Source organism: Larus michahellis, chromosome 2 (assembly GCF_964199755.1).
Source record: "Larus michahellis chromosome 2, bLarMic1.1, whole genome shotgun sequence".
Lineage (NCBI taxonomy): Eukaryota > Metazoa > Chordata > Aves > Charadriiformes > Laridae > Larus > Larus michahellis.
Window position 1 is genome coordinate 24,122,440 of NC_133897.1, and position 126,578 is coordinate 24,249,017.

The 126,578-nt window shown below is 42.0% G+C and overlaps 1 protein-coding gene across 3 annotated transcripts; it reads left to right on the top strand.

Moving 5' to 3' along the window:
- The first annotated feature begins 19,795 nt into the window (after positions 1–19,795).
- On the top strand, positions 19,796–116,432 carry FAM171A1 (family with sequence similarity 171 member A1). Of its 3 annotated transcripts, XM_074574579.1 has the most exons (9): positions 19,796–19,896; positions 20,441–20,586; positions 78,631–78,858; positions 84,253–84,345; positions 89,928–90,086; positions 94,978–95,154; positions 109,821–109,937; positions 112,412–112,526; positions 113,174–116,431. In XM_074574579.1, exons 2-9 carry the CDS (start codon positions 20,493–20,495, stop codon positions 114,873–114,875), a joined length of 2,685 nt encoding a protein of 894 aa, XP_074430680.1. In that variant the 5' UTR covers positions 19,796–19,896; positions 20,441–20,492; the 3' UTR covers positions 114,876–116,431. The 3 variants fall into 3 exon arrangements, with proteins under 3 accessions (XP_074430680.1, XP_074430682.1, XP_074430681.1); XM_074574581.1 differs by lacking the exon at positions 19,796–19,896 and having other exon boundaries at positions 20,129–20,586; positions 78,631–78,885; positions 113,174–116,432; XM_074574580.1 differs by lacking the exon at positions 19,796–19,896 and having other exon boundaries at positions 20,129–20,586; positions 112,472–112,526; positions 113,174–116,432.
- Positions 116,433–126,578: the final 10,146 nt, after the last annotated feature.

Genomic DNA, 126,578 nt, shown 5'->3' on the forward strand with positions numbered 1-126,578 from the left:
AAATGTCATCAGCCTGACTACTGGGGAAAAAAATCAAGTAAGTTAGGCTCAAGTCTTTCCCAAATGCCAAGTCCCACTCCTCTGACAGGCCCTAGGTTGGAAAGATTCATACATATTCATACAAAATTGTGTAAAGGATCCTCTAAAACTGTTCATAAAGGGAGAGATCCCAGGCCTTTTGATGATGTTGAAGGAAATACTTCTCATGCAGTTGGGGTCTGCCAGTAAGAGCAAAAAAAGTTTTAAATTTTCAGAAGTGATGGACAGTGCTGCAACTGAATGTCACAGATCTCATGGGCTGCAAAAGGCAATTATAATTTCTCTCTTGTGTTATCAAGGTGCCTAGGGACCCCCAGACAAACCATTCCTATTTGCTGTAGTAGATATTTATCAGAGGACAGTCTTGGTTCTAGGGCATTATCAGGTCTGAGAGGAGACAGTTCTTCCTTTGGGTTGGTCTTATCTTCTGCTCCAGCCAGATCTGTGCTCATGTCTGTGAAACAGTGCTTCTGCTGTGGCGGAGAGGGCTGAGGACACTCAGGCTGCCTCTCCAGTCTTTCCTTCCAGAGACACGAGCTGATACTGGCTTTTATGAGCAATGCAGTAATTCCATACATCTGGAAGTGGAAGAAGCAAACTCATACCTCTATGTCGCATCGTATCCATGGAAATGGCGTTTGTGGAGGAGAGTCTGTTCTGCTCCTGACTTGCTCCAAATAACATGATTCTCTGCTGAAATTAAAGATACATCAGATGCAGTTCAAAGGTCTGTCCAAGGTTTGGTTCTAGTATTTTTTTTAATAATTTCTATGCGCAAAAGCAGAGTAGGCTTATTAAATTCACAGATGACACTAAGCTGAAACAGCAAGAGTAATGGAGGACAGGACTAGAAGTCAGAATGATCTTGACAAATTAAAAAAGTCTTCTGATAAGAAAAAGATGAACTTCAATAAAGACAAGGTACTTAGGTAATCAGGTATAAACAACTGAACAAATGCAGGACAGAGCATGACTGGCCAGACAGTATTTTGCAGAGGAGAGAGCATAGAGAATCCCAAATTGAACCAAAGTCATGGACCTAAAATGTCACCTCCTGAGCTGCATAAACAAAAACATTGTCTACAAAACATAAGAATATTTCTTCTCTTATTATGTTGGTGAGTCCTTGGCAGGAGGATTGCATCTGGTGGGGGACAGCATATGAGAGTTCTTGGATTTTAAAACACCGATAAAGCTTCCTCGTGCTTCAGGGTGTGCATTGCCCTTCAGACCTCCCCAGCTCCTTTAGGCCTGCTCTGGCTTTCACTTCTGTCACAGCCACATCCAAATCATGGCTCTGCTGCCAAAGGCAGCTCTGAAGAATGGGCCAGGAAAGCAGCTGCAGGTTTTTCTATGTTTCAACCTCAAAACCCATGTCCCCTATTAAAATAAAGAGGAAATACAAGAGCAGGCAATATATTACATGTTTTTAATCAGGCATGTGAGATTTGAGGCTTGAACATGGGAAATCCCACATTATAAGGGATGTCTGGAAACTCCAGTTACTTTGAGAAAAATGTGGATGACCTGGAAGGTGTCCAAAGGAGGGCAGTAAGAATGATTAGCTGTCTGGAAAGATTGACAGGCGAAAGAAGAGAAGACTGAGGAGGGGGACAGCAATAAGCTTCAAACATGTAAAAAGTCGCTGCTGCAAAGAGGAAATAAGTAATCTGTTTGCCATGTTCATGTTGGATAGGACAAAAAATAAGAGGCTTATATGTCACCGAGGGGGATTTAGGTTAGATGTTAGGAAGTGTTTCTGAACAGGCAGGGCAGGGAAGCAATGAAATCAGATTGCCTGGGGAATGAATTGGGACATAACAGTTCAGATCACCAGCGATGGCCGGGAATGGGCTGCAGAGACTGAACGTAGCCTAAAGCAGCAGAATGGCGAGAGCAGCCTCACAGTCCTTCCCAGTACTGGAATTCTTCCCAGTACTGTTTGTAAATCTATCAACAGTAGCAGAAAGAGTTAATCAGCTGAGTGTCCATTTTAAAGTATTATCTGGAAAAATTAATTTGCTCTTCAGGCAACAGGGAAGTTCTCATAGCATGTCTTGGAAAGTACAAAACTTACCTTTAATACTCTACGTTGCTTTCCTTGAAACTTTCTCAGGGAATAGTCCGCACAAAATAAATTACTAAATTCAAGTCAAAGTTAAAGACCAAATTTTGGCTTTTATTGTCCGCCTTTCTTTACAGATAGGCATCATCTACAGGAACAGGGTGTGCATTACTGTGCTTTATAACATGGTAAAGAACAGAGGGAGCTTGGTATTTTTTATTGGAATGTTGGTAATGATATTTTTCTTTAGGTAGTGCCTTGTCCCTGAATCCTTTGTCTTGCGTCTGCTCAAGAAAAATAAGATTTTGTGTTAAATGGAAAGGTGAGATAACTAACATTCAGACGACATCAAATAGATATATAGATATCATATATATATTTATTCTCCCTCTGCAATATTCATAACTTTCATATTCCTTAGAGGACTATTTGCTTCATCCAGTTACTGGAGATATTTAAATTTAGACAGGTAAATTTTCTTCAGTCTTTGTGAAATTAGAACTTCCATTTGTATGAAAAACCTCGTGACTCCATGCGGAGGTTCTGAGCCCAATTTACCAAGAGTTCATGACTCTAAGATTGAAAACCACCAGACCATAAGAATAATATACATTAATCAAGGAAGAACTGTCATGACTGTGGTTAACTTATCATTTTAATTACACTGCATGATGAAGCAGCGATATTAAATAATTCCACTAATGACTAAGCCTTGCAGTACAAGCTGTGGTACGATTTTTTTTAAGATATTAGTTTTACCTTAAGACTTGATTTTTTTCTGACATGGATAATGTTTCTGCACTGACATCTTCATAGTGCAAAATTAATTACGTTTGGGCAGAGATGAGTTTCTGAATTCCTTTGTATTTTATTGTATTCCTTTTTTAATATTTGAAAGTACCATGAAAAATTATTTAAATTTCTCACTCTTTCACTGCTTTGTTTCCTTTTGAAGTGATACACATTTTCCCAGGACCTAATAATGGAGAAACTGTTCATAAAAGATTATTTTTATGGTTTTCCATTTTCTGTATTCAGTCATACAAAGGTGATATCATTACCCTGTGGGGATTGTGGGTTTTGTTTGCAGTGGTACCCTAGAGACAGTATAAGGATGCATTTACATAGCCATTGCCCTCAGAAATGTCATGTTATCAAGTCCAACTTTCTGAGCAATAAATTCTTACCAACTCTCAAATCCAAAAGGGGCAGCATGGGAATTACTCTTTATATTACATCTTTAAACAAGCATTTCTTATATTTTCTAGGTGATAGAAAAATTACAGTGAAGTAGGGAGGGAGGAAAGGGGAAAAAACAATAATCTGACTCATGGTGGGAAAAATTTGAAAAGGTCGTTTCTTGTTTCTGGCCTGCTAGCCTTGGGGCATATTTTTTTCTGTTTCACTGCCCAACTTTTACTAGTGCTTTTGAGATGAGGCAAAGACTCTTCCACCTTCATGACGCAATTGTGTTTCTGGGTGAAGATAGGACCGAAAACAAAACTGAATAGGAACAAATACTGTGGGAAGATGCTTTCAGTCAAGTCCCAGGACTTTCCCCTTCAGTTCTCTTTTCTGACACCAGATTCTTCTTCTGACACCAGATGCTTGAGGAGCAGTTTGGATCAGCTTCCTCACCCTGTTCTCAACTACTAGTTCAGCTTTGACTTACGCTTGGATTTACCTCCATAATAGGTTTTATGCACAGCCCAAATGAAATCGCTCTTTTAGCTTTGATTGTTCATGCACATAATCTGTCATTTAGACAGCCTCTCTCTCTTTCCCTCTTCTTAGTCAGTGTGACCTAGGAACTGAAAAAGTATTGCTTTTGATGGCATCTCTGAACCCCGAATTAAAGGTATTAGTATGGTCCCATCACTGCCCAGTTCTGGAGTCATTACATTTAAAATTGTGAACAAAAGCCTAGAAATATTCAAATATACTCTGCTGTTAAACTATGCTCTCTACATCCTAATCATCTGTCATATGTAAACACTTGTAGCTACAAGCTGCAGATTCCCATTGCAGCAACAGACAAATCTGCAGCCTGGCCAGTGGGTGGCAAACATGTTTAACTGGAAATCCGATCTGCCCCTGCTATGTGGCCTCTACTCTACAATATTCAAGTATCGCTTTCAGCATATCACTCCCATCTGAGCTCCTGCTATAAAGCTTCAGTGCCTGTACTGCTCATAAAGGCAGCTCTAATCCACTCATTTGTGGTCCTGGTCCAAGACCTGTCTTCTTCCACTCTCATAGAGACCCCAAGGTCAATACAGTCCATCATCATGACAGACACACTGGCTCCAGGTGCATAATGCCATATATATCCCTAGGAGGAAGTTCTAAAGTACCCACAGCAGTGAAAACTGATCAAGCCTCTGAGATAAAGGCACGCCAGAATCCCATACGTGAACCAGCTGCTATAAAACAGGTGAAGGATGTCCCCCGTGCTCCTCCTCTCTATCCTACCTGCCTGGGAGAAGCAGACTGAAACCTGCTCCTTCACTCCATTCTTCACCTCCAGACAGATGCCACTGTGACCAAGTCAGTGTGGGAAGGGAAGTGACAAATAACCACGTTAGCAGGATTTCTGCAGTTTGACAATTGCATTAGGTATCTTCCCACTCTTTATAATATTTCTCCTTGCTTCTTTCATTTTGATTAATATATGAAAACAGCAAAAGCTAAAGAACTCTCTTCCCACAGAATAAAAATACAGGATGCTGGAAAAGGAAGTTTAGAAGTTTCCTGAAACTTTAGGGGGGGAAAAAAAAAAAAAACAAAAAGAAAATACAACTTTTCCATCATCCAAAAGAGGCAGATATTTACCATTTCTCATTTCTTAATGTTCTGATATATTAAAAACCCAGTCGTCTCCAAGACTGTTAGTGGCCTGCTCTTAAATAAAATTGGTTTAAAGCTAGGTACTGTCCCTGGCCAACAGCATCAGGTGACAGTGCACCACCACCATCTACTGATCAACTGGCTGTACTACCAACAGAGGCCTGCACTCAGTCCAATTTGGATTTGCAGAGATTTTAATTCACACATTAAACTTCTTGTACTGAGTTCCAGTTTGTCACATGTCGCATATGCCTGAAAAGGTTAGCAAAGACAGCAAGAGTCTAGAAGAATCATGAAACTGAAAAATTTCAGGGAGCAACTGTTGAGGGGTTTTTGGATAATGCTGAGCTACTGCTGGAAAAACTACAGATACAGGTTATTTGAACAGCGTTTTCCTTTGAGTTACAAATCATGGAAAAACTGGTGAGAGTTGTGTAGGCAACACTGATTCGTGTTGCACTGAAAGGATTAAAAACTGCTTTCTCTTCCTGCACTTTTACTCATGCTAATGAAAATCATCAGAAATATTGTGTAAATGATCTTTGACAATTCTTCCAAGGTATTTGGCTATGTACGCCCAGTTAAAGAGCTCACTAATGTAATGCATTACGTTGCATAGGACACACACCTGGTTCTTCATGCTAAAGCTCAGAGCACGTTTGTTAGGAGGAGCTGAGCTGTTGCTTCTCAGGATGTCTTCTTGAATTTGACTATATAAATTTAAAATTATTTCATGGCAAGGCATTTTCATAGCTATGAAAGGGCTAAATTGATATCAAATGTCTTAGCTTAAAAAGGATTAGTTTGGTTCATATTCTTTATAATATCATTTGTTCTTTTTCTAACCTTTCAAGGTCTCTACGTACTTAGACCAGCTATCCCCCTTTTTAAGAGACTGCATAGAATCTTTGCCTGCCTCTGTAGCAAGTGGAAGATTTTTACTGGAAAGGTTACTGATATTGAAAGTGTGGTCTCTCAGCTTTTCTTCTCTTCTTGAATCCTTTTGGTCTGATACTGCTGTAAACCAAGTCGATGTGAATGAGGATTAGCTTGGTGGAGTCAAAGTTGTGTAGAAGTGGGAGACTATTAGCAAGAATCCAGCTGGGTAGTTTGTGCAGTATCTACACCTCTCCAAAGGGATCTATCAAAAACACCCAGTCAGAGCACAGAATTTCACATTTATTCCATGTTGGTGTAAATGTCTGTGTATTGCGTATGAAGACACAGACTGGTGCTCAGAGCCGTCATTTCCACTGCCTGTTGTTAAAGTGCTCCATATGTCTACCTCTTCAATCCACTTACCACCTTCTGCCTGCGTTGGTGGAGTTGTGCCAACTTACAGCAATAGGTAATAAGGCGTTATGTTCTAACAAGTGTTGCCTCTGCGTTTCACTTTCTGTGTCTGTGCACTAACTTAGATGACAGGTGTTTGAGACCAGTCACCTTTGATTTACTGTTGAGAGTGCCATGCACACCTCTGTCACTGCGGACACAATAAATAGTCTGATAAGAACAACTTACTTCCATTGAACAAGAAAGTAGACACATTACCTAGTGGGTTGTCTTGGTTTGACTGCAACCAAGGGAATTTACAGGTGGTCAGCTGGCCACAGGAGGGCTCTCATATGGTTGCCTAGATTCAGTAAGGAATACAATGTGAACAAAGACCACATAATTCAATCAGACAAATTCTCTCTCTTCCTAGATTACACTCACAGTTCATGAAAAATGAAGTTTTTTATAGTTCTTAAACAAAGCCTTTCCATCAGGGTTAAGGCCAGCTGGGACCATTAGGTCATGTTACAGAATATGAATCCGTTGTTCCCAATATTTTTGTAGCCAGAACTCCCTGCAGTCACCTTCTCCACTTTCCCAGTCCCTAGGCTTCATCTTTGTCTGTCTGGTCCTTTGCAATTCTGTTTTCCTTCTTATGCTTTCCCTCGGTTTAATGTCTCTTAACGGCGATAGCAGAGAGGTCATGCTAATTATCCCAGCAGGGTTTATTTGTCCAGACTCCAGTCACTGCCATACTTTGCCTCTAATGTCCTGACTCTATTCTGAAGCACACCTTAGTGACTGGAAAGTAAGAACGTGAGCTGTAAGATTTTACCCATGTGCTTTTGTTTTGTCAAGATGTTTTTGCTGAATGCGTAAAGTTGGTGTGCCTTTACACAGTACAGTAATTTTTAAAGAATTATACTAACTCCACAGAGTTTAAAGTGAACAAGGAGTGGAAACCTTTTACTCAATTAATACTTCTCCTGTATATATAGGCCTACCAGCGGTATGCACAGATACAGTTGTATGCAGGGATATGTGTATTTACATGTCTTGATATATCTCTATGTATACATTAGGAATATATACATAAAGATTGAAACAGGACAGTATTCCACAGTGACATTGCAATCACATAAAAAAATGCTTTTCTTGGAAGGCAAATACAAGAAAAGCATGCTTGAATTGTACAACTTCCATGTTGGTATGACTGGATTTCCGTTTTCAATAGTTTGTGTGTTATCCACATGCATGTGCATCCATACATGGTTAAGCCTAACATTTGAAGAGTTCCAGTTTCCTACAGTCAACATTTCAGTCGTGTTTATGTAGGTTATGACCACCCTGAGTCCTTAAATGTAATGGGAATTGTGTGTCTAAACATTCCTGAGAACACTGTGCCTGACAGTCAGAGGTACTGAAGCCCTTCAACCCAAAGCCAGCACATCCCGAAAGCAGGCTGGTGTGCACTAAGCCAGTCCAAAAGAGAGGCTGACAAATTCAGAGCACGTTTGGACAGCATAGCTTTTGGGACTAGTCTGAGTCACTCTCATGCTGAAATAATGTCCCTGCAACCAGGACAAATACAGGGCTTCCGGAGCACCTCTCACTCTCTGCAAGTACGTGATCCAGATTTTGGGCCTGTCTACTATTGTTGGTCCAAACCCACTCATTTTTATCTTAATTTTCTCAAGCTAGATAAAATCACAGCATCATAAGATACATGTAATGAATTCACATCTCATTTTCTGGGTTTGCCCAGAAAAGTTACATTCATTGTGCTCAGGAAAACACATTGCAATGGATGTCTTTTAGTTGGCATGTTTTCAGTTGAAAGCAGAAAGAGACTGCATCTCAGTTTTTGTGGCACGCTGGCGCTCTACTGTGTTTGGTGGCCATGCCATCTCTGGCAATGAGTGAGCTCAATATATTTTCCCAGTTCCTGTCTCCTATATTGTTCTTTTGCAGTCTACAGGGGTTGTATGAGAAGCTGAGTAGTCCTGTGTGCTTGAGCCCTGCACTATGGGGATAGCCTGGCTTTTAACTAAGGGCATTATTCCACAATCCCACACTCATCAGACCCATAAGTTTCTTCCCTCCTGGGGGAAAAAAAAATATATTTATATATTTTTAGATTTCTTATTAGTCTCTACCCTGTCTTCCCGACATATGGCCACAAACTGCCTTGCCTTCAGTAGTTTTCTCTGTGTTGGACACAGGGGCTGATAATAACACTTCTTTTTTCTTTTTTTGCATTACAGAAGGCATACATTCAGATGGAGAACTGTTCCTGGAGCAGCATGAGGTGTAGGAGTGCTCAGTGAGGGGCTGTGAATATTCCTCAGGAAGCAGCACAGGGTTTGGTGTAAGATTAAACTGGGTAATCCATAACCAGAGCAGGCATATGGTGTGTCAGCGTGGTGGGAAACACCAACAGACCAGGCAGAGGCTGTGAGCAGAGCTAAGGGGAAGGGCCTGGGAAAGCCAGAAGTTTGCTGCCTTTCCTAGAAGCAGCTGATCCCTGCTTCAGTGACAGCAGTGGTTTGTTGCTCCCAGAAGCCTGCTCCGACAGGCAACTATCCACTTTGCCTTTCTCAGAGCCAGTCCTGCCCACATCTGCCTTCAAAGGGTTCAGAGTGCCAGACATAAAAGCAATTTCACAATGCTTCAGCCCCCATCTCCTGAGACTTGTGCCTCTTGAGAAGCCTCAATGTTTTCCTGGGTAATCATGAAACCAGTCCCTCCCAGCCAGTTATATTTATTACGACGCCTGGTCCTATTCACTCATGAGACAAATAATACAGTCCTGCCCATCATGTCAGTATTTGACATTTCACTGTGTTTATCTTGCACGCTGCTTAAGCTCTGTCTTTTCCAGATGATGAGTAATTCAGGCAAAACCACCTGCAGATGCTCCTTTTCTCATTCATGCTCCCCTCCCTTGGAAATCTGTGGTGGCATCTGTTCAGACAGACAGTTCTCCAAAAGAATGGGAAGAGATGATTTTCAGATAGCAACTGAGACAATACCCACTCTCCTATCTTTTTAATGTCATTTAATAAAAATTTCAGCAAATGTTCAGTTCTGGTACATTTGTAATCAACAGCACAGATGACAGGTTTAATTAGCAGTCAGTGACGGGTTCTGTGTTTGTGCTTCGGTCAATATGATCTACTGTATATCAAGTATAATGCAAACTTAGAGTGAAAAGTACTGCAGTTCAAATGAACAGACTATTCGGCCATATCTACGTGCTCTGGGCAAATATAGGGAGAACAGTGCAGACAGACTTCTGTGCATTTCTAATAAGTATACAGGGAAATACAGGGGAAGATATGCAAAATCTGACCTGGAGAACTCCTGGCACAAGTGTATAAATATTTGCCAGTATGGTAATTAACTTCTTGGCTGAATCTAGATTACATAAAACGTTCAGTCTCAGTGCACTCGGAAAAGAAAAGCAGCGGACCACAAAAAAGGAAGAGTATTTAAATATAATAATGAATTGCCTTTTCATTTTCTAGCCTTCAGGTGAACCCCCTTCATTTTCAATTCTATCATTTGTATTTTAAATGCATGGTGAAAGAGCTGCTATCTCCTTTTCACTAATGCAGGGACTAAGTTAATTCTCTCATAAACTCTGGCACAGAGAACACTGTCATCTCTTCTCCCCCTAGCTGACAAAAACACTTATATTGTTCATCAGTCATTTGGTCACCTTCCTCCAACAGGTTTCTGGCATTGCCTGCCTGCCTTCCCCGCCAGATGCACCTTTGACACTTTGCTTCATGTGTTCTCTCATTTCCATCACGTCCTCCCTCTGTGCCACGCACAGGGAACAGGTGCACTCGGGGGCTTCAGGGGCAACCTGAAAACAGCAGGACTGTGGCTATCTTGACTTCCATGCATAAAGGTTGTGGGGAATGGCAAAATCTTAAGGTCGATGGGTTTGGCTTCTGGTTATTTCCAACATAATGGGAGATGGCAGGACAAGGAAAAGGCAGAAGTACACCAAGATGCTTCCTGAGACAATGAGTTCTAGAAATCATGAGACTCGGGACAGCAAGTAAAGCATCAGAACCATTTATAAGCATAAATACATGTGAAAAACTAAGCAGTTTCCACATACTAATATTCTAGAATTTAATACTTATGTGTCACATGAAACAACTTGGTAGCAAACTCTGTGAGCTTGAAGACATTGATAATGAGCTTCAGTTTAGTGAGAGAAGGAAAAAAAATAATGTTGCAATGTGCATCACATTAATTGTGGTGGGAGGGACACTGTTTAGCACTGGCTAATTCAAAGCTGGGCCCTTGGGAGCTAAGAAACTAGTTGCATTTGCTGGCACAGCTGTAGCTGTCTAAGAGATTACTAAGCCGTGATGGGATGTGTGTGGCAATCAGCTGCAGCAGACCAGTCATTTCAGAAAAATTGTGTCAATAATTGCCTCAATATTTTGTTTTTAACTAGGTAGATAAATTAAAATATTCCAAAAATTATTTCCAAGTAAGGACTGCTGGCATAATACGATGAAGTTAATACTTGAAATATTTTAAAAATCAAGTTTAGATAGAGCCTGGAAAGTTACACTTTACAGAGGTTCCAGGATTACAATATAATTCTTTGTCTTTGCAAATTACTGTGAATAACTGAGAATTATTTTTAAGCTGCTGCATAATTGCATTTGAAAAAAAAAAAAAGAGCTTTGGCTTTAAAAACGGTAAGTCTGCAGTTCTTATGAAGAAACAATGAATCAAACCAATGCAGCATTGTCTGTCTGAGTCAGCAGGTGTATTGACACCAAACAAAAATAGGGGGTAAATTCTGATCAGTCTAAACCAACAGTTCCTCAATTTATATTAAAGAAGGAAAAAAGTTGAATAGGAAGGTGGGAGTGGATGGGGAGGGACCTGGAGTAATAGAGATTAGGTAAAACTGCTTGAACAAGACTGTGTCAGTACACATTTAGGATGAAGTAAAGTTTAAAAAGATAAACTGTGATAAATGTGTGAGATAAAACATGGGAAGAAAGAGAAAGAACAAAAAATGGAAGTGCTGTTTAGAAGTATGGCTGAGAGGGAACAGTAAGCAGGTTTTAAATGAAAAGGACACAGTTTTTGAGGAGGTTATGATTTCCAATTGTAAAACTATTAGTTTGAAACTAAAAGGTTGAAGTAAGGAAAAAATTGGAGCAGAAAGATAAATGAGATTTTGGTAACATAGGCAATAGCTGAAACCGTGAAAATAAGTGAAGTGTCCTGAGTGAGAAGATGTCTGACAGCAGAGGTGACAGGCAGATGGGAGGAAGGGCAGCCACAGAAAGACACAATTGACTGGAGAACTTTGGTGAAATTCAGTTCTAAAATCTTGCTAAGATTATGGCTTCTGAGAACAATGCCGGTTTTGTATTGATTTATAAAGTGGTTTGTTTTTTTTTTTTTTCCAAAAGACTAAAATCTGTACGGAACTTCTTAATGACAGCTCAAGGCCATTAAGCAAGACTCTCTTGCATTTTATTTTTGCTGACTCTAAGGAACAGAAGGAACTGTCACCAGGAAGCACAGGCACTCACAACCCCCCCGAGCAGAGCTGTGCCTGGACGGGTGTGTGTGTCTCCATCAGCTTCCAGAAGAGCTGAACCGCTGCGGTGGCACGGGGGGAGACGACTGAGAGCAACGGTGTGACTCAGTGGTGAGGAGCTCAGATCTAAACTACTTTGAGTGTATTTCATCAAGGCAATTAAATAGAGAGTGGTGGCTCTTAAATTTAGTCATTAAGAGCTTCAGGGAAGAGAGGGTTTTTAGTAAGGCATTACACCAAATGCTTCTGTTTTGCTGGTATGCTTTTGTTGTCCTTTGCTGTACCATGATGAGAGTTTGGTTTGTTTAAATTTGACATATTTTTTGTTGTACCATAAGAGCTTTGTGGCAGTTCAGACAATCATGTAAGTAGCGTCCAGCAGAGTTTAAATCAAACCTTCTCCAGAAAAAGTTTTAAGTTCTCCTAGCTCATGTCAGAATGCTAGAGCCAATCCTTTGGCTAAATGGAGCTTCAAATAACAGAAAAGGGAAAAGGATTTTTGAGCTGAGTAAGAGCTTCCTCTTAATTATAGACTGTGTTAACGTAATACCAATCCTTAGTATGAATGTTGTCCCCTTTTCTTATTTTATTGAAAATTTTGTTGTGTTGGTGTTCTTACTAAATCCTTAGCTCTCAGAGTCAGGGGCTCATCTGAGGCTCACAGATATTTGTTGTTTGTTTTAAATTCAGCTTTCAGAAATGCAGGAAAAAGATGGAAAACATAACTACCTTACAGGTTATAAAAAACCTTGCCAGCCACAAAATGTGCTAAATAATTCCATTTGGGGATGGGAGGAGGTGAGGTGTCTGGTTTTTAATTGGACATTTAGGATTACTGATACTGAAGATCTAAAATTAACACAGTAAAGGGTAAGGAAAACAACTCTGTGTGTGTACTTGATGGACTGTATGTGGTGCTACGTTCTTGGGTATACCGAATCTTAAGAACTGAATCTTAAGACCAGGATGTGCTTAGCCTCTCAGCATTCAGCAAGACTAAAGTTTTGTATGTTTTTATGAGAACTGGCAGAGGTTAAAAAGAACCATAACTACAGTTCTGTTTTAGAGCATCTGTGGCCAGATACTGAGACCTTGATTTGCTTGTCAGTGTTCTCATTTTGGATTACCTTAAAGTTTCATCTTTCAATTAAATTAAATCCCTTCAGCCTAGTGCTCGTGAGTGGGTTCTCGCTTGTTTGCTAGTAAGCTGTCCACAAGGCTATATGCCCTCTCTGCCCTGTCCTCTGCTCTTATAAAACTTCTTCGTTTATAAAATAATGATTTGATCATGTCCCCACGTATGGATTTATGTCCCCACGTATGGATCTCCCCATGTTTTAAAAAGAGACTTCCAGCAGCTGCACCCTGCATTAGTTAGTTATGCCCTAACTCAGAGGCTGCAAACTGAAGTATACATGCCTGGCTTGCCAAGACAAATTATCACTGGGAAATGTCTAGGTACTAGGACTGGCATTTCTGCATTGGACTGGCAGACTAGTGTCTAGAAGCCTTTTTCATCGTATGCTTCCACTGAATGTTTTTCCAGCAGAAGTATGGGTTGCTTCAAAAAAGTGATAGGTTATTGAACAGTATTTCTGAACTTGCATTCTCCCCTCTGGGTAATGCTGAACAGCAGTATATGAAGCTTTTTTAAAAGACAAAAAAAATAAAAAAAAACCACAACAAACAAACCAAAACAAAACCCTCTGCCCTAGAATCCGTGGATCCGTCAGTCCAGACCTTTTCTTCTTCCAAGACAGATTGAGTATCATTCAGCTAGTTGTTTCAGTCTTCAGGGAAATACAAACACTGTGCCTTGGCTATTCTAGGGAGGCTTTGCACAAAGAGTGTCAACAGAGAAAACTAGTTTTTGATGTAGGCAGCTGCCCAGGGCAGCAATCTACAGGAGCTGCCATTCACCACAGTAAGGGACAGATGTTTCCTCACAGCTCACCTGCCAAGGGGGTTAAGCAGAGCTCCCAGAAGTGGGCTTTAGTTTTTGTAGCTACACACAGGGACAGAATTGCTGCTGTTTCTGCTAAGGGAAGGGCCGGGGTGGGAGGGACAGTGGCCACTTTTCTGAGATCCGCTGGTAAGAGCAGTCACTACTCTCACTTATTCCCTGGTGTCGCTCTCCCCTTCCATTCCTCAGCCCTGAGCCTGCTTTTCACCTTCATGTGCTGTCTCCCTCAGCAGGAGAAGAGGCTGCTCTTTCTGCTAAGAGGGAGAAGATATCTGGGAAGGAAGACAGCAGGGATCTGTTCATCATCTGTGCAGATCATGCTGGAGGGTGAGGCACAAGCTCACAGATGCTGATATCTCCCATAGCTCCCAAAAGCCCCACAGTCCCCATACAGCCCTTCCTTCATCCTTCCTCCCTTCCCCTGACCCAAAGCCCACTGACTCCTTGGTCATCCTTTCATCCCTGCTTCAGATCTACCACTGTCTCCCAGTCCTTTCTCAGCTGCTGGAGCCCAGCCTCCTAAAACTCGCATCCTGAGTTCAAGATTCCCTGACAGCCTCTTCTCTGCAACCTTTAGGCAATGCTTACAGATCTTTTCTATTTTTTTTATCTCAGCCTAGTCCTATTGTGGTAGCTCCTACAAAATAAACATTATTTTATTTAATATAGAAATAGGGCAGTGAAACCTACTTTTGGCTCTAATATTTATTGAAGCCTTGAGCTGATCCACATCCATCTGTCTACCAAGGGATTCAGTGTGCAGTCAGGTACGGGGATGTATTTCACACGTAACTGTTCCACACTGACTTCCCTATGTAAACAAGTCCTTAGGTCTTGCTTAGGAAAACATTTCTGTACCTTACAAGCACGTATAGGCACTAGTTGACTTTCATATTAATAGCACAGCATGTGTATGTCAATATTGAAATGATCTGAGATCTTCAGGGTAAAAGACATTTATGCCAAAGATAGCATTATGTTTTGGTATCCACACTCAGCATGACTACAACTAAAACAACAGTCGTACTCAAACACTGCTAGATTTCTGGTAAGGATAGGAAGTTATTGTTGTCCTGACTATTAAACTTTACTTTTCTCTTTGAAAGATCCAGGACTGAATAGCTTTGATAGTTTTCATGTGAAATGTTGAATACCACATAATCAGTAGCTGGCTCAGCTTACCAGGAGCATTGCAAAATAATCTTCAGGGCTTTGTACTCTGACGTTCACATATTTATTTTTTTTTAGATTTAGTTTTGTGTGATCTTCCATATGTAAAGTAACTTGTGCACTGGTAAACAAGGACTGTGCTGGAAATGATAAAAGTACTTCAAAGCCATTCTCAAATGCACAGACCGGTACTACCAACCGGAGAGGCTAGATAACATCTTACTAGAGTTACATCTTTATTACAAATATTTGCACCTCTTGGTTCACTGAATTCACTTGCTATATACAAAATATTTAACTGTTAACCCTTTATAGATTTGTCACTGGCTGTCTGAGCACTGTTTTAATAATTTACACTTGTGTACATGAATATAATGCCACAAGAAAAACTGTACTAGAAGTTGTGAGAGAGAACAGAAAAGAACTAATAAGCCCAAATTTTTGCTTCAGCATATTCAGCATACCATTCAAAAGTGTCTGTGAAAATCACTCATCATAGAAAATTTAAAATTTTAACTATAAGCGTAACTTTGAAGTAAAGCATATACTCTTCAAGGCACTCTTTGAACATGTCTGTCTACTGATGATTGGTACAGAGAGCCTCATTAATCATGTTGTAAGTATACTAGTATACATGACTTGAATGGTCAAGTATTTGGAAATTTGTACAATTTAAAATGTAATTTACATTGTTTGTACAATGTACAAATGTACAATGTGTAGCCTCACTGTGTACTGGACAAATGGGAAATGCTGTATAAAGTAAAAATTCCCTTTCCCACCTTGGGGTAGGAATAGGTCCAGCCATCTAGTTTCCACTGCACCTCGAGTGCTAGGGTATTCAAAAAGAAAGTATTCTTTCTAAATAGAAATCACAGAATCACAGAAGGGTTGAGGTTGGCAGGAACCTCTGGAGATCATCTGGTCCAATGCCCCAGCTCAAGCAGGGCCACATAGAGCCAGTGACCCAGGACCATGTCCAGATGGCTTTTGAGTATCTCCATGGATGGAGACTCCGCAACATCTTTAGGTAACCTGTGCCAATGCTCAGTCACCCTCACAGTAAAAAAGTGTTTCCTGATGTTCAAGAAGAACCTCCTGTGTTTCTCTTTATGTCTATTGCCTCTGGTCCTGTCATTAGGCACCACTGAAAAGAACCTGGATCCATCTTCTTTGCACTCGCCCTTCAGGTGTTCATATACATTAATAAGATTCCCCCCAAGCCTTCTCTTCTCCAGGCTGAACAGTCCCAGCTCTCTCAGCCCTTCCTCATAGGAGAGATCCTCCAGTCTCTTCATCATCTTCATGACCCTTTGTTGGACTCTCTCTGGCATGTCCTTGTCACTTTTGTACTGGGGAACCCAGAACCCAGCACTCCGGGTGTGGCCTCACCAGTGCCAAGTGGAGGGGAAGGATCACCTCCCTCGACCTGCTGGCAATACTTTGGCTAATGCAGCCCAGGACACCATTCGCTGCTGTTGCTGCAAGGGCACACTGCTGGCTCGTGTATGACCAGAGTTAGAGCTGAGCTCTCACCAGAGCCTGACTGAAGTCGTGGCTTAGTGGTGGTTTTGGCAGTGTTAGGTTGATGGTTGGACTCAATGAACTTAAAGGTCTTTTCCTACCTAGACTATTCTATGATTCTATATCATTTTATTAATATTATTTGCTGAAATCTTTCTCGTGGTATTTACTCAGGCTGCAGTAAATTAGCTCTTTTTTTTTTCTTTAAATGTGTGTAGCCAACAGTATCAGCAAACAAGGCATGAAAAAGCGACTGGAGTATAACTGATATTTGCTTAAGTTTGAAGAGGATTTGAATCAAGCTCTAAGACTTGAACCATCCCATGTGTCACAGGGAGTGTTCACCCAGGAATCAATGGCATTACCAATATGTCAGTGTTAGATACTTCAGTGCTCTTTGAAGCAAGGGAGAAGAGATCATTTCAAGAGAAGCTATTTGGAGGAATAGCTCAGTTCATGACATGAATGGGTGCATTTATGAGAATGCTACCATATAATTATACATATTAATTTAGCTTATTCAGGAAGGAGACAAGCCCTGCGTGCCCAGCACAGTCTATAAGTATATCTGAGCTGCAATAAGGAGGGCTAATGCAGGGACTGTGTGGTATTATATATAGCTTGTACTTTCAAAATCTGCATAGCCTATTTAGGATTAGGTATTCACATCTCACTCCGGTAGGTCAAAATATTTATGGGAATATGATGAAAAAATATGGGTTTTCTTTCCATCCTCTGCCATGTTATTGTTAGATGGGATAATGTAATATCAGGATCTAGATATTAACTTATACATAATCTGAAAATAAGAGATTTGTGAATGACCGCTTCCAGAAAAGCTTTTATCCTTTCCTCAGCTTTTGTGAAGTGGTAGGTGTCATTATGATGACACCTCTTAGTCATGGAAGAGAGCTATAGTCATACAGGTGAGCTATATTTCCCAGGCTAAATAAAACCCAAGAGCTTTGAGATCACCAACGTAATAAAGTTGATTTTCATAACTTTAAGGTAGCTTACTCAAGTTAGGTAGCAAAACAACATAGGAAGGCCAAGGCAGTCAGTAATTCCAATGAGTTGTGGTAGTTCCCAATGTAAAGCCACAGGAGACACAAAAGTGCTACGGTGAGTGGCTCCAAGTGGCATTCTTTCATCTTTGAAGGAAGAAGGCAATGATGAAAAGTTAAACGTTCGTATACCTGTAGCTTCTTGTATGAGTTAGGAAACATCCTTTGCTTGAACTGTAAATCCGTTGCATAAATGGTCAAGTAAGCAAATGCAGCCAAAACCGAGACTTGGAAAAGACCATTTGTTTACTAGTGATAAAGCAAAATTTTCTATTTCTGTAAAAGATGATTAGGCTTTCTGCTACGTAAATGGTTTTCTGCTTTCTTAAATGTAAATTCGAGACAAAATTCAGTGCAATATTGTATTGCTCCGTGCAATTTCTCATTTCTTTTCCAGCCCAAATCATTTTGTGTTATCCAGTGATGTTGCAAGGACCGTGGTATCTGTTTTCTGTGAAAATAATACAACCATATTCACGAAAATGCATATTCTGTTTGTAAGAAATTGCTCTAGCTTTCCTTATGGACAGAAATAGGTTTTACCTAAGTTTCTAGCTGTGAGCTCATCTTATATATGCTAATTTAAATCCATGGACATCCAGAGGAACGGAAATGGGATCTCAAAAAAGACACTGTATCATGTGTGATTATTTACCACGTGGCCAACCTTCTTTCTTTAGGAAGAGGTTGCCTCACAGTCACTAACAGCCCCTAAACTTTGATCTGTTTTGTTATGAATCCACTGGGCTCTTCCGACCGTGCTTGGTACATGATAACTGTTTAGATATGACATGAGTTTACAATATTGAAATCTTTGTTTTATGATAAGCAGGAATAAGATCAGATGATCTGTATTTGCTTATTTGGTCTCCTCTGTGAACTGAATAGCCTTTTTGTACCTTCTAGGACTGAGCTTTACAAATAAATCCTCCAAATTCTCAGGATAAAAGATTGCAGTGTCCACAGTGTATTTATCAACTCTTAAGAAATGTATTTGAACAACTGAACAGTAAAACCAGAGTGAAATGTATTGTAATCAGCTGGAGTGTCTCTAAAAAGGAAGTGGAAAAATGAGTTTTAACACTGCTGGGGCACAAGAATTTCATAAAGTTCATAAAAGGAACGACCTGTACCTTGTGGTACAGCTACTCTGGTCAAATACTGAAGTGACAAAGTCAACAACAGTCCTGCTTTCTAAAAATAAATGTATAATGCATTGCATTTTTATGGCAGATTTTACTTAAAAATAGGCATTACAAATAAACCCTGAAGCTTTAAGATACCTCAGTGAGAGATTAAACTTGCAGGGGTACCAACCTCAGGCTTGCAGGCAAACTGAAGCGTTTGGGAGCAGATCGTGGGAAATCCGTGAGCCGGTGGGGCAGAGGCTTTGCTTTGCACAGCTGTGCAAAGAGTTGCCATAATAGCTGTCTGCGGCAGCAATCCCTGCGTCGGAGGAAACACGAGGAGCGCCTGTTCTCCCTCCCCGAGGAGGCACAATGCTCAGCAGGGCCCGGGGAGGGCGGAGGGAGTGCCGCGGCCTCGGGTTCTGTCTCCGCTGCTCCGGAGGAAGGCGCTCCGAGAGATGCTCTTACAGATGGTGCAAAACAGACGGGTGAGAAAGGCCCCAGGGAAACTGTCCCTGCCCTTGATACGGTTTCCACAGCGCTGCCACTGCCATGCCCGGCGGTGGGAGGCCACCAGGCTGCCACCTCCCCTGCGGGACACAGCAGTGGGAGGCCACCAGGCTGCCACCTCCCCTGCGGGACACAGCGGTGGGAGGCCGCCAGGCTGCCACCTCCCCTGCGGGACACAGCGGTGGGAGGCCGCCAGGCTGCCACCTCCCCTGCGGGACACAGCGGTGGGAGGCCGCCAGGCTGCCACCTCCCCGGGGGTGCTGCGAGCCCCGGCTGACCTCAGCCTTCAACGTCACCATTTCAGCCACAAAGTTTGCCTGTCTTGTGCAGTTTGCAATAGCATTTTTTAAACAATTTTGTATAAAAACCAGTAGACGGGTGCATTTTCTGTTCTTCTTCGGCTGTCTTTTTTTTTTAAAAAAAACCAAACAAAACAAACGCTTTAAATAGGAGATCAGCAGCAGGGGACGGGGCCGGGGGGCCGAGCGCAGCAGCGGCGGCTGGGCCGCGGGGGCACCCTGTGACTCGACACGTCTCAGCCGTGCCATTATAAGCCACCACGTCCGTCTTCCCCCTCGTCCCTCCCGCTGGGCTGCGGCTGAAGGCGAGCGAGCCGCCGCGGCGGCGAGGGGACAGTACCACCGAGGAGGCCATTTTGGAGCCGTTGAGGGAGAGATCGAGCGGGCGGCGGGCGCGGCCGGGCGGGACCCGGCCCCCCGCGGCAGGTGAGCGCGGCAGCACCTGGCGGGGGGGGGGGGTGGGGCAGAAGGTGAGCTGCCCCCGGGCGGGCAGCCGGTCTCATGGGGCGACGAGGCTCGGCGAGGCCGCCCGGCAGCTCCCGCTGCTCGCCCAGCAGCCGCGGCCCCTCGCCCCGCGGCGGGGCGGGAGGGCGGGGCGGGGCGCGGCCGGCAGGGGGCGCTGTCCCGCCGGGCCCGCCGCGCGGGGCAGGGGCTGCCGGCAAGGGTTAAGGAGCGGGCGGCGGAGCCCGGCTGCCCCCGCCGGGAGAGTGGGGAAGGAAAATAAACGTAGCGGGGGAGTGGAAATTAAAAAATAAAGCCAGACAGGCATCCGGGGCCGCGGAGCGCTCCCGCCTCTCCTTCCGCCGCCCGCCCGGGGGGACAGCGCGGGCCGCGGCGGCCGGGGCGCAGCGGCGGGACGACAATGCAGCAGGCGGAGAAAGCAGGAGGGGCAGCGCACGGCAACATGGAGGGAGGCGCGGAGCGGGCCAGCCCCTGATGCGGCTCTTTCTCCTCCTCCTCCTCCGGGCAGCGGCTCCGGCGGCGATTCCCTCCCTGGCGGCGGCTGGCGGCGGCGGGTGGAAATGAGCAGGTCGGCGGCGCTTCTCCTCTGCCTGCTGGGCTGCAACGTGTGGAAGGCGGTGACCAAAACCTTAGGGGCGCCCGAGGCGGCTCAAGGTCGGTGCGGGAAGGGCGGCGGGACCGGCTCGCTTTGTGCGGCGGCCCCCGGGTCGGCGGGGCGGGGGGGGGTGGCTGCATTGTGCGAGCGGCGGCAAACTTGGGGGGGTCGGGACGGGGGTTTGTTGGAGGAGGGCGGCGATGGGAGACCTCTCTCGGCTCCCGCCGCCCGCCGGCTGCGGGGCGCCGCCCGCTGCAGCCCCCCCAGGCCTGGGGAGGTGAAGACAGCCCCGCGGCGGAGGCGGGTGCGAGCCCCGCGGCTGGGGAGCTTTTGTTAACGGAAGGGGCAGGGGCTGCCGCCGGCCTCATTGTGCAGCCCCCCACCCCCGCCTCCCTCCGCGCCGCCAGAGCTGTTGCATTGCGTCCTTCTCCCCCGGTTCTCCCGCTGCAGGGCCCGACGCGGCGGTGAGAGGCGGGCTGAGGGGCACCGCAGGCCCTGCCCCCGGCCGTGGGGGGCTGCGGGTTCGCCCCCCGGGCTGGCGGCGCGGCTCGGCCCGCCGCCCCGGGACGTTTCCGGGCCTCGGCCAGGCCTTTTGTTCGGAGCGGTGGGCTGCCCGCCGGCCGGGCGGGGGCCTGTCACGGCGCCGGGCGGCCGCTGCGCCCCTCGGGTGCCGGGGGGGAGACGCTTCCCCGGGCGGGCTGGGTCGTCCTCCCCCTCCGCCCTCACCCGGGCGGGAGCAGAAGCCGCAGCGGGGCAGTGCCCGAGCCCCCCGGGAGGCCGCGGCGGCGCCCCCGGCACCTGGGGCAGCTCCTGGGCCGGGCCGGGCCGGGGTCCCTTCCTTCATCCTCACAGGTGCCGTTGCGAGGCCTCCCCTCGGCGGCGAGGTGCACCTGCCCTCCCGCCTCACACCGGGTGGAAATGCGGCGGGGGAGACGATCCCCCCGTGCTCTGCTTGCCCTCGGCCTTGGGTTTGGTGGCAGGAGGGTACCCTGTTCCATCGGCCTCTTCCTGCCAGGCTCTGACAGGGACCCTGTGGCAGCATCGCTCCTGCCGGCATCGTGGCTATGTTAGGAAGCAAAAAACTTGTCTCTCAAAGGGTACGAAATCTGTGAGGAGGTGTTGTGTCCTCCCCCGTGGCCAGCGTTAGCGTCGTGGCGTGTGTTGTCAAGCGGCTACGTGTGTCATCTGGGGTGAGAGGTAGTACCTGGCCATGGGTCAGCAGTGTCCTTCCCACTGCTGTGGGGTGGAAGTACGACATGCAAAGAGTGCGCTATGTCCTGTTTCCTCTAAGCTTTCCTGTCTTGCATGTCAGTAAGAATCAGTAAGCGATGCTTGCTGCAAGAAGGAAAACGTTAAAAGTAGCCTTTTTGGCCTCTCTTCATGGTTGTATTTGTGGTATGCTAAGTAAGATCTAGGTGGGCCTGTGTTCTCATACGGAGCGTTCAAAAGGTATTGGCATCTTGTAGCAAAATCTACCATGCTAGGTAATCTGACATCAAATGTAATGTCAGATTCTGCCTTTTTAAGGACAAAACAATAGCAGTTCTGCAATAAGAAGTACTAAACTGTAGCTCAGAGGCCAGTAAACTTGGGACTGTACTGAGTTTATTGATAAACTCAGGTTGGATGGGACTTTGAGCAGCCTGGTCTAGTGGGAGATGTCCTTGCCCATGGCAGGGGCATTGGAACTAGATGATCTTTAAGGTCCCTTCCAACCCAAACCATTCTATGATTCTACAATAAGCGTGCCAAAAAACCAGAACTGTGTTAATCCCTTGAAGCTAGCACTTCAGATACCAAGGTAATATCAAAATCTATTTTAATTTCTGTGCCATAGGGAAAATCTCTTTCATATATGTGATCCAAGTGGTGGGGTATTGGCAAAATTAGTGCCTTTCAGTTGCCCTGTCAATTTCATCTTCTATTGTCAAGCTCAGTTCATGGTATGTGAAAAGACTTGTCTCTGTAGCTGCTACATCCACATCAAGCCCGATAGCTGGTTGTTTAAGTAATAGCAGCTATGTCAGTGAGTAGAGAACATTTCTATCTAAATAGAATGGTCTAATTTTATCTTCCATGTAAGAACATCTGAGTTTTCATGGATAACATCATTTTCTAAAGTCTAATTACGAGCCCAGTCTTTACTCTTTGAGCATGTACATTGGTAAGTGGATATGTAGAGCTAATCTCGTATAGAAGCGTATTCTGCTGACTAGTTACCAGCTACTTGCCACAAGTCTTTTTTTGAAAGTATTTGCGATGCCAGTTTGTAGCCTTGAATAAGTTCCTAATCATCAGGTGTCATATCTTCTGGGGAAAAGAGTTTTAGTACCAGGCACGTTCCTGGTTTGTATACTGAGCACAGTAAGTGCCTAAAAGGTTGTAAAACCTAAACCAACTGTTTTTCCCTCCTGCCCTTTTAGCACCATGGTGATAGTTGTAGCTACAGGTGAAGGACCATTGCCGAAGTTATGGGATGTTTGCAGATGACTGACTTTCCCCTTGTGCCTGGCAAGAGACTAGTGAAAATCCGGGGGACTGGTGAGAAAGCTGGAGGATGCCATCAGGGAGTAATTGCTTCAGCTGCACTATTTATTATTGGACAGGTTACAAGAGACTAGGGCAGAGAGCCCTCCTTGTGGTGGGACAGATTAGATGAGACTCAGTTAAGATGTTCCATGCCTTGGTCCAAATAGTTCTTGGATTTGGAGCTGTTTGAAGCTGGGATTTGTAGTCAGTGTTCTGGTTAAGGAAGGGATGAGGAACGATGCTTTGCATTGAGCGTTTCTCTCTTCTGCTGCTCTCAGCCTTGTGTTCAGACAGTCCCGGCTTCAAATTCTGCTCGGCCAGACTGATTACGTAAGTTCTGAATACGGTGCTGGTAATTAAGCTCTCCATTTAGCACACTATTTAGAAAATTGGATGACTTTGGCACTCTGTTACATTACTTGATTCATTATGCAGATCTGTTGGGGCCTCTGAAGGTCACAGAGGTACCCTCTAAGTTTCAGTTAACTTGTTTTCTTTAATATGGTAAAATCCAAAAGGATGAGTTGTTTGTTTTTGTCAGTGTTGACGCTTAGAGCTGTAGCAGTGAAGTTGTTAGAAGTGCATGAAGGTACACTTTAGAACTGGTAAGGCTCTTCAACTTCTCTTCAACTTAAAACCTGACAATTGTTTTGGATGAGGACTAAATTAGGGTTTTGAGATTTTTTGGTGGTTTGTTTGTGTTTTGTTTTTTTTTTTTAATTGTTCTATCAGGTATTCCAGAACTTAAATCGGTTTGAATGCTGAAATGAACGTGTAAAAACTTTAATTAAAACAAAAAAACCAAGCTACCCCTTAAGCTGCATTCCTGTTGGGAATTGATGATTTGTCTGATGAGACAAAATACACAATGAGTTTCCTTCATGTGGACGGATCCCTTAAAGTTAGGGAGCCTTGGCAAAGAGGAATTTAAGAGTTATGTGAAGAGGTAATGCTAGCTCAGGGAGAATGTAAGCAAAATCGGTGTAATTTGAGAAGGGGGTAAATTTTGTTGTCGCCTGTAAATTTTGCTTCACAGTAGATGATGAGGGTGACTCATTCGTAGGTGCTAGGGAGGCTCTTTTTAAGAGAAATCCTAGAATATTGTGTTGTATTGCAGAAGTCCAGTATGACTTTTGTCTGCTGCAGTGGGTATGGGTTTTAGTTGGTCTCCGTGTTTTATTAGTTCAAAGCGAAGAAGTTATGAATAATAAAATAATATGAGTAATAAATGGTACCCAGTTCAAGGATTAGTCTATTAGTAGGTGAATATACTCAGGGTATCCCACCTTTGTAATCCCAGAATGAGATCAGACAGATACTTTTTTCCCTAGTGTGATGGTGAAGAGAAGTTCAGCTGTTGCTGCTTAATCAGAATCCGCGGTATCTTCTCCCTCTGTGCGCATGGAGGACAGGAGGGTTGATGCTTGAGTGCTGCTGTTTGGAATTGCCTGCCTGCGAACAGCTATTACATTACTTGATGTTGTGAAACCTCATTTCACAACCATTTCAGCTGGACATTTTGGAAAGGCTTCTTTTCTGGACAGCACAGTAACAGCTGTGAGGAGACCCTCAAGTTCTTGGCTTTTTTTTTTTTAAAGCTAGTTATCCCAAGCTTGCAGTTTTAGCCATGATGATAAAGTTTAGATGATGCAGAAATAAAGTCTTTCTCTCATCTTGTGCTGCCATACTGTCTCTTCTCAGCCAGCTGCAAATTACTAAAGACCTTCAAATGCAAACTTTTATTTCATTGAGACCACAAATGTACTCATAAGAGTAGAAGCTAAATTGCTCTAAAGCAATACAAAAGATGTTGTTTTATTTTAGTGGAGGAGCAAGTTGTTTACTTAGTACTGGATGGTATCGTAAAATCTTAATGAGGATGAGGTATTTGTTGGTTTTATCGGTTATCAGATCCAGGTAAGCACTAGATTTCTTTTTCTTTCATGTTTACCTTGAACTGCTAATGCCTGTAAATACCTAGTAACAGATTTCTCTCAGGCAGACAAACAAGTTATCTAGGTGAGCTGAGGGTTTAAAACAGCGGTCTTTTTCTGCTAAACATTTGCATTTGCCTTTTTGCTTGTGATACCTTGCAGTAAGTGATTCACCTTACCTTAAATGATATGTGTGCGCACTTGTCAAGTGACAGCAAATTCACATGCTGTCTTTCCTTGTGGTCATTTGTCCGCTTCTGTCTTGAGACAGTGTTGATTGCCTGTGTTACCTAACACAAAGGTTAAAACGACCTTCTCCCTCCCCCCTCTCTTTTGTCTCTTTTTTTTTTTTTTTTTTTTTCTTTAAACCTCACACTGACACCTCTCACTGCTTGAGACTAGAACCTGGTTCATGAAATTTTTAGGGACTGCTGCTTTCTGTGCCAACTTCTGGCCAAGTGAATGGTTTCGAATAGCAGTCCCCTCTCTACAGGAGAGGTTTCTGGTAGCAATGAAATGCAGTTTTACCATATGCTTGTTAATTTAACAGAAGCCTGGGTACATGTGTTTGCATGCTGGGGAGGAAGGAGGACTGTACTTTTAGGTTTGTTGGAAAACTTCAGGAATCTCCAATGGTTTTGGTTCATGGAGGAGCAGAAATGTCACTGCCTTTTGTTAGTACAAGCGTCAAATTAGTTTTTCACTCGTGCTTTCTGTGGACAATGACTAGCCACGGCCTTGGTGTGTGAAGAAAACGGAGAGGAAAATGTGTGTCAAGGAAACTTGATGTATAGGTTGTACCAGCATAGGTATGCGCAGTACCTGCTAGCTTGGTAGTTTAAGCTTTAATGGCATTTCTTAACAACACTGCTTGAAGTTTGGCTGTTGGATAGCAGCATGGTTAGGCATAACGCTTCTTTTCCAGTACGTTTGATCAATACAATTGCATCATGTACCTTGAGCTTAAAATTTAGGGGGATAGCTATTTTTCCAGTCAGCCAAAGGCAAACTAAATAATCTCTCCAAAATATCTGAAACTTGAAATCAGAGCATGCACTTTCAGTATGTCTGTTACCTTATACGCTGATCATCTTATGCAAGCTGCATTTTTTGTAGGATTAATTTCCCTTTGCTCCAGTGTATATCAGTTCTGCCTTTAGATATGAAGAAAGGTAGCTTCTGAGAGAACTGCAGTGTTGGTATTCTGCCTCTCCCACAGGTCTCAGTGGTTTTACCTGTCAGGGAGCACAAGTAAGGGAGGCAAGAAGCCTGTGTAAAGGGTTGTATTTACTAGAAAAATAAGTTTAATTATAATAAATATAGTATGTGCTAATAACATACACTAAAACACTTTGTTTGGGAAATACCAGAGTGCTTTTTTCTTTTTTTTTTTCCTTCCCTTCAGGAATTACAGAAACATTTTCCTGTAAGCTGGTTTACATTAAGTTTTCAGTTAATGTAATATCTGGCTTGTTGTGCATGGGTAATAAGCATTACACATATGCTTTTTACAAACACCATCTTTAGTTTTATTTGAAACCAGAAAGATACGTATACATTTGTTAATACAGAGCCATAAGAATGTGAACATACTGTAATTTCTTGTTGCCTTTAATAAATGCATTGAATCTTTAAAATATTAAGACACAATCATATTTGACATAATGGCGAGTCTGAGCCCTTGAAAGTAATATTTAAGTATATTTCAACATAGAGCAACATTTTTATTTCATGTAAAATGCCAGTGTTCTGGTTCAGGTATACACATGCCTCTTTTTTGCTAGCTTAAAGAGCAACAGATCTGGAGACGGTCTGAAGGAAAAAAAAGCATTTATGTACAGTATAGTCTGTACATTTGGCTCCGTCACTAGCTGCTTGGGGGATTTGGGTATATTTAAACAGAACTGCTGTGGATATAAAGTATGTTTTGAATAGAAACTGTCTCTGCAGGCAGGGCATAAAAGTCCCTGGAAATCCAGCACCGAAGCTATCTTTTTAATTGTTCCTGCTCTTAGCTTTTGCAGTTCTGCGAGCTGTCACTGCCTGTGCCGTTCCATGGAGACATGCTAGGGAGTGAAATCCTGTCTTTATCCATTATCTGTACACCTCCTGCACCAGGAGGTGAAGCCTCCCTGTCACTGTGAGTAGGAACCTGCACTGTGGAAAACCCTGCTATGCTGCTGGAATGGTTGGTTTTCAGATGGGGGAGGCAAGAGCACGTAACAGTAGAGGGGACCCCACATAAGCCTTGCTGGATTTGGGGTGACCCTTGTAGGGGCCATCCTCAGCCTCTCTGCCCTGCGTGAACCAGGCTTCGAGGAGACACGGCAGCAACTGCAGTTAGCAGGGAGGAAGCGGGGTGCAGGGGGAAGCCAAGGGGAAGGAAGTAGCAGCATCCTTTTGGCTTGAGGGCAGCAAAGGAGCTGAATCCAATAAGGTGTAAAATGCTTCCAGTTTTCCGAAGTTCTAGCTGCAGAAGTGCTGAGAACTACACTACTGTGTGGTAGGTGTGAGTGATGGAATAGCAATGCTTAACAGTAAAGGGGAGCTTTCCTTGACAGTCAGTGAATGCTGAGATAAGTAAGAGGTAGAGGCATAAGGTCCTCCTCCTTTGTTAAAAACAAACAAACAAAAAACCAGAGAGACTGCCTTCTTCGTGCAGTAAGTAACACAGGCGATATCAGTCTTGGGAGCCCCCTCTTGTTTCATCCCACCTTTGTGATTGTCATCACTGGAAAAAACAGTGTCTTTCATCCTTTATAAGTAAGGGCGTATACTGATACAGCAACAAGTATTTCTCAAATGATGTTGTGAGACTTGCTTGATAATAAAGCAAAAACAAATTAAGCTAAATCCTGTATCTGGACTGCTGCTGGCTGGAAACTAAGGTATCGACAGTTTTGTCCAGCCCCCTCGTGCTCTGCCATACTGTGAACAGTTGTGCAAAGTGAAAGATTAAGATCCAAACATCTCAGCTCTCAGTTTGTGCTTGATATGTGAATGTAAGATGTAAGAATGCAAGGGATATGCAGTTGTCACCCAGGGTAGGAGGCACCTTGCCTGACGCAAATGTCTGCAGTCTGCAGGTGTCTAGATCTTAGCTAGTTGTGCATGGTCCTTTTACAGACATTAAGATCTAATCTTTTCAGCTGGTGGAGCTGAGTGCCATTCCTGTCACCTGGAGTAAGCACTTTTGGTCAGATGAATCGTGCTGTGTGGATCTCCACTGACGAGCATGGCAGCCTAGACAACGCTGTTTGTACTGCCATTTAGTCAGATGAATCCTCCCTTAAATAATGTAACTGGAATTGTCATCAGTGCAGTTGTTGCCCTCTGGCTCGGCCTTAGAGCTACTGAATATATACCATGTACAATATATACTATGTGAAGGAACACACACTCTTGGATTACCTGGCTGGTGGGTTATCTTGCATTTATCAAGACTCAAACTAAGAGTTATTGTCTATTTACATTTCTAAACCATTTGTCTTTGTAGCATTATGCTTATGAGCCTAAGTGTCTCACTCCCAAAAGTAAATAAATAAAAAGAAAAGTTTGGAAACAAGTTAGGAGGCTTGCAGAGTTGTTTGGGCTTGTCTGCATGGTTTTTTTTCCATGTTTTTAATTAGCTTTGTATTCCCAAGAGTTGATTTATTTTGGATTAAGCTGCATTGTTACTCTCACCTTTGTCTGTTTTCTCTTACTGGCGTTTGTGTAGCAATGTGGTAAACCAGATCAAGGAAGTTATCCAACTGAAAACTCCTGTATGCACCAGTTCAGTCTTCACCTGGATCACTTCCCCAGTTGGATTCATTGGGAATTACACAAATGCTGTTGCTGGTGCAGAGGAAAGGGTGGAGAGGAGCCGATAAGGGAAAACAGGGGCTTCACAGCAGCAGTGCCTGTTGATGCAAGATTCAATTGTTTGTAGAACTACAATATAAGGTGTAGGACACAACATCTAGCAAGTTAACTGTTGTAAAAGTTACTGCTCAAAGGAGACAGCTGTTGTCTGAAAAATGTGATACCACCCCATTGCTCAAAGAAAAAGCATAAAGAATTTCTTGAAAACTAATTTGCATACAGTAAATGGAAAAACTGCATTAGAGCAGTGAATACTGGCAGACCTGGACCTAGGTACTGGCAGACAATTTGAGACGCTTTCAGCTGTGGCTGTCTCTGTCTCGATCAGGACAGGTTTTTGTCACAGATACTCCAGTTTGTACCCTGCATGGTAGTTTAAACAGACCTTCATGCGCAATTTCAGCTCAAGTGAACTGTGAGATGTAGTGCTTATGAGTGTCTCTCCCAGTTGTAGGATCACGGGCGGATTAGTACCTGAGTCGTCTTTCCTCTGCTCTTTGGATGTCCCAAACGGCTCCAGAGGAAATGATGCGCTTTGGCTGGTTTAAATGCTGAAGAAAAGTGGAGGGCAGTACTGGGCACTTAGCATAGCATTCTGGTAGAGTAACTTTTGTCGGCTAGCTGTGAATGTACTATTTAGCATAATTACCACATGACGTCTGATAGTGTCTGGTCACTCCTCTCTGAACTGTCTGTCAGCCAGAGCGATTCCCACTTCCCTCCAGATAATTGCCTTGCTTTCCTTAGTTACTGCACTTCTACATTGATGTCTCCTAGATTAGGCTGTCTGCTGAGAGATAAGAAGTTTTCGCTCCTTATCCTACCCTTCCTCCTTCTGTCCCTGTGTTGGCCCTCTCGTATCTTGAAAGGCTTGGAGTGCTTTTGCTGCAGACTGGCAGGAAAGCCTGCTAGGGAGTGTTCATGGCTGTTTCTTATTTCTGTTTGAGTCGGGCAAGCATTGCTAGGGAAATAAATGGGTCCAGGAGCTCTGGAGAGGACTGATGTTCTGCGGGGGGTGAGGCGGACGAGGACGGGAACACGCCGCTGGGCAGCAGGGTGATAAACTTGTCCAGGCGCCGCATTGTGTTTGCAGAATGGGTGGCATCAGCTCAAGATGGGAGCAACAGTTGCTCCCTCTGCTTCCCTCTGAATTGTGCTCCTGGCAAGTTATGAAACCTGCTGAGTAGCATGCTGACCTGGACAAATATTACAGTAGTTTAAAAAGCTACTTGTGGTAATAATGTTGACAGACACAGTGAAGCACAGCAATATACTTGCTCTTTTAGCTTTACTGCTGGTACCCAGAGTATTCTTGCAACTCAGCTTATTTCAGCGTGTGGTGCTGCAGTTGAGGTCCTGGCAAATAACTTAACTTTGAGCCAGTCTCTAGGTTCATGATGTATGATTTACAGGAGCCAGGAACACAGATGTTTGAAATGAGAGCTGTTTTTTCATTGTTTTGCAGGGTGCCTGTGTGGGAGGACTGTTACTTTTTCCCTTACTATTAAAACTTTAATATGAAGAAGCTCGTTTTCTTAAAAAGTTAAAATTTCCTTTGTTCTTACAGGATAGTTATTTCATTCTTTAGTATACTGCTAGTTAAAACTTTTTAGAGGGAACTGTTGCATTAAACTTACTTGATGTAAATATTGTTGTTAGCAGTCTACCTGAAAATTAAAAATACACTTGCTTCAAGCAGCCTGAAGCAGTAAGAGCAAGAGCTTCTAATGGGATGAATTTCAAGTTGTCTTATTGCTGCAAGCTATTGAGTTATAAATGCAGCGGGCTTTGGAATATTAAACTAGTAAAAGTATTTTAAAAAAAATCAGTTGTTGAAGGAAGAGAACCTACTGTACTAAAATTCATGTTGAAAACTATTCATTTTTCCAGACATTTGATTAGATAAGGACTTCCTTCTTTAGATCAGATATGAATAGCTATCTGCTCTGTGAAGCTTTACCTCAGCAAAAACCACTTGGCACTCTTTAGCTATGTTCAAAATCTTGCTGGAGATCTTGTTTTAATTAGTAATTTTACCTGTGAGTAGGTAGTTAATCTTTCAGTAACAGTCTTTTTTTTTTAAGCATGGTTTACTATTGCTGCTGAAAGAGCTGAGTGAGCCCTCTCAGCAGATGTTGTCATTAGAAGGGGGATCGAAGCAGTGTCACGTCACAAGCTAACTTTCTGCACAGAAAAAATCCTTGTGTTTTGAGGGGTGAGGGGCTAGGTAACACACAGTAGAGCAGTTTTCGTGGTGGTGTCCTAGAAAGGTAATGGTTATTCCCATGTGCAAGTTAATGCATGCTTTTAAGTGAATACTCCATACTTTCATAAATTCTTTTGTGGTGAAGAAAAATTAAAAAAGAGTGTATATAAGCTCTCAAGATAAAACTCTTATTTATAAGTGGTAGCCCTGTAGAGCCCTTCACAGCAGTAGAGAATCTTTGTTTCCAATGGATGATTGCACCGAAACAAGGATGCTTTTTAATATCTGATGCGTCCAAGTAGCAAGTCTTGCATCAGTTAGCCGCTCGGAATGATTAAGTGTCATCTTCCCTTATCCCTAGTCTGTTTGCATGGTGAAAGATACTAAAGCTCAAATTCTTATGGCCAAAGTCTCTCAGGTGTTTCTTCAGCCAGGTATTATTTAATCTGCCTGCATGTGCCTTACAACACTGTGGTGATTTTAGCATATCCAGAAAGGTATATATTGAATTGGAGGAAGAGCAAATGCACAGACATGTTTCCTGACCATGATGCTGATGTGGTGCAGAAATTTCATTGCCTCACTGTTATTTTATGCCATTCTGTCTACTGCTATACAGAGTAACAGCTGGTAAGGATATACTCTTAAGTAGTCCATCGTGAAAGAGCTTCAGTACATCTGGGGGCTGGCTATAAACAAATAGTATCTGACAGTATTGGGTTGCAGGGCTGATCATTGCTTACTTTCTGGTGTGTCTTTGTGGAGGTAGTAAAGTGCAGCCTTCATTACTCCAAATCTTGTTAAAATTCAGAAAAGCCTTTAACAGCCCAAAGGCTTTGAATAAGATGCATTTGTTTGCCAAAAGGAATCGCTCTTTCTCTTGCTGAGTTGCATCTCTAAGTTATTCTTATAGCATCTTGAGTGTGTAATAAAAGTTAGTATTAATAAAATGGTGTGTCTCCCTTGGAGAAGAAACACTTGTGGCTTACTCTCTAGTTGCAGGATGAAGAAGATACTTCTACTGTGCAGAAGGTAAGGTCAGGACTAAAGAGAAAGTGCAGTGACCAAGATGGCACAGTGGCAAGGTCAGGGCTGGGAAGTAAACCAAGACCACACAACAGTCAGGTCTTAATTCATGCCATTTTTACTTCAATGATGAGGGAGCTTTTAACAAGTTTACTGATACTTGGTCATGACAGTTTCTTCTTGGACCCTTGTGGAATATTTTTCAGATTTAGATTTAGATTTCAGATTTGCCCTTTTCTTGCCATGCCATGATTTCAGTGTCACACTTGTATGAGTGTGAAGGGTGAAGCCAGAAAGCTGCCTGGTAGTGGGATGCACGGTGGGGCATCAGCAGCCTAGGCTGGCTTTCCGCCTTCGAGGAAGGCAGACAGCCCTGACCCGATATTGTTTTTGAAGTAGGTACACAGCCACTTGTCTCCAAAATGGATGGCAGGCTTGGTTTCTGAAAAGATATATATACATGGATTATAATATATATGTATTATTACATTATTAATATATATGTAATGAAAGGAAGGAGGGGGGGGGAAAAAGGGGGGAAAAAAAAAAAGGCATAAAGATGACGGAATGGCATGTTAAAGTTCCTATGCAGGAAATGAAGTTTGAATGGGTTCCAGCTACAAGTTACTAAGAAGCTTCTTCCTTTTCCCCTTTTTCTCTTTCCCTCACCTTCCCTTCCCTATTGAGATGAGCTTGATTTTTAACTTTGTTTCAGTCTACCAGAAGACAACCTACATTTTCAAAAGTAGTCATGTAAACAAATCGGTATTTCAAACGTACTAGCAAGCTTGATGTTGCTAGTATCATCAGAAATCTCATTTCATGTTCTTAAGCAGCAGGAGGATAAAACACTTCAAATCCAAGGTGCTGTTAAAAAATCAGTACTTGTCTGTAGTTCCAATGCAGAAAATACCATAGGAAGCAATTATTTTAATTCAAAAGTGAAGAAACGCAGATGAATGTTGATTTTGGAGAAGGTTTCTGATAACTAATTGAACTTGTAAATAATGTTTTGTGTGGTCTAATGCTTGGTTTAGCTTTTTTTATTATTTTAAACCCAGACTGGTGACCCATGATTTTATGAGGTAGCCATGTATTGCATTCAGTGGATCTCTTTGTCTTATTGGGAAATACAAATATTGTATGTTTTATACCACACTAAACAGAATAGGGGAGAAGAAAAGAACAATAAGTCCATTGATCCCTTTCCTTGTCATGAATTATTCAGATAGTAGTATGATTGGTTTTGTTAGGTTTTAGGGGTTTATTTAAGCCTTGTAAAGAGAACAAATGCAAACGTAACTAGGTATTATCTTCACACCTTAATTTATCTCAGTTTGTGTTGATTACCACGTTCCTGAGGCAAAAATAGTGAGTCGCTGTGTTTAGCTTTCCTGAATGGCTCTGAAAAACTATGAATTTAGTGTTCACTGGAATCCTCCTGTCTTCTGACTTCTGCTAGAAAACTGGGATGGATACAGTTGGGGGTTGGAGACCTCAGCATTTGTGCACACATGTGCAGATGTGCACACATGCTTGTCTTGTAAAGCCATATGGTATGAATCAAAGCTTACCTCACAGTAGTAAAACTGTAATGCATTTTCCACCATTTTCAGTTATGCATTCATGGCATGATATTCTGTACTTTGAACAACTTACAGCAATTGTCCTTTGTAAATGCTCATTATTCTATGAAATTAATGTGTTATCCAGGATCCTTGGCTTCAGTTTTGTCCTTGGATTGCTGTGGCTATTTCAATAACACCAGAAGTTGCGTCGTCTTTTCTGCTCTCTTGCTTTGTTCAAAGCAGCTTTGGCTTGCGAACGTATACAGATACGTTTGTTCTTTTTTGTTCATGGAAATAGATTTGAAATAAACTCTTGCTAGCAGATAGAAGGCATGTGAATTGAGTGTGTTAAGTATGTGTACTTTCTCGTTCAAGATTTTTAAACAATCTGTTGAGACCTCTAATTAAGCACCACTGGCTTCAGATCTTTTTTTTTCCTGCGGTTTTCATGGTATTTGCATACTGTTACCAGGAGTTCCTACAAATTTCCAACTTTCTCAGAAGAAATGGATTTTAATACTAGACTTCTAAATCTTTTATGTAAACCTATATCACTTAGAAGTTTTTTCTCTCATATTAGTAGCTCAAGACAATTCAGCTGTTAGTCTGTGATAGTGCCTTCAATACTATTAAAAATTATCCCTTCAAAAAACCACAAATATGCTTAGCATTAAAATGGAGAGCTGACCTACTTTATATCTTTTATCTGTATTAAGATTAGCAGGGTTCCAGAGGTAGGTAGGATACCCTAAAAACTGACCAGATATTGAATCAGATGTATTTACTCAGAACTAGTGAGTTCCATGTATTTCTCTTTATTTTTCCCTACTCAGTGGTGCTTTGTGCTAAAGCCTGTGTGACTCTGTGTGACCAACGGGGAAAAAAACCCCACATTGTACTCCCGAGATTATAGTATCCCAATGTAAGGTAAGGCATTCAATTAAAGCCACAATACCTTGTAACAAGAGAACGGGAATTTTGTGGATTTTCTTAATACAGGTAAAAGGGACAGAATAATGTCTTATTCTGCAAGTTACATGAGTGAAAATCAATACTAGTAGGTCCTTGGCTTCTAACTATTCCTGTACTCTCAGCATACCTGTTTGGAACTGATGTGCTGTCATTTTTCTTTATCAGAAATATAAAGTATCAAGTAAAATTATGCATATTTAGATGACATAATGTGTCTTCTACATTGATCTTTTTGTACAGTTTGTAAACGCTGATCCATCTCTTCAGAATATGTCTGGTGGCTGAATCTTCTGCCACACTTCTCGTTTTTGACAAGAGGGCTTCTGTTGCCAGAACATGTCATGTAGAAATTGGCCTTGGTGGAGTGGCCGGTAACTTCTTCATGCGGTCATGACCACTTTAACTTTCAGAGGAGATGAACATGTGTCCTCCTCAGCGTGCTCCTATGGTTCCCTTAGAGCAAGGAGCATGCTCAGGCCAAAGTATGAAGGAGATGAATAGTTCATCAGGGAGTTGTGCTAAGACTTAGTTGTTTCCTGATTCTTGGTTCTGGAGGCTGTCCATCCTCGTGGTGGTTCTGGAGACATTTTATGCTTTGTCAGATTCACTTGAAGTTGTCTCTTGATGAGTGTTTCCAACTGTGCGCTATAAAATTTGTATTACCTGTGTGTTTACTCATGAGTTAGTTGTCCCTGCTTGGCAAAGTTTCAACCTGTCCTTCCACTTGCTTTAAATACAGCTGCATTTCAGCTTCTGAAATGCTCTCATCCATGTGTCGTCGTCTTCTCCCAGATTGTTAATCCCCATCAGAAGTGATTGAGAAAGATTTGATTGCTCGCTGGTTCCTGGAGAGAGATGCTGAATGTGTGGGTGGAATAAGGCATTTTGCTGGCCCTTTCTACCATGCAGGGATGTGCATAGACGGGGCTGTACCTAGTACGCTGTGTTTCTGTGTGTGTTTTTCCTTCTCGAGGGAAGCTTGGTTAGCTTGATAGCCATGGCAGTATCTCATGGCTACTAACTGTTGTGGCGTTGGCCAGTCCTTTGTATTCTTTTTGACACATTGCATCCAGACTTAGAAGGTCTGTCATGTTGGCTTTTTGCCAACCAAGGATCCTAAATTGCGGCTTCTTTGGCATGGGCTGATGTGGCAGAACATCGAGCCGCGAGCAGGCTGTGCTCCTGCTCTTCACACTCATCCCATCCCCACTGCTGCTGCTTTTTTAGTAACTGCATCCAAATCGCATGTATCTGTGCAATAATTGAAATTAAAAGATGATTCTTATGAACATTTTGTGAGCTCATTGGGGAAAATGGGGAAAAAAAAAAAACAAACAAAAAAACCCCAAAACAAAATCATCTTACTGTCTTCTGTTCAGAAGAATGGTGGCTGCTGAGCAGTTGTTTTTGCCTTGCTGTGTGAGCTTGGAACAAATATCTCATTGTTTTGCTCTCAGTACTTGCAGGAAGCGTATGCTGGGCGTCCACTGCCTACCACTGCTGTAACTTCTTGCTTGGCTGTTATATCTGTAAGTAGCAGTAGTGCATGAGGGCCCCAGCTTGCTGCTGGGGTTCTGGTGCGCTGTAACCTGTCAAGTTGTTGCATTTTTCTCCTTTTTCCATTGCCAGGGAGCTAAATTGCAGAAGTTCTGCTTTGTGACCCCTTCTAGTTCTGTAAGCTGTGCAGTAGGAAAAGGCAAATAGGGTAGAAACAGCGGAAAAAAGTTCATGTGAAAATGCAAGTAGTTGGAAGAGGTAAACAAAATAGAAGAGGGTACATGAAAGGTACTCATCTGTGACTTACTGGCTTTGGCTGCTTGTTCTAAATGGGTGAGAGAAGAATGTGTCCACCCTTATTTGCCAAAGGCTGACATGCCCAGGGCTGCTTCAGAGCTACTATCCTGCAATGCTGAGGAGGAGCTGGAGGGTAGTTTACTGTTCATTAGTTCTTGCTGACAGCTTGGGCTTGATGGAAGTGGATACTTCTGGAAGAAGTAAATTTAGTGCAAGGTTGTGAAATGATGGGGTAGCAGTTTATCTTTAGAAGTTAGCTTCTCTATCCGTGTTGGGTTTCTCTGCTTTAAGGGAGTTGTTATTGCCCAGATATAGGGGCTTGATGTAGTGATGCGTGATGTTTGTGTGATGGAACAGCCTTTCTCCATAGGTGCAGAAAAGAGGAGCTTATGGGAAAAAGGGCATTTATTTGAAGATTTATAAACAAGCACTTCTTTTTCTCACTCAATTGTGCAAAAGCTTCTGTCCTAGGTAGTCTCTTCAAAGACAGTCCGTGATTGCTATGTGGTGCTTGCTGTTCAGGTCTTGCATGCTGACCTCGTCTCTCATCTGATTTCACTATGGCTGGGTTTTAGTGCTATACGTTGGTCTTTACTTTCTTAGCACCATTAACAAGAAACCGGCGTGGTGTGTGCTTGAATACTGCCTCAAACTGCTCCTTTTTAGTAAGTGCTCAAGGTTTTATGCTCTTGTTTGTCCCTTTCACTGTAGAGTGCCGTTTGGCTCTGTCCTTGTCTCTCCTCTCTGCATATCTTCTCCCTCTAAGAAATCACACTGCTCTCTTCAGCCTTACCCATCGCTTCTATATAGGTCATGTTCCACTCTACATACTCTTTTAATGTTGATTTCTCTGTCTCTCTGTTCTCAGTCAGCTCCTGGCTACATCGTAATTTATTACAAGTGACAGATTTGGAGGAGGAGGTCCTCTGCTGTGTCATATCTCTGACTATTGTACTGATGGCAGATGATCGTGCTGTGACATTCCTCTGCTTGAGTGTTTTAAAAAAGTTCCAGGGTGGAGGAACTGACATGCTCTGCAAATAATAAAACCCAAAGGAGTTTAAAGTAACAGCTGCCAAACAGCTTTAACTCTTTACTTTCTGTCTTGGTTTATATTATGAGTGAGGAATAAAGTTAATATTTTTTTTATGAAAAAAAATTTGGACTGTATAGTGAGCTGATGAGAATCAGATGCTAACTTTTTATTGTGTGATTCTTTGAAGAGTTAAAACATGATAGCAAGGGTGTTAATCTAGCAAATGTCTTCTGTTCATGTTTTAAACCCAGCATGAAAACACATGGATGTTTTTAATAAAAAGACAGATATTTAATTCCAAGAAATATACAGGTCTTATGCCAGAATAAATGCAATTTGTGATTTCTGGTTAATTTTTTATTATTATTATTTTAGAATTATTTCCTCGGGGGCCATTTGTAGTCTTTGGAACACTTTATAACTTTCACTAATAGTCTCAAGATTTTGTGTATTACATAAACTTCAGATTTCCTTGCTAGTAATCTGTGTTTATTTGACTTTCTGAATGCTATTATAGGCACCAGCAATAGGCTGTACTTGATTTTTGGATTACTTATTTCTTTATTATTATTATTTTTTAACTTTTTTCCTCAACTTCTTTTGTCTCCTTTGCTTTCAACCTAGAGCAGGATGTTTGTTAACTGCAGAACATGGAAAGCGAATATTTGCTAGCTGAAAGTAGAGGGAGGCTGTCTCATCTCTCCTTTTTGGTGTGCAAAATGATTTTTCAGAGTAGCTTGGTCTGCATGGTTGCAGTTGGTGCTAGTTTTGCAGAGCAGAAGTGGGGACTAGGTGAAATTCCTTAGTGTTATATTGTGGATCGTACCAAATGGCCCTTCTGCCATCTGATCTGTAAACGTATTACTGCAGAAATTACAGGTGGCGTGCAAGATGTGACCACAACTCTCATTGTAGATGGGGAGAGGTAATGAAGTGCAGCAATATGTTAACTTCCGTGTTTGACCTAAATATGTTTAGAATGCAGTTTTGAATATGAATTGTGAGCCCGATGAAAGTGTAGGAGTATGGGACTGGAACAGACTGGGTTGTCGTCTCTATTAGAAGGTACCACGTGAGCTCTTCTTAAATCCGACCTCATCCTAAAACTGAGTTCTGCTTGATTCTACCATTTGTGAATAAGAGGATGTTTCAAAGCATTTCACTGTTACTAGTAATATTGTACTATCCAGTGCAAAATTTTCAATACTTTTTATCTGCAACAGCAACCAAAATAGTTAAGTCATAGCTCATGAGTGACCAAACAGCTTGATCCATCTGGCTGAGTTCAGTGAAAGTCGCAGTTGTACACATGCCCTCATGGTAGTTTTTTGTTTGGGTTTTCTAATTTGTTTTTTCTTTTGTTTTAAAAAGATTTTTTAAAAAAAAAAAAAAAGAAAACTTTTACAAGCTAAAGATTGGGCCCGTGAGGTCACTGCCAACAGAGGTGCTGAAAACCCTTAGCAGCACAGAGCCACAAGTGTTCAGAAAAGAAAGCAATTAATTCCTATCCAGTTGGTATTCACGAGAATTTAGATAACTGAACTGTGGTGGTAAGCTAGTGTGAACCAGATAATCCCGTATACTTTCCTTCTCCAGTCTTATCCAAATGAATGTAGCTTGCACATGGTCTTGTTTCTTTTAGACTGGGTTGTGAAATAGAAAAACAGCAGACAAGCTTGAAGGCATAAAGATTTTATCCATGTCTCAGACAAAGTTGGTTTTCCAAATTGTACATACCTCAATACAATTTCTCTGACTTTAATTTGATTAAGTTAATATTGAGACATGTTGAAGGAGGGGGAAAAAGGATGGTTAACATCCATCAAATTGGGGAAAGGCAGGCATTGAAATAGTGCGGGGCTAGAATCACAGAAGGGCTGAGGTTGGCAGGAACCTCTGGAGATCATCTGGTCCAACCCCTCTGCTCAAGCAGGGCCACCTAGAGCCAGTGGCTCAGGATTGCGTCCAGATGGCTTTTGAGTATCTCCATGCATGGAGACTCCACAACATCTTTGGGTAACCTGTGCCAGGGCTCAGTTACCCTCACAGTGAAAAAGTGTTTCCTGATGTTCAGAGGGAACCTCCTGTGTTTGTGGCCATTGCTTCTGGTCCTGTCACAGAATCTTCATGGCTGGAAAGGACCCTTAAGATCATCGAGTCCAACCAAACAACCTACAATCTCTGCCACTAGAGCATGCCCTGAAGTGCCACATCTAGACCTTTCTTAAATACCTCTAGGGATGGTGACTCAACCACCTCCCTGGGTAGGCTGTTCCAGGGCCTGACCACTCTTTCAGTAAAGCAATTCTTCCTAATATCTAATCTAAACCTCCCCTGCCGCAACTTCAGACCATTTCCTCTGGTCCTGTCCTTATTCACCTGGGAGAAGAGGCCAACACCCACCTCTCTCCAACCTCCTTTCAGGTAGTTGTAGAGGGCAATGAGGTCTCCCCTCAGCCTCCTCTTCTCCAAGCTAAACGTGCCCAGCTCCCTCAGCCTCTCCTCATATGACCTGGTCTCCAGACCCCTCACCAGCCTGGTAGCTCTCCTCTGGACACGCTCCAGCACTTCAATGTCCCTCTTGTACAGAGGGGCCCAGAACTGAACACAGCACTCGAGGTGGGGCCTCACTGGGGCCGAGTACAGAGGCACAATCACTTCCCTGCTCCTGCTGGCCATGCCATTCCTGATACACGCTATTCCTATCACTGGGCGCCACTGAGAAGAGCCTGGCTCTGTCATCTTTACAATAAAGTAGGAAGTGAGGAAAAACTGTGACATACTGTATTAGCATAATTATGCCACATTCAAAGCTGTTGTTTCCAAGTTGAACTTGGCTGGAAGGTGCTGCTACTGATAAGACCAGAAAGGGTGGAAAGGCTTTTGTGTTTGAAAGATTATCAAACTTTTACTACTTATTCATTCAGTAGAAGATATCTGTCTTGGAAATCAAGCCTTGCGTGTTCCCTCAAAATTATTAATTCCATCCCAGAGCCAAGAAGTTGCCAGTATGCCAGGTTATTTTCAGTGGAGTTCTATTGCTTTCATAGCATTTGTTGTTAAAACATGAACAGTAACAGTACAAGGTGGGCTGCCAGAAATTTTGGATATTTAGCAATTGCCTGTGATCTAAAATATCTCAAGGACAGTGTTTTCACACTGCATCTGTCTATCCAGAGCTCTGGCTATGTAGAATTTAATATACAGGGAGTTGTGGTAGTACCCTGCTTGTATGTTGTTTAGTGCCATATGTGATGGCATCTGTATCTTATTTGATAAGCAGTTTTATAACATACTCCTTTTACTGTTTTCTCCTTATAGCTAAGATGTGATCACTGTAGCCTTCCAGATCAAGTAGAATCAGCTTTGGATGTTGCAGCTATTAGTGAGAGATTGCTATTCTGCAGTCCAAATAACTTCAGTTGATTTTCACCAAAAAACTGCCCAGCGGTATTGGTGGATGGAGTCATTGGCGTGGCTGCTTTTGCACTGATGTGGATGGGGTGTGCTCAGGTAATGCTCTGCAATCCTTCAGCTGTTGGAGTGGTAATATGCAGATGAGGAATGGTGCTAGGCAGCTTGGATATGAGCATCTTCATCTGCTGCTGATATTTGTGATTATGCCGTTTCATACACCTTTAGTATCCATGGTGAGCAGCTGTTATAACAGTGTTTGATCTCGTTCCAAAAGCAGTCTTTTTCTTTTGGCTAATCAAAAGTACATGTTATTTACCTATTTAGAAAAGGTTGCTGTTGCTAGCCTGAGCTCATGGCTTTGTGAAGCCATGTGGGACTGTGTTTATTCTCTTGATGTCAGTTTGTGCCACCTGGCACAGCTCCATTGCATTCAATTTTTTCTCCTTTCCCAGAAAGGAGGAAACAAGCGCTTCAGGCCCTGAATAATCATGTAAACATCAGTATGTGATGATCGGAGATAATAAATGAATTATTAAACTTTTTTCTTCTTTGTATAACGTTCGTTGCTACCGACCTTTTGAACTACAGATGAACTTGCTCAATCACGCTTTTTTTTTTTCTCATGGTATAATTAACTTAGTTCTCTTAGTACAGATTGCTCACATCAATCATAGATAGTATCAGCATTTCAGAGTATATCATTGCCTTCACTTTTGACTTTTAGCTTTCTGTGACATAACGCTGCATCCCAGTACTTGCAAAATCCGTCAAAAAATAAAAAGCAGGGGGATACTCGGATGACAGGGGAAGGTTTCTTAAGATTTCTTAATCAAGCTAGTCATCTGAAGGCCAGATCCTGCCATCCTTAGGTTAATCCGTATGACCTGCTGCCTTTCTTCAAGACTTTTGGAAAAAATTTTAAATAATAGCAGGTGCTTGAGCTCCTGAGCGTAGTAGGAATTGTTGTTACTGCCTCCACCCAAGTGTAGGTGTTGTAGCTGGAAATTCCCATCTCAGGTGCTGGGGATGGAGCTGGGGACTTCTGCAGTTGGTGTCCCAGCCGCTGATGGCCTTGCATGGGGAGCTTCTCTCAGGGTTACACACTGCCTTTGCGGTTCTTGAGACCAGACCACACTTTAATAGCGCATGTTTCTTTTTGTTATCAGTTGTAAATCCCTAATGTGATTTACATTACCACGTTACCAATTCCATGGTATTCATGGAAACATCACAGTTCAACCTATTTACAGCATTTATTTCTGTAATGCTGTACTTTCAGTTGTTACAAGTAGGAAGCTAATTCTCATATAAACTTTCCTAAACCCTTTTATCGCAAGACCTTTTTATTCTTTTGCTTACCTTACTTTCTTTCATTTTCTGTGGTCTTAGTTACATGGTTCTGCTTTTCTTATTGAATGCTCCTTTTAAAGTTGATTACCAGAAAAGTACGTCTTGTTTTATGCTGTTGTTTTGTTAATGGCAGTCACAAAACTACCCTTATAATATTAATATTAAACCGCATAAATACATCCAATTATATCCCTACCCTCCACTTAGCATATACATTAATGGTCTTGAAATAAATGATTTCATGGTGCATGCAGTAACCCACTAACATAGGAAACCATGGTATTTATCAGGATAACTTTTTAGCAAAGTTTGAATCCTAAATTGTTACTTGTAATCTTCTATCTAACTTTTGAATTGATAAAGGCTTTAGCATGTCTTCAGATGGTGCTTGTATTTAGACTTCCAGAACTGGTGCCTTGGGTTTTGGTGTGGGTTTTTTGTTGTTGTTTGGTTTTTGTTTTTGTATTTTTGGTGGTTTTTTTAATTTTTTTTTAAGAAAATTGTCTGCCACTTTATACTACTTTTGATCTCTTATTTGTAGGAGTCGGAAAACAACTGTGACAAAGAACATTCATGGCTGTTTTACAGTTGTTTTCTACAAAGCTGAAATTTTGATAGATAGCCTCTTGTAAAAGCTATTTTTTAGATCTTTCTCTCTAACATGTTAACATTGCACATAAGCTTCTGTTACTATTGAATGGGATCATAGTGCTGTTCCTCTTAAGCTTATGGAGCATACCTGCGGTGACAAAGCTGTTAGTGATGTTTCATAAGGATTTTGCTTTCCGTTTGGCATTGCAAAAGTGTTCTTTTGAGATCAAACGCACCAGCCTGTGAATAGATACTGAATATTTTTGCTAGTGGTTTTTTATTCACACTTCTAATAATAACATTTATAAGGCTTTAATTTTATAACAGTCTTTACAACATGAAGCGACTACATTAAAGTATGCATTTGTGTACTTTGGGACCAATAACAAGAATTTCAAAGTTGGAAGCTCATCAGTTGTTAGTACCAGAGGAAGAAACAGATACAAGAGTATTGGTCAATCACAGAGTGTTTCATGAGCCACCAAAGTTATTTTGCTATGGAAAAGCAGATGTGATTGCAGATCGTGTTGAGTGAGTTCTTCTCAACAGAAAAGGTGATATTAATGCAAAAAAGGGTCTTAGTAAAATGAAGAGTGAAATGTGATTGCTCTCGGCAGGTATAGAAAGGACTCGTTTAAGGAAAGAGTAACACCTGGCAGTTTGGCCATGAGAAAAGTATGCAGGTAAAAGAAGAAGCCATTGAGGAATGGGATTCTGGCAAAGCAGCAAACTGTGTAGGGGTGGAAGATGTGTAATTGCCTTTTTAAGATGGAACTAGAAAAGCTTGAGCCTTTTTTATGTACGTATGTTTCTTGTGGTGCTGCAGGCCTGGATTTGACTACCCACAAGATTCCTTTATGTCCTTCATTCTAATTTAAAACATTCCTGCTAAGAACGAGTGAAAAGAATAGAAACACAGAAAAGATGTAATAGTACAGTGAAGACCCGGCTAAAATATTTTTCCTTTGTTTTTCATTTTTGTCTTTCAGTGGAATACCAAAAAAATTCCTGTCCTAAAAATGGCCTGAGGTGACTCAATATTTAAATAAAAAACTAAAACCAACACAAGAAGTTGAAAAAGCAACTCGCTAATTTCTTGAGATTTACACTTCCTTTTGTACTTGTATTGTGGTTTATTAGAGATTGTATGTTACTATTTCTTGATAACTTCTGTACAGATTACTTTTTTTTGAAAGTGTAAGTCATTTTGTCCCTTTTACTGTGAGAGAACTCGTACTCTGAAAATAATTAGTTTTATTCTCAGTGCCCATGGAAGGTCATTAGTTTGTGGATAAGAGACTAAAAGGAAAAATATTGTAACCGCATTTCAGTGCGGATTTGAATGACTATTGAATATGGAAGAATTTGCTTTCTTGTTTGTGGTGGGTTTGGTTGTTGTTAATCACGAATACAAAAACTACCACTGGATAGCACAAGGAATAGGAGAAACAAACAGAACTTGTAAATGCAGCTCCTAATTTTGGGAAAAGTTAAATGGCTGTTAAATGCCTATTCTATGGTCACACAAAGGTGTGACTACTGCAGATGTTGTCTTAATGAGTTGATGGAATTAAATTTATATAATGGTCGAGGTGTTCTTCAGCAAACCCGCTTGCAGAACATCAATCTGTGAGTTTCTTCATGTGCTGATTTGTGGTGTGAAAGACTTGGGTGATAAAGAGGCTAAGGTTGAAGCTTTAAATAGACTATCCAAGTATTCTCAACACTTGGATAAGAACAGAGAGCTACTCTAAGTTTAAAGAGCTAATTGTTGTGGTATTTAGCTATAGTTCGATGTTACCATCGGCAACCAAGATAATTCAGAATCTTAGAAACATTAGATTTTTTTAAATGCAAAATGTATAAAGTTTTAATAAAGCTCAGCTCATTTATTATACAAATCAAATCGCTTTTGAGAGGAAGCGGTCTGATTTGTTTCAAGAAGCTTTCGATGGTAATTTGTTCTTTGCCATTCATAGTGCCAAAGATGGGACCCTGAGACAGGTATTGACTTGGGAGCAGTGTGTTACAGTGACAGTGTGTGGAAAGGCAACAGAAGTTTCTAGTTTCTGTTTATGGAAAACCATGATCTCAGAAATAACTAGTGTCAATCTTTCCCTCTGAAATGCTGTACTTTGTCCTGGGAAATTCAGTCTACTCTGTGTGCTCTTTTGCCTTTACTTCACATCCGCGTTTACAATTTAATCATGTTTTATTTTAGCACAACTTTTCTGCATGGTTCTTGGTGGGAATTGTGCTTCTGGTATTTTATAAGAATGCTTTGGGTTATGGAATACCCTTCTTCATGAAGTCTCCCACGCAGCTAAGTCTGGCCAAGTTTACTGCAAATAGCTATTTAACTATTTTCAATAATGTTTAAAGTTTTAACTATTTTTCAGCCAAAGAATGTTCTGTTTGACAAAATTGGTTGTTAGTTGAAAACCAATACCAAGTGAAATTGCAATAAAAGTAGATACCAGGAATGAGTCCTTTTTCTGCTGTGTGTCCTTCTCTGGTGCCTAACTTACATACACTCCACTATGGCTTGCATGCAAATTCATCTTTTTCCTGGGTAGTTCTCTCAAGCAGTTTCCTAGTTTTTTCTTTTTGTGGGGGGACAGGTTGGATTGCTTTTTTCTGGTTTCTTTTACTTCTATCTTTTTCCTTTGCTTAAGAATTTTGTTGGACCTCAACAGACCATACAGTGCCATCCCATGGCCACTGTTTCTACAAGAAAGGTCGATTTTTTTTTTTTTTTTTTTTAACTGAGATGAGTCTGAACTGAGCAGTACTTTGCCTGGGAAAGATTTTTTTATTTTTTTTTTAAATCCTAATAAAATGGATGTGGGAATTATTTCCTGATTATGCAGATAACACTCTCATGGGGAGTTTCTTGATAACTATGAAACATCTTAAAGGATATATGTTGTGAGCAACTCTTCTCATCTCCCAAAATGTAAAACCGAGTAAGAAAAATGAATATACTGATATTCCTGCATATGTGAAAATCAGGGTATAACTCCACTGTTCTTGACCCCAGTCACTCACCTGTTCTTTTCTACCACCTTTCTGCTGTACTGGCACCGCCACCACCCACTACACCAAATCAGTGACTTGATCTGGGTTAAAAACAAATCCTCTCCTTGTTAGTTAAGTTTTTTAACTAGGTTCTGTTAACCATCCCATATATGTGGGGAGTGTAGGGAATTGAAGACCTACAGAGTTTTTCCCCTGCAAAACTCTTTAAGTGCACTGTACCCTGGTAAGTCCCTTCTGGAACCATATCTGAAGAAGGTCTTTTCTTGCACCCGTTGCAAAATTTTTTCCCCTGTCAGTTTTTTTAAAATTCCTTTATGAAATATAAGTGCTTGGCACACACAGCCCCATCTGTCGTGCTACCATTATATGTTGTATTTCTAAATTTGCTCTCACTTGCAGTGCTTGTGAGAATACTTTGGCATTGTTCTTAGTTGTTCCTTGGGCTACTTGCAGAGTTATAACCCTGAACAGTGAGTTAAGTCTTGGGAAAACACATAATTTATTACATGATTTTATGTAAGACAATACACTTTCCCCTATCCCTTTCTCTTTCATTTTTGTATATGTATGTTATGCAACTCTTTTTTTTAATTAGTCTGACTTTGTCGCTTTCTTGCCAATCTGTGGTATCGAGCCAATGCCGAAGGCAAATACCATGTTAGATACAGTAGTGGCCTGATCTGGTGTGGCAAATCCTATTTCCATTCTTTAATGATTGTTTTTTTTTTTAAAGTGTATCTGTTAGCGTAAAGTCTTATTTACCTAAATCCAAACCACAGTGAAATATTGCTAATTACTTTGTAATAACTGTGTTATTTTGAGGCTGAGTGTAGATTAAGCAGTGTCTAAAAGCATAAAGGGGTGTATGGCCTTTGGGAGTGTCAATATAATGGTTTAATCAGGTGAATAGGTTTAATTATTTCAGTAGTCACACCAGTAAATTGCAAAACCCAACAAAAGATAACGCAGTTTATAGGATCAGTGGTTTGAGTTCAGCCCCGTATACATCATTCGGGAGTGCCTGATCTGTAAAGTAATATGTGTTGCTATCATTTAAAAAACAAGCAAACAAACAAACAAAAAAAAACAAAAACAAACAAACAAGAAAAAAACTAAAAACAACAACCCCCCAGACTGCCTGATGGCAGGTTCTAGTGGTTCAGCCTCATTTCCCAGCTTTGATACTTGGTTTTAGTCAAAGCAGTGACTGAGTTCTGTCACAGAGTATCCATCAGGTGGGCTGCACCTACCCTCTGGCTCTGGATAACCCTGAATTTGTGTGGCTACAACCCATCTCAAACACACAAACAGAAATCAATGGATTAGTCAATTCTCTGCCTTGCTTGTTGTCAGCTAAAGGACACTGTACGCTGAGTTGTAGTAGGGGAATAATTGGCAAATGTTTGTTTTGTTGAGGACCATACAGTTGTGGTTTAACCCCAGCCAGCAACTAAGCACCACACAGCCGCTCACTCACACCCCCATCCCCAGTGGGGTGGGGAGGAGAATGGGGGGAAAAAAGTGAAAGTAATGGGTTGAGATAGAGATGGTTTAATAGGACAGCAAAGGAAGAGATAATAATAGTAAAAGAATATGTAAAAGAAGCGAAGCACAATACAGTTGCTCACCACCTGCTGACTAATGCCCAGCTCATCCCCAAGCAGCAATTGCCCCCACAGTCAGTTCCCCCCAGTTTATATACTGAGCGTGACATTATATGGTATGGAATATCTCTGGCCAGTTCGGATCGGCTGTCCTGGCTATGCTCTCTCCCAGCTTCTTGAGCGCCTCCTCACTGGCAGAGCATGGGAAGCTGAAAAGTCCTTGGCTTAGAATGAGCACTACTTAGCAACAACTAAAACATCAGTGTGTTATCAACATTATTCTCATGCTAAATCCAAAACACAGAACTATACCAGCTACTAGAAAGAAAATTAACTCTATCCTAGCCAAAAGCAGGACAACAGTCACATTTTTCAAAAAGTTCATTCAACAGTAGAGTTGGTTTACTTTTAATATTTTGCATAATTTTTGTTAATACCTTGACAAATATAAAATAACTTGCCAGTTAAGAGGATATCTGATTTTAAGTAGTTAGTTGTGGAAGTTGATGTTTGTGCTCCATTGTAGATGTTGCTTTTGCTGTCAAGATATAACTTACGATGCTTGACAATGACTTACATCAAATTTGACTTCATACACTGCTAGAACTGCCTGGGGGATAGTTTTCTTATTAGATGGTTTTCTCATCTTGAGAAAAAGCCCTTTTCAAACATCTTCTGGATAAAGAGGCTACAACCTTCTGGTTGAGTGACTGGAACTGGGATGTCCACTTATCTCCTTATACCAGCAAATGTGTTAATTTTATGTTCTTTCTAACCTGCTGAAAATATGTTCCCAGGCAAGATAGGGACATGTGGAATATGGAAAAGTTGATATTTAAAGTCACTAAATTAGATGTCGTGACTCATAACAGGGACATGAATATGGAGTAGATACGTAAGAACTATTGATACACTTTTTTTTCCTGTGTAACTCAGCAAAGGTGCAATCCATCAGATACTTTTTGAGACTCTTCTCTGTCTGATAACCAGACAAAGATGCAAGGTGAAAGTTACTGAAGTTAATTGTGCTGACAGTTCATCTGCTCGTCCTTGCAGCTATTCAGCTCTTTGTAGCTCTGGTGGATACACTATAGATATTGAAGTAATACTGAGCCCCATCTTGTCTCTTGGTAGTATGTATGTGCCTAAAGTACAGAAATTAGATTTTGTAGAATTAACACGAGGGAAGCTGCAATTTGAGTAAAACCAAGGAAGAGCTTGACTCTTTGCTGCTTTTTTATGTAAATGATATTGCTAAGAAATGGAAGAAAAATAGCTTATAGTTGGACATAAGAAGAGAGGAAACAGATCTTTCTATCTGGAAAAAAGGAAGGATCTTTAGACTGAGTCAGAATCTCACGTGGAACCTCGCGAAGGTTGTCATGCATCAGTATTCATAGCAGGTCTCCCTCCCTCTTTCCACTCTTACACACGCTCTCACTCGCTCTTTTTAGTAACAAGCCAGGGCTTGGAAAAAGTAATAACCGGCATTCCTGAATACAAGATGTAGAGCTGTCCCCGTAGCGTTACTTCCTGTAAAGTTGGAGAATCACTTCACAGGATCACGAGGCTACTAAAAGGATAAATGTCTTGACTTAAAGTACCCGTGAGTATTAACATTCTTAACGGAATTTTCCTCCTATCCAGACAGTGTAGCCATATTCAGAGAGCATTGATAAAGTTACAGAGCAAGACAGGTGCTGAATGGATGGACCTGCAGACCCTCTAGATCTTTCTATCCAAACTTCCTTTAGAGAAAAGAACATCATTTCCTTGATGTTCATCCTTTTTGTGGTGTGCATTGCCTGATCTGGAGTCCCAAACTGGATGGCATCTGTGTGCTCTTTTTAGAAGGAACTCAGAATAATTCTGATACCGCCAGATATGGGGTTCTGTCCTTTACAAGTTAATTTGCCTAAAATACTTATTGGATTTACCTGTCATCCGTATCTTGGGGAGAAAAATGTGACCAGTTTAAAAAATGGGAAAGTAATCGCATCATACCTCAAAATCCTGTGTGCCTTGCTTCTATGTGATAATGGCATCAATGCCGTTTTCCAGTAGAGGAGGTTTCTGACCTCAGGAGGAGGAAACTCTGCACATTCTCTCCTTTTGTCCCTTTCCCCAACCCAACACACAAAAGCAGATGAGGGATAAGGGGTTGAGAGCGGCAGTATTTTTGTATGTTGTATACCCAGGAAAAAACATTCTTTCAGTCAAATGTTCATGCAGATCATTGAAGATGTTTTCTGAAGGTTTAAATTTGCTCTTTCTTCATTCATGTAGCTGCTTTCCCCCCCCCACCCCCTCTGTCAAAAGTAGGTTGTCTGAAGTCACATGTACTTTGTAGTTTATAAACGCAGGCGAATGTGGTTAGTGAACCTTTTCTACATTCAGCAAGAAAGTTGAATTGAAAGCATCCATCCAATAACTTTCCTAAATATTTACCAAAATTGTGGAAGTTTTGGTCATTTACCATAATGCTTAAATCAGCTAATAGCCTTAGAAAAGAAACTTTTTAAAAAAGCCCACAAAAAACCAAGGTTGTGATCTAAGCCAATTTAAGTTGGCTAAACATGAAAGATTATAGGCAGTATTTTGAAAAAATACAATTAAGCAATGTGGGTTTGATTTATGAACGGATATGATGTTCTGCAAAGGGAACCGGAGGATGAGAAGGACAACAGCTTACTGAACTTGGAGTTGTCACTGAGGCCGAGATGGATTAAGCCTCGTATAACAACATCTTCGGTTAGGAAAGAAAGACGGGTCCTTGTAGTAGGGGACCCGATTCTGAAGGGAGTAGAAGGTCCCATATGTAGACCAGACCCAATCTGTAGGGAGGTCTGCTGTCTCCCTGGGGCCAAAGTTAAGGATGTCCTGAAGAAACTCCCTACCCTAGTTAAGCCTGCTGACTACTACCCTTTATTGATTTTTCAGTTAGGCAATGATGAAATTTCAGGAAGAAGCCTGAGGGCAATGAAGAAAGACTTCAGGGCCCTGGGACGGATGGTTAGGGGATCAGGAGCACAAATAGTGTTTGCTTCTATCCCAACAGTTGCAAGGATTGATGAGAAGATTAATAGGAAATGCCAGCTGTTCAATGCCTGGCTCAGAGACTGGTGTCATCGGCAGGACTTGGGGTTCTTTGATTATGGGCTGCTTTTCAGGACGCCAGGCCTGCTGGCAACAGACGGCAAAAGCCTGTCTCAGAGGGGGAAAAGGGTTTTAGGGCAAGAGTTGGTGGGGCTCATTGACAGGGCTTTAAACTAGATTCGAAGGGGGATGGGGATAGATCCAAGCTTGCTAGCAAAAAGCCTGAAGGTGGCATGCTGGCACTAGACTTGGAAAAGATAGGGGGCGTAACCAGGCTCCTTAGGAATAAGTCTGGGGGTGGCAGAATTTCGGCTCCCGCCAGTAAAAAGGAGAAAGGACCTATAGCCCAGCTGAAGTGCTTATACACTAATGCACGTAGCATGGGCAACAAACAGGAGGAGCTGGAAGCCATTGTGCAGCAGGATAATTATGATGTAGTCGCCATCACAGAAACGTGGTGGGATGACTCACATAGCTATAGTGCTGCCATGGATGCCTATAGGCTCTTCAGGAAGGATAGGCAAGCAAGGAGAGGCGGAGGTCTGGCCCTGTATGTTAAGGAGTGTTATGAATGCTTTGAACTAAATGATGGTGATAATGAGACTGAGTGTTTATGGGTAAGAATCGGGGGCAGGGCTAACAAGGCAGATATCGTAGTAGGAGTCTGTTATAGACCGCCCAATCCGGATGAGGAGGCAGATGAAATATTCTATAAATGGCTGGGAGAAGTCTCAAGATCGCGAGCTCTTGTCCTCGTGGGGGACTTCAATTTGCCAGACATCTGCTGGGAATACAATACAGCAGGGAGGGAACAGTCTAGAAGGTTCCTGGAACGTGCTGGGGATAACTTCCTGACACAGCTAGTGAGAGAGCCAACTAGGGAAGGTGCCCTGCTGGATCTGTTGTTTGTAAATAGGGAAGGTCTTGTGCGGGATGTGAAGGTTGGAGGCTGTCTTAGGAACAGTGACCATGAAATGATAGAGTTTTCAATTCTGCGAGAAGCAAGGAGAGGGGTCAGCAGAACTGCTACCTTGGACTTCCGGAGGGCGGACTTTGGGCTTTTCAGGAGCCTGGTTGACAAAGTCCCCTGGGAGGCAGTCCTCCAGGGCAAAGGAGCCCAGGAAGCCTGGATGATTTTCAAGAAGGAAGTCTTAAAGGCGCAGGAGCAGGCTGTCCCCATGTGCCAGAAGACAAGCCGTCGGGGAAAAAGGCCGGCCTGGCTAAACAGGGACCTAGTGTTGCAATTTAGGGAAAAAAAGAGGATCTATGGCCTCTGGAAGGAAGGGCAGGCCACTCAAGAGGACTACAAAGAGGTAGTTAAGCTATGTAGGGAAAAAATCAGGAGGGCCAAAGCCCAGCTAGAGCTAAACCTGGCTTCTGTTGTCAAGGACAACAAAAAAAGTTTCTATAAATATATTAGCAATAAGAAGAGGACTAAGGATTATCTCTGTCCTCTAGTAGATAGGGCCGGCAACATAGTGACCAAGGATGAGGAAAAGGCTGAGGTACTTAATGCAGTCTTTGCCTCAGTCTTCAGCAGTAGGACCAGTTGTTCCCTGAGCACCCAGACCCCTGAACTGGAAGACAGGGATGGGGAGCAGAATGAAGCCCCCGTAATCCAAAGGGAAATGGTGAGGGACCTGCTTCAGCACCTGGAGGTGCACAAATCTATGGGGCCGGATGGGATCCACCCAAGGGTATTGAAAGAGCTGGCGGAGGTGCTCGCCAGGCCACTTGGTATCGTTTATGAGCAGTCCTGGACAACCGGGGAGGTCCCAGCTGACTGGAGGTTAGCAAATGTGACACCCATCCACAAGAAGGGCCGGAAGGAGGATCCGGGGAACTACAGGCCAGTCAGTCTGACCTCGGTGCCTGGGAAGGTCATGGAACAGATCCTCCTCAGTGCCATTACAGGGCACATGCAGGAGAACAGGGTGATCAGGCCCAGTCAGCATGGGTTTGTGAAGGGCAGGTCATGCCTATCAAACCTAATATCCTTCTATGATAAGGTGACCCACTTAGTGGATGAGGGAAAAGCTGTGGATGTTATCTACTTGGATTTTTGCAAAGCTTTTGACACCATTTCCCACAGCATCCTCCTGGAGAAACTGGCTGCTCATGGCCTGGACAGGTGTACTCTTCGCTGGGTAAAAAACTGGCTGGATGGCCGTGCCCAGAGAGTGGTGGTAAATGGAGTTAAATCCAGTTGGTGTCCGGTCACAAGTGGTGTCCCCCAGGGCTTGGTGCTGGGGCCGGTTCTCTTTAATATCTTTATCAATGATCTGGATGAAGGGATCGAATGCACGCTCAGTAAGTTCGCAGATGACACTAAGCTGGGCGGGCGTGTTGATCTGCTTGAGGGTAGGTTGGCTCTGCAGAGGGATCTGGACAGGCTGGACCGATGGGCTGAGACCAATGGTATGAGGTTCAACAAGGCCAAGTGCCGGGTCCTGCACTTGGGTCACAACAACCCCATGCAGTGCTACAGGATTGGGGCAGAGTGGCTCAAAAGCAGCCCGACAGAAAAGGACTTGGGAGTGTTGGTTGACAGCTGGCTGAATATGAGCCAGCAGTGTGCCCAGGTGGCCAAGAAGGCCAACAGCATCCTAGCCTGTATCAGGAATAGTGTGGTGAGCCAGACTAGGGAAGTGATCATCCCCCTGTACTCGGCACTGGTGAGGCCCCACCTCGAGTACTACGTTCAGTTTTGGGCCCCTCGCTACCAGAGGGACATTGAGGTGTTGGAGCGCGTCCAGAGAAGGGCTACAAAGCTGGTGAGGGGTCTGGAGGACAAACCTTATGAAGAACGACTGAGGGAGCTGGGGTTGTTTAGCCTGGAGAAGAGGAGGCTGAGGGGAGACCTTATCACCCTCTACAACTACCTGAAAGGAGGTTGTAGAGAGATGGGGGCTGACCTCTTCTCCCTGGTGACAAGTGATAGGACGAGAGGAAATGGGTTCAAGTTACGTCAGGGGAGGTTTAGATTGGATATTAGGAAACATTTTTTCACTGAAAGGGTTATTAAACATTGGAATAGGCTGCCCAGGGAGGTGGTGGATCCACCATCCCTGGAGGTGTTTAAAAAAAGGGTAGATGGGGCACTTAGGGACATGGTTTAGAAGTGGCTCTTGTCAGGGTAGGCTAAAGGTTGGACTCGATGATCTTAAAGGTCCCTTCCAACCTCAACAATTCTATGATTCTATGTTATTCGTGGCAGGTAAGTGGTGTTGCTTTCACATCACCATATTGCGTTTTCGCGTGCTTGTATCATGTTGACTTGTGAGCAACCATATTAACTTTACTTGAAAGTGAACATTTCATTGCTCTTTAAGCCATGTTTGTGCAAAACATGCTTTTAATGAGCACGTGCATTTAACTGTAACAGATTGAAAACAGGAGTACTCTCACAGTAGAAAAATTTGTATTTTGAAAGCTTGCCCACTACTATCCTTTGTTTCCGACGCTATGGTAAACTAATGCAGTGTTACGGCTCTGGCTTCTGCTTGTGGTTGGGCTCTCTTTTTTTTTTTGTTTGTTTGTTCGGGAGGGATTGGCTGTAATTCAGGTGATATATCCATTATATTCACATATAGGAACTGTTAAGTAAGGTACTTCTACCTTCAGCTAACATTTAATGTGTATGTTAACTCAAATGTCAAATGAAATTGAGGTGCAGACGCTTTCATTATTGAAAAGGTCTTGGGGAGGCATCAGGAATGAAAGCACTCCAAGGAGAAATGGAATCCAATTGATTTTAAAAAGTGGCTTGATGACGATAATGTTCTCTGTTAAGCATGGAGGAAAAACAGATTGCTTTTTAAACCGGTTTCCAGGCTGCTTTAGTGTTATGTCTTTTCCATACTACTCTTTCATTGTATTTTCTCAAAGGACATCTTTCAGCAAAATTGCTTTCAAGATGGTTTAGAATAAGATAATTTACTGCAGCACAATTTGAGCGAGGAGTGTTTCTTGCTGTATAAAATCATTCAGCATCCACTTTGCTTGCTCTCTTAAACACAGTGGACAGCAGGCAAAAAACATGTGGTTGCAAGATATGGGACATATCAACTAAAATGTCAACGCTGTTCTTTACTAGGTGTAACTCAAAGGAGAGGGGAGCACATCAAGTGCAGGAGTCCTAATTTTGTAGGCAGACTTGTTTGTTGTCACTGTGTTCGTGGGTTGACTTAATGAAGATTCTAGGAAAGCTGGAATTGGACCCTCTGAAAACTAGAATATCACTTAATTTCATTGCCTCGGTGTATTCCCTTAATTAGGAGATGACTTTCATAGAAAAATATGTTCCTTTTATGCATTGCTTTCGTCCCCATAGTGGTATCAGTATTGATAACAGGCTGGTTAACTACATTTTTGACAACTTTGTAGCGGTCAGAAAGCAGAAGGAGATAATACCACTGAGGGTTAAAGATTGCTTAGTGAAATTGCTTTAAACTGACAAATAATGGTTTGCTGTCTTTGACATCTGTTAAATAAATGAATACAGCTGAATTTAAGTCAACTAAAGGGAACGCTGCTCTGTTAATCAGTCTCCCTCTGCTCATCAAGTACTTCTTGGAGAGACAGTTTGACTACAAACACTTTTTCTTTTCCAATTGCCACATGGTTTTGCTGCATAAATCTTCATATAGGTACATGGAATATTTTTCCATATCAGTTTTGGTCTAGTATGGGCATTTAACCTCCTTGCAAATCAAAGTACTAAAATAAGCATATGGTATTCTTTGCATTGTCGCTGGAGAAATGTTGACCTTCCCTGAAGGTGTTGGATTTGAATGCTTCTGGCAGACTAAAAACCCCTCGTTACATCTACAGTGCAGGATTTTTACACTCTTAGAGCTTTATCTGATAATTTCTGCACTTTTGATCTGCAAAGAAAAGAAGTCAGAATAAGATAGCAGGTCTGAAAGGCAAGTAAAATGCCAGGGAGTAGCAGTCGTGCACTGAATAGCCCTGTTGCTTTCTTCTGGTGATGAAACCTCCAGAGCGCCTGAGAGCTAAAAAGGTTTTAGGGGAACCACCTCAGTAAACACGGAGGGTAGCCGAAGACCATTGTGGTACAATCATCCTGCTCACAGCACTGTCTGTCACCTGCCAGTACACGGTGTCTAGTTGACAAGGGGGAAAGGTGGATCTTCACAGTTCTGCTTCTGGCTGTGTTGCTGTAGGATTTTACATCAAGGTCATTTTTTGTCAGTAGGCATGCTGTGCGTGGATGGTGTGATTCAAGCAGCCACACCACATTGCTGGATCCATCCTGAGGTGTGACGTATTTCAATTCTTAAACATATTGTGTTCATATGGTATGGAATAAATATTCCTGGGTTTGAGCTACAATACTGAGAACCTTCCAGTCCCCAAAATCTCTGATACAGTAAGTTTTGGCTTGCCACTTACAATTAAACGACCACCAGACTGAATGGTGCTGAACTAAAGCTTGCCTAAAATCATAGTATGATTAAGGCCTTTCTGGTTGGGTTTCTTAGCTGTGTATTAATACCATATGATGAAGTGTTCTAGCCCTGAAACAAAGTCCACGTGAAGTGGAAACTGTGGTTTCTTGATTTAACTGCAAGGAAGTTAGTCCTCACTCTCCTTTATGCATCTGAGCCAATACTTCTATTAAAAATGTAATATATAAGGAGTGTAATGTATAAAACCCACAAAGTTTTGTAGGAAAAAAAATCTCCTAATTAAGACAATACACTGAGGCAGTGAAATTATGATATTCTGATTTTTCAGGTGTTTTAATTCTATCTTGTCTAGGCTGAAGGAGAATATAAGCTTCCCATTTGTTTCCTTTTTATTAAATGACTCATCTTAAACATTTTTTCCTTCTCCTGCATGAAAATACAATTTTAAGATAGGCTGTACGAGGGTGTATACTAAGAAAATAGGTTGAATTCCTGTGGCGGCCAAGTTTCACTCTGCCTCTGGCACAGAGCGTGACCAAAAGCACTTGGTGTGCAGCAGTGGGCTGCGAGCGCCTGTCCTGCTGTGGTGAGCTGTTGCCTTCTCCTCCCTATAACCACAGATGCCATAGTAACCTTCTCAGAAGGGAAACTGCTACTTTTAAAACACCACCCACAGATTGAATTTTCTACGTTGCAAAATCTCAGCAACGTATTATCTGTTTCGCTACCTGTCAAGGTATTGACTGTGAAAGTTTATAATGCAAAATTGAAAACTCTGTATCCTTCTAGACTTGTCAGAAAGCTGCAAATCTATTACAAGTTGAAAAAGCAAAGCATAATTAGATGTCTCAGTGATCTGTACAGCCTTTCTTTTCCTTCTACCATTTCTTTCTTTTATTTTTTTTTTTTTTTTTTTTTTTTAAAGCAAAAAGAGGCAGCAGCATCTCTGTGCAAAGTTACCCCAAACCCCAATAGCAACTTTTGTTTTCCATTGAGGTGCCGTGGAAGTTTATAGGTCTTCCAGTCAACTTAAGGTCCTAATGACAAAGCAGTGATCTCCTCAAAGGAGAAGAAAAAGAGTATTTTTCTTGTCTGGTATGGCCTTGGCTTCAGAATGGCTCTTTTCCTTTTACCTGGTTCTGCATTGTAACCTGAGGCTCCATGTGCTACTGAAGCTGATTCATTGAAAAGATTTGCATAAATAACTGTTTGTTTCTGTTTATGATAAACCCATAATAATCCCTTTATTACTCTCTTGATATCTTTGCCCAATTAAAAAAAAAAAAGAGATGGCAACTCATCCTTTCCCACAAATCAGACAATAATCACTGATCAAAATGAACCCAGTCTAAAACATTACTATGTAGAAATCAACTTAGTAGATTTTTCACACGGGGAGGGGTGTGTGTCAGGAGTGTGTGTACGTGTGCTGGTTTTAAGGCTGAGTAAGAAGGGCCTCAAACTGTGTCTTTGGGACTTGAGTGTGGTGAGCCCATGAGGTGGTAGAAGAGCGGTTCTTGGTTCCCTGCCTGCTGCTGGCTCTCTTGGTTTCAGTAATGTGAGGAAATCCGTTTTCAGCACTCCCACATGATGATTTCTGTGTTGCTGTGGCAGCAAGGCAGGGTGAGAGTTGGCTTCTGAAACAGGCACACAAGGGGTTCTGCAGTGACAAATGAGGGCAGCGATTAGTGCGTCACCAGATTCCTGCTTGTTCCCACAAGGAGGTTGTCATCCTCAGCCCACTCACCCCATTGCGAGCCCTCTTGAACTAACTTTGAATAAAAGAGACATTGTGAATGTACTTGCTAGGGAGGCAGTCTCTCCTTCAGCACAATGAAGAAATACTTCCATGTGGTCACCACGCAGTTCACAAAATACCAAGCCCATATCAATCTTTCTTTATAAAAAACTAAAAAAAAAAAAAAAAAGGGGGGGGGCGGGGGGAGATTAATAGAAACATGTGTGCCTCTGCAGTCACCTCGTTCTCTGTTGGTCCTGTGTGTCATACTGTAGCATCTCTGTCACACTTCCCTGGAGGAGCAATATGGGAAAGAGCATGTTGGCTAGACATGCAATACAGCCAGGCTCCTTGGCATGAGGAATGTCTAGAACTGAGAAACTTCTCCCATGGCTGCCCCTGGTCTATTCCCTCAAACCCCAGGGGTGCTTGTGGTCCTTTCTTCCTTATAAAACTTTAGCCAGTTACCTTCCTACCTGACTCTGTCTCCAAGCCTGGGCAGAACCCAGGCTGGAAACTGGGGGGGTCTGTTCACTTGGTGAACTTCACAGCTGGTTTTCCTACATCAAAACTACTATTTAAGTGGTATTCTTGGAATTAAGTTTCTTACACATCTTAGGTTTTTTATTATTTTTTTTAAAAATAAAGTTCTGTGAAGAAAGGACTTTTCTTTTTACTCAATGGGAATTTTAAATATGAATTTATGATTTTGCAGACCAGCTGTAAGGAAGAACAATTTTAAATACACTATTTTGCCTAGTTTTTCTTAAGCTCTTTTGTAAACTATGAATTCATTGTGTGTGTTCTATTTAAAAACACAACTTGATTAAATCTTCATATTGCAGTGTATAAGGCTTGAGTTACATCTGTTTATTAATAAGCTCTCCTCACTAATGGTGCTTTTGAATCTCTCAAAAATCCCAGTATATAGCAAAAGCCAAAATACTGCAAATGAAGCCTCTGAGTCTGTAGAACGGAGGTATGATAGGCAATGCTACTCAGACTTCCAATGCTTTTGACCTTGGTGGTGGTGTCCATGTGCGTGCACCTTAAAAGCTTGCTTCCCTGAGTGCTCATTTACGGCGGTCTGGCAGCTGGATGTGAGTAGGGTGTAGAACCGAACAGCTGCCTGGTAAACACTTTCTGTATTCTATATGATCTCTGCCACTTCAAAGTAAAATTGGATTAGTATTAAGAACTAGCGATTTTCTTCATGTACTAACCAGCTGAGCAATTCAGAACTAGTTTGTTAGATGTATATAGGCCAGAGCATTCAAAAATAGGAGCCTAACCTTACACTCCAAATGTTGCTTGATTTTTTTCCCAAAGGTGTGCTGGTGACATAGGAGCGTGAATCCCGACAGCCTCTCTAATCCTGGAGGTGTATACAGGCTACTGGGAAAACTTCATTTTCCAGACTTGCTAAAGCTTGCGGTTTCTGAAGTAGTTTAACCTGGAAGTGAGAGAGTCCTGCAGTTGTCCTTTGCAGCACCAGTGAGCATTTCAAATAAAACTGTAGCGGAAAATTTTGGTGTAAAGGGTAGCAAAAATCTTATTGGCCATGAGGAACATAATTAAACTAATTAAAAAAAAAAAATAATCCTCACGTGTAGTCATTTAACATCCAAAAAACCATGATGACTTTTGGAGTTAAGGTAGGATAGAAAAAGCAGCAATGACACACATTTTGAATGTAAGCATACTATTTTTACTAGTTTTCACTTTAGGTATTGCTTCATATCTGAGTTCTGATGTGTTTCAAAGATGTATAGATGTCCTCCACCACCGTTCATCACTGCAAATGACAAATCTGTTCCATTTGACTTCCCCGTTTCCCCCCCCCCCCCGCCCATAAAGCAGTGTGCAGATCATCTTCTAGCACTTACTTAGCTGTTTTACCTATGGTTTATTTAAGTGTTTGCAAGAGTCATGTTAGATGCCTTTCTCATTTGCAACTTGCTCTGGTTTTATCTTGCAAACTTCAGCAAGTGCCCCAGATGCCGAGTGCTGTCATGCAAGCTATGCCAAAGCTTCGGGGGGGGGAGAGGGGGTCCATCATGTGCCTTGCAGTTCTGGCCAGGGTGGGACCCAGATGGTTTGCAGCTATTCCAAAATTTCATCTTGTGGAAATGAAGTTGCAGGAGTCAGAGGGGAGGGCAGTACTCCTAGGTCTCCTCCCAGCACAGGACTGGGATCAGCTGAAGCAGTGCACACAGACCCGAAAGCCAAGAAATTTCCCGTAGCAGAAGGCTGGATTTGGTGGTTTTGCACAACTCTCGTGGTTTCAGGGCACACTATTTGATATGCCTCCCCCAGCCCCTGATACCCTCCGGCTGGTTTTGGTGCTTGCATGATGTGATGTCAGTGCTCGTATGAGTCACTCTGTGCCCCTGGGGGGAGGGAGGGAGGGATGGGGAGAAGGGTGTAATATTCCTGCAGTCCTTGAGCAGCATCAGAGCACAAGTGTGGGTAGAGAAGTGTTTCTACCTCTTAGAGCCTGTCTTGACTGCTGTGAAGGGAGGAGGCAGAGCTTTGGGTTATTTTTTCTCCCCTCTCCACCTCAGCCCTGAGATGGTGCGGCGAGGGAGGTATCTGTGGGAGGTAGGAGGCCAAAAGGACCCGGTGGGCCTGGAGGAGAGTGTGCTGGCTTGTGAGCAGAGCTGCCCTGTTCTGCTGCCTGGCTCCACAACAGCACGGCTGCGTATGGCCCTTGGACCAGTGTCTTGGGACACAGCAGTAATGTAGTCCTCTGCAAATCAAAGGAGGGAGCAGCCTGAAATACTCAACTGACTTTTTTTTTTGTCCCAACACTCCCACATCCAGGGGGAGATGATACTTTGCATATACAAACCCCACATGCGTAGGAGGATCTTAAACTTGAACAGCCAGCTGCTGCAATAAATAAAATGTAGCAAATGATCCCAAAGAGAAAGGGGAAATGGGAGTCAAAAGGCCACGGTGTTCTGTCCCAAAGCAGATGTTGGCAGTATCTGGGGTGGACGTGCTGGAAGAGGAGTGAATCTTGGATGATGTCAATGAAATGTGTAGGTGCAGTGATGGGGGATGGGGCAACCCCACCCACCCCCCCACCCCCACCCCCCCTGCCCAGCAGAGCACTGAGGAAGCCCAGCTGGGCTTTGCTCTCTGTGGGGAACGTAGCTGTGCGCTGCCTCTGCTGCCTTACACCTCCGTCCTGAAGAACCTGTCTGGTAAGGAAAGCGAAGCAATGGGTTTATCAGCGATGAGGGCCTGTGGCACGGTGTAAGTGTTATCCTCTCACTACTGCATCAAGGAAAAGTTTTCCCTGCATCTTGTTTCTCTTGATGCTTCTGGATCAATTTAAGGCAAGTCGAAGTAAGAGCAAATTGCAACGGTCAGTCCAGAGCTGATGGGAGTTACTGGAATATGATAATGACTTATAAAGGAAGGAGAGACCAGTATTCAGGGAGAAAACCCCTTATTTTTTTAAATACTCCAGCAAGACACAGGACAGCATCTGCAGATCTGTGATTTTCCCATGAGTATTTCTTCTCGTTCTCAATTCCTTGTTGCAGTGGATGGAGAATGTCCATCTCTTCCCATGTCTTCCTATCCCCTCCCATCCTACACAAGCTGACAGACGTGGCAGGTAACCGAGCGGGCTCCCAGCTCTGCTTGTGGTGTTGAAGCTCGTTTCCCGGTCCCCCCACCCCAACTTGGCCCAAAGGCCTTTCCCTTCACAAGGATTCATTCACTCACCTTTTTTTATCTAATATGAGGTGAAAGTCCCAGTGAACATGAAACATTGTGTAGATCCTCTGCAAGCTAACAAATTGTTAGTATAAGTTTATTCATAGGCTTTAATTTAATTCATGTGGAAGCTAGATGCTGCCCTATCTTCATTACATTTTCACCTTCTGTCATTGCACTATTTTTCTTTATCATAGTTTGGAGTTCCTTTTCCTAAAAAGAATCTGTGAGTATCTGTTTCTTAAGAACACCAAACCAAGAAGCAGCCCTACTGCCATCTTAATAGACTTCCTTCGTAATTCTGCAGTAGTTTTTAGCCTTTTTGCTTTTATGGCTCCTATAAAAATATAAGACATTCCAGTAACAGTAAAAACGCCAGTACACCACTGGTAAGCCTCATAGCTTGCTTTTTAAAGACTTGTTCTTTTTCAGGTGGCATTCCTGAATCTGTTGATATAATCTGTATGTTCAAAGGCCTTGTACAGAGCCTGAAAAACACTGCCGTGAAAAACAAAATACACTGGTAGGTGACTGCTTTCCTCGAAAGGGAGTAGGTCAAGAACCCATCTGTTAAATGTTGCAGATGAGTGATATTGCAAGAGTAATTGGGGCTGCCCACACAAAATGAGAGGAAGATGCTGCTCTTGTTGTGAGTCTGCTGGAGCCTGTGTTTCCTTACCTGTGGTGGGTTGCGCCTGGGTGGATGCCAGGTGCCCACCAAAGCAGCTCCATCACTCCCCCTCCTCAGCTGGACAGGGGAGAGAAAATATAATGAAAGGCTTGTAAGTCAGGATAAGGACAGGGAGAGATCATTCAGCATTTACCGTCATGGGCAAAACAGGCTCGACGTGGAGCAAATTAATTTAATTTATTACCAATCAAACCACAGGATTATAATGAAAAATAAAAACTAAATTTTAAAACACTTTGGGCCCACCTCTCCCTTCTTCCTGGGCTCAACTCACTCCTGATTTTCTCTACCTCCTCCCCCGAGCATTGCAGGGGGCAGGGAATGGGGGTTGTGGTCAGTTCATCATGTGTTGTCTCTGCTGCTCCTTCCTCCTCAGGGGGAGGACTCCTCACACTCTTCCCCTGCTCCAGTGTGGGGTCCCTCCCATGGGAGAGAGTCCTCCACAAACTGCTCGACCATGGGTCTCTTGTAGGGTCACAAGTCCTGCCAGCAAACCCGCTCCAGCATGGGCTGCTCTCTCCACAGGGCCACAGCTCCTGCCAGGAGTCTGCTCCAGCGTGGGTTTCTCACAGGGTCACAGCCTCCTTCGGGCATCCACCTGCTCTGGTGTGGGGTCCTCCACAGGCTGCAGGTGGATATCTGCTCCACCATTAACCTCCCTGGGCTGCACAGCCTGCCTCTCCATGGTCTTCACCAGGGGCTGCAGGGGAATCTCTGCTCTGGCTCCTGGAGCACCTCCTCCCCCTCCTTCTTCACTGACCTTGGTGTCTGCAGGGTTGTTGCTCTCACACATTCTCACGCTTGCCTTCTGGCTGCTGCCTCCGCACAGTGTTTTTTTCACTCATCTTACCTATGTTATCACAGAGCCACTGCCACCATCACTGATGGGTTTGGCCTTGGCCAGCAGTAGGTCCGTCTTGTAGCCGGCTGGCACTGTCTCTATCACACACGGGGGAAGCTTCTAGCAGCTTCTCACAGAAGCCACCCCTGTAGGCCCCCCGCTACCAAAACCTTGCCACATAAGCCAAATACGTCACCCTAGATGTGGGAGCTCCAGGAATCTGGTGTACCAACAGGCCTTCCCGCTGCTCTGAACTTCGTGGTCTTGCCACATTCCAATATTCAAAATATTGTGCTACATGATTTTGTGAGCTTCTTTTAACTTTGGATTTCATTGCCTTGGGAAAAACATTTGGTAACTTCAGAACTGAGCTGCCACACTTGCTGGAATCAGCGTGCCTGCGGTCACTGAAGTAAGCAATCTAAAAAGGGTGGATATTTTCAAGGGGACTCTTTTTGGGAGCAAAGCAACAGTTAAGCTGTTGAAAAAGTGAGTAGCCTTAATTTAAAAAGGAATTTCAAATTTCTGTGCACTTCATAGGATGAACTTCTGAAACCTGTTTTTCTCAGCAGGTTGGTACAATTTCATGTGAAACTTCGAATGGCTTGTCTCAAACTTTTGCAAAGAGAGCCAGAAGTAAAATATATGTGTTTTGTTCTGTTTTTTTTAACTGTGTCAGGACTGCTATTTAAACATATTTGCTATAATTGGCTATAGCTGCTACTTAAATAAAGTTAAGGTTAACAAGACATATTGCTCTAGTGTAAATGCATTTATTTCAGGTTTTTAATTTTAATCACTTGATTTAATTCATCTCTAGAAGATCTTTCTCTTTTTCTTTTTAAAAAGGTGTGTATCAGTAAGCGATGGAGTTTCGGAGTAGGAGGACAGCAGGGCAAAGGTGCCTAAGTATGAAGCAAGGTGTTTGACAAACAGCTCTAAAAAATCAGAGCTGAGGTACTAAACATGCTTGTCGTCTTGCCCAGATTATTTCAGCAGTAACTCATCAGGCCAAAGAGGTGGTTGTTTTAAGCCGAGGTTGTTTTAAGACTTCAGTACAAGAATGGAAAACAACCCAGGCTGGAATTCTGCACCTTGAGCACCTTCTTACACTGCAGCTGGAACCTGGGCTGGGGAAGATTCTCTGCCACTGCTCTGCTTCCTGGAGAGGCTTCCCCGAGTACGGCTGCCTCTCACAGGCCTTTCCCCACGCCCTCTGTCGTAGCCTGGCTAGCAGAAATGAGAGAACTATTAGGCCAAGGCCACAACTTCAGAGTCCAGGCTCTGTTATGGCTGATGTAACAGGCAGTCCCCAGGGTGTTTTGCCAGGAAACCCCTCTTAATTTGCCAAAAAGGATAGGCACAGTGCAAAAGTAGCTTATGGCCCGCAAAGCCATCTGGTCCTACCGCTGTCTGTGTTGATGGCAAGTTTAGCACTGCATCCCTAAGAAGTGAATCATGAAATCTCACCCATTATGCTTCACAGAGGGTGACGGTTTCAAACTGAAGGAAGGTAGATTTAGATTGGATATTAGAAAGAAATTCTTTACTGTGAGGGTGGTGAGGCACTGGAACACGTTGCCCAGAGAAGCTGTGGATGCCCCATCCCTGGAAGTGTTCAAGGCCAGGCTGGATGGGGCTTTGAGCAACGTGGTCTAGTGGGAGGTGTCCCTGCCCATGGCAGGGGGGTTGGAACTAGATGATCTTTAAGGTCCCTTCCAGCCTGAACCATTCTATGATTCTAAAAGTCCTTTCTACCAAAGGGAATCAGAGCTGGCTCTAGAAAACACATTTGCTGAGGTTCCTAGTTGAAAAGAGATTTTAAGAAACTCCACTCTCCTTTCTGCAGTCTTAACATGGCAGTAACAAATATGAATTTCAAAAACAGCCTGAAAAGTAGACAGCAATGTTTTATATAGAAGCATACCCATTTAAAAGAATACAAAATGTATTTTGCTTGGCTTTGGTACTGCAGGTAACATAAGAATCACCACATGTTTTAAATACACTATGAGTGTCTATGCTTAGGTGACTGATTATCTTGCATATTATGTGCTACTTATGATCGCAAGGATTTTGTGGTCCATGCGAATATAACCACAAAATAATTTCAGCTCAATTTTAATATGCATTTAGTGGCCAGAAAGATGAACTTAAAGTTCAAATATTAAAGGTTGTTTCATTCACAATAGCTATTAATGATTGTCACTTGCCGCCATTATTCTTTAACGGCTCACTCAGATGGAAGTATCTGATTGAATGGTCCAAAGCCAAAGTTAAAATCCTTCTTGCTCACATTGAACATTTTGGCATTAGCGTAACTTAGCTATTTCTGGGAGAAACTTGAGTCTCAGATATGCTGTTTTACATTGCCATTTAAGGCAATTTGAAATTGATTTTTAATTATTTGGCCTTTCCTATACTGCATCCCACGTGTATGCGGGTAGAGGATGTTAATGTACCTCTATAATTTTGTTGTAACTATGTAGAATCAGAACCATCACTGTTTTGCTGCGCTGTGTTGGCTGGTACTGTACTAGGGCAGTGGACCTGAAGTCCTTTTCTCTTCGTAGACATCTAAGGCAACTCAGCTGATCGTCAGCATGCTTGGAGTAGACATACAGTTCCTACTGGCCGAGTGCTGCTAGCTTTTCTAGCCTCTCTGCTTTGAAAGCTCTTTAAAATGATGCATATTGTGCTCTGCCAGCTGATGGCTAGAAGTCCCTGTAGTGCTAGGAGGGTAGCACGAGGCTGCCTGGGAATTCGGGCTGGCTTTGAGCGATAATAGCAATCTCCTGTCCTTTCGCTGTTCCCGTAAGTAATTTTGTAGCCTCAAGAGAACAACTGGCCACTTGGGCTATTAGACCAGTTGTTGAAAAACAGTAAAACTGCTTGCTGCGGGTTGTGAGTGTGCGTACACACACACATACAGTGGGGTATGTGTTTAGGGTTTTTTTTCCCCCAGGGCCTGATGTGAAGAGGGGAAAGAAAAGTGAAGAGCAATTTTGATTTAGAACATATGCTCAGTAAGGCAGGAAGAATACCTCATTTTTTGAGTTGTGGAATGTTAATTTTCCAAATGCCGAGACATGTTGAAATTATCTGAACTTTAAAATTAAGTATATAGTAGTTCAGAGAAGTGGATGTCAATGATACTGCTAAAAATTGGTATTTTTAGATTTCCTAAAGCTGTTACATTTCAGAAGGAAAGATGAGGATTCTGGTTTCTCTCTTTTATATATTTACAAGGTTGTTAGCATTCCTGTAGTACTCACTGGATTTGTATTTATGACTAAATATGGTAGAACAGGTTTTAAATTTACTGGGCTGGGTCCTTTAAAATATTGGTTAGCTGTTCTATATTGGTATTTTCCTTAGCAGTTCCTTCGTAAGTGTGAGAACAGAATTAATTGCAAAAAAAAAAAAAAATATCCCTGCGTGAAATACATATTTATTAACTTTAAATACATGTTTTCTTAACTTTAAGAAAGTATCTGTAAACTTCTTTTTAGAATGAGTTTCAGGGCAGTGATACGGATGGATATTGTCGAGGAAACTTTGGAAACTTTTAAGTAAATGCTGTCATTTTTAGTGTACCTTGCATTCTCGGTTTAATGTAGCATACATACATGTGTGCATGTATTTGTAACATACAGGAACCCTTCATCTGCTGACTTCATCTGTATCTTCATCTTAGGCGCAACATAATAGAGCATATTTTGTCCTTTCAGAAGTTGATTATGGCTCTTATATATGTACTTTTTCATTTGCTTCCCAGCAGATTTCCCCAGCACATCCTGCTAATGCAGCTTCTGTATATAAGTTTAGCGTCTGTGTGATTTGGTTATTTAGAAAATCCTTCCTCCTGCTTCCCCCATAAACATTGCTTGTACGCAGTACATCACTTTCCAAACATACAGCTGTTTGTTTAAACCACTATAATACTTTAAAATGCTTGCTTAATGCATAGACTAAATCGCCTACAAAATATTCATGTTGCTGCCTGTGCCAAGGAAGCAGCGCGCTGCTGGAATGTTTTCACTTCTACGTATCTGCTTGCTAATGGGAAAGTGGATGTATTTGTCAAACTAAGAATGCCAGCAGCCCTTCGTGATAGTGTTACTTTTTAAAGATGTGTGTTTTGCAGCACAAGTCTTAAGAAACAGGAGAGAAAAAACGAAAGACTCTGAGGGATTCTTGTTCTGTGGGAGAGAGCCTAAGCAGAGTGGTATTTACAGCTATAAATATCTAAAATGGGTTTATGCCAGAGTGTAAGCAAATAACCCCTTTCGGGTGTCAAACAGACAAACTAGTAAATAATATGAGCCTTTGTCAGAGTCCCGTACTCTCTGACGAGGCTCTTCTAGGTAGGCCACACGTGGAAGGTATGACGTTTAATATGCAGTGTACTTATTTGAAGATATTTAACGTTACAGGGGATTTTTGATTTACCACAGTGCTACAAAATACACTGAAATCACAATACCAATGTAATTTGCACTTAGCAAATAGAGCAATGGCAATAACAGTTCAGTCACAACGCCAATGTGTGATAGCTCTTGTTGCTCTCTATAACATGCTCACCAGCCGCTGAGAAGGAATACATGGGTTGAAACCAGCTCAAGCCCATGGCTTTCTTCACATTTGTTTATTTCTGTTGTTAGTTGTTCATTTTTTCTACTCTATGCTGGGCTGAGTCATGTATACACACCCTCCCCATGCTGGTCTGGGAGACATTCTCACTCTTTTAATGAACTCGAAAGATGTGATCCATTCACAGTAGTCAGTTGATCCACTCAACTGACATAGCCGTTCATCTAAAACAAAGGCCACCCATCTGTGTTGAGATAAAGTCAGCGCTATTCACAGCAGCTGTGTCAGTCACTCCCTGCATTATTCCCTGTTGCCCTTGCCCATCTCCTTTCGGCCTTCTTCCATCCTTTATTGGCCAGTCACAGCATTTTAGGTGGAGATTTATCTCTAGAGAGAACAGATGATTCACCGGTTTGTTTGATCAGCCATTTCTGCGGTGGTTCCTTGGTTTTCACATTCTGATTTGTGAACCCCAAGAGTCCTTCAGCGGAGTGCCCACCCCTCCAGGTCCCCCCTAGGCAGGCAATTACACAACCTAAACGAACACGCTTCTCCAAGTCACTTCCACACATTCCCAAAGCCGGGACCACGCACCCCCGGGTTGAAAATCTTTGTGTCCTAGCTACAGCAGTAGTCATGGGACTGACAGGCACCACAGGGAATCGGAGCTGCAAGGTGACCAAGAAATACACAGCTGTGCTCCAGTGCCCTTCCCAGTCATGGGAAGCCGTAAAAGCTGAATGAGCAGCACATCAAAACCCTGGTTGTTGGCGCTTTGTGTTTTCATATAAAATGAGTCTGTAAGAAAGATGACCATCGCAAGTGTAACTATAACTGTACTTTCCAGTTACGATTGTGGATTTGTGGAACAGCCAATAACTTCTGATTTACTTAATTGACTTCCAGTGTAGGGGAATAGAAAGTAATTTTTTAAAATTCACAATTTTAGTCTGATGAGAAATTTGATTTCTCATGCAATCTTAACAGCCCTAAAATTAATCCCCTGCCAAGAATTAAGATCACCACGGCTGTTATGATAATTTACACTGAGGCAAGTTTTGGTTGCTGACTCAGTTGTTCTGCTCTGCATATATATGCAGTCATCACAGCTGAAATATAGACAGTACAGCAGCCTGGTTCAAAAAAACTAATTGAAAAATTAATTGACTTGGATGAAAAGGCTTCTTCTGAGTGAGTGGTATTAGATGAAGGACTAAACAAAGGGTAATGACAAACGGCCACGTGTCAAGCTGGGGATGCTTTACAGTGTTAGGTCGAAGGGAACTGTAGTGGGTCCTATTTTATTTAAAGTCTTCATTTGTTATCTAGAAGACGACCCGGATCATGGGTTAGTTAATTATTTTAGTTATTCCAAGTGAGGAAATATAAACGTCGTTTTGAAGAGAAAAATCTCAAAAAATTGCAACTATAGTAAATATTTTTGGAGGATAAAAAGTTTCAATATAGGCACATTGGGGGGTGGTTAATCCTAGTTCTGTAGTGAGGAGAAAACAGAAGTCACGGCAGCTGGGATGTAGAGATGCTAATGAAAGCATGCTTTTTAGGGTCAGGAGGAATCAACATCAACCTCCTACCTCCACCCAGACAGAAATGCCACCTGTGGCTGTAGAGGCTTTTGGGTGTTCAAGAGCAGTTGTGACTCCTGCATAGTGCCCGTGTGAAAGCTCTCACTGCTCCCAATCAAACCCTTCCCTGTCATTGTCACAAGCATCCTATCCTTATGGAGCTGGGAGATTTTACTGCTGCGGTGCTGGTATGCAGTGGTAAGAGGTACCCTAGTCGGGAAGTTATTTGTGATTCAGTTTGGGATTCAGGACTAAGGCAGAAGAAAGGTCTGCCACAACTGTTCTTGTCAAATACTGACCTAAAGCTTGTCTAAGTCAGGAGAGGGACAAGCAGCCTTCCAAAGTGACATTAGGGATGCAGTTACCTGAGGAGGACTCTCGGGCTGTGGTTGGGTGGTGCAGCTGAGCTGACCTAATTGCCCGTGGACCAGCAGGGGTGGTCCTGATTCCCTTCTTTTCCTCCGCCACTGTTGCACTTGGCCAGAAGACTTCATGCCTCTCCACCCCCGCACCTGCCCGTTCCGCTGATTTTGGCACCTGGGGCTGTGTTGCTTCAGCAGTTCAGCCTGATAACCGGGCAACAAGCCATTCGTTTTGTTAGGCTGGTGCTGTGCTGGGTTAGTAAACAGAACCGCCACAGTGATGGGTCCAAGGAGCAGCCCGAGAGAAGGAGCAGGAGTCCACAGCCAGGCCACAGAGTCGGGAGAGGAAGGGATGCTCCTGGTTTTGCCCTGGAGGAGCTGAGGAGCAGTGCTGAGCTCCCCATCACGCTGCAGAGCTCTCTGTTCGGGCTGGCTGGCATGGAGGAGTGAGCTCATTGCCGTGTGTAGCTTCAACTATGCTTAATTTTCCTGTCTGCCAGCTGGGGATAACCTCTTCAAGGAATGAAGTGAATATAAATCAACTACTTAGTTATTTGGAAAAAAGAGAACTTGCAAGTGCCTAGATAAAATTTTAATGCAAGAATTTGCCTCTGTACCTGTATTAGCTTACGTCAGTGAAGAACTGAGATGAAAGTGGAAGTCTGCAGTGCAGACTGCAATGGGAATGTAAAGAGTCACTTGAGTTGGCGTTTGTTTGAATTGTTACAGTGGTTTGTTTAAAAAAAAAAAGACAAACAAGTAAAAATACACTCTTCCAAAGTGACATCTAGGTTTGCTTTCAGGACAGGTTTTGGAAATAAGTAGAGATTAAACCTAAGATTAAAACTACTCGGAAATAAGAAAAAAAAAAGAGTGCTCATCTCCTCCGTGCCCCATTGCACATACACTGGTTCACTTAAATGTAGAATACATCTGCTTTAAATTTTTTTCATCAGATGCATACTGTTATTAATAGAGTTAGGAAAAAGAAAATGTAACACATCCATTCACAGCTAAGCAAATCCAAGCTTTCCCTTTCTGCCCTCCCCTAGACTAGACCGGTGATGCAGTAGGTATAAAGTTGGCTTAAAATCCCGGCAAGCTGCGCCGCGGCTGAGCTTGATGGGGTGTTATCCTCACAGCTGATGTTGCAAAATCAGCTGTGGTCTTGTTTGAGTCAGAGGAGAACTCTAATGCTCAGCAACTGAAAAATATCAGTGCATTAACTTTTCATTCCATATTGATCTCCAAACAGAGTTTCAAAGGACTCTATTAGGAAAAAAAGAGGGTTTAAAGCAGGGATTACTTTTTCATGTCTTGTAAAGAATGCATTATGCGTGTGGCAAGCTAAAGCTTTGAAACTCAACTTCCATCTGCGCTCCATGACAGTATCTTTATATAATTCCATGTCTAAAAGACAAGGTTTGGAAATGAAATTAGTTTGTGTTATGCACAGTTCCTGTAGAGATCAAAGGCAGACCTGTTAATGCAACTATTGCTATTCATGAATTTCATAGCCGTGTGAGTTTCAAGTTAATTATAAATGCTTGTTTAATCACTTAACAATAGGGTATCGGAGTCTCATCTGGGCATTATGCATATAGCACTCACTTTTTTAATTAAAGCAAATTCCTACCTTTTTTTCCAAGAAATTAATTTTGGTGATAATGCTCTAGGCTCTAGCAGGTCCGAATATGCAAATCCTCTTTTAAATGTTGGACAGTTGTGTGATGAATGTCTTTATTTTATTATTCTTCAACTGCCCCTCCCTCCGCCTTGAGTACATGGTTGTGTAGTAGCCTGGTTGTCATTGGAGATGGCATAAATTGCTCTAGTTCTTATACTAGAGTTCCTTTTGTGACATTCTATTAAAATTTGTGCGCTTTATCACTATGAAATAATATATTTTGAGATAAACTAATGTATTTATTGTTTTTGTTTCCAAGTGCTTTGTTTAATAGATTTTTAAACCTGAAGAGGCAAGTAGGGCACCTGTCTGACCTTTGTATCACAGACCACTGTGTTTATTTGAATATTGAGGATTGAGTCTAACTATCTAGTTAAGATAAGCCATTTCAGACCCATGGAAATTAAATTTTTGTTCACTAGAGGAACCAGCCATAGTGCCAGCAATGCCTGAGGCTCTTTGCAGTGGCAAGGAATGTTAGATGAGAAACGCAGATGAATCAAACTGTCCTGCAGAGAAGGGCAAAAAAGCCTCAAGTGCCACCTGAGAGCAGCCTCCTCCGCAGCCCCAGACCCTGCTTGTCCACTGAGAAGAGATGAGCAAGATGCATTGATCGGGCATCACAGAGGGGCTTCTCTCTGCCAGCAACTCCCCTTGTATCAAATCTCTGCTGTTTCTGAGAAAGAGCAAGGGAGGGGAATAAAAGAAAAACTCAGAAATCACAGTCAGTTGTGCATTTGGGGAAGAAAGTTCCTTCTTGACTTCTGAGGTGTGAGAGTTAATTATAGTCATCACACTGCAAGTGCTCAGAGTGTGCAGAGGACTGTACTGATAGTCTTCCCCATGACCTGCAAAGCAGAGAAGTGTTTAACAAATTCAGATTGCAGTGCTAAAAGAAGCATTGCAGACAAACATTTGGGCTGGCTTCATGAATGTTCTAGAATCAAACATTAATTCTCTGAACTCCAGAATTAAACATTAATTGTAAACCTTAATTAAACACCCGGAACTAAGATTAAAGCTATTTTCAAAAAAAAAAAAAAAAAAAAGAAACCTTCCCATAGTCTGTCAGCATGAGTGAATCTGCCATCTCGTAAGCTGTTCTCTTGTAAGATTGTTCATCTAGTGAGCGGTTCTCTTGTTGCTCCAGCCTTCTCTTTCAGTAACTGAAGAGATGGAGTTCTTCAGACGGCCGGTCCCAAGGCTGCTCCCCTGTCCCCTTGAAGTCTGCGCCTGAGAGCCAAGCCCTGTTGTGTGGTCCTTACTAGAGTTCTGGCCAGTGCTGTGGGCAGAAGGGAGGATCTTTCTGCTTGATGCCAGGGACTGCAGCAGCCCTGATATAATATCGAGAGTCACTGAACAGGCACCGCGCAGAAGCAGACCTCCCGCACCCCACCCTCTGTGTCATCGGGTGCTCTGCAAATCAGTGGCAGACCCTCACCCCAGTTGAAACCGTGGTCACCTGTGGTGGAAGGCAAGGCTGTGTAGCACCACTGGTTCTCCTGTAATGTGGACCAGAGCCTGTTCTGAACAGAGGATGTCATCGTCTTTGCTGGGACTCTTCTACAAATGGTGCCTAGTTTGCCATTTGAGGTGGTACTTGTGAACTTACTTTTCAGGGGACAACATCAATGGAGATCAGAGTCTGTGTGTTTTGGGAGGGATTTTACATACACGTTTCCTTTTTCTTCGTACAAACATACTGTGCTACTGTTTTGAAGCGTGGTTGTCAGTAGAGCCTTCTTGATGAAGTACGTTAGAAAGATATGACAATACATAAACGCTTGAGTTGGCATCTGTGGCTAGGGGATGGGGAACACTCCTTTTTCTAGGAAAGTGTTTTCTGCTAGATAAATGAAAATCCTATTGTTTGGCTGAGGAGTGACCTTGCACATGGGCAAAAGGTTGAGAGGCAGAAAGGCTTATTCATTTGGCATGTAGGATTCAAAGCCAGGCATGTTGCCAGCAAGCTCAATCAGTGCGGAGGATACAATTTTAAATAAAGGTCATAATGGCATTTTTTAAAATGAGCAGGAAGTTTTCTTTCTCTAATCAAAACCTAGATAATTTAAATATCTCTTTCTTTGGTAATATCCTGACATTGTGCATGGATAGGGGACCCCCAGAGGAAAAGATAAGTGATAACGGCTGCCTGTGTCACCCTGTTCCCAAAAGAGATCATCTGTCCAGCAGACGTCAGTGGGAGTCTGCCTGACAGAGGGGTGTGTGCACAGAAATGAAATTGCAGGATTGGGATCTAAATAAGATTGTGATCTTTGACTTTCAGTCTGTGTCATAACTTTTCTCTGTTTATTTCAGAGAGATCTGACACTGTGCCATCACTCAGATCTCTCAGGAGTTTTCTTTCTATGTAACATTATTGGCTTTTTTTTAAAACAAAACAAAAACAACACAAAAACAAACAAAAAAACAACCCAGAGAACAAAACCCCAAAACCAGTGCTTTTCACTTTTCAGGAGTTTTGTTATAGAAGATAGCAGTGGTGATACCAGTTCTGAAGGAAACCATTCCCAAACTGTGAGTTCGCAGCAACATAAAGAGCAGTTTTGAGTCTAAGAGGGGTTGCAACTGCCAGGTTACTTGTATTTCAGAGGAGGCAGTATGGTTCATAAAGCAGATGGCACAGGAAGGATTGCTCAGAGAAAGTTTAGACTTAGTAAAATCTCAACAATCAGATTAAGAAGACAGATGGGATTCTGGATTGGAATCCTAACATGTAAGGGGTGGGGGGGTTGTCTTTTTTTATTTCACTTTCTCAAACTATAACCTTGGAGGTGCTGGGGTTTTTATACAGCTGACAATAAGTTTAGCACTAGAAAACTGTGAGGGAGTTACACGTAAGCAGTTGTTTTCTCTGTAGCTGGTAGTTTTGGTTTCTGCCCGTTTGAAAAACAAGTAAGATGTGATTGCTGAAAGAAGACAAAGGCCTCTAACTATAGGAAAGCAGACTTAGGCTAGACTGACTTGCTTGAGCATACACATACAGCATCCTTGATCTCTTTGTGGATTGTGACCCCATATTTGCTGTTTTCCCACTAACATCCTTTTCCCACTTTGCTTTGGGATTCTTGAAGCAGAGTTGCAGGGTTTCCCAGGTGGCTTGCGCTATTTAACATTTGCAAGTGGCCCATTCCTGGCCGTACTTTTAGAGAAGGACACGCAGTCTTTTTGCCCACCCAGACAGGATATCTTTGCCTGTGGTTTATTTTGGACACGAAACAGGAATATAATGGCAGGGCATGTGCTAGTGGTGCAGGTAAATTACTGTGGCTCTACCTGTGCCCACCTGCGTGGTGCTGCGAGCCAACAGGGAAGCACGTGCCAGACAGCCCAGGTCTGAAAGAGTCACACTGGCACCACACTGGTCAGGAGCCAGGTATGTTAGACAGGGCTATCGGCTCAGGCGTAGCCTGTCCTGAATGTGGCTGGCCTGTCTGGGGAGGCGAGAGAGGTCACAGGTGCCCTGGGTGGGTTCATCAGCCCAGGGTCTGTCCCCTCAGCCATCTCCGCTTTGCTCTGCAGCGAGAAAACATCAGCACTGTGCACCTTTACGTCCCCTTCCTTCCTCCAGGACCTCACCAGTAGCACCAGGCAAAGCTCTTTCAGAACTTAGTAACTGAATATTCCCACTGTAGTGAATAATACAAAGCACAACAGTATCAGAAATCTGTGGAAGAATGAAGCATGCTTCTCTTTAGCAGTTCATGTTCTCGGAGTTCATCTTCTGCAGTGCTTTTGGTTCCCTGCCTCCATCATGTTCCCCACTTACTGCAGATGTCCTTCCTTCTCTGAGTCCATGTGTCTTTAATTCTGTGTGAGCTCCTTGCTGTGGGAGGCTGTGAAACTCAAGAATAATGTTTCTGCGTTATCCCCGCTGTTTTGCTGAGAGTACCAACTAAAAAGTTTGCCAGATATTTTAAAGACTCTATTCCTTAGCTAATAATGAGTCTTCTAAGCAGCTTTTTCTAATTAAATACTTCTTTTAGTATACCTAATGCTTTGGTCTAAGACCTCCCTATTAATTTGAGGTCAGACTAATCTTGGATCGCTTGCTGTCCTTATTCTGCTCTCTTCTTTCCCTTCTTCAGTCGTGTTCTTCAAGAAATGCCTGAATATCTCCTAACAATGCTGAAACTTACTGTGTAGCTTTAAGTTTTCATAGTAGTCTCTCTTTATAGATCATTCTCATCACTCTCACTGTTTGAGAGGAAGTTTTCTTCAACAGTTTCTCTCCGGTTTAAAGCTTGTAATAATTCTGTTGCTGTGGAAATTACTGTTATAATGCAGGTTTAGTGTTCATGACATCACTGCTGCATTAGATAAGAGGAGAAAGGAGCTGTTGCGTGGGAGAAAGCCCTGAATTAAGCAAGTTGTATACATTTCGCACGTATGTCAGGGAAGATAACACATAAGAAGGAATTAGGGTTGTTCAGGCTGCTAGGATTTTCTCTATCCTCTCAGGAAAAAAAGCAAGTCTAAATATTAAAAAGGAGGAGGGAAAAAAAAGCCCAGTGTCCCATCTAGGGACTGTGGTTTGGAACAGCAGTTCCAGTCTGTTGCCTTTCAGGACATCAGTCTTCCATCTTGGGTGATAACCTTTGTCATTTCCGTTTGGAAACAGGATTTTGGAAACCCTTATCCTTCCTTATCAGAAAGAGAGAAGGATGCAGACAGAAGCCCTTATATAGCTATAGAGTGAAGGATAAAGGAATTTCTTACAGGAGATACCGATGGCTAGCTCTCTTGTTTGGGAAGAGAGAGCTGGATTTGGATGTACAGGAAAAATTTTCTTTATCTTCTTTAATTTTTCGTTATTTTCTTTGTCTCTTGATCAATTTTAGTAGTAATATCTATTCTAGAATTTTGGGTGTCTATAAGGAAGTAGTAGATTTGATACTTCTGTGGTTTTCTTATGCTCTTCCTTGATTAGTATTTAATATTCCAGAGCTCCTCGGTTCCTCTTTATATGTGGTTGTTTTAGAAAAGGCTAAACTTTCAAGTTACTGAAATTGCTAACCACAATGTTCAGCTTGTCCTGTTTCCTTGCTTTTTCTTTAATGCATGACCCATTATTCTTAACCGCATCTGTTCTTCAGCATTCTTTGCTAGGCAATTCAAAGTGGGAAACATTAACAGCACAGCTATCTGGCTTTGGATCTAAGCGTATTGTTCCTGCATATTTTGAAAATAAAAACTTACATTGCTTTTTGCCCTCACGTTTGTAAATACATGTACAGTTTGTAAATAGATAAATACATATGCGTTCCTCCTGTGATTAATGTGGCTGCCTTTCACATGCACAAGATTTCACAAGTTGCTTTGGTCAAGGCAAAGTTTCTAAAGACGCATTCTGTATGCACACAGCAGTGTGTGTGGACACTGTTTTTTCAATATACGTTGTTTTCTTTGACTACTAAATGCAAAACTGGGAACAAGTCCAGAATCTTTAATAGCTAGAATGTGTTTCATGCTGATCCCCTCTAAATTGGCATCCTCCATTGCCAAGTTCTAAAGTGAGGGCTGCGATGATGATGAATTTCTTTAATGGGGTTTTAGTTCAGGGCTGCCTGATATTTATATTTTCTGTACTGTAGGATTCAGACAGAAGGTCTCCGCTTATAAAAAATCCCGCGATCTTTCTGGCTGAAATGCCCTTAGGACAGAGGTGCTGATATTTTTGTATTACATCCTGACATCCTTTTAAAATTTTATATTGTTACAGTATGTTTCTCAGCATACTCCGTTGTGTCATTTCACTATTGCGATTCACAACAGAGATTTTGTTAAGTTCCTTGTTGTTCTTCTTTGTGTTTTGTGTTGCTGGCTCAGGAATTACACCAAGATATGTTCTTAAAATCCTAACACACAGTAGAAGTATAACAGAACTGTCTTGCCGATGCTGTTCTGCAGAAACTAGTGTATTGTTTTTACATAAACATGAAGAGGAGATCATGCTTTTTTCTGGGCAGCGCGTGGAGAAATGAGTTGCACATGGAGTGTGAGCATCTTGCTTATTAGCGGCTAAATTCCCCTGACACAAAAAGGGAGTTTGCAAAATATCCTCTACTACCTTGGGGGATGGAGTAAGCTGAGGGAGGGGACTTCAAGCAAGAACAACAGAATTTCCAAAGATGAGGGTAAGAACGAGAGAAAGGGTAGAGTGGGAGAGATGAGGGAGGTAGGTATTCATTTCGGAGAATGAGGGGACTGTAAATGAAAAAAATCCAAGGAGTTGCTTGGTCAAGGCATTGGACCGTCACTGGGTCTTGTCAACACAGGTTTGCATTTAAGTCATAGTTACTGAAGAAAGGCAACAGCTGCTACTTTAGACCATGAGGCAGAGGAACTATTGGAGGGGCAGAAAAATAATCATAGATATAGAGGAATGCTTTCCTGAGGGACTGTCTTGCACAAGCCACTCCACTTTATGTAACAAAAGCCTGGTGACACAATGCATGGTTTAGTCATAGGAGTGCCCTGGAGTGGACAAATATTGTACATCTGGAAACATTTAAACAAGTAATTAGTTTCTGGAAAAATGGCAAGTTACTCAAGGAAAATGTAGTCCATTGTGTTAGCTCCTGACTATATGTCTACTGGATGTATGATTCTCTTGACTGCCCTAACTGTCACTTCTTTGCTTCTCATACCCACCGGTTGTGTGTGGGAAGGGGTAATACGGTGGTGCCAGGGCTGGCAAGCAGATATCACGAGAGGCTGTGACATTTTTGCCCCTTTGGAAAAAGGACCAGTGAACAGGGAGGCAGGGGGGGAAGTGTTCCTCTCCTCCTCACTGCTAGCACTCTGCATCCCACCTGATCGTCCGGTGCTTTGAGGACAAGGACCTGACCCGGTGGGATTTCACTGTCTTGGTTAGACATCATCAGGGGAGTCCTGTGCCAGCTGGGGCAGTCTCTCACATTGGGGTTCAAAATCTCTATAACACAGCCTGCTCCGTTGCCCACTTTCTTCCTGGGCTTCCATTACAGCAGATTTCCTCTGTTCCTTTGCTACACAGAGAGGGAAAGGTTTTGGGGAAGGGGTGAGGGAACGCAGCCCACTTCCAGCCTTTCCCTCTCCTCACTGCTGGTGGACAAGTCTGACTGGAGCCAGTCAGACATAGGTGGAATATAGATGCCTCCATGGCTGAAGTTAGCAGTAGGGCAATAATACAGGACCTGGTCTGGTTTGTGGCAGAATCTGCAGCGTCTCTAAAGAGTGACTGCCCAAAATGGAGAACTGCAGGCCAGGACAAGAGGTCGTACTTGTCACCAAAGTGTCAGAGGTTAGCACTGAGCCCTGTGTCTTTTTGGTCATTGGTGTGCTAGCATGTTCTAACTGCTGCCTCCTGCAGAAGATTTTTGGACGATAATTGCTGTGGTTGTTTGTCATTGCAGAAGTAACGCTGAAGGTCCATGTAAGCGATGCCAGCACACATCAGCCAGTAACTGAAGCCTTCATTGAGATCTTTACCAACCAGATCTCCATTGCATCTGGAACCTCAGGAGCAGATGGCACTGCCTTCCTCAAGTTTCAGTATAAGTTGGGCAATCAGCTGATAGTGACTGCTAGTAAACATGCATATGTGCCAAATTCTGCACCATGGAAACCTGTAAGATTGCCTGGTAAGAGATCTTTATTTTTGTTCTGAGGTAAGATTTTGCATCTAAAGGAAGTTACACAATTTTGTATGATGTGTCTTAATGATTGCAATCCTGGGTGGGAGGAAGAACATCTGTGCGTTTCAAAAAAAGCAAGGTTTCTTCCCCAGTTAAACTGTGGCATCAGGGCTGTGCAGAGATTCACTCTTCTCCTGGCTGTCCTTGATACAGTGCTACATCAGTTTCCAAACAACTGTTGGTGCTCTTACAGCTCCACAGAAAATACAAATCTCTTCCAGATCTTCTTCCGTTATGGGAACTCTGTTTCCAAGTGCTTTGTTTCAGCAGCTGTGATGTACTCATTCGTTTCTCTCCCAAGGTGTAGCAGCAACTGTTGCACTGTAGGCTTTTGTGTACAAAAAAAGTCCTGGCCTTACAGTTTCTTGGCTGTGTCCATAGGACAGTTTTAATCTACAGTTATGTTATCCAGATGTAAGGATTTTTTCTAACTTGATTAGCGTGGTTTGTTTCTTCTGCAGGCAAACAAATATAGCAATAATACTTGCATGTTGGTTTTTTTATCGGAATGCCTCAAAATTTATGGGAAGTGGGAGACTTTACATTAGTTGCATAGGAGTGGAAACTGAGTCACAAAGACGATTTCTGCATTGCTAAATAGAACAGATTGAGGGTGGCTTTCAACCTTGAGATATAACATCTAGATGATGGTCACATGTGGGGTGCTGCCTTCCCTCTAATCCCGAGTCACAGTTAGGGTCCAAATAGTTTGGGAATGGTCCCAGGCTTGTATTATACCCAAATCACACCTAAAATATCACCTCAGATTTGATAATTCGTCTAGGCCAAAGCCATGCCAGGTTTTAAGTGCACTAATATTTAAATAGTATAAACGATCACAGGGCAATGTTCAGTCCCATGCCTTGGCTCCATTTTATTTATTAATATAAACATAGCCAGAAGGACTGCGTGACTTGCCACAAGGTCAAGCAGCAAATGTATTTTCAGATGGGGGAAGGAACTTGAATCTCTTCAAACCCAGAATTATGCTTTAGGCATTTCAACATGCTGTTTACTTATCTGCATTCGCTTGCTTAAGATAAGATAGGCTGACTTCTTCTACATTTCCTCTACTGTATTCTGCCACATTTTCCAGCTACTTAATGGAGCCGTAGCAAAGACTAAGCCAGGCTCTTAGCTGCACAGCGAAAGAATAAGAAGCAACTGAAATGAGATGCAGCAAAAAGAGTTTCAAATAAATAAAAGGGAACAATTGTTTACCGCAGCAGTAGTCAAAGACTGGAACAGGTTGCCCAGAAAGGTTGTGAAATCTTCATCTTGAAGATATTCAAAACTCAATTGCACACCTCCCTGCTTGGTTGAAGCTGGTGACCTCCAGAGGTCCCTTCCAACCATAATTGTTCTGTGACTCTTGTTTAGAAATTCCCCTGATTTTTTTTTTATGTTTAAATAAGATGAAGTGCAGCTTCCTCAGCATACTTCGTGTACTTTCTTAAGACACAATCATATATGATTAAAGCATGCAATAACCTTTTCTTGCCTGAACCTTTTCTTGCCTTGTGTCTCGTATCTTTCTGACTCATACCCTAGACCTTTTGAATGCAACCTACTCTTCCATGGCCTGGAGTTTGTTTGGTTAGGTTTTTTGCTTGTTGCCTTTTCTTAAATATTGATTTTCAGGGAAGGGAATTGAACATGGCATTATTGTTTTGGTAAGTCATTGAGGTTTAAAGAGCAGTAATTGTATACAGTTGCCACAAAATCTTTTTTCCACGTCTGAAATGTGAGCTTAATGCAGAAAATAGATTCCTTTCACCTCTGATCATCCCCCATTGAAACTGGTAGATAGTTTGCCGTTGATTTAATTGGGAGAAGAATCCTTTCTTTTGCTTTCTGTACCTTGAACTTTATCCTTTCTTTGATTAAAGAAACAACAAGTTACAACTTGATACACCCCATGTAGATTTAGTAGGGTTGTTCTTTGAATTCCTCCTTAAAAGGGACGTGACATAAAAGTTCAGGCCCAAGACACTTAAGCTGTTATTTTTTATATTGACTAAGATGCCTGTAGTCTTTAAAAAACTTTCCAAGAACCGTTTGTATTTAAATGCCCCTCATACTTGTAACCAGCACAGTATAGAAGTTTTGAAAACCATGGAAGTTTTGTTGTTGTTGTTATTTTTAATCTGGTTTGAATGATGGGGAACAGGCAGCATATTTAAATCTTGATTCTGCAGCATGCAGTCTGGGCACATGTGTACAGCGGGATCCTCATTTCCCAAAAATGCCTTTTAACAGTACTAGTAGTCTCCCCCCACAGAGCAGGTACGCCATTCCGAGCAGCGTTCCACCCACGGTAGTGGTGGAAGCTGAGGTGCCGTCCTGTGTGATGCAGTAAAGGAACTATGGACACATTTACTTCAAATGTGGAAATGATAACCACGAGCAGCGAGTAGCTTTGAGAACTATAAGGTAGTAATGTTTAAAGTGCTGTAAAAGGACTTTGCCAAAGGATCAGGATTTTTCCATGACAGTCAATAAGCATTAGTTATAGTTTTACCCTGAAAAACTGTGCAGCCACTGAACTCATGGTATTATTGTAATAGCTTTAAGGAGTAAGCATCAAGGAGTATTTTGTTCTCATAATTTGGCAGAAATTAACTTTTCTTATATTAACCAAAATAATTACTAGCTCTTTACCACTTAAGCAGGAGGATTATTTATTTACATAGTGATAAGTGGTAGGAGGAAAAGATTAAGATCTCTTTTTCCATTAAACTATTTATCAGCAGAGCCATGGCTCCACTTATTAACAGTTCATTAATTTAACATCACTTGAGTTGTTGAAGTGTTCGTGATGGAAGATGTGCTCGTCTATCTGCTCTTAGCTATGCACAGGTTTTTCTTTGTAAATAATTTGGATGAAAAAAATTTGCGGCTGGTAGTCCATATTTAAGAGGGTGTTTTTGGAGCAGTGTGTGCAATGGAGAGAGGGAAGTGGCTGAGGCAGCGCGGTTCAGAGGAGCTGGGAGGGTCAGTCAAAGCAAACCATGGTATTCACTGTGGTGAGAGGTACTTCTAGGAGCAGAGGATGCTTGTGGTGTTTCTTGGAGAGGAGGGCTCATCTGGAAAGCAGTGACTCTGCAGAAGACGTGTGAGTCATGGCAGATGAACGGTTGAAAATAACCTCCCAATGCAGCACTGCGAGAAAGCAGAATAATCTGATCCTCAGCTGTAAAATAAAGACTGAGAAGGCGGAGTATAGTATTTCAGAATTTGTCCTTAGTGCGGCCACTCAGGGAAATAGGTGTCCAATTCTGGATCCGCGCTTCAAGAAAAATGTTTAAAACTGCAGGGTTATATCAGGAGTGGTTAAAAGATTGGAAAATACAGCTTACAGGGAAAGACTTGGAAGTGGTTAATTTATTTTGTTCACCAAAAAGAAAGTTCATGGGGTAATGTGATCGTAGTCCATCAGTATCCGCATAGAGAACAGGAAACGGGTAAGAGAGAATTCTTCTGTCTAGCAGGCTTGTATAAAAAGAAGATCAAATGGCTGGAAGTCTAACCTCGATAAATTTTGATGGGTAAAAAGGCACATAGTTTAACTGCCCTCATAATTATTTACTAGAACATTGATATGGTGGTGTGTTCTTCACCACTGGACACCTTTAAAAGAAAATTGGATAGTTTTTCTACAACGTGTTTTCTAGTTTAAGCACAGCTATTGGATCTGAAGCAGTAATTAATTCAGGGAATGCTGTAGTTGTACAGGAGTAATACGGGATCATCACAGTCATCCTTCTGGCCTTAAAAACTATGACTTTCTGCCTTTGTCATGCTGAGAAAAGATTGTGCAGAAAATCCCAAGGGAAGTTTAGAGGTTATATATGCATTATAGTCTGGCATATATGGAAGAAGATGTTGGCATGGTTTATTGTTTGGAGCTCCCCGGGGTGTCTAAATTATATTAGCTTTCTTCATACAAATTAAGTTATTGGAATAAAGACAAACAAATTGTGTAATTGTGTGGCCTTAGTGCTACTTACGCTAGGCTTTCTTTTGTTGCCTGATGTGTAGATCTGTTTCACATGTAGAGCACTGGAAAGAAAATTCTCAGCTGTACTTGCAGTAACGTGATTTTTTTTTTTTTAAAGTTCATGTATCTTGTTAAGATCGTCTTTTAGATGATGGTTCTTATCAGTGTGTTTCTCCTAGTTTCTTCTCCTTTCTCCTGTATTCCTCCCAAACACTAAATTTCTTTTAAAAAGAGAATATATTTCTTAAAACAGAAGTAGTGTACAGGCTCCCTGTTTGTAGCTAACATCTATATGGTCTCTTGGATTAAGTAATACAGCTTAATTTAGAGGAAATTTATGAAGCTCCAGAAAATCAGAAGAGCTCACGCTGTTCTTTTTTCAATTGGTTCTGGAAATACCTTCCTCAGCTTGTGGTCACTTCAGAATGGCATGAGTACTTCCCAGGTGCAAATGTGGGGTGCTGCCCAGTTACCAAAAATTACTAGTCTGCATTAATCTCCTCCTATCCTTCTGTCTTTGAAAGCCATGCACGGACTGCAGGCAGGTCTACTTCTTAGTGTTTTCATGGAAGCAGGAGTCAGGTGTGCTTGGTGGCTAATTCCAGACATATTTCTGGTCTTCTGGGTCTGAAGAACTTGGCATGAAATTATATCATCTTCTTCAGTCTCCAAAGAGGTGTGTGCGTACAGAGACAGCCACCTGGAAGGAATGTCAGTACCTGGTGGCAAAGGAGGTCCTTGCAGGCAGATTTCTTGCAGCAAATACCATTTATCTGTCCCCTTTTGCACCACTGGTAGAATGACAGTAGTTCTGCTATATATAGCACTTTTGTAGTGTAGGTGGTGACTCAGTAAAGACATGCTGTATTTTAAAGCAAATTATTCAGGCTTATTCATCATACTTTGCCTTTCTGAATGACTTTTTTATGTAAGCATCTCAAAGTATTTAAAAGTTAAGTTTCATTAAAGTCTTCCTGAGGTAAGAAGTATAGCACGGAGTTTTTCATTCCTCTTTATGTAATGACAAGTCTTTCTGTGGAGCTGGGAATTATAACTCAAACCCCTGCTTTACACCACATTCTTCTGTACTTGGAGCTACTGTGCATGACTTGCAGGAGTCAAAGCGCGGAACACGTTATTTGGTTTGATAATAATTACCCTGGCAATTTAATTATTTGGTTTAGAAAATGCACATGTTTTTTGCCATGTATACAATATGATTTTAATAGTTTGTGTGTCCTGTTTTTTGAAACCATGTATAAGAAAGTAAGTGCTGTTGTTGTTGGGTAATGTTTATAAGAATTCAAATATATCCCACTTAAACCACTTCTTTCCCACAGTGTTCTCTTCACTGAGCCTCGGCCTTCTTCCTGAACGCTCTGCTACTCTAATGGTCTATGATGATGTAGTCCAGATAGTCTCAGGATTTCAAGGTATGCTGCTTTTTGGAAGTCAGAATTGAAATTTGAGTGACACTGGACAAAAAGCCTGACAGCCTGGTACTTCCTGAACTCTATCCCGTGAGCGAGACTGATATTTCTTGGGGAGTTCTGAGTTCCCTGAGAAATGCTCCTCTGTGGAATGGTTTTACCAAATTGATTAATAGCTAAATTCACCCCTAACTGCTGTGACTAGGGAATTCAAGTTACTTGGTAATAAACAAGTTTGGACTTCAGTGTGCCATTTGAGAGCTAGAGATTAAATTTCTTTCACTCTCTGTTGGATGGTTTTTCAAGTAGCCTCATGTAACCACCTTTGCAGTAAACATTTTCCGATGTTCTTATTGTCCAAGAATTTTCTCTTTTTTTGCTTTGTTTCTTGCTTCCTACTGTGAATGCCTTAGACATTTAGGGTATAGAAAATTGAAAACTTCTCATATCTGCATTGTTGTATACCCTATATAAACTTGCTTTTTTAAAGTATTTCCTGTGGTCTTCTAAATCAAACTGCCTGCAAACCCACATACTACAGGATGAAAACCACTGCATTAGAAGAATAAAGTTCAAGTCACCTTTTTGTAAGGCCAAACACAGAAAGTAAAGCAACTGTAGTATCAGTCAGATGAACACTGTGTTTTCTGAATTGCACAGTAAAGAATAAAATGTTCATCTGACCTGACTTAGCCCAATTGACGTGATAGCCGAGGTAAGTCTGTTAACAAAAGAATAGAAATTTTTAAAGATACCTTGATAAGCCAAAACACAGAGGCACCCTTCTGTGAGCACTCTTACCACAGAATCACAGAATCTTCATGGTTGGAAAGGACCCTTAAGATCATCGAGTCCAACCAAACAACCTACAATCTCTGCCACTAGAGCATGCCCTGAAGTGCCACATCTAGACATTTCTTAAATACCTCTAGGGATGGTGACTCAACCACCTCCCTGGGCAGGCTGTTCCAGGGCCTGACCACTCTTTCAGTAAAGTAATTCTTCCTAATATCTAACCTAAACCTCCCCTGCCGCAACTTCAGACCACTTCCTCTGGTCCTGTCCTTATTCACCTGGGAGAAGAGGCCAACACCCACCTCTCTCCAACCTCCTTTCAGGTAGTTGTAGAGGGCAATGAGGTCTCCCCTCAGCCTCCTCTTCTCCAAGCTAAACGTGCCCAGCTCCCTCAGCCTCTCCTCATATGACCTGGTCTCCAGACCCCTCACCAGCCTGGTAGCTCTCCTCTGGACACGCTCCAGCACCTCAATGTCCCTCTTGTACAGAGGGGCCCAGAACTGAACACAGTACTCGAGGTGGGGCCTCACCGGGGCCGAGTACAGAGGCACGATCACTTCCCTGCTCCTGCTGGCCACGCTGTTCCTGATACAAGCCAGAATAAACTGTGTCTTATTCACCTATATTATGATTACCATCATTTTAAACTCTACCAGTAGGTAGTTAATAAACAGGGGAATACTACCTTCAATAACATTCCAAGATAACTTTGTTTTATCTGAGAGAATATAATACAATTATGCCTTCCTGATATCTTTTTTTATGGTTAGAAACCATCCAGACACAATAGGCTTTTCATTAATGATAGTACTAGATACGACTGGAGCTGAAAAAGCACTAAACAAATTAGGTAGCTGATGGAACACTCAGAAGGAGCTGGAGAACAGCACAGCTGCCGTACGTGTATTCTGCAGTTTGAGAGCTGACATTATCTAATGGGGTAAATTAGATGGACAGTGAACTGTGTTAAACCACAAGGGATTCCGTTAGACAAAACGTGAAACATTGTTTACCAACAGTATTCTAATAGCATGGTGTATTAAATATTCTTATGCAAATGTGCTAATATTATGCAATTACCTTAAAAAGAACAATCTTTTCATGTTTACAGGTTCCTTTCTTCAAAAAAGGGGGATCTTAAAGGGCTAGAGAGACATTTAACAGCCGAGTGACACTCATAAGTATTTCCCCCATAATCTTGCTCCCTTCCGTGAATTGACCCAGGGTGTTTCCAATGTATTTAAATTAGAACAATATAACTGGTTCTGCTGGTATAGCAGAGAAAGAGGATAAAGTGGCACCCAGCGTATTCTAAGGGCTGGGATTTGAACTCTTAGTCTTACCCAGTAAAAACTATCTTGTGCGACCAGCCCACGCTCCTTTTCTTGGGTATTCTCTTGTGGTGAAACCTAAATGAAAGACAGCCTAGATGTTGTACTGGCGTTTGGATGGAGCCTCTCTAGTCTTGATCCAAAATCCTCGTGACCTACTTTTTCTCTGTTACTTCTCCAATTTATCTCTCAGTAACTTCCCATGCTTCAGAAGAGCTGATCAGGAGTTACCTTAGTGCAAAAACGAGAGCAAAACAGAACTTACTATACCAGGGACAGACTGGGAACACTGGTGTTTGAAGCACAAGTCAAAGGGAAAGGCAGGCCCATCTAGTCCAATAAGTTACCGGTTGCTTTTGAATAATTAATCAAGCAAGAAACTTATTATGCAATTGAGAAGTTTGTCTGAGTCGATGCAGCCAGCTTCATTTTCATGATGGCATTACAGTCCGCTGCTGTGCTCTGTCAGTAATTGTGAGGGATGGAGCTTGCCAGCCACTGGGTTATTTAAACTACTTAATACCAGTGCAGTGATGAGCTGAACTTCAGCATTCAGTGAATGGGAGCTGTGTGGGTACCCTCTGTCTGCCTCTGACATATCAGCAACCAGAGCATGAATTGAGGATACTTCAGGTGTTACTTCACAGAGACTGAAGCTCAAATGCTGGTGTGGTGCATCCAGCATGACAAGAAGTGCCTTACGGGGACTCCTTGAGATGGTTACGTCTTCAGTTGTGCACTGGCAAACCGGAACTGACAGCATTTGAATCATGGCCAGTGTGTTGACAAGAGGACGTTCAAAGAAGATCAGTGCTCAGCAGTCCTTTACCTCATGGCACTCGCCAAGTGGAGGGAGCTCACATGCCAAATTCATACTTGAATGCGTTTGGGTTTTCTTTGGGTTATATAAATCAAAACTAGATATCTTCAGTAATAGAAGCAATAGTAATAATCCCCTCCCAGTGATCTGTTGACTTGTTGAAAAATACTCCTAAGAGTCTGGTCAGCACAAGTCTTTCTCTCCACTTTTACCACTTCCAATTCCCTCAGTAAGTCTATTCCCAAGCATGTGCCCCAAAGTCATCTATGACCTCTGCTGAAGGGTACTTGGATTATCTTCTAGCAAGGTGGTGAGCGAAGGCGAAAGCCTTGGTAGCTGCTTCCCTCACAAGCCTTTCACTGGTAGCTCCCAGTCTTCTGCCCCTTTGAAGTCTCTTGCTGGGCTTGGGGAGACCCAGCTGAGGAGCCGAGGGGAGAGTCAGGGTGAGCATCAGGCTTCAGGTGAATATCAGGATCAAGGAGTTTGTTAATCTAGGGTGGGAATTAACTACTCTGCCCTGATGTATGTGCACTATCTGCAGAGGAAGTTGTTTCTTCCACCTTAAAACTTGCATCCAAGTTGATTGCTGCACAGGTTCCTGCCAGGTTTGGGGCTCAGCCGTAGGAACGCTTTGCGTTGCCTGTAGGATTCAAGAAACTGAACTTGGCTTTCTGAGTCCTCCCTATCTAGTTAAAATTTGGCAGGCCATGGCTCTCCCGGTGCTACAAAGCAACCATTTTTTTATGGAAAACCCTAGAGCCTCCGCATAAACCACTGTATTACAGACTCAACAGCAGTTCAGCTCTGGAAATATAATGCCGCTTCTTGGCAACTCGAATAATTAATCTTAACCAAATATTTAGACAGCAGAAAATCCTACAATTTTACATTGAACTATTAGTGATAATCCTAATGCCCGTTTCTTGGTTGTGGTGTTTTTTTTCCCCTGTTTTGTTACTGCGGATGCTTATCCCTGTGGGCCATGGAGCCCGCTCAGCAGCGCAGTCAGAGGTTCCCGAGTGCTTGAGCAAATCTGTCCCTGAGGTACAGCAAACTACTGCGGTATTGCGGAGCACTCAGATGAGGCTTCCCCAAATTCATTGCAGTCAATTTATTTAGTCTTTTATGTCCTTTTCCCTTTAAACCTAGAAGTTGGGTAAGGGTTTCACACAGGTGTTTTTTAATGACTATCTTAAACATTTAAGGATACTGCCAGTCTTGAGAGACTGCTGTAAATCCTTAAATGTTTCAGAAATTAAAAAAGAAAATGGATTTATAGCTTTTTCTTGCAGAATTACCAAAGAAATGACAGCTAAACAATGATCAGCTCTTTGGAGATACTTGCCCGCCTACATAGCAATTTTTGTTGGCCAATACAAAGTTTCTTCTGTGCAATTTTATGTTTTCACATAGCTAGAGCTCCTGCTAGAAAATAATGCCAGAAAAGATTCCAGTCTCCTGGTTAATGACATTGGCAGTTAAAAAGCTTAGGAGTTGTGAGCCAAGCTCTTTAATCTTTCTCGCAGTGAACGTGTAACCTAAAAGTGCTGCCAGAGACTAATGGGGGAAAAGAAGCAAAATTGTTTTGAGTTGACATCTTTGAACCGCATCATCAAATGTGAATTATGAAAAAAACTGCTTGCTTCTTGATTTTGTGCTGCGTGGGGAACGTTCTGCGAGTATTCAAAATGAGCTCTGGAGAACACAATAGCTTTTGATTTAAAAATTAATTTGCATGTTGCACACACAAACTTGCAGATGGAGTCTTGCTGGGTGTTGCTAAACAGTATTAATGGTGAGCATCCATTGAAAAAGACTATTGACTTTATAAACTGGGGTTATAAATGGGACATGAAATGCAATAGTACATGACACAGTCTTAAATCATGTTGCAGCAAAGACCCTTCAATTAACACCTAGTGATCTTGAAAAAAACACTAAAACTGTGCAAGACAGAGGAAAAAAGAGAAATCTTACATGCCAAGTGATCTGTTTCTGTTTAGATGTGTTCTTTGCGTGGGAAAATATGGAAACTCTTCTCACCCAGGCTCTGTCAAGTGAATCTTTTTATCCAGTGTTTTAAATAAAAAGTGACTATTACCTCAGTACTAGAGATGGTTAATGTGGCCAAAGCTTTATAAAACTTAAATATGGAAATTACACAAGTTAATTGGCACTACGGGTAGAATTATAGTCTCTTAGAAAATCACTTTAAAGAGTGTAAGCTGAATTTATCTTGCTATTTCAACAAAAACAAAATTTAAACAAAAATGGTAAAATGGATGGTTTTCTAAGCTTTCACATGCCCTGCCTCTAAACTCAGTTTTAGTTTCAGTTGTATTCACTCTAAGAAGTGTGTAATGAAATTTGAGGTGATCCTAGGAAATACTGTGGTCAGAAAAACTTCTAAAAGATGCTTTTCCAATTTTTCCCAGTGGTACTTCTGGAAAAATAACGGCAACTGCAAAATAAACATAAAAATACTGGTTTTCCTCCTCTTTTGTAATAGCCTTCTGATGTGTCTGTCTTTCTCAAGCTGTTTCAATTTACAAGGAAAAAAATGTAAATGTGCTTCCATAAATATGAACAACTAAATATTCTGCCCGCCTTGGATACAAATTCACTTTTAATTTTTTTAGGTGCACGGACTCAGCCACAAGTTCACTTTCAGCGAAGATCTGTGAAATTACCAGAGAACACTAGCTACAGCGATTTGACAGCGTATCTAACTGCAGCCAGTTCACCTTGGGAAGTGGACAGTTTTCCTTATTTGCAGGGATTAGACGGAAATGGAACAGGTAACCCACTACTTTGGTTTTGCTCCGATTTCACTTTTGTCTAGGGGTCAACTTTTGACCGTATCATTTTTTTCATTCCTTGTTCCACCAAACATTCTTTAAAATTCGGATGACGTGATAGGTTCAACTGCCCGACCAAAATGCTGTTCCAATAGGCAAGAGACCAAGGTCCGCTATCCTTTAAATGGGGCCACTGAACAGCAAAGACGAAGCCTCCTTGCCCTTGGGATATCAGAAAAGTTTGTTAGACTTGGAGTTTAGAGTTAAGTCTCCAAATGTGTTGCATGTGCACAGACAAAAATGGAGATTAATGTGACAAGACAAAAGAAAATGTAACTTGAGGATGCGTGTTCAATTTTTTTCTAAAAATGAATGAAATGCCTGTATATCGAGGATTTAATACTCTGTTGTTTCAGCTAAGAGTTGTTTCAGTGGCTTTGTTAATACTTTTGAATCTAGCTTCAGCCAAAAATGTACAAGGGAAAACAATGAAAATTCATAGTAGAAACACAACCACTATTAAATTCAAAGCTGTAATACATTTTTATGACTGCAACTGACTGTTACTCTTCTTCCACTTTTCATTTGTCTTGATTGAAATAACTGGTGTTGTGTAGGCTATAAAAAAATAGAAGAATTGGGCACAAAAGTCTTCAAATTCTTAAAGTGCTGCTGTGAAAAAGAGAATTATGTTTTCTCTGTGGACTTGGCAGTGCAGCTAGAGATTCAGACTAGTGATTACGAAAACCTTGCTGCAGTGAGGATAGTTTAAGATGTAGAATCAATTGCTTGAGGGTGTTGGACAGAGTTAGACAATCTCCTGTGAGGATGGCATAGGCATAGCTGAGCCTGCTTTGAAGATAAATAACCCCTCGAGGTCCCTCCCTGCTGTTTCTCAGGATGCGTTTACTTGTGATGTGTTGATCTAGGTGACTTTGAATGCTAGGTCATATGTGTAAATGGTATGTACTGAGCTTGCTAGCTTTTCCATATAAAAAAAATCAAAGGCAAAATAAACTTTCCCTTCTCTTTGTACAGATCTGTATATCTCCTTTTCTATTACAATTAAGAACGTGTCTGCTACCTTACTTCAATGCTTCTGTCTGCTCCGGTGACTACATCTCACTCTATCTCGTTCTATCTCTCTGTCATTTCCCTATTCTCATCTTCAACCTTCAGTTTTCTCTGGCTCTTCATACTCAGACATCTCTTATCTTTTTCAAAACGAAGGAATGCACTTGATCTCACTCCTGTGTCTACTTCCTCATCTCCTTTCTTTTTATCTCTAAACCCACTGAACAAACTGTTGACAACGTGTGTGGGATTCCTCTCCCAAATCTTTCCTTACTACTCCGCAATTCATCTTCCCACCCTTGCATTTATTTAGTGAAAACAGGTCTTGCCAAGATTTCAGATGATCACCTGTCACGGGAACTACACAACCAGGACATCATCTTTCTCCTGTTTCACCTCCTAGCCTCCTACAAAACAGATGAACGCACCCTTGGTTTTTTAGTCTTCTGTATACTTGCATGACAGGAACTTTTCTACTTAAGCATGGAGTAAAAGTATATGACAAAATACCAAAACGACCAGCAAAGAAATGGTGTTTAAGAGACTGAGAAGAGCCTTGTTTTTTGAATACTCCAGTATTCAGTATGGTATAATACAGACTACAAATACAAAACATTTGTATATGCACTATAGTATAAGTGAAATGTCCTCTATTTTTAGAAGTTTCTCCTGCTCTGGAAACTTCAAAACCCTAAACTTGGATTGACTTCCTTTTTTTCATCTCCAAGCAACTTAGTGAACATTTCACCTGAAAAACTTTTGCAGGAATAAAAAATGAGATCACCAGCTGATGGGGATTTTCGAATATTTCTGTAATCAAGATAAAAAGAAAAATATGTACAAATTTTAGAATTCTGAAAAAACTTAGCGTTAATTTGCATGGGAAATTTTGGAATGATCCCGAACACTGCCCTGTCTCTCCTCTCTCCCACCTCTTCCCTCCCACCCTCTCCCAATTACTCTTCTGTTCCTTCACAATTTATTTACATGTCTGTAGAGTTTTGGAGAGGTCCTCCCATTTGTTTCAATCAGCTCAGTTCTCTGGCTAGTATTTATCCAGTGTGACTTTACCATTGTTTCAACTAAAACCGATTCTCTATGAGTTCAACAGTTCTTACAAAATCGCAACCGGGTGTTGAAGTGGTAATATGGAGCAGGGAAAATTCATTGCATGAAAATCAGCATGTCCCAAACATAAAAATTCAAAGAATTTAGCTGCAAGTAGTGGCAAGCCTCTATGGTTTCACAAAATCTTGTCCTTCTAACCAAATGAAGCAAAACTTTCCATCGTCTGCAGTAATGGACCAAGCTGGCTAATAACCATTACTCCTGCTGGTTTTGTAGGCTGTTTGTTTCTTTATGAAGAGTCAAGTCTAAGTCACAGTGGATTTTCCTCCGACTATTTTTAGAGCTCTTTACGGGTCACCAGATGTCAAAAATGATAAGAAATAATTGAAAGCTGATGTTTATTGAAGTCCATTCCCATGTAATCTCTGCATGCACTTACCAGTTTTATAGCATGTGAGAGTTTCATAAGCATTGATTTTAATTTACCTTTACAACAGAAAAGAGAAAAAATTATCTTTTTCTTGAGCATTTACATACTGTGCAAGATGGCAAACTGAAGGATTATTTTTTCTTGCCAGTGGTCAGTGGATTTCAGAAATTTCTTCATCTTCTAATATAATTTATTCAGCCCAGTACTGAGCAAAGCCTCAGTGCATCTTAAGTAGAAAAGATGCAGCCAGTGTTTTGCCATCGGAGTGCTTTTTCTGGGTCTGAAAACTCATTTTTACAGATATTAGGCAGATAAGCTTTATCAAGACAGTAATGAAAGAAAAATTCAAAACTTTCAATATCTAAAAATAAGTAAAATATAAAACATAATTTAATCTTAGATACTAATCTAAACGTTTCTAAAATCTGAAGTTATACCTTTTGTCTGTAGGAATTTGTATATGCCAGAACGTGGTCAGGTTATGATACTTAGCAACAGGAATTTATTTCTCTGATACCAGCCTGAGAAAATCAGTGACCCCGGTCCGGTGACTTGGGGACAAGCATCAATCTGACAGACGTTACAGACGCACGGCAGAGGCAGTGGATTGAACGATCAGGAATAAGGGAACAACTTTTTCCCCACCAATTCCCTCCTCTATCTCTTTGCTTTGTATTCTAAGGCTGTAATGATACTGTGCACCGTTGGAGCCTGTAATATAGACGCTTGGGTAGGCTGGCAGCCTTCCCTACACCCTAGTTGAATTCCCAAACCTTATTTTTCTGTCTTTTTTCTCTCAGTTACCTCTGTTGCTCTTTTATATGGCCATCTTCAGGGTGCATGTTTTCTCAGCACTTGAATCCCCCTGGAAGATACGCTTTTGCCTCTCAGTTCACAGTACGTCAGAGCAGAGTGTGTGCCCCCTCCGCGTGCTTCCATCCATCCTTGGCCTCTCAGCTGTGCAACAGTGACACGCACCTTGAAATCTGGGGAAAGTGTGCGTCCGAGTAGATGCAATAGTAAATCAGCCACAGGCAAAGTTACTTCTGGTTATTTTCTGTGTCTTCCATTTGGCACCTCTTGCAGAATCCAAAGAATTTAAAATTCTGAGGAATTCTGTCTTTTTTTTCCTTCCCTTTGCCGCTCCCCACCCCCGCATCCTGGTGATGCCTGAACTTTGGTGAGCCGTTACTCAGAGACATCAAATTTAATGAAGGCCATTCCTTGAGACTTACTCAGTGGTAAGAGAAATCCTGAAGGTCTTACTGCTTTCCCATTGCCGCCTGGAATTTACTTATCCTGATGAACGTGTTCCTGGGGACCCCTTGGCGTGCTGTGGTGGCGCAGGTGGCAAACCACTGTTGGGTGCGAGTGTGCTTTTGCAGGCAGTTGATGCTGGTGGAAGGCACCAGGAGTGCAGAAGGGGCAGCACCTCGCACCCTGCCGGCCAGGCACCCCTCTTCCTCCTCCCAGATGAGCCCCACGGCAGGATAAGTGGCCGCACAAGTCCTGGAGCCAGCGTGATGGAGGTGACAGGGCTGCTGCTCTTGGCAGCAGTGTGGGCCCAGGTGGCCTCAAGCCCCTTGGGAAACTGGAAACTTCATCTCTTTGATTTAAACTACTACAGCTATTGCTTTGAGCTCCACATCTCCTTTGTTTTAAACCTATAGCTTTCACCCCCCCCGAATACGTACATATGTCTTCGTTATTTTTCCCTGTCATTGATTCATTTCGTTAAATGGTTGAAGCGTTATAACATTTTTTTAAAATTGTGTTGTCATGAATTAATGTCCATTGGCATGCAATAAAGAATAATTATTGTCTTACATAGGTAGACAGGAAGGTAACAAGTGTGTATCCTAATAATCCATTTAGCTTGGTTTATTTCAGAGAAAGGCCAGAGGAAATACATCCCGACATTCTTAAACATACGACTGATCAACCTTGCAGTGTCACTGCCTGTAGGGGTGTTTGTTAGTTATGATACGGGCTAATACAAATAAAGGCTTGTGAGGTATTTTTTTGGCTGCGATTATGGCTGTGATACTCACAAGTTTAGTTTAAGATGAATGAAAATGAGAAAATATATGCAGGAGATTTTTGCGTCGTAGTTTTCTTGTCTGCAGGATTTTCCAAAATTAAGTGAAAAATCCAGAAGCATGTACGTCTTGGTGGTTGTGAATTTTGTAAGGTATGGAAGATTACTGCTACCATCCCTGGAGGAATATGTCGGTCTAGTACTGCGGTGTTGAACCACATGGGTGTATCTTAGGTTCCAGGAAATTCCGTAGTCACAACGTTCCTCCATTCTCTTACCAGGAAACAGCACTAGGTATGACCTCACCCCTGTCACTGCAGTCAGCGTCCATCTCCTCAGCAGCGATGGGACTCCCGTCCCCGTGAACGGCCCCATCTACGTCACAGTGCCTCTGCCAACAAACAGCAACTTGAAGCACAATGCGCACGTTCCAGCCTGGAGGTTTGACCAAAAATTTGGTAGGTAACATCTAATGGTGATTCCCTACATGGCTTCATTTGCCTGAAACTAATACCTCACTGCATTTGTTGTGTTAATATAGTAAGGCCTTCACTGGAGCGCACAGAAATCTGTTTTCTCTCTAAAAGGGGAGAAGACTGAGTTTTATTAATCAAGCATTATATAGCAGATATGCAAGTGTACTTGAGTAACGTTGTGTGCCGCTGCCGGACAAAATTTTTTTGTAAATGTACCATTCGCAATTGTTAAATATTTTATGTAAAACCATCTTGAGAGAACTTGATTTCAGCCAGAAGCAGAAGCAGAGAGTCTGGAGCAGTGGAAACTAGCCTTATCTCTGCCACCAGCCAGCTATCTGACCTTTGGTCTGTCTCTTGTCTCTCGCTCAGTTTCCTGCCTGTCAGATAGGAAACATAATACTGGCTTCTTTTGTAAAGCGCTTCGAGATTGACTTAATACTATCAAGAAGGAAAGTACATGTACATGATTTTAAAAAAAAAAAAAAAAAAAAAAAAGCAGCAAGCAAAATTCATGAAATATTTTGAAAGGACAGAATGACTAATCAATATAAGCAGTAAAATGCACTCAGGTTTTTACATTGCAGGGTAACGTTTGCTATTATGAAAAAGAATTTTTCCAGAAATACGTGGTTTAGGCTCTCTATTTTTGTATTTTTGTTTTGGTTTTTTTTTTCATTGCTAGCTGTTGTACTATGCTGGCCTTTTTCACACCTTTAAAATATAAAGGATTAAGGGGTGCATAAGTCTTGTCCTAGTGATTCCCCTTCAGTTATTGCACTGTGCCTTCTGAAGTACGTACCAGCTGGTTGTTAAGAAAAAGAAGTGAAAAAAAGAAGAATGGAGGGTGAGAAAGGTAGACACTGTGAGGAAGAGAGGAAGAAAAAGGAGCCAGGAATGTGGATGTGTACGGACAATTGGTGGGGTTTTGTCCCTGCAAGGCAAATGTTTTGAGCCAGTTTATGATCACATCCAGAAGCAGAGTGAGGAGCATGAAACCAGCGTGTTGGAGGAAGTGAGGGGAGGGGGGAAGAGAAACACGAAGGGGGAAGTAACATTTTTGTTTCCTTCCTGCCTCTGTTTGCTGAAACAGGTGATGTATTTTCAAACAGCATGCCTGTAAATCTTTTGTCAGAGGTTGGCTATATTAGAGAGTAAAGCAGTAGGATTTAATGAAGAATAAATTTGAATATGATATAAAATTGAATAGTAGAAAAAGAGTGCAAAGAACGGATTTGGGGTTTCGCTTAACTGTGGAAACGGCACTTTTCCTGTGGTGTCCTGGCCGTAGGTTTCACTACATTCTTCCTGGAACTGATTTTGATTTGTGATTCTAGAAACTATTTTGTTTTCCCTCGTTCAAAAAAAGACAGGGAAGACTGACTCACATTTACTTTCTCCACAAGAAGCAGTCCATCCCCAGTCCTTCCTGTCAGCTGTGTTATGGCTGCGGCCCGCGTCATTGCTCGTTACTTACTGTTAGTAAAATGGTTCTGATTTTGATTATGGAGCTTTCTCATTTATGGCCAAATTTCCATGCCCCTGCCGTGAGGCCACAAAAGTTCTCTCTTACTATGGAATATGGTTTTTAATCTTGTATATAAAGAGCTAGTTACCCTATTGTGTGTATCTATTAGTATAGATCAATATGGGTTAGTTAATCAGTGTTGAGACAAGTCCAGTCTTGTTTGCTTCATGACAAACTGCTGGAGCACTTGTGTTACTGGGAGGGGAAGGCATGAGGACCACTAGACAAAATGCATCTTTGTCAGGCCGCTTGTCTTCACAAAGCCGTGGAGATGAAGGTATTGAAGGCGTCATGCTTAGGCTCCAGCTCACACTTCAGCTGAAGTAAGCATCTTTCTGTGCAACCAAGGATTTTGAACAAAGATGCATTTAAGCCCTTGACTGCAGCATGCCAGTTCTAGCAGAATTTTGGCCGCATCCCAGCCAATTTAAATTAGAGCAGCCTAATTTAATAAGTAGAGCAGCCACTCTATCTTGTGCGGGCTACATTAGCATCCTAAGGGCTGTCAAACTAGCCATATGTAGCGTGAACATGGTGGTACCCTGTCATTCCACATCCCTGTTGGGCTTGGACTGTGAAGGGAGGACGATGGATGATGACTGGGATGGCTCCATGCTGGAGAAATCCTTAACTGGCAAATAAGTTGTTGTAACCCATTTGCACTGCCAGATCTGTGCCTTGTCAGGATAGGACCTCTAACCTCATTATTCTGATTTTGTCTTTCATTTCAGGAGCTGCTGCTTTTGGTGCTAGTTATCTTGCGGTCTCTCCTTAATAGATTTTCAGTGGCTTAAATTTTCACGCTTGTATCTGAAAATTGTGTAAGTGCCAGAGAGGGAAAACTATGACTGTATTACCAGGCAATAATGCAGCGCTTCTCTCTAGCGTATTAGCAGTACAGTGGGCGCTTGTTCGTGCAAGCCATTGTTTTTGTTTAGAATCCATGTGGTTGTCATCATTACTGCATGAAGTATAATTTCTGCTCTAAAAAGCAGAAATACTTTTCACTTTTAGAGGAGGGAGTGAAGAAGGGACAAGAAATACTACAAATATGTTTTAGTCCTTAGAATCTCCTACGTTTTGCTGAGCTCATGATGTACTGATATAAACCCAGTGGCATCTGATTGGAAGTGCAGAGATTTTCATAGTTTCTACAGAAAATAGGCATATTTGCATATTACAGCAGCCAAAAATAATAATGGTTTTTTAGGATGTTTACCATAAACAATCTGTATTTTCATGACCACAGTTTCTGTCCTTGAGAAAGAACTGGGGAGAGAAGGGGGAGAAGCAGCATAGTCTGCTTGAGGCTGAGGGTGACTCCCTTGACTCTGATGAAACACGCAGCCAGAAAAAGCAGGCTGACATCAAAATTAGACAATCTGCTGCATCTATTTTATACTGTTCCAAATTAGATTTTTCATCACAAAACAAAACTCACTGCCTTGCGTGCACAGCAAGCAAATTAAAGCAGCAATACCTTTTTGAATAATTAATTAAATGAAGAGCAACTCTGTACAGGGTAAGCGAGTAAGTCCAACTTGTTCTTGTGTTGGAGATGCACACATCCACCGCCCTTCTCTGCAGCATTTCTTAGTGTTGGTAATAATAAGCACAGATGCATTAATGTTATGGAGACGTATACACTAAACCACAACTTAATCAATCCATGCTGTTGACATACCCATATCTCTCGTGTTTGACACTACCGTGGGAGACTGGTTTTATTTCATAGTACACACTTCAAGGTTTGAACATAAAGAGATATGGGTTCTCATTTTTATAGTCAGGATTGCTCATTTGGGTTTTCTGAGTTGTTGCCTTTTTTTTCCCCAAGTGCTGTCTTGTTTTTCTCAAAATCTGAAGGGGCTGAAGAACTTTTTTCTTTATCCGTAAACAGATGTTTGGGATCATGACTTCCTCCCTGTATATTTGCCTTGATGTCAGTAGGATTTACAGCAATATAATTAATCTCTCTATTCTTGGACACCAAATTTCTGTCCAAGACTTCTTTCTAGCCTTGTCCTCTTCAGTCAGAAACGAATATTACAGATCCCGGTAGAAATGAAACTTTGTACCTCCGGTATCATTTCCAGCTCCCGCCAGCTGGCCTGAATAACACAGCACTTGCTCAGCTGTATTCTCCTCAGCCCCCATTTAAATGGTTTATGCTTTATGTTAAGGTGTCTGTTTTTCCTTGGATTCAGTGAGCAGAACAGTAAGACCTGCATTCTCCATTTTAAGTCCTCATTTTTCATCCCATGTGGTATGGAGACATTATGTTGCACCTACGCCTCTAGATCCACGTCTAGAGCTGTATGAAGGACTTCAAAATATTACCAAACATTCCAGAGGGCGTAATATGGAAATGGGATTAATTCTTCAGAGATAATATCGATGCATCTGCTAGTTTATGAATCCCACCAAGAACCAGGAAAATATTTTCAACGCTGCTTTCAATTTTGTGTGGCAAAGGACTCTGGAGTGAAGGGATTAAACCTCCACCCTTATGCTTCTCCTCCCTAAAATTGTGATTTCTTGTCCACTATGTGTAAATGAAGTTCAGAGTACTGTTTCTCTGTTCTTCCTCCTCCCCGAACACTTGGTGTACATCTTTGACGTGACCTTGTTGTCTTTAAATCACTAGCTTCTTCGCAGAGGAGGATGTTTCCCCAGTGCCTGAAATCTCAACCGTGTATTAACGTAAAGAGATGGCAGAATACGGAGAAGAGTATCTTGGGAAACTCTTTTTATGGCTTTACAAAGCACAATACTTTATGTACTCTGCTGTGCTTGGTCAGTGCTTTCTGGCTGCATTTAATGCTATAATAGATTTCTAAATACATTTGAAAGTCTGGTACTTACTTTTTCTGGGTGACGTCCTGCCTTCAGTGGTAAAATTGCCATTGATTTTTGTAGAGTCAGAATTTCCTGATGTTCCTTCCTCAGCAAAATGAAGATAATGTTTTCTGTGCTCGAAAGAAGTCGTGAGGATATACTTATGTATAAACAGTATCAGCACCTACTTAAACTTGACTGCAGTGTGGTTTTGTTGGCTTTCATGGAGGTGAAATGATGCTTGGTTTTTGTTCATAGTCTTTATAGGGAAAGAGCGACAGCTACTGTCAGGCAGAAAACGTAAGCCTGTTACTGTACGTCTACCTGTCTAGTTCACTGCACATTACTTGTAAATAAGATGACTTGTAAAAGTCTCCGATTTAAGCTTCCCATGTGGTAACAACAATAATCCACCCAAAGAAAAGATTGATTTATATTTTCATAGCTTAAAAATAAAACGTGTTCCTTTCTGTTGTGAATTTGTTTAACTTCTGATTGCCACCTCATTCATATGCTGCATGACAGACAGAAAACAATCATTTAACAAAAACTTTTGCAGTTTGTTGCTTGATCTGACACTGGGTATGAGTACATGCCTCTGAACTCGGATAGATGGGCTGCTTTTGAACTACATGCAGCTGCGCACGTGGCCTGGGACTTCATGCGCTTCTCCAAGGGTTTTCTAGGGTTTCCTATGTGTCAGAAATTGACATGTTCAGGAAAACACGTTCCCTACCTCCAAAAATTTGAATTTCATATATCCAAAACATTTGGTTCTAGATCAGATTAATTGGTAATATGGAGATTTAGTTGCAAATTGCAAGGAGAAAACCAAGCCTCCACAAAGTTCATAGTTACACTGTTTCTGTAGTTTACAAGTTCCTTGACAATTTGATTTTCACTTCCTTTTTTATCTCGGCTGTGAAGGTTAAATTATTCTTAAAGACTAAATACACTGAGGAATACAGATTTTTAACTAACTGCTCTCAAAGAATTTCATATTTTGTGAGTTGCCATAGAAATGGCAGCTACCAAACCCAGCTTTTTACCACGTACGGTGTCTACATAATAGGTGCAGATATAATTGCCGAGTAGTAGACAGGCTTCAGCATTGAAAGGAAAAGCAGCTCTTCCTCCGATGCTTCGCGGTGTAACTCACTGAGGTATGTTCTCGCTATCATCATTCCTCTGGGGAGGTGCAGTGGAACAGAGGAGGCAGTTGTGATTGTTTATCAATATACATGTTGTTTTTAAAATGCTTGTGGTGTCTTACACATGTGAAAGTTGTGTGAATGGATTGTTTGATCCACTCCCCACCTCATACACCGTCTGAGTCGCATTTGTGGCAAAGCAGACATGGTACGGCGTGATGGTGGAGCTTAAGAGCACGTTGAAGGAATCAGGTTGCTGCCAAAGTGTAGTGATATATGCAAATAATCTACTATTATGTAGTCAAGGAAATAAAATTGGAAACAAATAGTATGGCTTCTGGGAACAGGTTTTAATACCAGACTATGCGTTGTATCATGTAGATGGCCCTGTAGCTCCACCTACAGAAGCCATGCAGTAGGTGGGAAGAGGGGGACATCAAAATTTCAGAAGTGAAGAGACTGTTGTGCCTGTGCGGCTGCTTGAGTTGGAGAGGACTTGGAGATTGGTGGAAATACAGGCAGGAATGCATAGAGCAGGAGTGTGAAGTGTCTGGGTGGGGCTGGAAGAGGCTGAGGAGGACCTGGGACAACCTTCCTCTGTGGCCTTGGGATGGCAGATCAAATCCCAGTGTGCGGCTGCTTCCACTTCCAGCTTGAAAAATAGAAACTGAAGGTGAGCATGATGTGAGGCTGAATGACGGAAAAGGCATGCAGTGTTCTGAATTGCCTTTGCTTTTATTTATTACTTGTTCTATTAATTTTGTCAATAACTGACAATGTGATTAGTAATATGATAAAGTGAATATTAAGGGCAATATCTTTCACGTACACCAGTAACTAAGGATGGTGGTCCCAAAAAGCATAACTGAGCTTTCCCTTTTGAAATATAATTATTAACCAGTAATTACATATGGAAGTAATTTTCTTTAATAAGTCTCTTCTGTTCTGACATTCTGGAAGGAAATGCTGAGGGGACCAAAGCAATGCAAGCATTTCTCTGGACAATGTGCCCTGCCTTCTGCCCAGATGTAATTAAAATTATTAAATAATGAAAACTGGCGTTTTCTTTTGTTGAACACTTTTGTAGCAAAAACTACAAAGCTTCTCGGACACTAGTGATAAATTGAACCACTAGACTTCCTTGCAAAAATCTTCAAGATATGATGTTAAAAGCGTTTCCCTTACAGTACACCAAATAATGGTGGTGCTGCTAGAGCAGGAGGAGGATTTAGCCCTGGAAGGCTTGTGTAACAAATTCTCTAAGAGTGGAAGAATAATGAAGCTATGAGCTCAGAGCAGGGACGTTTATTTTTTCATGTTGCCTAGCAACTCCAAAAACAAAATTGTAATATTAACTTAAATACTATGAATTTTTAAACCCGTGTGTACTGGGGGGAGGGGGGAGGAGGAGAGTAGTCCTCCCGATATTCAAGAAGGAATTTTTCAACTTCCAATTTCAGTGGCTTTTAGCTTTTTAGAAAATTAACAAAAGTCAAACCAAAAAACCCCATCCTTTTTGTAGTAAAACTTTCTGTGCTGATGCAGATTAGAGGTGATTTTCATTTGGAAGAAGAAATCTGATAAGCAGCTTTCAGCTGGTAGAATGAAAAGCTACAATTTATATATGTCAGAACATGCTTTAGGAAGTTATTTTCACAAACTTGCCCTTGATTCACTCTCCATAATAACATTGCTGTTTGAAGTGTCTAAATCAATTACTTCTAAAAACACTGTTAGTAGGTTTTGAATATACTTTGCTGTCCCACACTCTGTCGGATAACAACCTGCCTCATTCCTTTTGACACGTGTATCTCCATTTACCTGTGAATCTCTGCCCGAGCAGGGCAATCTCACAAGACACCATAGACATCACAGAAGAGATCCATGCTGAAAGAAAAGCACTTCTCATTAAAAAATATTTATTTAAAACATCTATGCTATTAAGTAATACAGTTCGAAGTATCTTTCTTTTGTTTCCAAAACTCTTTTGTCTGGGGAAGATAATCTTGTGAATAAAAATAAATTCATATAATGGGATTATGCTTAATTTGCGCTCTGGCTAATTAAATCCTCTTATTTGTCAAACCTATTGGTGGAAATAATTCATGCTGTAAATAGCACAATTTGGTTCCCTGCTTGAGTGGGATTGGATGATCCTATTGCCAGTTAAAAGAAATAAAAAGAAACAAGAAGCAAAAAGCAAACAGTATTTGATCAATGGAAGAGTTTCCTACAAAAAGCTCACGTGTAAAAGTAATTTATGGAAAAAAACCCATCATAGCTACTATATATTTAAAGACTAGCAATATTTAGACTTTATGACTGTCCTTAGGGGAAGCCGCTGACTGCAGCACGCTCCTCCGACAGTCATTTACCAGAAGTGTTTTGATCAGTGACAGGAAGAATACACAATCCAAGTCAGCAGAAGTCACTGCAGCAGTGATGGTCTGGGAGCCAGGAAAGTTAAACCTGAAGTGAGCGGCTGTCGACATCCTCCCAGAGAGCCGGGCTCTGTGCTTGACTTTAATAGGAGTCCCATGCGTCTCTCCAGAGCAGATGGCCTGGTGTGGCGGTCCTGCCTGATCGGAGCGCGGTCCTGCCTCACGTAGCCTGGTAGGAAGTTTGCCATTTGCTGGAGCTGGAGCAGAGAGGGATTGTCGGCATGCACGGTCACACACATGGAAGCCAGAGAGGCGTATGATTCCCTGGATTTCACTACAGATTACTTTAAAATAATAATAAGGCCTAGCTTTAAAATCTGGAAGTAATGTCTTATTCAGAGGCATCGTGCATCTAGACTACAAAAGCAGATCCGTTCGTGCTGCTTGGATCCAGCAGCCTGTCACAGTGAATAGTTAGTGTCTTTGAAGACAAGAGGACGTCTCTTTTCTGGGCAGACTGGCCGTACGTACAGTGACCTGATTGTGCAGGGAAATAGTCTAGAGTAGCTGTTCTGTAATGGCTTTTCTGCAAGAGCTGCCCATCTGGACGCTCTCCTTGCTGAAAGTGCTATTTTTCAATCTGATTTAGAAGTAAACCAAATTAAAATACAAAAAGACATTTTTAGTGCAGAATGTGTATTGAAACGGAGATTTAATGTGCGAACCTTTTGCTGTTAATTTACGGGTGATAACCTCCCCTTGCTCCCACTGGCAAGTCATAAAAGCTGGCTGAGGTAAACAAGCACGTTCATCAGAATCAAAGTTGCTGCAAAGTATTAACATGCTTCTCTAGCAGAATTCATTTCTCCTGCTCTGCTGAAAGCTTCAACTTGTCTCTGATATTTGGGTATTTTTGCAGCCAGATGGAGCTCAGCTTTCTCTATCTGATTGTTTTTTGATTTGTATTTCTTTTAAAGTACTGTCATTTTTATATTCTTTGTAGCGTTAATGATGTTACCTTGCTTTTAAGTTACATATACGAAGGAGTTCTGTCTGGGTAGCTGCTTTATAAGCTCTTTAAGAAGAAATTTGTTAAATGACAGTATTTATTACAAAAAGTCAGTAACACTAAATATCCTTTTAGTGAGGAAAGAGTTAAGAAACTTCTTGGTTCTCCCCCTGCCATTAGTTTGAGCCAGGAGACAGCTCCCCTGACTTGAATCCTGGATCAGCATGTTGGCTCCACTGAGCAGTAATAGAGGAAAAAGAGGAAGAGAAATGTAAAAATGATCTATAAGCAAGAATGTCTCTATATATAGAAGTTTTCCATGAAGTACCAGACACTCTTTAAGAATTAATGGCAAATTGGCCCAAATCATGCAATGCTTACAACTATACTGAATTTGCCGTTTCTGCTCCAAAGATGAATTAATGCGTTTTCTTTGTAACTACACAATCAGTCTTGAACAAAAATGGTCAGTTCCTTTACATGCAGTTATTTGCACTGCTTTTTATTTATAATCCCGTATTGCTTGTTACTTCACAATTATTGCACATCATGTATAAAACTTCATACGCAATGAAGCTAGCTGATTGTGCTTTCATGGGGGTAGGAAGTAAATGTTACAGGATGTTTGGAGAATAACCAGTTATAAATTATCACAACACTTAGCCATGCAGGGAGGTAAGACCTCTCTTCCCTCCTAAATCCTTCTGCTTAGTTCTTCTGCAGTTGTAATCCTGCCTGCACAGAAATAAATGAATTCTGCTTGCCCTTGCTCCATTTGCAGGCCGGTGGGTAGGAAAGGACAGAAAAACACAAGACGTTCTTTACTCGCTGCCCCTCAGTCTCCTCCCTTGCTTCCAAGAGCAAAAAGGTGAGGGCACAGAGGGTAATTAGCTGCATTTTTAGAATGGGAGAGCATCTTGTTTCCTGCTGCAAGGAAGAATCTGGGATGGGATAGGGAATTCATTTTCAATGCTGCACAGCAATGAACTCTTGCTTCCTCAAGGTGGTTTGAAACCCTAGGAGCTTAGCCAGTAAGTACAGTGCAATTGGGTTTTGCTGGGTAGAAGGTCCAGCATTAGTCATTACATCAAGGCATTGCATGTAGGGAGCTACAAGAACACTATTTGGTGTTTAACCATAGTTGAAAAGCGACCAGGATATTAGAACCTATAAAGGATGAAATATGAGAGAGACGTGGAAATGCCCCGATGGATTTGCAGAATACTGAAGTGTGGTGGGTTGACCCTTGCTGGACACCAGGTACGCAGCAAAGCTGCTCCATCCCTCCTCTTCCTCAGCTGGACAGGAGGAGAGGAAATATAACAAAAGGCTCATAGGTTGAGATAAGGACAGGGAGATCACGCAGCAGTTATCATCACAGGCAGAACAGACTCGACTTGGGGCAAATTAATTTAATTTATTACCAATCAAATCACAGGACGATAATGAGAAGTAAAAACTAAATCTTAAAATGCCTTCCCACCATCTCTTCCTTATTCCCAGGTTCAACTTCACTCCTGATTTTCTCTACCTCCTCCCCCCGAGCAGCGCAAGGGGACAGGGTATGGGGGTTGTGGTCAGTTCATCATGTGTTGTCTCTGCTGCTCCTTCCTCCTCAGGGGGAGGACTCCTCACACTCTTCCCCTGCTCCAGTGTGGGGTCCCTCCCATGGAGACCGTTCTTCATGAACTGCTCCAGCATGGGTCCCCAGTGGGGTCACAAGTCCTGACAGCAAACCTGCTCCGGTGTGGGCTCCTCTCTCCACAGGTCCTGCCAGGAGTCTGCTCCAGCATGGGCTTCCCACAGGGTCACAGCCTCCTTCGGGCATCCATCTGCTCCAGCATGGGGTCCTCCGTGGGCTGCAGGTGGATATCTGCTCCACCATTAACCTCCATGGGCTGCAGGGGGACAGCCTGCCTCTCCATGGTCTTCACCAGGGGCTGCAGGGGAATCTCTGCTCTGGCACCTGGAGCACCTCCTCCTCCTCCTTCTTCACTGACCTTGGTGTCTGCAGGGTTGTTGCTCTCACATATTCTCACACTTCCCTTCCGGCTGCTGCCGCGCAGCGTTTCTCCCCACTTCTTAACTGTGTTATCCCAGATGTGCTACCACCATCACTGATGGGCTCAGCCTTGGCCAGCAGCAGGTCCTTCTTGTAGCCATTGGCTCTATTGGACACAGGGGAGGCTTCTAGCAGCTTCTCACAGAAGTCACCCCTGTAGGCCCCCCCACTACCAAAACCTTGCCACGCAAATCCATACATGAAGGCACGTCAGTTCCCTCCAGTAATACTGTGTTGACTTTCAGCTATTTGATTACACAAGAAACAATACAGGACTTTGTGTTTCAACTATTTCCACTCAAACCTGTTTTGCCGCTGCTGTTGCCTGCTGTTGTGAAGGATGGAGTTCTTTATTCTTTTCATCCCACTATGCAGGAGGATGCTCTGTTTTATTAGTGGACTATTGGTAAGAGATGGTGGAAGTATAAGAGGCGAGTTTATCACTGAAGTGTTGGACCAGGAAAGTATGAAAAAAGGCAGCTGACGAGATTGTGTACCCGTGGTTCCCAGGAACCCACACTTGGTGTTGTCCTGATGAAGGAACTTGGACAGTACCACTAAAAAGTAGTTCTTTTCTGGCTGTCAGCGCATACTAATGTGTAGGGTATGGTCAACAAAAGCTTCATCACTCTTGTTTAAAGATGACCAATATCAGAGGTATCTGTTGCACTTTTGAAAGTATTAACTGTCCATGACAGAGAGAGGAAATTACATTTCCCCTGGTGTTATACAGACCAGTACATTTCCTCAGCTGTATCCAGTGGTTAGCAAAAACGGGTGCCCTAAATGAGCAGAAGACAAGCGTGAAAGCTGAGTGGCCTTGTGCGGCAGACTCTATTGTTTGCTTCCATTGCAAATACAGGGGATTCCTTTCGTTGCTAAAATGTGAGCAATCCGAGCTGCTGTTTGTTTGGCGGGATGGCAGCTGAGCTCTGCTTGCAGCGATAAGAGTGCAGCCTCTGTTAGCTTCTTGATCGCGGCATTATGCAAGCAGAGTATTAGGGAGCAAAAGGCTTTTAAAGAGGCATTAGGAGGATTGTGTTCATTAGAATGCAGTGTAACGTGAATAAGGCAAGCTGGACACAAGTTCCCCCTAGTGAGGGAATCAATAATAGCTCCTGCTCGAGGAGGTAGCTGTAAAAATAGACTACGAAGATAATGAACTTCTCTAAATTACATACGTATGTCTTCTGCTTGCGTTTGAATTTAAAGGAATTGGAGACAGTAAGAGAAGTACGGGAAGCACAATGAATTGATCACTGGGATCATTCCATTCTCTTTTTTTAATCAGCACTTTTATATCTCTTTTAGTCTTAACGTTTTGTTTCACGTAGTTGTGTATTTGAATAGTTGGTGCATATTTTCATTGTCCAAACCTTACAGAAAAGCTTACAGGTGTTTTCTTACCAAATGGCATTTTAGGCACAAGATAGAAGCAGTTTTTGACCCTATGGGCTATCTTTCACCTTGTGGTTCAGGGTTATTAGTATGATATCTTCCCCAAAAGCAGACAGGTAGAAAATCTGAAGGGATAGTGGTGTCTTGGTGGAGAAAATGAATCTACTTTTTCCAAGTTTTTCCAGAAACTTCACACATAGCTGTGGACAATTCAATTCTATTCTTCCTGATAATGTTTCCCTAAAAGAAGTAAACTAATGACTACACCAGGGTGTTCTGATATGACAGTTAAGGATGCCATATGTGCAAATCCGTGTACACAGATTTTAGTCCTTTTGGTACTATGAATCAAAATTACTTGTCTTGTGTGACTTTATTTATGAAATAACAGGTTATTGCTACTCTGTACGGTCTGGAAATGACACTTGGAAAACTCAAAATTATGTCAGTAATTCCTTTCGGCTGTTTCCCACAAATTCAGTTTGGTTGCAAATACAGAGTCACTATCTGGCAATAATAGTCACCTAGATCTAGAAATCCTCTCAAACATGTATTTTTCTAAACCTTTCACTATATTCTGATGGGTTTATTATTAGCCAAAGGTGGTGGACTTTAAGGGTGAAAAATCAGTAGTAGAGAGGAAATAAATACTCAGAAAAACCATTCTCATATGTACAGGGTTTGCACAGATGGATAATCGTCAGGATCTCAGTGGTATTAAAAAATGAAAACAGCAGCAGCATCTCTTCTCTGTGTTCTGCCCTCGCTGCTAAGTGTGCAGACGACTCTCATCCACAAATGCTCGTGCTTAGTCCTGAGCGACATCTGATGAAAAGCATTGTTTGGGGAATTACATGCGGGAGCCTATTTAAAGGAAAGGAAATCGCAAGTACGAGATGCAACTTGCCTTTAAAGCAAGCATTTGAGGCTGAGTAAGGTAAATGCAGCATTCTGACCCCCCTTTTTTGCACAGAATACAGCGCTGCGCTACAGCAGTGCAGAGGGGTTTGTGCCTTTTCTGTACGACCATCAGCCATACCTAGTGGCCACCAAAGCCTGTGAAGAACCTCCCTAGTGAGTTAATGCCCTCTGTCACAGCACCCACTGGTGATGCCAAGCCAGGACTGCAGCTTTGGGAAACACCACTTGGTGCCATGGGGGGCTTCCCAGCGACTGCTCTCAGTGTCCAGGCCAGCGAAGCTCCTCTTCTCTGCCGGGCTAACCACTCACACAGACCCACGAGCGGGATCTGTTACCTGTAATCTGATTATTTAATTCTCAGCAGCGCATAGTAGAGCAATCCTGTGTTTCTTTCGAAGAGAAGAAAATGGAAGCCGTCTACAATCTGTAGATATTAAACATCCAAGACTGGACATTTAATATATCAGAAACTAAGGTGAATTTTCTCTCGTACAGGCCCAGAACCTGAGGTCTTAATGAATTACAAAAAGGCAAACAGCTGGTTCAGTTGTAAAGGTTTGTCATAGCCCAATTCTTGCAACAAAATGTATCTGCAAATAGAACAGCTCTCAACAGATTGTCAATCTGGACAATTTAAAAGAGTTTTGTTAATTTAAACACAGGGCTTTAAAATTGTCGGTCTTACTTATTTTGAAGTGATCATTTGATAATTCTGAAAAATCTATTATATTTCCTTTGAGAAACATGCTTTAAAAACCTCATCATCCATTACCAAACAGTATTCCCAGATGTATACATATTCTGAATGACTAACGTTGATGAATCAAAGTGATGGTGCAACTTAATTATACACTTATAGGCAGTAGCATTCATAACCTTCTATAGGAAAACCAAGATTTTGAGGAATTATTTTCTTCAGTCTTCCAGAAGTTGACAGACAGAGCTGATAGAAGGGTGATGTGCAGAACTCAAGTGTGGTCCGGGAGATAAGATATCTCTTCAAATACAGTTTTGAAGTGGGCTGTCTACATATAATCAGCTTCAGGAGAGTCCTTCAAAAAAGAGGAATCTATTATTTAATCATTCTAATTATTTTCTTTAATGCTTTTTGAAGCTTTATGAGTTGTATTTAATCTTAAATGGGTTTTGTGTACAAAGCTTCTGAGAACGCCATGGGGATGATTGCTTGTGGGAGCCCTCAGATGCGAGTAACCAAAAGGCACCACCTCCCACTTCCACAGCAATGCACACAACCCCTACAGCACATCCATGGGTTTCGATACTTTTTGCTTTTCCACTTCTTTGCAGAGGAAGGTGTGGGTTTATCTGTAACACCTTCCTACAACCTTTTTATTTACAGGGACATGGCTGAAGAGTAGTTTGGGCCTTGTACAACAAGAAGGAAATCAGTTGACTTGGACTTATATTGCACCTCAGCTGGGCTACTGGGTTGCAGCTATGTCACCTACTATCCCAGGTACGATGGAATTGAATTTTATTGATATTCCCAGCATTGAGTAATTATTTATTCATATATAACATTTATATTTTTCAGAATGACCTCATCTGAGATGCCACAGCTTGATCAATAATGGATTATTAGAAAACAGAAATCTGAAAGTAAAGGGCTAAAATCTTTTGGGGATTGGTGGGGGGGGGCAACCCTTGTGCTCAAAATCTCTTGAGCCATTTCAATGAGAAACTTCTTAAAGTGTTCCTGCTTTGATGCATTTATGTCACCACTGCCTGGTAGAGCCATTGCTAGAAACTGAGGGGAGTTTTAACATCAATGTATTGGTGTTCCGGCAGGTGGAAAAATATGTGCTGTGAAGTTTCTGTACAGAAACTCCCAAAGAAATGGATTCACCTAAGACCAACATCATCCTGGGTTAGACATTTACTAACGGATTGATTGACTGTAACGTTTTTTTCTTTTAAACTGAAGATGCCCATTGCGCTCCGACTTATGCTTTGCATCGCCTTGGTGACTGATTAATTCACACCACGAATAACTTAGCGTAGACGCCCTGGGAAGTGTATTAGCAGAGTGGCATTGGTAGATGAGCGGACTGGTTGCCATCTGCAAGCCTCTTGGCATCATTGTAGAAAATCACTTTGAACTAGGCATTATACGCACTTCTGTGCCTGTGGAGATTATTAATGTTGCAGCTTGCCCTTACTTTTTTCTGTCTGTGGCTGCCTCAGATTTCTTAGTATTAGTTTTTCAGCCACCAATAATCAGAGATACCTCTGTGTATAAAAGAGCCAATCGATCAAACAAAAAACTCCTTCTCTTACAGATTTTCTTTATTAGGTTTTCTGGATGAAAAGCAAATACAGTAGGAATGAAAACATTCTTGCCTTGGCAGTGCAAGCTAAATAAACTATATCTAACCAACAAAACAAACTCTTAACGGGAGGACTGTTTTTAAAAGTCTGCTTATATATGCTGTGAAGGTGTTCCGTGATATGCAGAGCATTTGGGTTTTTTGCTGTGTTATACCTTACGCAAGCTTTTTATTTAAGGTTATATTAAATGAAACTGCTGAAATATTCAGCTGATCCGTGGTTGAACACAGTTTAGATGCAGGTGCAGATCTGAATAGACTATCATATTGAATTTAATAGAATTTTACAAAATGTACTTTAAGTGACTGAGCCAAGTGTTTCCCAGTAGAGCTCTGTCCCAGACTGCAAGTTACACCAGTCACGAAATTGGGCCTGTAACTCTTAACAGGAGAAGGCTGATTTGTCCTTGCAGTTCAACTTGTGTGGCAGAATCTCTGCTTGTTTTCTACTTTTCTTTCTTTCTGAGGGCTAGATCTAGGCTCCTAAAACTGTGTTGCAGTGGGAACAACATTTTCATGAAAAATTCGAGTGATTTATCTCTTCTCCTTTTTGCTTAATGTCTTGAAGCAACAGTATCAATCAATTATGTAAAGGTAGTAGCGGGACAGAATGTATAAATATTTAGATTTCCCAAATGCAATATACTGGATGTTATTTTTAATCAAGTTAATGTCTTTTTGCCTATTTTATCTCCTCATTGAATCTATTTGATTCCTTATCTCAAAAAATGGTCAAAAATTGGCTTCGTATTCCTAGCAGTGGCTCTACAGACCACTCAAGATCCACAGGCGAGGTTTTACAGACCTCATGGTCTAGAACCTTAATGTTGGCCAAGTTTGCTGTCCTTCACAGTACATGCATGTTACTCTGTCAGCTCGTGCTGTACCTCCTTGCCTGCAGATGAAAATTTGCGCTTTTATTTCAAAATCCTGGTATGGATTTTACAAACCAAGAGGGTTACACGTGCATAATTGTGAACAGATGCTGTGCACATGTGTGCATTCCTCTGTATGTTAGAATATTTACTAAGCATTACTGAAACCTGGAGTTACAACACTGTTTCACTAGTGGCGTGTTTTTTAAAGCTACTGAAGATCTGCTTGGCTTGGCTTGGCTTGGTCTAGACTAAAGAGCACCAGCACATCTTCCAATGAATCCTGTACTGCACTGTATGTACTGTTTAGTGCAAAGCAACACAAATGTTGTTAAAGAGAAGTTGTTGGCCACAATGCTGCTACATGCATTATAGTGCTGGAAGATGCTGTGATAGCCTTTCTCCAGGGATGAGAGCTTTGGCGCACTGTGTCGGCATCAGGACCTGGAAGGCAGCATTCCCTGATGCATGATCCCATTGAAACTAACTGCTTTTCCACAGAATGATCTAGTTGGACTTGCAGTCATGAAAACCAGCCCATGCTTTCTCCACAACTTGCTCCCTTCTCCAGAGATGGTCTACTCAATAGGCACCAGGGCTACATGCGGCAGTGTTGCTCACTTAGCATCCTCATAACAAGGGAAGATGTCCCTCTCTTTGTTTAAATGTTGTTCCTCTTCCTATTTGCAGGTTGTTACAGGTCTAAATTCTCTTTTCTGGCCTTCCAGGTCCCGTTGTAACACACGACATTACCAGCTATCACACAATGTTTCTTTTGGCAATTTTAGGAGGGATGGCTCTCATACTTCTAGTCTTGCTGTGTCTGCTTTTGTATTATTGCAGGTAAGATTCACCATCCTGGTTACTTAGCTCATGTTGGAAATAGAAGCTTTTTTGTGCTCACGAAATTAGAAGTTTTTGTATTGAAACATTTTTACTTCGGGGGGTAGAAAAAAACAAGCAAGCACTTGAAGAAGAAAGAAACAGTGAGATCAAATGTCCTGTGTTCATGGTTATATGCAGCAGATACAATTCCTGCCTTTGGTGGGATGGTAGTTGAATGAATCACATGCACCTGTACCTGTGTTTTCCTTGTAAGATGTTCTAGAACAAACATAGGCATAGGTCCAAGACCTCTGTCCTTGTACCGGTCACGCATTTGAAGGGATCTTTCTATTAGTCGCATTAAAATGAATGTTAAACTTATATCAGCAAGTGTATATTAATGAGTGATTTTGTATTTGCCTCCTCCAGACATTTGCTCTGATTTGTAATTGGTGGTTGAGACATTTCCCAATTGACATTAGTTATTCTTTAATTTTATCTTCACTGCTGGGATAAGCTTTTAATTGTTAGGTTATGTAATAAAAGCTCAATTCCCCTAATATTAATCACTGCTTAAAAATCTCCCATTAAGACACACTTGCTGTTCTTGTTTCTGTGTACAACAGTCATAAATGTGTAACTTCTTTTGTTACCGGCTTTTATAGAAGAAAATGTTTAAGACCACGTCAGCATCATAAGAAACTGCAACTTTCCACAGCACTGGACACTTCTAAGAAGGATCAAGCAACCTCTATGTCCCATATAAATTTAATATTTTCACGTCGCGAGTCAGAATTTCCTGGCGGGCTGTCTGTTGCTAGCAATGGACACACTGAAAACTCAGGTGCAAAGGAATTGATCAGTGCTGTCCACATGGAGATGGTATCACCTAGTGGAGAAGCAGATATGCATACACCTATGCTCAAACACTCATTCAGTACTTCCCAGGAGTTCAGCTCCCGAGAGGAACTGCTCTCTGACAAGGAGAAAGACAAGAGCAGAATTTCCTTGGATGACCTGACTCCCAGCGGGTCTCTAAGAAAAGACTACCACAAATCAGCAGATAGTTTTCCTTTAAAGCCAAGAAAATCTACAGAAACAGCTGAAGGCTATGAGTCCCCTATCAAAGATGAGTATAGGAGAAGTTACAATGCTATGTTGTCTCAGCCTTTATTTGAAAAGCAAGAGAGAGAAATTCAAGTATCTATGAACCATATTGCTACTGGAAGTAAATACAATATTCAGGAACAAATATACCCCACACCTTCGGCCCCTGAAAAAGAGCTGCTGGACTGCAGACCTACTGATTGTATGATGTCTCGTTCAGTTGATCACCTTGAAAGACCTACGTCTTTCCCTCGACCAGGTCAGTTAATCTGCTGCAATTCTGTTGACCAAGTCAATGACAGTGTTTACAGAAAAGTTTTGCCCGCATTGGTCATCCCAGGTCATTACATGAAATTGCCGGGAGAACACCCTTTCGTTAGCCAGCCACTGGTTGTCCCAGCTGACCAGCAGATTGATATAGAAAGACTGCAGGCTGAGCTTCCTAACCCTCATGCACGGCTTTTCCCACACCCCCCCCAACAGCTGCAGCCCCAACAGTTAGCATCCCAAGCAATATCTCAGCAACATTTGCAAGATGCAGGTGCAGCTGAGTGGAGTCAACAAAACGCTTCCATGTCTGAATCTATTTCCATTCCTGCCTCACTTAATGATGCATCCCTGGCTCAAATGAATAGCGAAGTGCAGCTTCTTACAGAAAAGGCTTTGATGGAATTAGGAGGTGGAAAGCCACTGCCTCACCCTCGAGCATGGTTTGTTTCTCTAGATGGACGTTCAAATGCTCACGTTAGACATTCATACATTGATCTCCAAAGAGCTGGTAGGAATGGGAGTAACGATGCCAGTTTGGACTCTGGTGTTGACATGAATGAACCAAAATCTGCCCGAAAGGGAAGAGGAGATCATCTGTCTGTGCCACAGAGTCACCCACCAGTGCAGGAACACCAGCAGAGAGAGCGGAAGGTTTCAGATAGCACAGCTTACACACAACTTGTGTACTTGGATGATATGGACCAAAGTGGCAGCGAGTGTGGAACAGCAGTTTGTAGCCCTGAGGACAATGCTATACGATGCCTACTAGAAGGCACTAGTAAGAGAAGTGGTGTGCAGCTGCCCAGCCTGCAGGAGGAAACAAGAACTGTGGATACCAAACCAGAGCCATTAACTAGTCCTGAACACGGAACATCAGTTCAAGATGATGAGGAGGATGAGGAGGACGAGGAAGACGACCAAGGCGAAGATAAGAAGAGTCCTTGGCAGAAACGAGAGGAAAGACCACTAATGACTTTCAATCTAAAGTGAGCTATTGTGAAAATCCACCATTCAGTGGAGTATAAAATTGCCAAATATTCTTTCTGTGGAAGTGCTTGATTTTTTTTTTTTCTTTTTTTTTTGTTGTGGAGAGAAAAGAGAAAAACAAACTGTGGTGAGCAACATTTGAAAGAACTTAAATGCATTACTGTGTAAATGTTAGAAAAGAATTAAAATCATTCCTCTGATTTAACAGCTGCCTCAAGTGAGATAGCTGAACAAAGAGTGTGGTTGTTATTCCATATACTTGATATTGGTCATCCAGGATGTTGAAAATACTGACAAATTGTTTTGGTTGGTTTATGACCTCAATCTCCTTATGAATGGGAGCTGGTAAAGCTTTTGTTTTGTAGGCCAATTTTATGTTGATAATGCTACTGAAAGTATCTTAAAAACAAGAGTTTGACACGTGGTGTCCAAAATTGTGCATTATCTCAATGAAAGGCTATGCATTGCTGCTTTTAGTAATATTTTGCTTATACTATGCTTTTCTTAATTTTACAAGTTGGTTGTAAACATTTTATGTCCTTTATTATAAACTACTCAGCAATTTATTTTAATGTAAAACTGCAGGAAACTTGAGTAGCATCCCTTAGCATTGAAGCCTTTTTATGAAACCAAACTGAACTTTGTGTCGACTAAGATTCCTCCAATTCTGGTCCCATTTACTCAAAGTGCCTTTTTTACAGTAACAATGAACAGTCCCTTCTTTTGCTAACTCCTTTTAATTGACCCCATTTGGGATTTTATAAACTTCTGAACTTCTACCTTTTATTTTAAGCTGCATGCCAAGAGTCCCATTTTGTGCTGAGCATTTCTCATTTCAATACAGTGTATTCTGTAGCTATCATGTATATTGTGGATTCTGTTTAGCCAGGATAGACTTAGAAGACATTTTAAAGGGCCCAGAGTAGCCAAGAAGATAGTTTCATTGACTGTATATATTGTTAGTTTCCTCTGGAATCATATGAGCTAATCACGCTCATATAAAATGGACTATAGACCGAGCAAGTGGACTGAATGTGTCTAGAAAAATTTTGAAAAAAAAAATTAATAATGTACTATCCAAAAGTGCCAGAATTACTCTTCTGTGCTTTCTCCATACAGAGCTGCTTGGTTATCCAAAAATTATAATTGAAAATAAATTGCAAAAAATATCTTTGTGGATTTTTTCCTCTGTTGGTGGTCATCACATTATTTTATATTATTTAATAAGAAAAATACTTTGGTTTCACTTTTGCTGTGTATATTTATGCTTGTGTGACTTACTAACACACTTTCTTACGCAGGTCTCATGAACTTCAAATGCTGAAACTTAGACCCCTTTTCAGAAAAGCATCCTCCCTGTCTTGATAAATACGTAACTATTTGCTTGGGCATCACTGAAGACTTTGGAAATGAAATCCTGGTATCACCAAAATTCTCTGTGGAGTCACGCTTCCTGTGGGACCAGTTTTATTTCTGAGATTTCTGTGGGTGCTTACACTTATTGCACACTTCTCACTTCTTCATTAATTGGGTTCAAAGAAGAGAAAGAATGTGACTTCCACTCTTGTGGAACCCCTCATATACATTCAGTTTATCACCTTTCATTCAATTATTTTTACGCAATATTAGCACAAGTCATGCTTAATAAAGTTAATTATTATGTAATCTCTAAAGTGACAAGAGGAAGTGTTATATGGTTCCTATTTAATTTATAATAATAAGCCCTGACTCAGGTTCATTGCTCTTTTTTTCAGTAGATTTCAGAGTTTTCTTAGGAGGCCAGTGTTGTAATTTCCGTCTTACTGAATGTCTTACTGGGAGTCTGGGCTCAAGCCAGGAACTGAATCCTGATTTTCTAGTTCCCAGTCCAGTGCTACTCTCCATCCACAAAGCCACATCACCTCTGTTTTGCTTTAATTCATGTTTGGAAGTGGTGTAAGTCATAAAAGAAACCTAAAATAATATTTGTGGAGTGCATTAAATATTGAAATCGCCGTATCAGCAGTAAGTTATGTTTTAGTCATCACATGTGTTCCAGATAGGGGACAGGGAAGTCAGGACCCGTAGCCTCTCATCTCCAGGGGCAGGAGACACTGGGAGAAAGGCCCAGCCCTTAGCGTGCAGGTAAGGGTAAGATGTGGGCAAGTCTTCTGCTGTGTTACTTTCTTTTCATAAAGATTTTCCAGAGTTTGAGATGGGGTTCCAGACTCTATTGACGGAAGACTTCCAGAAGAAATGTCCAGGGAACAGAACCTCCCTGCACTGCATTGTGGTGCCTCTGCCCCAGCCAGCGCTGCAAGCTCCAGCGTAAGAGTAGGACAGTAATGGGTTTCTACCCAGGGAGAGGAGAAGCTCAGGGGCCAGCACTGCTGGGAGTGTGCTCGTGAATATCTGGTGAGGGCTGGGGAGAAGACAGTCCTGAGGCAGCAACGCTAACGGTTTTTAAAACTCCCTACAACCACTAAATCACCAAAACCCTTTCAAATCCAATGCTTAAAACAGGAGCCCTTCAAAATAATTTCTTCCAGCTTTGATGCCCAACAGCTCTTGCAGCAGGACCGGCCATTCCCTTGAAAGTGGGATTTCCCATCCCACGGCAGGATCTCAAGCACCATTTCCTGCCTCTGTAATATAAATACAAAACTGGCAGGGCCATTCCGCAGTTGGGTGTATTCAGGAGTCCGTATCTCCAGTCATGTGAACACAAAGTCCTTCTCTCCACTATTACAAAAATGAACTGTAAACAAGTGTTTCGTTTGTACCTCCCCATTGTCATCACATTTTCCTTCCCTGTGGCTGTCCGTTTCCAAAGGAGCAGCAATATTTTATGATCAAACATACTAACTGCTACTGTTTCTTCCTAAAAGAAAAGCACATCAATAAAACAAGTACTTTAGTTAAGTGATAAGAGACCAGGTGCCGCATTTTGCAAGCTAATAACCTGTGGATACCAGAGGGTTAGTGCTAAAAAGAACTAGCTACCCTTTCTGTTATTACTGTCAAATAGAAGACAGTACCTGGTGTCGGTTTACCAGTTGGAATTACACAAGTAACGTAAAAAAATGCTCCTCTAATCTGAAAATGGCACTTTGCTGCTGCTTACTCATCTACCCAAAGCTCCAATTCCAAATGGACTGTAGCCTGGAAATGAAAATATCAGACATATCATGAAAATACCATGGTATCATGAAAATATCTATCATGCTATAGGATATATCATCATATTATATATATCGTATATACCATATTTATATAATGTGGGTATATCTCATATACCATATATATATATTTATATATAATACGAGTAAGGTTAGGCACTGAACCAGCCAGCTTACATATGTCTGTAAGCAGAGGAACAGGAAAATAATAATAATTGAGATACTCTTATTTTTCTCAACTTTTAAAATAATTAGTAGTTAATATTGTTTTAACTTTATTTTAATCTAAAACCAAGGTGTCATTCACGAGCTGAGAGAAAACAGGCACATTTACACTTGAACAGACTATGCTACCACCAGAGATGGTGCCTTTTGATATGGATGGAGATGTTAGGAGCTGAATACAGCCCCAGCTGAGATGCTGGGCAAGGTCTCCCCAAGCTGACGGGGACCTCTGCACTTGGACTCACAGCTGGTCCAGGAAGCACGTGATGAGCTTGTGCCAGCTGCCTACTGGTGTTATTGGAGTTATAAACTGTGCTTGTATTGAAATTATAACGTGTTTTATATGCAGTATGTACAGAGAAACAGTTCACCACCAGGTGGCAGATATTCCAACTTTAAAAATTTCAAATGTTAAGAGACCCAAAGGTCAGCACCGATTCAAAAAACACCTGCCGCCCACATATTTTAGAAAAGCAAACTGACATTCCTCTCGTTTGACCAAGCCCAGGGATGTAGTGGATGGATGCTACCATGCCCCATGCCCCAGGTTACAGCCTAGTGATAATTTAAAGTGGTACTGTGCTATAACAAGCTTCAATCTTCAGACGAATTCTCCTTGGGGGCCCTGTATGGAGGGAGTACACGCTCATTTGCCTGTTCCATGGGCTGGGATGAGCTCTTTGGCCTTGGAAACGGACAGCCACAGGGAAGGAAAATGTGATGACAACAGGGAGGTACAAACGAAACACTTGTTTACAGTTCATTTTTGTAATAGTGGAGAGAAGGACTTTGTGTTCACATGACTGGAGATACGGACTCCTGAATACACCCAACTACGGAATGGCCCTGCCAGTTTTGTATTTATATTACAGAGGCAGGAAATGGTGCTTGAGATCCTGCCGTGGGATGGGAAATCCCACTTTCAAGGGAATGGCCGGTCCTGCTGCAAGAGCTGTTGGGCATCAAAGCTGGAAGAAATTATTTTGAAGGGCTCCTGTTTTAAGCATTGGATTTGAAAGGGTTTTGGTGATTTAGTGGTTGTAGGGAGTTTTAAAAACCCTTAGCGTTGCTGCCTCAGGACTGTCTTCTCCCCAGCCCTCACCAGATATTCACGAGCACACTCCCAGCAGTGCTGGCCCCTGAGCTTCTCCTCTCCCTGGGTAGAAACCCATTATTGTCCTACTCTTACGCTGGAGCTTGCAGCGCTGGCTGGGGCAGAGGCACCACAATGCAGTGCAGGGAGGTTCTGTTCCCTGGACATTTCTTCTGGAAGTCTTCCGTCAATAGAGTCTGGAACCCCATCTCAAACTCTGGAAAATGTTTATGAAAAGAAAGTAACACAGCAGAAGACTTGCCCACATCTTACCCTTACCTGCACGCTAAGGGCTGGGCCTTTCTCCCAGTGTCCTCTGTCCCTGGAGATGAGGATGAGAGAGGCTATGGGTCCTGGCTTCCCTCTCCCCTGTCTTCAGGGAATGTCCCTTCTATAAACCCGACCCCCTGATCCCATCTTCAGTTTTGTGCCATGCTGTGAGGCCAACATCAATGGGACATACAAGGTGACACGCCAATGACATTTCAGTAAAGCTATTTTTAGGTGTTGGTGAGGGTGATCTTTTTCAAGCTATCTGCCTCTTTGTGCCTATGCCATTAGCTCTACCTTGAATTTAACACCTTGTAATCCTATATCAAATACACAATAACAATGAAGGAAGCAGAACGAGACAGCCATGTTCCCCCATACGAGGAGTGTTTTTCTTTTGAGAGTTGTATGGGTCTTTTATTCCTTGAAATCAGCAAAGTATACCTACATAAATGGATGTGTTTGTATCCGTATGTGTGCATGCATGCACATCCACATGTATGTATATAAATGCATTTAATATAAAAGCTGGCTTAAACACCAATTTAAGCATTTCAACATCAAACAATGCCAAAGTAAAGGTCACTCACCTAGGCTGACTGGAAGAACCGGCATAAGAGCTCATAAAAGGCTTGTATTAATTAACTTAATTGTCCTTGTGGTCTGGCATTGCAGGGTCAAAGCCATGTTTGATGCTGAGTTTCTGCTGTGCCTGTACCCTGACTTCCATGAGATTTATTCACACTCTACTAGCCTAGACCTGATGTCTAAATTCTGTGATTAAAGCTTTTATGATGTCTACATTTTAAGTAATTTATTCTGTAAGTGTTGTAATATTTGACAGAGGCTTTTCTTTTGCAGAAAGTTGTAAAATTCTGATGGGTAAAATCTCAAAAAATTTTGTATAGAAATGGAGAAGTTATAATAAGAATCCGATTTCCCATTTTCTTCATAGGGAAGACATTGCATCCATGAGACACTTCTTAATTCAAAGTAATTCTCCGTGCAGGTGAGCCTCCTGAACAACACTGCTTCTAACCGCCCAGAAGGTCTGCAGAACCTTTATTAGCATCCATTTATCTGATTTGTATGTTAATTGGATACTTATAGTTGGAGTAACCTCAAGAACATTGGAACTTCTTTTCTGTCAGCTGTCATGGAAATGTGGGAAATACGGCATCTACCCAGAAGTAACAACAGACTGTCCCTGAGCAGGTTGTCACCACAAGGAGTGGTGGCAGTGGTTGTCACCACTGTTTGTCATAAAATACTATTCTCATCCAAGGTCTGCTTGTCTTCAGCCTGCAGTCTCCCAAGACTGGAGGAGCACCTTGCGAAATAAAACTGGTTTATGCTAATGGAAATAGGTAACTGAATACCAAAGTATTTGATAGACACACCATTTGTTTGGGGGTTGGGGATAGCCACGGTTTCAGGTTTCCTTCTCTGGACCTGAACTTTGAGAACTATCCTAGTCAATTTTCTCAAGGTTTCCAGGCTCTAGTCTCCATTTCAGGGTGCCTAACGGTGTTAAATACCTCAGGGCAAACCAGAGATGTAGGAGTTACAAATGCTCTGAGCTGAGACTTACGGTCAGGCTGTAGCCTCTTCACTCTAGCAGGAAAAGACCTACATCTATCCCAGGAAAGAGTCCCTTTCTGTTTGGGGATAAAGTACTATCAGAAACAGACAAAAAGAAAAATCCAAAAAGTTTCATTTTTAGAAAAATATTGAAATGGTCAAGAGTTTAAGACCAATTCATGTATCTACCACTCCCTCAGTCCCGAATCAGGGAAAGAAAACATCTTGGCTGTACCACCTGCAGCCTCCCTGGGACTGTAGAAGGCTGATGGGAGAACTGATTTAGGAGCTGACAGGAGTAAACTGGATTGATTTGAAGATTGGATGTGCAGAAGTAATTCCTGAGTATTGGTCAAAGCTTCTGCAGCACCATTGTCAACACCATCTTTGTCAATAAATGTCACCACTAATTCTCATTCACATATATAGTTTGAGAAGGGGTCTGAAAGAGTTAGGAAAAAATAGACATAGAAATGCAAAATATGTATGTATTTGTAATAATCATTATTTAAGAGTCCTGATTATTAAATACCTTTTAATGTAAAACATCATTTATTTATTGTTTACCTTTTGGGGCTAGGGACCCTAGGAACAGAGGAATTGCAATGATGGAACCAGTTTGAACCTCTGTTTGATCTAAGTCCTGTATCCTGCTTCCAACAATCATCAGGAACAGATGCTTCGGAAAAATGGGGAAGAAATCTCTATGAGTGATAATAACCCTACAGGAGAAGTCTTCTTATTCGTATCACTTATACCCTTAAGCATGAGTGTTTGTATTTATCATACACATTTTTTAAGGCTACAAAATGTTTTCACTATGCATGTAAATGTCTAACCCCTTTTTAATGCTGTTTAGCCCAGGGCCCTTGCCAATGCAGGCACCAGCATGGAGAAGGAGATGCTTCAGTGCAAAAGGTAAGATGTAAAACAGAAGAGGTATGGTGTGAGGTGCATTTTAAAACAGAATTCAACAAAAACAAAACAAGTTGAATGTCAGAGGTCAGCAGAAAAGAGTGGGCTGTTTTGAGAGTGCATGTCCCGCAGTTTGCATGCTGCAGCCAGCACAGGCCGGCAGCGCCTGGGCTGTGGGAGACGCGCAAGGCTGCGGCTCACCACGCGCGCTGTGCAGCGGGAGGCTGAAAGGATGGAAAGTGGGTGAGACAAACAGTAAAGATCAGGGACGGGATCTCACACAGACACAAATGTGCAACGTACGGGATCACAAGCTCATTTCATTCCCTCACCATTTCTCCCTCTTCTGGTGTTTGCTGTGACAACTACATAGATGTGTTTTGGTGCATTTCAGAGTATTTTGAAGATGTGTTCTCTTACCGTTGTATCTCATTCGGGGCTGAAGAAGGCAGTATGCAAGTTCTCAGCATAAAGAGCAGTCAGTAAAAAAAAAAAATCATTGTGAGTTAGTACTAGTAGGCACTTGTATGAAACAAAGTCTAAACATGTTCATTTGCTCCATAACGGTTTTTTTTTAATATTTATTAGGAAAATGGAGAAAACACTAAACAATTAGCTAATTTTGAAATTGGATCGGTTTGGCTTCCAATTTACAAGGTTACAAAAAGCTCACAGCAAGTTGTTTATTATTATTACTTGCAATATCAAATCCATTTTAAATTATAAATGCCATGAATATTTCAATGATGTGATGTGTAAAGGTAGGAGCAGTCCTACAACTGCATGAATATTGCAGGCACTTTTCTTCTGCAGTGTTTAATACTCAGAACACACAGACTAATCAGATGATGCCAATAGCATGAATGCTGTATTATATACCACTAGCTCAGCAGAATGTAATTAATACATATCACTAGGCAGGTAAACAAGTCTGGATTATGGCTGGCTACTTGAGGGCAATTGTATCTGTGACTGGCTGGCTTTATTCAGTCGCAGAAGAGCAAAGAGAAGGTTACGACCCCGACCACGTACTAGACAGTTTCACTTGATGGTTAATCCAACAGGCGAGATCTGACAAAGATCTCCAAAAATCCAAAGATCCCTTCCTTCCCAGTCCTCAGTATTTCTTACCACCAAGGTTAGACGGCTCCTCCCTCTTCAGAAGTAGCTTAGGCTTCTTCTGAACTCATATCAGCCACTGAAATGCCCAAAGTATTTGAGTGTTTGTAGGGCTTCGTTTTGAGTCCTGGATTTTGCTGTGGGAGTTAACTAGGAAAAAGTTAAATGTGGCAACAGCAAAGTGTATTTGTGGATCTGGGCCTATACTCACATGTTTGTATTCAAGCTGGCTCAAAGCCTCTCAGAGTTGTAGGCATAGGTTCATTTTGTGTAGCCACCACAGGCCCATGACTACATCTGTTATGGAAAGCAGAGAGACAAAATCTGGAAAAAGAAGTGGGATGGGGAAAGATACAGAAAGCTGGGATTTGTGGTGGTGTAGAGGGTCCGCTACACACTGGTCTGTTCCTTGGTGGCTGCCAGCAGCAGTACATCCAGCAGCAAACCTAGCCGCACTACTAAAGCTCTAAGGAGACCTGTGAAAATAAGCAACCAACAAATGAGTAATTCAGCAAATGCTGGAATTATTTTAATTAATTTCATGATATGCTGTTTAGTATTAAGTGAAGTGTATCTCCTGATTAGGAAGTCTATTTTCCTTCATTATTCATTTTTTAGCTTTTGTGTAAAATGACTGTGCTTTCTTCTTTTTAATCTTCATAAAATAGAAGGCTTTTATCTTCCCACTACAGCTAGGAAAAGGTCTTTTTAATCAGTTAAAAACAGTAAATTCACACCTTCACAAACACAGGCTCTTTACCTGGTTAGGTTTAAAATGAAACATTTCTGGTAGCTTTTGACGGTTTGTTTAGACTGGTGCGAGTGTGGGGGTTGTATCTGCATCACTCAAATGCAGCAGTTTGGGGAGTTCCCAGACTTACCCCCCTGCAACAACAGAGGTCTTGGAAGTACAGATGCCCCAGGCAGGCTGTTCAGGCACATCAGGTGCCATCCATGCTGCTTCATGTCCTAATGGCACACACTCCATTAACTCACTGCGCTCGAGCATGTGGGGTCCTGATATTCAGAGGTATGCTTTTTCACCTTGCTGCTCTGTTTTGGGAAGATACTTATACATGTGATAGCCAACACCTATCAAGTAAACCCTGCTGAGCAGGGTCTGTAGAGTGAATTTAAACACTCCGGGAACCTGTCTGGTAACTTGAGAAATGAGAAGCTACATCAGGAATCCTCAGGGCAGGACAGATGCATACTCTCTCGCTTCTGGTCAACTTCTCTGCTTGTGGTATAAGCAAAAGTCGCACATTCATAAAACGCAAAGCACAATTCAGTGTTGTCATTTGGCCATGTAATAGTCAGATCTTGGAGTATAATCTCAGTTGTGCCTCTCAGGAGATAAACATATCTATAAGGATATTCTTCACGCATGCTGTGAAGTCTAGGATAGCTGCTGTTCTGCAGCTATACTCCTCCTGATCCCCATTCCAGGGAGACCTTCTAGCAGGGGAGAGCAAGTGGGAGCTTGCTGGGAAAGATTCATATCGCCCCTTTTACCGTCACTGTGAACTGCAAGAAGAGTTAGGATCCAGGCTTCTTATACTCCATTCCTCTGAATGAAGTGAGGAAAATTGTGGTAAAGAACAGAAGATGGTTAAACCCATTTTCTCCAACACAATGATTCAATATAGCTGTTTAGTCATTGATATACTGTTCTTCACTTTCTCCTACACATTATTATGAGGGGAAAAAAAATCATTAGTAATCACTGGATTAACTGCTCTCCAGGCTGTGGGGGCAGCTGTTCACAACAATTGGTTTTTGTTATTGAAAACTATTGGGTATTGTGCCTTTGTTTTGAGATTTCCCTTCTCTCATATACAGCACAACTGACTGCAGATTATACATACACATGTACATATACATGCACATATATAGTACAGGTGATGGAAGCTTTGCTTCTAAAGGTCATTTCAGACTGTGGTAACATGGCAGGCACATTTCCCCTCTGAACTACAGCAACAGCTTGACATTGGGAGGTCAGACTTGGTCAAGTGTTAATTACAGACTCCATCAGTTTTGCAATAGTTGAGGGCAGGTACGCCACCTGTCTAGATTTTATTTTGTCTCCCTTTGCTCATTTTTGGAAGATCAACACCACCTTAATAATTTAGCCATATTCAGGAACAACTCCTGTTTTTAAAGATACATATGCTATGTCACAGTGTGTTTTATTTGGAATATTTTTATTGAAATATTTTCTAGCTTTATTGATTTAATACCCTTGAATTTTCCAGTCACTGCAGCTAGTATTTCAAAACTGTGCAGGGAGAAAATACCTGTCGGACGATGGAAGTCCAGCACAGAGTGCAGCCACTGAAGATTTAAATGTAGTCGTGAGACATGAGTGTGTACCATGGTAGACCATACATCTGATAAACCCATCCTCCATTACCCAGAGTCGTCTTTGCCTCTGTCCTTTCACAACAAAGCAAGAGGAGCTCCCACAAGCCCACCTGCGGCAGAAAACAAATAGTGATTATTTGGTAGCATGAGGGTGGCACTTCCTGCGTGATACAACTGCCAACTTGGTTCAAACAAAAGAAGCTGAGAGGCAGTTTAGGAGAACCATTATAGGATGAGGTACAGCTGACAGGGTGACCTGGGTCTTTGATTTTTTTACCATTACATTGTCTGCCGTGGACTTGTTGAGAATCTGATGCACTTGAATTACAAGTTCCTGTGGCAAGTTGCATGTTGTAAAGGACCAAGCACAGTGGGACAGAGTGGCCCAGAGCTGGTGCTCAATACACAGAGGTTCAGAGTTTGACTGAGGGCACGGCTGGAGGAACATCTAGCTGTCTTCTCCTTGGCCAGTGAGATCTTTTACTTGACATGTGACCTGCACTACCTGATAAACATCACACCACCTTAAATAAAAATAGGAAAAAGTGATCCAAATCACCACCTTAAATTGAAATGGGAGGAAGCAAGATCTTCCTCGGATTAAATTACTTTCAAGAGGGTGGTGGGCATAAAAAGAAATTACAACTGATGCATGCTATTCTTACATCTTAATGTGATGTTTGGCAGCACTGCTAAAGCAAGCACTCAGAAATTCTGAATCTCATCCAGAAATCTTGATACAACCCTGGAAATCACAAGAGTTCAAACATTTAATGCGAGTTTCTCTTTACTAATTTTTTTTTTACTGGTTTTGAATCATTATGATTTCCACTCCCGTTTTTCTAGATCTAGACCTTGTAGAAACAAAAAAGGCTTCTGGAAAACACCAAGTGCTGCCAGAGCCGGTGGCCATTGCCCTGCGTGGGGAGGGATGGCCACGGCGGGCTCGGCAGCGTCTGCCAGCGGCAACTTGGGTGTCGA

Bases quoted from the DNA above. Each gene is read 5' to 3' on its own strand.
- FAM171A1 (XM_074574579.1), top strand. From the start codon at position 20,493: ATGAGCAGGTCGGCGGCGCTTCTCCTCTGCCTGCTGGGCTGCAACGTG. The intron at 78,859-84,252 runs GTAAGAGATCTT...TCTTTCCCACAG, and splicing joins GAAACCTGTAAGATTGCCTG to TGTTCTCTTCACTGAGCCTC. The intron at 109,938-112,411 runs GTACGATGGAAT...CTGGCCTTCCAG, and splicing joins TATGTCACCTACTATCCCAG to GTCCCGTTGTAACACACGAC.